This window comes from Pipistrellus hanaki, assembly GCF_964339955.1.
Source record: "Pipistrellus hanaki genome assembly, chromosome: 8".
NCBI classification, from domain to species: Eukaryota; Metazoa; Chordata; class Mammalia; order Chiroptera; family Vespertilionidae; genus Pipistrellus; species Pipistrellus hanaki.
Window position 1 is genome coordinate 40758443 of NC_140510.1, and position 135338 is coordinate 40893780.

General features: G+C 37.1%; 1 protein-coding gene and 1 pseudogene across 4 annotated transcripts; both read right to left on the bottom strand.

The window, feature by feature from the left end:
- Positions 1-1024: 1024 nt before the first annotated feature.
- Positions 1025-118926, bottom strand: SCN3A (sodium voltage-gated channel alpha subunit 3). Of its 3 annotated transcripts, none has more exons than XM_084891578.1 (28): positions 118704-118926; positions 100298-100464; positions 83706-84019; positions 79132-79250; positions 76926-77015; positions 72139-72267; positions 71552-71643; positions 70311-70583; positions 70053-70116; positions 67865-68006; positions 66975-67181; positions 59776-60066; positions 51008-51304; positions 49808-49940; positions 48312-48550; positions 40444-40617; positions 39118-39474; positions 36185-36652; positions 25798-25918; positions 24187-24341; positions 23033-23206; positions 13840-13962; positions 10993-11265; positions 9618-9671; positions 8649-8786; positions 7312-7416; positions 4738-5008; positions 1025-4231 (listed from the first exon to the last, which is right to left on the bottom strand). In XM_084891578.1, the coding sequence occupies exons 3-28, from the start codon at positions 83967-83969 to the stop codon at positions 3036-3038; spliced, it is 5949 nt and encodes a 1982-aa protein (XP_084747704.1). In that variant the 5' UTR covers positions 83970-84019; positions 100298-100464; positions 118704-118926; the 3' UTR covers positions 1025-3035. The 3 variants fall into 3 exon arrangements, with proteins under 3 accessions (XP_084747704.1, XP_084747703.1, XP_084747705.1); XM_084891577.1 differs by having other exon boundaries at positions 50960-51304; XM_084891579.1 differs by having other exon boundaries at positions 7312-7409; positions 8645-8786; positions 49808-49954; positions 50926-51304.
- Positions 56778-57678, bottom strand: LOC311626885 (large ribosomal subunit protein eL6-like; annotated as a pseudogene). The gene is made up of 2 exons: positions 57030-57678; positions 56778-56987 (listed from the first exon to the last, which is right to left on the bottom strand). The product of its transcript is annotated as a large ribosomal subunit protein eL6-like (transcript).
- Positions 118927-135338: the final 16412 nt, after the last annotated feature.

Consider the following 135338-nt stretch of genomic DNA (forward strand, 5'->3'; position numbering starts at 1 on the left):
TCTCTTTGGTTATATATTAGATATTATCTTTTAGAAACCTGTAATATCACAAAGAAGAAATAATAGCTATCTTTTCAATTATGTTAAATATCCTTCACACAAAAATATTTAAGTGCCTTGTAGTATAAAATCTTTGAGGTCAAGAAGACTTTTAATGGTATTAAAGTCAAGGCCAACTGTATCTCTGTCTATTTAAAGTTATCTGAGTAATGTTTTAAAAGGTATATTGACTCTGACTATTTTAGAAGATGGTTATTTAGATATAATTCATATCAATTAATAGATTGGTCGACTAATAATTACATAATAGGATACATAAAAAGGCTAAGGATTTTGCAAAGTAGTACTTCTCTTTGCTGTTGGCAAGATATGAAAATTTATTTGAGCAGGAAGAAGTCAATAAATTTCAATTAAGTCACCTTATATCATTTATGTTGGGGTTAGGGTTAAATATTAAATGCATATTTAGATCCAATTCATCTTCAAAACATGCATTATAACTGAAGTTTAGCACTGATAATAAATATTTGGTTTTGACAGGACATCAATCCAAGGAACCCTGAAAAAAGTTAATGTAAATCCTCAATTACTGCATTATTAATATTTTATCTGTAAATAGGAGTTAATAAAATCCATTTAAATAATGAAGTATATAAGATTTATTAACTACTAAGAAATTTGTAGATGGTTAACAGTTACACTATACTGATAGGAATTGAGATTAAAATGATTACAGCCAAAGGAATTAATTTTGAGTTAATGATCATTGTAGAGAGCTACTGTTATTGTTAGGACACCTACCAACTAAAATATATGGGTTTGATCCTTTGCACACACAAAAGTTCACAAAAGTGCTTTATTCTGTAGTGCTGCTTGGTGGATCATGCCCTAAGTTGTTATATAATTCATGTGAACTTTTATGTATATAGATGTCAGATCAAGTACAGGTTTTACTAATGATATATACTATAAACTTAGAACAATTAAAAATAAAAAAAATAAAAACAGAGGCCAAGAAATTAAATACAATAAAAAATGAAATATTTATTCTTTTGGCTCAATAATGACGTAGCTCACCATTCTTTTTTAGTAATAGCAATTCCCTGCATGCATTTCATCAATACACTACAAGTAAATAGTTTTGTAAAATGAATTAACATTATATTTTTGGTTTGTGCAAAAAATTATAGCATTTCAGATCATTGCACAACTTTGCCACTTTGTTCATGGCTGGAAAGGACACAGTCCAAGTTATATCTCTAATAGCTTTAGTGTAGCAGGAATTAAAAAAATAAGACTAGTCTGCATAAGCAAATACTACAAAAGTTGATTAAAAAAAAAAAAAAAAACCTTCCATGAATAAAGTGTTAGAGGCAACCAGAATTGGTAAAAATGATCTAGGTTTCAGTTTTTGACCAATGTATCTGCTATTGGCATGGTAGAAAATATAACAAAGTAATTCACAAAACCCAGTGTCTAACTTTTATTTTAGGAAATTATCCTTTGAAAAGTCTTATGAATTCAAAAGTTTGGAGTTGTGATTAAAAATAAGAAGCAAAAGCAGAAAGCAAAATAAGTTGCCATGTCATCAACCTGAAAATAATTTTCTTATGTACAAATGTGACAAATAAAATTGATTATATTTTTACATTATATTTAAACAAGTGTTGGACATATTTATAGCAAAGTATGAAGTATACAGGTTTTGACAACAGGCAGTATGCAGTGTGTTTCTTTGAGATCTAAAGAGGCACTACACAACACTCAAATTAAAAATGCAAAAGTCAAAGTGCTTTTAAATAACTGCAAGCTATTCTGCTTGACATACTAGACAGAGAGCTGGTTGAATTCAGTCTACCACCAACATATCACTTCTTCTAATCAAGACTTATGAAGAATGGATTGAGTAAAATAGAGCAGCATAGGCAATATTAACATGCATTAGTGATAGTCTTCAAACTATTTATGTTTAATGAATGGTACAGGTTATATCCCTGTTGGAAGCTCGCAAAAGACACATATACTGTGGTACATATTTGATTTAATAGAACTTGTTTATCCGGCTGTATATATACTAATATATATATATTTGCCCAAACATGCACCACAGGAAAAAATAACTATTTACATAACAGGGTGTTGAATAAAATGTCAGCTTTGCTAAGAGCAAAAGATGGCAAAACAATACTGCAGCAGAAAGTGGAACAACTATTCTAAAGTGATACTTTAGATAGACTATACTTTTCTAGAACAGATTATTAAATTACTTTTTTTAAAAAGCATTTAACCAAAATTAAATATAGAACTCTGGAACTTGGAATAAAATTTGCACTTGCTGAAACAGAACACTTTGCATAAAAATAATCCTTTAAAATTAGAGGAGACTTTACAGGCACATAACTGTTCAGATATAAACAAACATAGACCAACACTTTCAAAATTAAAATCATCTAGAAAATGGAAGTACCTGAAATTGTTGATAGTACAATTTTGTTTCTGGTTTTGAGCTAGAATTTCATCTCTCAGACAAAACACTTTTGTCTGATTATTTGAGAAACTTTTGGGAACACAGGGATCATATACTTTTTTTTCCTCAACTTAAACCTCATTTACAAAAATAGTGACATAGTATTATGAATAAACTATGAATTAGGGGCCAGGGAATCCACTAGAACAAATTTTGTAAAAATATGGCAGATATGGAAGTTAAAAATAGAGTGGGTGCTAGTACTGTACTAAAGGTGTTTGGTGTAGTTACAATGATCACTGCACAACTATCCCTACAGTCTAGGTAGCTGTTGAGTTTCTCCTCAGCAGTGTCAGCTGGTAATGAGAACCGCAACCTTTTGTCAATGTTGATACCCTGACTCACAGAGTTGTAGTGACGGAGAGGCCACTGTCTTGTTATAGGCACTGACCATGGGTATTTGTTAAAACAGTCAGTTTGGCATAGACCTCCTCTGGGAGTCCTGTTGACACATAGACTTTACCTTCATAGGCTGTAAACAATTGATCACAAAGATAATTCTTTGTTTTTACTTCTGATTTTCCCTGACCTCTTTCCCTTTGCTTTCTTTTTCTGGTTTGTCTTTCTCAAACTTTTCTTTGTCTGGCTTTGTTACACTATCATAGGAAGGAGGAGAGGTGGTAGAGGAACTTCCATCTGTTTTTTCTGGGGTGGAGTTCCCATTTAATTTGTCAATAATCATGTCTTCCTTTATAGGTAAGTCAACCCTCCCTTTGATTGCCTCTTTATTATATTTACTTGATACCTTTTTTAACCTTTGCTTTAAAAGATAACATCTGAAATTACGCTGAATAATAGCAGCAGACACCTCCTCTTGTTTGCGTTTCAAAGTGGTGGTGATGGGTTCATAGGAGACTTTGGATGGGTTCGAGGCCATGAACCGGTCTTCCATCTGTATTCGAAGGGCATCCATCTCTCCGCTCTCACCCAAAACACGCTTTGTAAAGGCAAATAAAATGTCGAGGCAGTGGATCCGGTCCCCACTGACCATGGGCAGGTCCATGGCGATGAGCTGGACTTTGTTTGGCTTTGCTACCAGAAGGGGAGGATCTAGGGCAGCTGCAAAGTCGGAGAGCTTGGAGAACTCTATAAACTGGGTGGCATCAGGGTCAAACTTCTCCCAGACCTCATAGAACATCTCAAAGTCATCCTCACTCAGGGGCTCTGCGCTTTCCTCAGTGGCGACACTGAAGTTCTCCAGGATGACAGCGATGTACATGTTCACCACCACCAGAAAGGATATGATGATGTAGCTGACGAAAAAGAAAATCCCGACAGATGGGTTCCCACAGTCTCCCTTCACTGAGCTTCCAGGATGAATTGCATCAGGGTCACAGTCAGGTGGTGCACTGTTGAGAATAGGTGCTAACAACCCATCCCAGCCAGCAGAGGTGGTGATCTGGAACAGGCAGATCATGCTGTTGCCAAAAGTTTCAAAGTTGAACATGTCATCGATTCCAGCTTCCTTTTTAACATAAGCAAAGTTGGACATCCCAAAGATGGCGTAGATGAACATGACCAGGAAGAGCAGGAGGCCAATGTTAAACAGGGCGGGGAGGGACATCATCAGAGCAAAGAGCAGCGTGCGGATCCCCTTAGCCCCTTTGATCAGACGTAGGATGCGGCCAATCCTGGCGAGACGGATCACTCGGAACAGGGTAGGGGACACAAAATACTTTTCTATCATCTCAGCCAGAAACATGCCTGTGGAAAAACACAGAAAGCCACTCAACGGTGAATATCTTATGCTTATATGAATACTTTACATCTCTTTGCAAGTTCTATGAAAACAACAAGTTCATTATGAATATAAACCTTTGCTAAATATTTAGACCCACTTCCTAATTTTGCAATTAAAGATTACAGTTTTACACAATTATTATGTAATGTCATAAACCTATATGGATTTTTGCAAAAAAATAATGTAATAGTGATATAGCAATTTAAGTTTATACACACTATTTCCTATGAACAGGTATCCTCATTATATGAAACATGCTAATTACAAAGGCTTTTTTTCTGAAATTTAGAAATATATTATTTTTTATTTTTTAATATCAAAATTTTTCAGTTAGAGGAAAATGAACAAGACTGTTAAACTTCAGATCTACACACAGTATAATTCTCATATCTTATTTCCATGTTACACAGCTGTCAGGCCTGGAGGGACCTTCCTCCAATGGACCTCTCTGTAATGGAAGCACCCTTACCTACAATGGAGAGAATCACCACCACAAAGTCAAAAATGTTCCAGCCTATGGTGAAGTAGTAGTATCTGAGGGAGATGAGCTTTAGCACAAACTCTCCAGTGAACAGGATAATGAACACAAGGTTGATCCGGGATAAAACTTGAGTCATGTATTTGCTCTGGTCATCAGTTTCTACCATCATGGTGACCATGTTCAGGCAGATGAGGATCATGATGCTGATATCAAAGACTTGTCTGGTTACAAAATCAAAGACCATTCCTTGGAATTTGTTCTAGAAAAAGGGAGGATAGAGAAAGTGAAAATGCATATTATGTAAATAGTGGTCCAATAAAATTACAAAGTTCCACAAGTGGCCATGAGATGTACACCCTTCTTTATAACCCCAAACAATTATGTATGCTTCACTTCTCTTATGTATAAAAAAAAGAGAAAGAAGTGAAAAAAGTGATTTGTGTCCAGCCAATGTGGCTCAGTGGTTGAGCATTGAACCATGAACCAGGAGGGTTCAATTCCTGGTTAGGGTATCTGCCCAGGTTGTGGCTCAATCCCCAGTGTGGGGCATGCAGGAGGCCGCTGATCAATGATTCTCTGTCATCACTGATGTTTCCATCTCTCTTTCTCCCTCTCCCTTCCTCTCTTAAATCAATAAAATATATTTTTAAAAAACAGAAAAAGTCATTTGACAAGAGCAAAACATAATTGGTTTATTTAGGATCTATGGAAAGAGAAAGCTGAATAAGGCATAGATTGGTGGCAATTGGCTGATAAGATGTATGTGCTTTGCTTGACTTTAATAACTATGATTATTTTTACCAAAAATAGCAGCAACTAGTAACAAATATTTACAAAGTAAGTTAATGTAGACAGACTTGTACAATACTCCAATTCATTTATCAATACTTTAGGGCTGATAGTATCTTTTTTCAATCTCTCTCCCCCACAAAATATGTCAGTCATTTTCTATTTAATTCTACCTCTTCTAACGGAAGTATTTAAATGACCTTCAGTAAAGCAGGTCATGCCCTTTTGTGTACCCTGGACCTCCTCCCATCTTCTGCCCAGCTCTAACTACTCTTAAACATATGACGAAGTGAAGCATTTTATAGGATTCATAGACCGTATCTAGTCCCAGTTCTAGCAATTACAGGCTTCTGACTAGAGGCATGATATTTACCTTCTTTGGGCCTCAGATTCTTTATTACTTACACATCTGAGAGGATAGATGAGCTAGAGTACAGCTCTGTGAGCATAATGCCTTATTATCATGCCTTCCTATTATTAGGGAGCTCGACAGAGTATGCATTCCAAACATGTCTTTTTTGTGTGTGTATTTCGTGGAACAAACTATTTTAATGACATCCTTTTCCTTTCTAAAAAAGGTTAAGAATATTTTTAATCATAAGAATAAAGACAACAAACAGCATAGAGGGAGGCCATGGGTGTGGGATGGCAATCTTAAAAACTCCATCTACTTAAAAGGCCCAGAGGGTATCCTATAAGATCAGAGGAGCAGGACCCTAGTGCATTGCAGTGGGAGCATTATGTCTGCGTGGGATGCAGTTACCTGGAACCCTTTAGTTGGAGGCTTTCAACTGACAAGACTGTGATGAACATTCCCCCTTTTTAAAGAACTTAGTAATTCTTATGGAGCGTCTTACCAGGTGTAGCAGTTGTGAATTGTGTTACACAATATGGACTTCACTATCAGGGCATATTATGTGCTGGTGGTATCACACAATATGCTCTGATCCAGAGCACTGCCCAGTTTCATCCTGGAAATCAGGCTTTAGAATTTTAAAGAAGACGAGAGGCCCAGCGCATAACTAAATCATGAGGGTAGGGTCCTAGGCCCCGCCTCCTGCGATCAGGGCCATCTTCTGCCCACTCGCCAGTCCCCAGGCTGAACGCCAGCCACCTCTGCCACCAGGCTTTCAGGCATTTGGGATTTACAGCTCATCCCCAGCTGCTCCGGGGCTCAAGCCTGTGGGAAAGCGGGCACCTGAGACTTTGTCTCCATGTGCATGTGTGGGCTGGCCGCTGATGGAATGCACTGCCTGCTCAGTCTGCTCACGCGGGCGCCGCCACCACCACCTCTGCTGCTGCCACTGCCACTGCTGCTGGGGCCTGAGGTGCTGACGGAGGTTGCAGGGCACGCTTGCAACCTTCCTGCCCCGGTGTGAGTGGCCCTGAGCAAGCAGTGCATCTCATCAACAGGTGGCCCGGCACATGCACATGGAGGTGAAGTTGCCTGCACCCACTTTCTCGCAGGCCTGAGAACCCAAGCAGCCGGGGAAGAGCTCGTGATCCCCACAGCCTGACAGCCAGTCCCGTCCTTCCGCCACCCACTCCGATTCCCCTCTTCACCATCGCTGATCCATCAGAGTGGCCTGGCCAGGGGGAGGGACCAAGAGTTCAGCAGTTTGGCCCACTTGCCAGTCACCAGTCCCACCCTGCCCCTGCTCACAGGCCAGAGAGGGCAGGGGAGGGACCGAGAAGTGGTCAATGCCACCTCATGGTGACCGGTCATTCTGGTTGTTAGAGCTTTTTATATATATATAGATGAGTCATTCTTACTGCAGGCCGAGGTATGGGTTTCTGAGGTTTCTTGGACCCAAGTTTCTTCATTGCATTGTAATATTTTTTTTGTTCCTCTGTCATAAAGATGTCCTGACCTCCAAAGTAAAGACACAGAATAAAATTGGTTACAATCCCAGAAATGTGTAGAACAGCATTTTTACAAAAATATTTCTGGGTCTTTAATCCTCTCTCCGTTTTTAAATGGATTATTATCCTGCTTCATACAGATTTTTCTGCTTTTCCCATTTATGTGAAATTCTGAATACTTAAATATTATGCAAACCCTGTAATCACATAAAACTCTGATTAGTATAGGATCTTAATTTGATTATGTTTAGAAGGAAGACCAGAGGTCTGATATATTCTAGTAAAAGAAAAAACATTTTCTTAAACTATTTCACTGTTGACAGTTTTACTTCCTTCAACAATTTTTGAGCACATTTGTGTGCTAAACAATGTATCTGTATCAGACTTTCTTTTTAAAAAAAATATATTTTATTGATTTTTTACAGAGAGGGAGGGAGAGGGATAGAGAGTTAGAAACATCGATGAGAGAGAAACATCCATCAGCTGCCTCCTGCACACCCCCTATCAGGGATATGCCAGCAACCAAGGCACATGCCCTTGACCAGAATCGAATCTGGGACTTTTCAGTCCGCAGGCTGATGCTCTGAGCCAAACCGGTTTTGGCTGGTATCAGACTTTCATAGATACCAGATATATAGATATATAAGATACAAGGACTGCAGGCACTGCAAAGATAACAATGAATTCCAAGACTCAGAAATGGGCTTTGTATAGGAGAGTACGCTTAGCTAGACCTTCAAGGATGGTTAAGGCTTTGCTGAGTAAAGCAGTCCAGGCAGAGAACATATTCTACATGAAGGTAGAAGAATATGGCTTGTTCAGAAAAGGGCAGAAAATCCATGTGGCTGTGAGTGTAGAAAATGATAGTAGTGTTGATGGTGGGTGGGTAGTAACTGAGGACTAGGGAAGTGGATATAGAAAATATGTTATGGAGGAAATGAGGCTGGGAAACTGGGTGGAGATCATTCCTGAAATGCTTCATAAGCAAGGATAAGACATTGGAGGTCCACTGAATGTTTTGAAGCAGTGGCCATATTTTTGGGTGAGAAAAACTCTATTAGCAAATCTGCACAGGATGCACCAGGAGAGGAGCCACTGACTAGAGCTGGATTCCTCTGCAGCTGAACTAACCATATAGTGAACAGGAAAGAGTATACAAATGATCTAAGTCTATCATAACGGTGAGTGTTCATATATAACAGAGAAAAGCTCAGCATGGAGAAAGCTGAGAGCTGAGGGATACTTATCTTCTTTTTCTGTTGGTTGAAGTTATCTATGATGACACCAATGAACAGATTCAGAGTGAAGAATGACCCAAAGATGATAAAGATGACAAAGTATAAGTACATGTACAGATTTGCTTCGTATTCAGGCTGAAATTTAACCTGAGTAATATTAAAAATATAAAATATTTTAAAACACATTAAATACTTAAACCAAACAACAATTTGATGAGTGTTGTCACTTAATATAGAACTACTTTTGCCTTGTCCTGAAATAGTAGTTTGTGAAAACAATTCTTTTTTAAATTGTTGTGATGAAGGATAAGGGAAGTTTATAATATTTATGAGTGTTCTTGCATCTGTTTTCTCATTGTGGCTTATCCGTATATTATTTAGTGTACGTAACAATGGTAAAAACAGGGCAAACATTTTGAGCCTATTATTAGTCATATATATTTTTGCAGTATTTTCAATTTGGGTTTGGAAATACTGGCTCTTGGAGGTACGGCTTTAATAACAGAACATCAACTTCTCAGAGGAAAATTCAGCATAAGCGATATGTTCTGAGGAATTATTTTTATTCCTATTTTTAAAATTGAATTTCCTTGAAACTTGCTTGCTTTTATCATGGTATTTTTGGAAGTTGTTTCCCAGGCCCTGGTTGTTTATCATACTCACCAGGGATAGGGAGAGACTTTTCGTAATCTTAACAGTCTCATTTGCTGGATCAATTTTACACCTTCTGATCCAAGAAGTTAGATTTCTTTTTTTTAGGAAGTTAGATATATTTTCATTTTAGATACATAAAATAGACATATATTAATCAAAAATTATCTGTATTGAAGTGTATGGTCTTAAAAATGTCATTTCTACATACAATTGTAAATGATTTGATAACATCTAATATAAAATTCTGGGCCTTTCAGTTAAATTATCACAGATTGTTCACTATAAAATATCTAGTAGCTATAAATAGTTTTAAGCGGTACTTACATCTCGTGAATCAACAGCTGCATACATAATTTCCATCCAGCCTTTAAATGTGGCCTGTAAACAACATATATTTGAATTCCTCATAAAAGCCTAATCCAAGAATATGCACTTTACCTTATGAAAGCATGATAACTTTTTGTACAATGTTATGGAGTTGAATGAAGAAATGAAACTGAAATAGAACAAGATTTTATTTTGAGTATGGGACTTATTTTCTTTGTTTCTCTTGGAATGTTTTCCTTTTTTTTTTTTTTTAACCTAAAATTTAACTAGATGCTTGATTCAGAAAACCACATCTCCATCTCAAATCCTTTTGTGAGCTCTGTGATTCAAACCTATGACGTGTTTAAACACAGGTCAGTCATTTTCATTAATTAATTATCAATTAGTTAATATACTGTCAATTCAAAATTATTAAATATTACTCATTTTTAAATTCACTCTATAAGTTAGCATTTTTATGTATTAGAATCATATTCTTTAGATATTGAAATAATTAACTATATGGTTAATGATCCATCCATTTAATTCATTACTCAATATACTAGTATACATTGTTATTTTAATAAATAAAATTGCTCCTGCACAATTTACAATAGCTAGGATTTGGAAACAGCCTAGGTGCCCATCAGCAGATGATTGGATCCAAAAACTACGGTACATTTACACAATGGAATATTATGCAGCCATAAAAAAGAAAAAATTCTCATCGTTTGCAGCAACCTGGATGGAATTGGAGAACATCATGCTGAGTGAAACAAGCCAGTCAGTGAAAGAGAGACACCACATGACCTCACTTATTTATGGATGATAAAGAACATTATAAACTGAAAAACCAAAAGATAGATATAGAGACAGTAAAGCAACAAGAAGACTGTCAAATTACAGCGGGGAGGTTGGGGAGTTCTGGGGGAGATAAATGATCAACCGAAGGACTTGTATACATGCATATAAGTACAACCAATGGACACAAAACTCTGGGGAGGGAGGGTATGTACGGGAGGGGGGGGATTGGTATATGTACAAAAATAATAACTTAATAAAAAAATAAATTAAAAATAAATAAATAAAATTGCTCCTTTGGCAATGATTGCTACAAAAACTTAGAAATGCTAATGGCACAGTAGTGCTCGATAATTAGGAAGCAGAAATATAAAATCACATTAAAACAAACTAAAAGCTGAACACTGGGGAAAATACATGATAAAATAATTGCAAAACATCTTCTTTACAGTCAAGTCAAGATTGTGGTATAGGTGTTATCATCAACTGGTTTTTTTTTTTTTGTTTTTTTTTTCATGTCAGATGTTAATCATTCAAACAAAGAGCATCAGAGAAATGAAAATGTTTCAAAACTCACACAGCAGCCACTTACCACTTGCAGCAATGCGAGATATCCAGCACCAACATTGTCAAAGTTTACTTTCACATTTTTCCACCGAGCTTGCTTGCCAAGAGCCTGGCAGTCACTAAAGTTGTTGACTTCACTAACGTCAAACACGTTACCCATTGTTGTGTTAACACAATGGTAGAACTTGCCAGCAAACAAATTCACACCCATTATGCTAAAGATCAGCCAGAAGATAAGACAAACCAAGAGCACGTTCATGATGGAGGGAATTGCGCCAATAAGAGCATTCACAACCACCTAGAAGAAGAAATGAGGATAGGGCAACTTATGAATCATTAAAATGGAAACCATTTCTTTCATTTATTTAATACTAAATGGGTGTGAAAATAAAATAAAAATCTAGATGGACAAGTTGTTTCTTCTAGTATTTTCTAGGACATATTTGATGAAGGAAAAACACATAACTAGAGAGCTAAAGGATTTAAGGAAAACAAAATATATCAAAGCATGGAAATAAATAAATAAAACCTGATATAGTAAGATGGAATCAGAAAATGTTTGCATGCTGGGGAAAAAGAGAAAAAAGAAAGATACATTATGTACCAACAAAATAAATAGTCATCATTCAGCAATACAGTTTAATTTTCAAGAGTGTTGAAAATGTGATTAAACCTTATATAAATAAGCAAAGTATCAGTGATGCATTAAATCTGTATCCACAGCACAAGTTAACTTTTCAAGAATATAAAAATAGGATTAGGAATTTGCAAAGCCTCTTTTTTTTCACATATTGATACATTCATTTAAAAAATATATTAGAAAATGAGATGAAATTTGTCTCTGGACATAAAAGTACTGAATCTGTCCCCATCATTATTATTCCAACTCTCTTAAATGTTCACTTTGTAGCACATGTCACTTCACCAGGCTGTTCTATTTCATTAAGAAGAAATTAAGTCACCTTTCCTCTAACTAAATTCAGAAGAGATTAAGATCTATTTTGAAATCTCTATCAACAGTATCTTTTCGTAACTAATATCTGGTTTATAGTGGACTATTTTTTAAGCATTTATATTAAGTGAAAGTATTGTTCTATTTGAAAACTAGAGGCTCGGTACACAAAATTCATGCATTGGTGTGGGGCGGGGGGTCCCCTCAGTCTGTGCCCTTTTGTAGTCCAGGAGCCCTTGGGGGATGTAGAGCCTAAGCTGTCAGTTGGACATCTTTAGCTTTGCTGCAGAGGCAGGAGCAGCTCCCACCATTACCGCTGTGCTGGCCAGCTGTGAGCCCAGCGTCTGAGTGGCACTCCCCCGTGGGATCACACTGACCACCAAGGGCAGCTCCTGCACTGAGTGTCTGACCCCAGTGGTCAGTGCACATCATAGTGACTGGTCGTTCCGCCGTTTGGTTGATTTGCATATTACCTTTTATTATATTGAATATTATAAATGTTATTTTAGAAATCAACACCAAAGAATTTTTAATTGACATCAAAACCTGCAATCCAAAACTGTAAAAATGTCATATGCTACTTGAATTTTATTTTCTTTAGAAATTAAGTCAAAAATAATATACTGAAATCAGGTTTTACATTACTAAAATTTGTGTAAAATTACCTGCACAAGTTCTCTTGTCATCAAATAAATGCATTATATATTTTATCATATTTTATAGCTGGAATGTTAATTTTGCCATATGACTGAATTAAAAATGACAGAATATTTTTTTTCAGATTAAAGCAAATATATGTTTTTTGTTTCATTTAATTGCTATGTCCCCTCAAAAATGAATTATTAACATGAAGCCATACAACCAGATGAGGCTTACATAATGTCAGTAATGGTAAAAAAAAAACAAAAACAAACAAACAAAAAAAACTGGTGTGAAAAGAACCTGAAATTGTGTAATTTTATTGATTTTATCTTGTGACTTTCATTACCAACTATCAGCATAATGAAATTATAATGTAAAACTAAGTGTTTCTTTCCTTGCAATGATCTGAAAGAGTGGTTTAATTCTCCCTCAAGAGTGAATCTCAAAGTCAAGGCTGAAGTGCTTTTAGTATCCAAGGAATCTAACAAAAAAGCCCTATGGCCTAGAAGAAATTCAATATCCTTGTGCTTTCGTAAGCTGGATTAAACAAAGCTGGCCTCTGTGCTAAATAGTATTTTGAGGTTATTGCAAGTGGGTGTGTATACAAGTGTGTACTGTATGTTTAGATGCAAAAATGTACACTAAGGAGGAGAGCAGGAGAGGAAAATACAAGTGCTTTAGAAAAAGTGAACCTCATTCAGAATGCTCACTTAAAAGGGAGATCTATAAAGCAAACCTCAGGGGTTGCCTGCAATCTTTAATTATCCTAGCCCCCTACTTGGTTTTCTTAGGATATATAGATTTTGTCAGAGGCTACAATTTAGTGTTGCTTTCTTGCTTAACAACTATTTTTATTACTGATGTTAATTGAAAAAGTAAAAGCACACAAAAACCATTTTACCTTTCATTCATCACCCGTAATTTTTGAGGAATCAAACTACCTATTGAAGAAAAAAAACAAAATAACCCTCCTAGGATGAATGTCAGTAGTAAATAGTCATTTCAAAGTGTGTAAGCAAAGCAAAGAAATAAATGGCAGCACGTGGTTTCTGGAAACATCCTTGAACTTTTGTCAGAAGACCTCCTTCTGCCACAAACAATTTTTTGAAGGCCTGTTTCAATTTTAGGAGGCTAGGCTTAGTGATCTCTAAGATTCCTGCTCTGAAAGTTTGTAATTCTATGAAATAAATTTCAAGACAACATGACCCCGCTCTGTATCTAAATCTAACCTACATTTAATTCTGACATGAATCATCAGAGAGCTCTTAGCCTTCTTACCCTCATGCCTTCAAACCGGGATAAAGCTCTCAGAGGTCTTAAAGCTCTTAGTGTCCGGAGGGATTTGATGGCACCAAGTTCTGAGTAGCCGAGTGCAGTGGCGACCAAGCTAACCAGAGAAACCTACAAAAGGAAAAATTATTCATCATTTCACTGAGAAATAAGCTGCTGGCTGAAAGGCATAGCGTATGGCCTAATCTTCAATGGCAACCATATAAAACTTCAGACATATCTTGGCAGCTTCCATCTTCCACATAGTGGGATCATCTTACATGGCCAGCCTCATCTCATACTATTGCTTTCCTTACCAGTGAAACTGGAGTCCTTACTCATTTTTATAAACATTTGGAAACTCCTCTGGTTAGATATTTCACCCATGGAGGCCCCTCCCCCCCCTTTTTTACCTCTGCATATTTAGGGTATTCTTCCAAAATGTATACACACACTTTGAATACTTATAATGGTAGTGTTTATTTAGATATATTTCATTTTCAAAATTAAGTTATACATTTTTAGGACACCCTGTAGACCATTAATAATTCAGGATTTGGTGTAAAAGCCATATCCTCCATAGATCTGTGCATAATATCATTGATTAGAAACCATGTTTTTCTCCTGAATTTATGTAGTATCTTGGTTATGCATAGTGGAGACATTTGCCATGTAATCAAGTCAATGCATCCATTGGATGATGTAAGGGCATTAGGGTTTAATTTGCTGTGAAAGATGCTATTGGAAATAGATATAAGTGAACCTACCCACAATCTTCTGAGGGCAGATAGAATTGGAGCCACTGTCCCCTCATCATTTCATTTAGCATACATCTCACAAAATTGGACAGAAAAATAGATGACTTGAAATTAAAATTGACTAGTGGCAGGATAATTTATTGAACTATTCATTTCTGTCTAGTGTTTGCTGCCACAGAAGACTGGAAAGATGGAAAATTTATTAGAGGGCACACAGCCTTCTACAGGCTTTAACAGCTTCTTTTTATTTCTAGAGCTTCTTACTGAAGACTTCCTCCACTCTCCCAACCTAGTCTTTTGTTTAAAGATAAATGGCTGCAAATTTTTCAAGACCCTAAAGTAAGGAGGTTCTTGCTTTGAAAGGAAAAGAAAATAGTAATGGCTAGCACCCAAACGTACTGGCAGATTAGGGAGTTGTGGGTTCAAAGGTTAGGAGGTACCACTAACACATAACAACCCGACACTGGACTGAGTGGCTCTATGTGTTGCTGGAGAAGCTGGGAATTATTGAATTGCCTTTATTTTAATGGGCCTCATGTCATTTTGTGTAATGCAAAAACTCACTTTATTGAGTTAACTATTGTGAAAAACCTTAATATCCTTTAAGGTAATTTTGAAAAACATAATTTAAAAGTATTTATGTATTTTTTATTGATTTCAGAGAGGAAGGGAGAGGGAGAGGGATTAAAACATTAACGATGAGAGAGAATCACCAATTGGCTGCCCCCTGCATGTCCCCTACTGGGGATCAAGCCCACACCCCGGGCATGTGTCCTGACCCTGACTGGGAATTCAACCGTGACCTCTTGGTTCATAGGTCAATGTTAAACCACTGAGCAACACCAGCTGGGCTTGAACTATATAATTTTATATGTATCCATCAACAGATGATTGGATAAGAGAAGGTGAAGTACAGCCATTTGCAACATCAATGGACCTTGAGAATATCATGCTAAGTAAAATAAGTCAGCAGAAAAAGCGAAGAACCATATGATTTCAACTCATATGTGGTATATAACACTGAAACTCATCGATGCAGACAACAGAATGGTGGTTACCAGAGGGAAGGAGACTGGGGAAGGAATAAATATATGGTAACAGAAGATTTGACTCTGGGTAGTGGGCACACAATGCAATATACAGATTATGTATCATAGATGTTTGCACTTGAAACCTATATAATCTTATTAACCAATGTCACCACAATAAATTGAATGCAACACAAATAAATTCTGGACTATGGAGAGCACAAGAATGATTACTTTCTCAGCAAAGCAGAAACCCAAGTGCCTGCAGAAGTCAAGCTGTTTCCATGAACTCTCAAAAGGATCTGAACCTGGAGGCACCAAGTTCCTCTAAAATAGGGAGGTAATGGATGGCACTGAAAACAGAACTGCTTGCAAGTCTCCACAGGAAAGCTGAGTCCCTTCATCCACCTCTCTACAGCTCTGCAGGAGAACAGACTGCAGTAATGCACCTTCACAATATACAGAGTAAAATCTGTAGCTGCCATAGAAGTCAGAACATAGAAACAATAATCTACCCTGTGAGAGCCGTGAGACCACGATAAGCCTCTTCAACACACCCTGAAATGGAGGGTTTTTCATTAATAGTGCCCTCGGGCTCAAACAGCATGGTGACTAAATCAATATTTCTTAGAGCAAGGGCACCTGGAACTTCAGGGCACTTAGTATACACCTCCTCTCTTCCACCCCAGGACAGTCCTGTTTCCTTTATGCTTGGCAGCTGCTAAAACCAGGCTAGATACTGGCGAGGACCAGGTAGAAAGCTGCCCTGGAGTTGCTGGCAAAGGGTTGTTGATGAACAAGGGAGGCAAGGGATGCTGGAGCTGGTGGGATGGGTAAAGTTTATGGCAAGAATGGAGAGAAGGATATCCAGTGTCTGTGAGAAGTAAAGAACAGTTCCTATGTCAACAATGAGAGCTCATTTTTAGGTAGGGGGAGTTTGTAAATCAGGGTTGCCTCTTTGCCTTTGACATCCTTCTCCTTCTATCTTAGGCTTTTGCAGTTTACTTATTTGTCTTTGACTTTGTACATGATTAGAAAATCCACAATGCTCACAAAGTATATAAAAGCAAACATTTTGGTCATTATACCACTTATTTTTTTAATTAATTTTTAAAAGTATATTTTATTGATTTTTTTACAGAGAGGAAGAGAGAGGGATAGAGGGTTAGAAACATTGATGAGAGAGAATCATCAATCAGCTGCCTCTTGCACACCCCCCACTGGGGAAGTGCCCCCAACCAAGGTACCTGCCCTTGATTGGAATTGAACCTGGGACCTTTCAGTCCGCAGGTCGATGTTCTATCCACTGAGCCAAACCAGTTTTGGCCATTTATTTTTTTTAATATATATTTTATTTATTTATTACAGAGAGGAAGGGAGAGGGATAAAGAGCTAGAAACATCGATGAGAGAGAAAACATTGATCAGCTGCCTCCTGCAAACTCCCAACTGAGGATGTGCCCACAACCAAGGTACATGCCTCTGACCGAAATAGAACCTGGGACCTTTCAGTCTGCAGGCCGACGCTCTATCCACTGAGCCAAACAGGTTTCGGCTATACCACTTATTTTTATTTTTTTATTTTTTATTTTTGGAAGTGGGAAGCTGAAGATAATCTATATATAAGTATTCATCCCTGGGGAACACATGAGCAAATTCTGGTGGTGCCCTACTGTGGACTGCTGTATGACATACAGACTCATGGGTTCCACAGGGATTTCATTTAAATACTAGTTGCCTGGTGCATGAAAATTTATGCATTGGAAGGAGTGTCCCTCAGCCCAGCCTGCCCCCTCTCACAGTCCGGGAGTCCTCAGGAGCGGGAGGTGACCTGATGATCAGGGGAAGGTGATGCCCTATCACACCTCTGCTGCTGCCATTGCCGGCAGTGCAAGCCTTGGCCGGCCCTGGTACCTAAGCTTCAGGTGGCCCTCCACCATTGGAGGCTTGCCTGCTCCTCGAGCCAGCCCTGGGCCACTGGGGAGCTGAGGGGACTGGGGGATTGTGGAGGCAGATGGGCCCTGGCCATGCTGTGTGCCTGCTGCCCAAGTGGGGCTGAGGGGACTGGGTGCCGCCATCTTGTGGCTGTGGGCACCACCATCTTTGATGGGGGAGAAGTCAATTAACATATTCCCTCCTTATTGGCTGTGGGCTTTGCCATCTTTTGTGACGGTGTGAGGGTCAATTAACTAGCACCTTTAAAAGAAAACAAGTACCTTGAACCATCTCATTTCTAAGTTTACTTCCTTGTCTGAAATTCTATAATTCAATAATTTCAAGTTGGTTGAGACAAAATAACACTATATCTTATTCATGCTGAAAGACAAATCACAGTATTTTTATTTACATATACATCATCCTTAATCACTGCTGGAAAAATACTTTGTTTATGGGGTAAATAACTATGTATATATCCCTGGGTTTAAACCCCCCCCCCCCTTTTTTTTTCTGGGTAAATAGGAATTGTTTTTGACATTTTACATAATGATTTTCCTCATCTACAAAATTGGGATCATAACAGTAGATGCCTCAGTGGTTATTGTGAAGATTAAATGAATTATGACAAAGGTTAGCTGTTATTGATATTATAAAAGGGAGCCCTTATCTGCCTTTTCTGTCACTATTTAGAATCCTAGATGATGAGCTAATGTCATATCCCTTAGAAAGAGAGAGCCTGGTGACCTTTCTATGGGAGAGACTTTATGAGGTTATGACTGGATGTTCAGAGGACATTTAGTAAGCCATTTCTTGGTCCAATGAGCCATAATGGTGTTAGTGTTAAAGGGGAGGACCCAGGTCCCAATTTATTTTTTATTTGGTAACACGAAAAATTTGCTGATTGACTGGTTGTGAGGAGTGATAGAGAAGGGCAGGTTGAAGATGACATTTGGTATAGTGTTATAGATACACCACCATCGGACTAAACATGGAATTTAGGAAGAAATACATGGAGGGAAAAGATAATAAATGTACTCATACAGGAGATGTAAAAGTAGGTATCATCTAGGAAGCATTTAGAAAAGTGGGTTGTGGTTTCAGGAAAGACTAGAATTAAAGACTTAAAATATCTTTGTGCTAAAAGTCATGATATTTTAAAGCATGAAATATAGAATGTTATACTGCTAAATTAATAGGATAGTCTATTTAGCATGGGCAGTGAGAAAGTTTTCTTATTAACAATGATGATGCTAAAAGAGAATTGCTTCCTTCCCAAAAAAGGGTCACAGTCATTACGATCAGACTCCTTGAGTACAAAATTTATCTTAGCCTCTTATTAGTTCTATTTACTTAGGCAAGTAACAACTTTTCTTTGTCTTAGTTTCCCCATCTTCAAAAAGGGAGTGATTATGGTTTCTAACTCATATAGTTTTGAAGATTAAATGAGTACATATAACATGCTTTTAGTAGCAACTATACCCAGTAAGCATCAAATGAGAGTTATTCATCTTAATTACTATTAGAAAAGGCTCTTACTTAGTACATTGTCTGTCTAATCCAAGTTCAGGGCTTCAAATGCCAGTTATAACCTAAAGACTCCTAAATTCATAATCAGGTCCTGGCTTCTCTCTAAGGTCCAAGACATATAAAAGTCCACACATATTCTTAAATGTCTAATTGGCATTTCAAACTCTGTACATTCCTCTTCCACCTAACATCTGCTTGCCTGGTCAAATGTGTTTTGATCTTCCCATTCCAGTTAATGGCTTCATTCTCTACCTGTTTGTTCAAGCCCGGGTTGAAAGAAAATCTATTTGTAGAAGCCTCCCTTTTCTTCACACCACACATCCAGTTCATCATTAAGTCTCATCACCTCAGTCTGACACAATCTTCTTCTTAGATTATCAATACAATTTCCTAATTGGTTTCCCTGTTTTGACTCTTTGCCATTCTTAATGACCTATTAAGATATGATCATTTTGAAACTGTAGATCAGATCCCTGCACGCACCCCTCCCTGAGCTTCCTATGGTAACTATAATTAATATATATGAAATTACTTAATATGCACAATATATAATAAATTACAATAAAAACACACAACTTCTTGCATGGCCTTTACTAGTAGGTACATTTCTTAAGTCAATTTCTATCATTCTTACCCATGTTCCTTCACACAAGCACACTAGTTTTCTTTCTGTTTCTTGAGTGTCCTCTGCTCATACTCATTCCAGGACCTTCAGATTGTTCTTTTCCAGGACCTTCAGCTTGGTCTTTGAATGACCGGCCCATTGTTATAAACTGAATGTTTATGTCTAACCCCAAATTGATATGTTGAAACCTAATCCCCCATGTAATGGTATTTGGAGATGGGAACCTTTGGAAGGTGATCAGGCAGAGCCCTCATGAATGGGATTAGCGCCCTTACAAAGAAGACCTCAGAGAGCTCCTTTGTTCCTTCGGCCTTGTGATGTTACAGCTAGAAGACAGCTTTCTACCTGCCACGAAACAGGCTCACCCCAGTGACTGAATGTGCCAGTGCCTGGATCTGGGCCTGAGAAGTTTATGTTGTTTATAAGTCACTTAGCCTATTATATTCTGCTTTAGCAGTGCAAGTGGCCTAAGATACCTTACCTCATCATTTACCTTTGCAAAGTCACCTTCCCCAGACAGTCTAGCTAATACTCTCCTCCTATTCCCTACTTTGTAGTCATTCTCTATCCTGTTATCCTGCTTTATTTAATAGCAGTAATCACCATCTGTTACCTTATTTTTAGAGTTTATTTGTTTACATCTCTACTACCTGTTCGATACCCCCATACAGCAGCGACTTTCAACCAGTGTGCCACAAGAATTTTAAAAAAAACAATATCTGGCTATTTATGGGCACTGACCTCTTTCCCCTTAGGTCAGTGGTCAGCAAACTGCGGCTCGCGAGCCACATGCGGCTCACGAGCCGCAGTTTGCTGCTCTGTTGACTAATGAGTTTGCCAACCACTGCCTTAGGTTGTCAAAATAATGACAACAGCCAACAACAGTAGCCATCCATTGTGAATGAATCAAAATTTACCTGTTTTTTCAGATCAGCAAAAAATATATTTTTTAGTGTACTGCATAATTTTACTAACTCTTTTATGCGTGTCATGAGACGGAAAAGGTCAAAAATTGCTGCTGAGGAGTATAATCTCAAACAGGGCTTAATCTATCTTATTTATCTCTCCTTTCTCTACAACAATAAAGTGCTCAAACTTTGTTGTTGAATGAATGTTTTGAGATTGGACAGCAAGCTCACAACAATTTACTTGTACTTTTAGGTAGGGAATAAAATAGAGTGCATTTTTTACATAATTTTTCAATGTTTACATTTCTTCTGATATGAAAAATTTCATTTATACTTCAGATTTTTTTTTTAAATTTTATGTAGCTGTTTAGTTTTGTTACTGCAAAATACCTGATGGATTGTGAACTCCTTTTACATATATTTTACTTATACTTTCAAAAACTGTTTTAACTTTTCATTTACATTAGTCTAGTGGTCTGAGAAAAAATTGTTATCTGATATTACAGTAATTTATATATTTAAGTCCCTGCTACAGGAGAAGGAAAAAAAATAGACCCATTTAAGAGAATGTAGCTTACCAATGGTAGAAGGCTTTAAGAATCCAGTTCTAATCTACTAATTCAGTCTCACTAAAAGGGCAGTTGTTTTTTTTTTTTTTTTTTTTTGGAGGGGGACCATTCTTTGTCATTAATTTATTCATTTCTACATTATTTAATAGACACCTAAATAACCACCTATATCAGGTGGTTAAGAAAACAAAGATGATACAATACTCCTGCTCTTGAGAGACTTTTTTGGATGGTATTTATGTCTTCTCTATGAGGAATATGCATGGAAATCCTAAAAGTGCAATGTAATGAGTACTTCAGTGATTGTACACTTTTTCAGTAAGTGTAAATATTCAGTAAATTTCAGAGTTTTCTGGAGTTCTATCACATTTATGGATTATCTTAATACATGGCAAAATCTTTTCAAACCAGAGAAGATTCCTCAATGTATTTAGTATTTAATCATTTCAGGAGAAACTACAGACTATAAATGCTAAATCCCAAGGCCATTTTGAAAAAAAAAAAAATTACATTTGTACCAGTTAGATAGGAAAGCTGGGAGTGGGGGTGGGTAAGGAACACTGAATTTAGAATTAGAAAATTTGGACACTAATCTCAGCTTTAAATAGTTGTGTTATTTTAAGAAAATTCTTTAAACCAAGGCTTCAGTTTAGAATAAACTCTTCAGAAAACTGTCTAGAATAAAGGCTAGATATTCTTAAAGGTCCATTCCAGCCGCAGAATATGAGAATATTAAACTTACTTTGATGGATAGCTTTTCAGGACAATATTGAGATTCATCTCTATTAATCATTAAAGACCAGCATGGAAATTGGAAGTTATTTCTGGTCTACTAAAAGTGACTCAGCAGCAGACTTCTTTTCAACTCAAAGGGTTAAACACACCTTGGTTATAGAATTATGAGTATGTATGTGTGAGAGAAAGGAAAGTAGAGTTTAGATAAGCCATACTTGTCAAAAATGATAAAAAAGAATGAATGCACATATATGACAATCATTGATTTAAAGTGGCAAGTGTTAGAGCTAAAAATGAAGTGCTTTGATTGCTATGAAATAGCTAGAGGTGCTTTTTGGGAGGCTGTGAAGCCTTGTGCTAAGGAATATCCCTGACTACAAAGAACCAGGTAACTATCATTTTGCCCCAGTGCCACTACATTGCTTAGAATAAAAAACAAAACAAAAATAGACTGCACGTTAAACAGATTCCACTACTGCCAAGATTCCTATGACTACTCACCCCAGGGCAATCCGTTTAGAGCAGGGCTCCTCCAACTAACTCTTTGCATGCTAAATACTTGATTACTACTGGGCTAAATAACTACTGGTTTAAGACTAGAGATGCATTTCACTGTCTCTGTGTGTATGTGATTGGATGAATACAGGATAGGTTATTTTAACATTATTTAATAACACATTACCAAGTAAGTGATTAAGAGGTAATTCTCACAACGCCTGGCCTCAAATCTGTCTTGATTTTACTTCCTTGGACTTTATTATTAACTGTTAATAAGATAAATGCTTAGATATGTCAATTAGCAGAATTTCATTTTAGCTATTCCTGAATTTGAGGTCCAAAACTTTCAGAAAAAGAACAGCTGTCTTCTTGTGGCATAGACCATATTTCTGTGTTTTCTGTTACCACTATCCACATTTATAGGATCTCTTCTGTTTTCCATGAGGCTTTTCTAATTTTTGCATTTATTACACATATTTTAAAAGGTAACTGCATAATTGTGTCAGCATTAGTGAAACTAGGTTCTTAAAAGTCAAAGTTTCAGTTATAGACATATATGAAATGGCAAACTTGCGTCTTTAAGAAATAACTTATACTGATGTAATCAGTATACTTACATCAACGATCAAGAAATCTAGCCAGCACCAGGCATTCGTGAAATATGTTTGAAATCCATAAGCTACCCATTTGAGAAGCATCTCCAGGATGAATATATAAGTGAACACTTTGTCAGCATATTCGAGCATGGTTTTGATAGTCTTTCGTTGTTCAATGTATATATCCTCAAAAGCCTGTGAATGAAGAATTTTATTTGAATGGCTTGAGTTCCCCATATATTTGATAAAATTGCTTAGTATAATACTGGTCACACAGCAATATTTTGATAAGTATTAGCTAATATCAAACAAACATCAGACATGTGGCAAAATTTAAAAATTAAAACTAATGGAAATATGGTCAAATAAATGTCAATATCTTTACTGATTTAGTATGTGCTTTCTTCCTTGCTTTTTATACCAAATCTCTATCTCAATTACTGCTACAAAGACATGCTTATAGAGAAGTAATATAAACTGAGAAGAATAATTAGAAGTTTTGTTAATGAGGGAAAGACTTGACTTATTCCAACATGACCTTGAATGTTTCCCTGAAGAATCTGGTTTATTTTGAAAGAATAAATTGATTAGACATAAAGAAATCAAGATACATTTTTTTTATTCCCTAAATGTTAATCTGATTATTTGGGACAAGTGGATGGTATTTGATATGGAAGGTAACATAGTTATAGAATGTCTCTGGAAATGGTTTTCTCAGTGAGGAGAACATCTGTTAGATAAACACCAGATGAGGAAGTCCATCTGGCTCTTTATGGTCCTGATTTATTCTGTACTGAGTTTTGCATAGTTAAACCCTAGATGCTAAGCTCTGCAAGGCACAGATATATCTCATTTGCTTTTTCTAGTTTTAAATTTTTCTTGACTTCAGAGAGAAAGGGAGAGGGAGAGAGAGAGAGAGAAACATCAATGATGAGAGAGAATCACAGATTGGTTACCTCCTGTACGCTCCCCATCAGGGGACTGAGTCCACAACCCAGGCATGTGCTGGATAAGGAATTGAACAGTGACTTCCTGGTTCATAGGTAGACGCTCAATCACTGAGCCACTCTGGCTAGGCCTCATTTGTTTTTTAAACTCAGTGTATGCTTTTGGTATTTTTGGAGAATAAGCTATTTTACTAAGACCTGATTCTTGCCAGCATGCATTTGACTTACCAAAGCACCACTACTAAGGAGAATCATGAAGACAATGAAAGTCTCAAACCAGTTGTGTTCAACAATGCTGTAGCAGGTTTTCCGAAGATTCCACCAGACCTTTCCTTTGCCTTCTTCTGTACTTACTTGACAGAATGGAAACTTTTTAATACACCCTACGAGATAAGAGTCAATGAAATAAGTTAGAAAAATATATTGTACTCTTAATTAGGGAAAAATAAATTTTGTTACTCTCATCTCAGTTTTAAATCATCATTTTATAGGGTAACTGGTTACTTCATTACCTAGTTATTTTCAGCACCTCTCCAGTATCACAAATCATCAACTCCTAGAATTTAAGGAATTACTTTATCAAAAGTTACTTAAGTATAAATGGTTTTGTTCTTTAACACTGGTTATGATCTCTCTTTGCCTCGAGGCCATTGATGAAAATAGTACTTCTCAGGATTAGGGAAAAGCTACACGTTCAAATTGCTTATTCCTTTTTTGATGTGATCCTGGATTTTCATTTCCCTCTTTTCATGCACGGAAAATCCCTCTGTGTTCTCCGGTATCAGCCACTGTCAGTTTTCCCGAGCTAATTTATTTTCAGCTAAGTGCTTTTCTTAGTCACACCTATGACTCATCTTGTCGGTCAGTATCTCCATTTCTTTGTCTTCCTCCTCTTTGAGTTCATGTTACTGTATTTCTAACTTCCATATGCTTTTCTGCTCTAAATCTCTGAGCTTCTACTCATCAGATTTAACCAGCAAATCTCCATTTATTTATAAGCAAGATGCCGTAGTGGTTGCTGTGAGAACAACTACTGTTATCTCTCTACAATACAGCTACAGCCCCAGACAGCTCGTTCTGGTCGCAGCACAAATTAAGCACATTTGAAACTGTAAGGGATGGGGTGTAATTAAATTAATTCATTTTGTTAATCTTCACCCCAGGATATTTTTCATTGATTTTTAGGGAGAGTGGAAGAGAGAGGGAAAAAGAGAGAGAGAGAGAGAGAGAGAGAGAGAGAGAGAGAGAGAGAGAGAGGGAGGGAGGGAGGGAGGGAGGGAGGGAGAGAGAGAGAGGGAGAGAGAGAGAGAGAGAAACATAGATGTGAGAGAAACACATCAATTGGTTGCCTCTTGCATGAGCCCCTACCAGGTCCCATCCGGGGAGGAGCTTACAACCAAGATACATGCCCTTGACTGGAATCGAACCCAGGTTGCTCTATCCATTGAGCTAAACCGGCCAGTGCCAGATGGGGTGTAATTACAGCCACAGCTACAAATCAAATCACCACACTAACAATGGAGTCTGAAGCCATTGCGGTATCAATGAGATGACATTCCAGAATGCCATTTATCTCATAAGGTTAATTTTTCCACCTTCTGGAGGTGGGGGGGGGGGGGTGAGGGGGGAGAAGACCGGTCAAATCATCCTAATTGCGCAGGCAAGGCCACTGCTATAATACAATCTGGAAATATAGATAAATTAACTTTTTGGGAGAAAAGAGGAAAACAAGATAAACATGCCTTCACCATTTCTTTGAAATATTTCTGTCCAATGAGGTCTATCCAGTCTGTAAGGAAAGAAGGGAGATTACATTTAATCTCATTAGAGCTCGTTTACCTTCAGTGAAACAAGCTTCTGGTTTAAGGTCTTCCTCTGGCTCAACTTCAGCTAGTTCACCTTCTCGGGGCGGAGCAACGTCAACGGTGCTTCCTTCAGATGAGCTGGTTCCATTTAATTTCTGGAAACAAAACCCCATCGCAAAGATGTCATTCCCCTCCCCTTTTATTAGTTAATTTGGAAAGCTCTGTCATAGTGTGAAAAAAAAAATAGTGTGAAAAAAATGGTATTTGACTCTATTAACATTACTGATAATTACATACTAATAATTTAACATAAATTAAAGTCCTATTCAAAACACTGTAACTATGGACTTAATTCAGACAAAATAAAGTTTAGACAGCATTCAATGTGGGTGACTGGGAAAGATGGATTTATACCGATTAATGAGTTTTATGATCTCCATATATGATTGCCACATGAAAAGCATTTATTTCATCAATACTCAGGCCAATTCAAGAATAGTTTGATAAAAGTTTGGTATGCTGGCATCCACTATTGATTATATTAATTAAAATGTATCAAGTCAAATTGTAATTTCCACCTCTTCCAATGGAAATTTTCAGAGGGCAAAGAACATTACCAGTTGTCTGTACTACTGTCCATGTTTCTTTATTTTTAGAAAGGAAGAAAGGCTCATTAACATCAGTCAAAGTCATTATACTTCAATTTCGAGCTATATTTTTCTCTGACTTACATAATTTTCTTCCTATTTTACTTCTTTACTAGCAGAAAAATGATCTCTTTCTCTCTCTTTCTCTCTCCTATTTAATATTTGCTAAAGATTTCTAAGTGGAAATTTCTTCGTAAATGACATTGTTCAGAATTTATTTTGACTTATTAGGAGCACATTCTTAATTCAACATGTAATCAGTTTGTGGATCTTTCCATGAAATAAATCACTATGACATGCTACATGGCTAGGAAGAACCACTTTAATGTTACAATAATAAATATCTAGTAAGTACTCTGAGGTCACTTAGGAAAACATGGATGTGCAACAATTTATGAAAACTGATGCAAAGACATGACATACAGCACAACCCAGGCAATGTAAAGCTTTCAGAATGAAAGAACGGTGCATGGATATGATAATGGTTTCAAAGCCTCCATTAGCTTTAGTAGCTAAGTGGAAGGGTCACTCTGCCCTAGCCTTCTGAAAGAGTTCATGTGTCACTAAAATAGGCCTAAATGTCTTCCTAAGCACAGGAGAAAAATGGATTCAAAATTCTTGATTTATCGAAATCACAAAATGCAAATATAGTTTGATATGTTATAATATGACCTAATTGAAGAGTAGTTTCCAGATGATACTTTTTGTGATGTTACTTTAAGGGTGAAGTTAACCAGGTGCAACTAATAAATAGATTATGAAAATTAAGTCAAAATATAATTCTATAATAAAATACCTCCTATCCTGAAGTATGGTACAGAGAGAAGGGAGGCCATCATTTTGGGCTGGTGGTTCACAGGATTATTTTAGTACAAGAGTGGTAGCAAGAATATCATAATTGCATAATATGATAACATCACAACTGCATACAAAAACCAGTAAGAAAACAAGTATTTCTGAGATTACTTATAAAAAGTTTCATGCTTCTTCCTCTTGGCCAGTCCAAGCTCAATGATTTCTTTTGAGCCTGGTCATAGTCCACCTCCCATGAAGCCTTTATTTCTTACATGATTTATCCACACTAAATTTTATGGAATGGTATAATTATAATTTATGTACATATATAAACATATATACCAAAATGTACACACACACACACACACACACACACACACACACATATACCAGACAATCCAAGCACAAAATAGACAATACCATTGTTGAGTTAATGAAGAGTGAATAGATTAATAACTGTATTTCTGTTTTACTCTTTTTCTTAATGTATGTTTATTGATATATATATATATATATATATATATATATATATATATATATATATATGGAGAGAGAGAGAGAGAGAGAGAAACATCAGTGATGAGAGAGAGAAACATCAATTGGCTGCCCCCTGCATACCCCTTACGAGAAGTCAAGCCCATAATTGGGCATGTGACCTGATTAGGAACCGAACTGTGACCCCCTGGATCACAGGTCAACATTCAACCACTGAACTGCACCAGCTGGGCTGTGTTACTCTTATAAATAGAATTATATTTAGATAATTTCATCTCTCCATTTTGATAATTATTGTATTAACAGAGCTTATTTAATTGTATTAGGAAACACATTTTTCTGCATTAATAAGAATTATTTAATTAATATTTTAGTGATAAAAACATATTTCAAAAATGTTTCTCTAAAATATTGGCAGACACTCAATAAAGAAATCTGAGAGAAGAAATTAATAGTATAGATGTACTAGTATATACCCCCATTAATATACATGTACTTTCCTCTTGGAAAACTTTAGGAAATATACTCACCCTTTACTTCTCATCTTAGCACTGTTAATATGATTCTAAGATGTTTATTGTTTTTCATAATATTTGTCTGCTATATATTATGTCTTATATTTAAATACAAAACTTATTTAAAGCAAACTCTTCACAGCACCAGTAATAGTAGCTGCTAATCTGAGTGACAACTGAATCTACTCTTTAGTAAGTTTTGACCTCTATACATATTTTTGATATGATACTGTCTTTGGATTATAAACGTTGGTGAATGTGATTGACATGTTTGGATAAAATAATTTTAATTTTCTAAGTGGCTCTAGAGACTATGCATTCAAAATTATAATATAAAGAGGTTCAGTAGTGAATTAGTTAATCTCTATCTGCTTGGTATAGTGAGACATAATATGTTTTTTGAAAACAGAAAAGGAAAAAAATTCTGCATGCTTTCTCTTCTCAAACCTATTTTACAACAAGAATCGCTTCACTGTAATCCAGGAGTTTTCTGGTTCTAAGGATAAGTTCTTTAAACTTACAATCTGTAAAGCTCCTTAAGGAATGTTCAGAGATCTGTAGACCCGCATGCACCAAAGCTTCAAAATTGGTAGGTTAGTGTTCATTTCACTAAAAAGTGTCCAGTGGGAAGCTCCTTCCCTTATCCAGGTTGCTGTAAGTTTAATTCTTCTTAAATTGAAGAATCAGGCTGATTCATATTATACTCTTCATAGGCCACAATTTTTCCATAGGAAAGTTATAAAACTATATCAACTACATAAAATTTTAAAAGTTGAAATTTACCTGCATGTATAAATTAAAGCTTAGACTGTCATTAGATTATAACAACTTACCGATTATGATATACTTCCTTATGTGCTCTATTCACTGGATCCATAAAGAATTTTATTGCTGAGTTTTTAAGTCATTGTTTTATACTTCAGAAAACTAGTTAAGCATTTAAAATTCTACACATTGAGAAAACTACCTACATAATCTAAACATTTTCTAAGTTCAACACTTTGACATTCATACTCTGGTAAAGGGTAGTTTATAATACATCTGATCTTGGCCAAACCCAAATGATGTCCCAGATGGCTATTTAAACGCATGTAACTGATTTAAAAGCAAGTGAATGGTGATAAATACGAAGAACTTACTTTCTCTATATTGCCATAGCTGTGATACTACAACGATATAAAAACAAAACAACAAAAAAACAAAGAAAACCTGAAATGAATTTTTTCATATTAAGGAACTTGTTGACTGTACTAACTAACTAAAATCAATACTTGTTTTGATGTAGTTTGAAAACATGATTAGCTCTATAGGCATAATGACGCAATGCTTATGCTTTCATATAAAGCCACATAGTACAAGCTCATACTTGTTTTCTTGTACTATTTTCTTCCTGCTCCTCCGATACTGTATGGCACTTAAGGTCAGACTCTTCCATCCCTTGTAGAAATTACTGAGTCTACAGAGGGATGATGGCTTATGCTGTACGAATGCACACTGGAAAGCAGGTTTTTAGATGCAACATTCTCCGGGCCTAATTCAGCCGCAGAACACATGCCTGGCTGTAGCAGAAGCCTGGCGCAATGCTGTGGAAGCTGCACGCTGATCCAAGAACCATGCGCTCAAAGACATGGTACCTGAACATGAAGTTTTCAGGAAGATGAATTACAAATACCACTCATCAGAAACACCAGAATCAGCACCCAGGAAAGCCAGGAGACCATGTTTTCCCCCTGAGAGCATGAACTTATATAGGAATCTTCCCCTTATGATGAATATTCCTCTTGATTTTTACCCAATTTAATGATGAAATTTAACTTTCAGAGATAGAAGAGAATGTTAGCAACTGGCCTACTTCCACTGAAATGCGCTCACATTTCATTTGTTTTCAGTCAGCTATCAAATGCTTGACTCTCACAAACTGCTGTTTCAAGAGGCAAAAATAAAAGATTCAGCCATTACAGATTGCCTTTAAAATCTAGCCATTGATCTCAGAGCTTCTGGGTTTTGTCTTGCAAGTAGAAGAGGAAAATTGTTTGGTCAGACAAACTATCAGGGCCTTAGTCCGATCTTTTGGATATGCGTATCCATATCTTGACTGAGGACATTTCACTTGAAGAACAGGTAGCCACATAGTTGAGACCATTGGGTTGCTTATTCAAGGCAGGAATTACACAACTAAAACCAATACTTCTCTTTGATGGACCATTTATTGAATGGTTAAAATATAAATCACTTGTATTTGGTTTGACCTCAACATATTTAAGATATGCAGTGCCCCCTGTACTCCTTTTATCTTAAAGTAGCCTTATTAAGGACATAATACATGAAATTGAAAACAATTATGTGGTAATGGAAGAGTAAGGTAAAGGGCATTCAGAAAGCAGAAGAAAAGGCTGGTTTATCTTGAGAAGATATACAAAAATTACCATCTATTATAAACCAGCCTTCATTGAGTAATTTCAGCACCAAAACAGTTCTCTAAGGGGTTTAAAATGGCTCTTCACACACCCATCTGTGCCTCTGTAAGAGACCCCTCACACTCAGATTCACAAAAAGCATGACTAAAATCATTTTTTTATTTAAAAAAATATATATATTTTATTGATTTTTGCAGAGAGGAAGGGAGGATAGAGTTAGAAACATCGATGAGAAACATCGATCAGCTGCCTCCTGCACATCCCTTACTGGGGATGTACCCACAACCGAGGTACATGCCCTTGACCGGAATCGAACCTGGGTCCCTTGAGTCCGCAGGCCAAAGCTCTATTCACTGAGCCAAACCGGTTAAGGCTAAAGTCATTTTTACATTAAAAAAATAACATAAATAACCAGGGACGACTTTTCCCCTATTTTTTCACTAATAATCTTATTTCTGAATTTGTTGCATTCTACAACTAATTATCAGTTATCCCTAAAGAATAAGAAAGTATTTATAAATTAAACCTAGAAACAACCCTAAACTCTACTTAGATATCATTTTTCACCAAGAGCCTTGAAAATTGCCAATATTCATGAACTTCTTACTTTTGCTTTATAATTTCCTTCCCAGAACCCTCACTCAGGCTCCAATAAGCAGTGGTATCAACAAGAAAAAGTTGAGTCAAGAGAATAAGCTAGACATTAATCCTCAAACCTACAGTAATTTTGGAAGATGCCCTTTACTCTTTATAAAACTATAATTAATATTCAAAAGTAGGAAATTTTCCAACTTTTTTTTTTTTTTTTTTTTTTTTTTTTTTTTTTTTTTTTTTTGCCTGCTCAGTTTTGGGTAGAACATTTTAGGGAGAAATTATTGTAGGTCAGGGAAATTTTTTAAAAATGGACCAATTAATGATCAAGACACCAGGAACTTTTTTCTACCCCATATAATGATGTTTTCCTTCTTTTAAGTACTTTACAGTGATCACTTAGGTTTTGCAGACATATGATTTAACAACTTTTCTAAACTACATAAAATCCAAGATATGTAGTGCCCAAATGCATACAGACTATGGCCCTTCATATCCAAAAACTTGTGATCACACTACTCTTCTTTTAAAAGACCTTACCCCAAAATATAATACATGAAAACAAATATTTCCATTTGGAGCACATGGATTGGATGGATTGGAAATTATATTTACAATATAATTTGTCTGAAAATGGAAGCACTATTTACACATCTATGTGCGTCTCATTTTGGTGATACAATTTACTTATAAGGGCTGAATCAACAACAACAAAATTGTGGTCTTATTTTAATGAAATAAAAGCAGGTAAATAAAAAAATGCATGCCCTCAAGTTCTTGACTATCTTGAACTTTAAACATTCCTATCGTGTTTTAAAATAGATATAAATCCTATGGTCATGCAATTATTGCTTTTAAAGGGGAAAAAGACTAACTGGAAAACTCATTAGCAGAACCAGATAAGATGTTGGGACTGCCCATGTAGCTGACCATGCTGCGATGTGTCACACGATTCAGCAGAGCAGCTGAGCATGTCTAGCAGTTCCTTGCCATGGCAGGGGAAGGAACATAGCTGAGTAGCATGCAGGCCAGTCAAGATTCATTTAGAAAATAATTGTACACTTGCTTGGGTAACCCGGGTAAAAGTGGTGGCACGAGTTTCTGGCTGGTTAAAAAACCCCAGAGCTGCATTCTTGATGGCTCCCGCTCGATTTTACCCCTGTGAGAAGTAAGAACGGTAAGCAGTGAAGGTTACAGCAGGATAATGCTAGATTGTGCTTTGGAATTCAACTTCAAATATGATTTTTAAGAGCATTTATTCTATATCCTTTATCTAGGAAGACAATGAAACCTTTCAAGGACAAAATTGTCAAAATTGCTACTTATATAAAAATTCAAATAAATCATGATTATGGAAACTTTAAAAAAGATAAAAATGAAGAAAATTTAAATGTTATATCTTGTCACAATATTTGTATAATTCCAAATTATTCAAAAAGAAAAAGATCACTGTTTTTAAATCTGTACCTTAAATTCTCTTACATTTTTTCATGCAAAGCTTTATATTTATTTTCATACCGGACTATTTATGTTAGTGATCCATATAGATGGATACAGTATATACATAATATATCAAGTAATATATAATAACAATGATTCATTTTTTTATCTCTAAAAGCTTCTATCTCTAAAATTTTCTCCCCAGCCGGATGGTTTATTATGAAAATCATTAGGAGTTGATTAGATAGGCTTTATAGGTTTTATACAACTTCCACATTAATGATTAATTTACTGCCTCTTCCTAAAGCAGAAATGAATTGAAATTTTTTTTCTCTTCCTTTTTTTTTTCTTCTGTGATAAATGTATCACTGCTGGGTCTAGCTTGTATGTTTTCTCACTTTGTCAGCAAAGAGATAAGATACTGTGCTCTCCAAAGCACAGCTCAATGCTCTTTTCCTACTTGTGGTAAAAAAAACAACTAAGAAGCATGAGTCAAAATATCACTTTAAGAATATGTTGTGTGTGTGTGTGCATGTGCATTATAATTACTAAAAAAAAGAACACAGCTAACATTAATGTGCTCCTGGAATATGTTTAATGTCAGCAGTTTTCAGAAGTTTCAAATCAAAACTGAACTTTGCTGAAATTTACTTAAATCTTTTCTATAATGATAGAACATGCTGATTTTTGCTTTTAAAAAAAGTGTACTTTTAATTTTTGTGTGAGCATATATGGAAATTGATTGCCCTGTTACCTATTCAGGGATTATTTTTTGTAATAGTTTTTAAAACCATTACATAAAATTTATTGTTGAATTTAATTTTACTGCACAAAATACTTTGCCATTTTATCGTAACTGTAAAAGTATTTAATTGTATATTTACTTTGATTCATTTTCCCACCTTATTATCTGTATATTTTAAACAATTTCATTACATTCTGTAATTAGATTACATGTACCCAAAATTAGCTCGAAAGAAGAGAGAATGATTATTTAAAAAGTCACCCAATAAAGAAATTTTTGTTCCAATAACAAAATCTTTTCTAGGATTTGATAATGAAGATATTGTATCCTATTTATTCCAAATTTATCATTTTTTAGCCACTAAAAAGACATCACAGTGAGGTAGTATTCTTCTATTCTTCCAAGCAATCATTTAGATATCTGCATACATTACAGAGTTTTTTGAAGTATTATGGAAACCAACTGTTTCAAGATATTTAGTTTTCACAGTGCCAAGGTGATAAACCTATGGTATTAATGTAGCAAAAGTTTCTCCAGCTCTTTGGCTTTTCTAGCTCTTCTTGACCTCAAGCTAGTCTTGTCCATTGTCTTTTCGCATTTTTTTCTGTATACTTACTTCTTTGGTGAGCTCCTCTAATTTCAAAAGATCAGATAATTATGAATCTGCATTTTTGAAGCTATTTTTAAACCTGAGCTCTCACCCAAGCTCTGGTTCAAAACACTGTCACTTCTACTTCAGCATATCATAATGACATGCCTTCTCTTCCCATATAAACCTGGTGATCTTTTCCACAAAGAGTTTTAGACATTGGCATTACCATTTTTCCAATTTTCCAGATTTTTTATTGGGCTTGTCAAATTCCCACACTTACTCCCCTACTCAGGAATCTCACCTCATTGCTATCCAATGATTGTTAGTTACTACATTCCCCACCGTAACCCCGCTTATCCCTCACTCTAAACTGTTTAACTCATTGATATCAAATAAAATTTCCTAAAGCATCATTTCTCTGTTGGGTTTCCCTTGCTTCAATATAGACAGCTTCTTATTGCCTATGCAGCCAATTCAAATTCATCGACTTACTTCAACGACTGAGCAATCTGGAACTAACCCATTCAAAAATATTTTCCACTAACTTCTCAACCATACTTTATTTCCTTATATATGGTGATTGTTTCACTATCTCGCATTAATATTAAACTCACTCTCAATCCTGTCTTTTGTTTAGTAGGTTTTTGCTATTTGACCCAGACTTTGAGGTTTGTTTTAGTTTTATCTCTTCCGTTTAGTAACTTACTATGTTCTTGCTGTTCTCAATACACATGCCCTTATATTCAGTGCTATAGGATTAATCTTTTTTCTTTTCTTTTTGGGTTAATCCTTTTAATGTCTTTATTTATTTTGTGAGTTAGTGTTAGCTTCCCCAAAGATGTTGAGGTTTTCCTCAAGGGGGTTATGCTATGGAGCTCTCCTTTAATTTTTTCTTACTCATAGTATCCAGCAGAATGCTAAGTTAATAAAAGTATTCAATACATGTTTATTAATTCATTGGTGTCTCCTCTTAAATCAATATCAGATGAAAAATCAGAATTAACTTCTTATTTTACTAGAATGAACAACATATAGATTAGAATTGAACTCACTAAGTTGACTTTGAGTGAAATTCAGAGAAAAAAAATCTCATGCATCATTTAATGTGTATTTTTACCTTTCCCAAAATATTTTCAAACTTACTATTCTATACCAGCAGTTATGAAATACCTAAAAAAAAGATCAGAGAGCTACCAGTTGTGATATTGTCAACTACTTATTACTTATACGAATTCAGTTGTTACTGTATTTAAGAAAGAAGGTTATGAAATATGCTCACAAAATCAGACAACACTGGTCTGATTCCTAGGGTTTCAGTATTACGCCCTCTAACTAAAACTTTCTTTTATAACTCCATGCTAGACTTACTTCTTACCGGTATATCAGAAGTTCACAAATAAGTAATAGTAAAAATTTTAATATTGTTCTCACAACACAGTATTGCAGAATTAATACCAATAAACTACTATTATGATATCCTATGAATTCTTATCATGAAATGGGAAAAATTCCCTTCTTTTCTTTTAAATAACTAGTAATATGATAGTAAAAGCAGCTTTTCAATTTATAACTTAACTATAGTCTTCAAGTAAAGCTTTTCTAAGTAGTTCTTAGTATTTTCAAGTTCATCTGGAAGACCTTATAGATTTGCTTATTGCTGACTGAGCAAAATATTATCAGTGCTATTTGTAGTTTTCTAATATGTACAACTCTTTCATAAATGAATAACACAGTATCATAGGCCAAAAAAAAAAAAAACTTTCAGAGGTGAACAAAAACTATAAAAACTTTTCACATTAAAACAAATTGTAGCAAACCCTAATATTTTATAGAAAGTAAGGAGATGACACTTTCACAATGACCAATAAAATATGGTTCCTTGATTTCTTTCTACAGAGCATAATTAGTACAGAATAGAACATATTAGATGTTAGACCATATTTTTAAATCAAACGTTCAAACTATCAGGAAAATAAATGCTAACTGTTCAAAATGAACATTTTCTATGAAAATCTGTAATTTCTATGATTGAACTTCCCAATAAAAATATTTTTTACTTTTCAAATTTTACCCTTTATAGCTTCCAATATACTTTTAAGTAACATAAACACAGTAAGAATACTAAGTAATCATATTGCCTGGTTATTAAAAGAAATACAACACACAGCTTAAAAGCATTCTTACCTCTTTGCTTTCTTCCAGTTCAGACTCACTGCTGAACTCCTCAGTATTTAAGTTTTCGAAATCAGACTCTCCAACAGCAATTGGCACTGTCACAGTGAGGCTGGGGTTGTTTATGAAGGACATGTCATTTTCATCGATTACATATTTTTCAACACTGCTTCCAGTGCCTACACCGCTGGTAGTTCCATTCCCATCTTTTAGATAGTTAAGCTCTTTGCTTATTTCAATTGCAGTATTATTGGACATGCAGCTGTCTATTTTGTTGCCTTCCTGGATTTCTAGAACTTTTGGCTTTCTAAAAAAGGTTTTTCGGAAACAGTCCTGTATCTTACTTTTCACATAATCAATTCCCTTTTGCATCCTTCCTACTGCAATCTGGAGATTGTTCATTTCATTATCATCATCAGTAGCAGCAAGGTTGTCAGAGCTGAATGAACTCAGCAACAAGGCCAGAAAGAGGTTCAGAACCTAAGAGAAAAAAAATTAATTACATTAATATTGAAATATGCACAAATATAATAGCTTAAATAGGACACTCATAGATCTTTGCTAAAATTAATTCATCAAATGCTTCTACATTGCTTACTGTATTTTAGACACCATGTCTTAATTACACACTACTTAAAAGGACCTGACATTGCCGAAACCGGTTTGGCTCAGTGGATAGAGTGTCGGCCTGCGGACTGAAGGGTCCCAGGTTCGATTCCGGTCCAGAGCATGTACCTTGATTGTGGGCATATCCGCAGTAGGGGGTGTGCAAGAGGCAGCTGATTGATGATTCTCTCTCATTGATGTTTCTAACTATCCCTCTCTCTTCCTCTCTGTGAAAAATCAATAAAATACATTTAAAAAAATAAATCAATCAATCAATCAATCAATCAATCAATCAAAGGACCTGACATCTATCTGCTATAAGGGCAAAATGGAAAAACAGGCTCTATCTATTTCCTACTGAGGAAAATGGGAATCCAGAGCTTCTAATATTTAAATTATGTCTACTCAGGGTTGCCAATGAAAGATAAATCCCATTTATATGTTTTAGCTCAATGAGAAAAAAATAAGACATTTTCATTTTAATCATTTTACTTCATTTTACCAGTTTGTTTAGGGAATGTCTAGTTTTGTATTTAAATAATGAATTTATTTATTTAATAGTCTAGTAATATGTTAAAACAATATACTTGAAATGTACATTCCTTTGTCCAATGGCCACAAAATTTTATAACAGTAGAAATTTCTAAATGCAAATTATAAAATACATTGCCCATAAATATGCTTTGAAATTTGTGTCCAAATAGTTCAACAGATGGAGAAAAATTTAAAATTATCCCAAGGCATAGGCTAGACCCATAAATTACCTTTCTCTTTCCTCTTTTTGTACAGAAAATATGAGGAAATCTTATCTCTGAGAGTATCTTTGGGATACATGGGGAAAATTATCTAATTAACAGATAAAATATGACTAATACAGAATAATTAATTATAGCTGATGCAAAAGGAAATTTATTTATAGGAATATTTTTAGCCTGAAATGTAGTTACTTAGTTAAAAAAAATAGTTACATGGTAGAAAAACACATGAAAATAAAAACATACCAGTTTGTTTCCTTATTTCTGTATCAGATTTTGTTCAGAATATAGAGCTTCTTAATTTATTATTCTGAAAAATATTTGCTTGTTCAAAGGTATTCCACAACATTATTTTAAGCATTCTCATTCGAAATGCACCTCTCAGTGGAACAGTCCAGTGTGATAGTATAAAGAAATGCTTTGTCTACACATGATTGAGAAATTTAAACATTAAAACTAAATATACAAATTGTGGTTTTACATGTGCGCTTTTAAACCAGAGCTGAAAGTAGGTCTTTTATATCTACTTAATGTCCATTCATATGAGTAACTTAAACTATAGTAATTTATTTTCCTTTTAGAAAGCACATACAGAGATGAATATATTTAGTCCCTTCCAATAATTAGAATACATAGTTAAAAATACTAGTATAATGCTCTATTTCATTGAAATTTGTCTTCAAAATTTTGTACTGTGAAACTTATGCCTTTTAAAATATATTTTTTATTGATTTTTTACAGAGAGGAAGGGAGAGGGATAGAGAGCCAAGAACATTGATCAATGAGAGAGAAACATCGACCAGACACCCCCCACTGGGGATGTGCCTGCAACCAATGTACATGCCCTTGACCGGAATCGAACCTGGGGACCTTTCAGTCCACAGACCGACGCTCTATCCAATTGAGCCAAACCGGTTTCGGCTAACTTATGCCTTTTAGTAAGCAAACAATATGAACTCCGAACTTTTAAATTTCAATATAGAGTAGATGTATTTTTAATATTGGAGATTATTATTTTATCAAAGTAATATTAGGATAAAATAATTCAGGCTATAAAATATTATGATAAAGTTAATCTTAATAATAAAAACATTTATTTGAAGAAAAAACTAATGTTTCCCTCCCCCCCCCCCAAAAAAAAAAACCACATCAGATAGACATCATCATCATAGCATTCACAATATTTCAGTTTTTCATTATAGTTTCATAGTTTGGAAACTTGAGAAGTTAAGTAACTGGCCCATGCCTAGAGTGCCAGCATTGGGATCTGAGTCTAAGTCATTGATGAAAAACCAAAGATATGTCTACAGTGTCAGCTACTGTCTAATCTTATTTTTTTATTTTTTAAATAATATATTTTTATTGATTTCAGAGGAGAATGAGGGAGAGAGAGATAGAAACATCAAGATTGACTGCCTCTTGCATGCTCCGCACTGGGATTTGAGCCTGCAATCCAGGTATGTGCCCTGACTGGGAATGGAACCGTGACCTCTTGGTTCATAGGTTGATGATGCTCAACCACTGAGCCACTGAGCCATGCTGGCTGGTCTGTTCTTATTATGAATATTTGCAATGCATACGTACCACGAGGTTTCCAATGACCATGACCAACATGAAAACAATAAGGCACATGGTTTGGCCAGCGACCTCCATGCAGTCCCACATGGTCTCTATCCACTCTCCACACAGCACGCGGAACACAATCAGGAAGGAGTGGAAGAAGTCGTGCATGTGCCAGCGCGGAAGTTTACAGTTGCTGGAGATCTTGCAGACACATTCTTTGTAGCTTTTGCCAAAGAGCTGCATGCCGACCACCGCAAAGATGAAGACGATGATGGCCAACACCAAGGTGAGGTTTCCCAGGGCCCCCACTGAATTGCCGATGATCTTAATTAGCATGTTCAGGGTGGGCCAGGATTTTGCCAACTTGAAAACTCGAAGCTGCAATCAAGTGAAAAGCTACTCTTAGCAGTAATCACAATGTAATTGTTGAAATTAGTTAAACATCATTTAATTAGTGTACTATATTATAGACCAGCTCTGTGGGATACAAGTTTGGATATAAAAATCTCAAGATATACAAAACAAACTCAAATCCAGAAAAGAGTGTAATAATATTGGAATTGCAAATCAAATCATGATATAATTTAAATGCAAAAGTAAAAAAATATATATATGTGTATATATATATATATAATATTTCAGATGTGATAAATAAAACATTTCTGATTTATCAACAGATACTATGAAAACATTAATATTTTTATTAAAGACATAATTTAGCAAACTAATATCATCCTCATACTATATTTTTGAGAGTAAAAAATACGGATCTTAATGCACATTTGTAAAATAAACTACTTTGATAAAAAATACTTATAGAAAGCTCTCTTTGCACTTGAAAAAATACACATTTTACTTAATTTTTAACAAAATTTTACATATTTTTCAAAAGATTTTTAGCTGACCTCAAAAAGTTTGCTTTACTATCGTTTAAAGTGCTGATGCTATCAAATATTTTCCTACATGTACCTTTAATGTAGCTCCCACTAATATAAGGTTGATAAAAAGCTAAGATTAATTGGGACCTAAAGTTTCTATTTGCATTTTTTATAGACTTTAAAGCAAAAAGAAGTTAAGAAATTTAAAACATAATTTTAGAAGCACATGTGTTGTTAGATGTGCCCTACATAGTTAATCATTATGAAATGTTTCAACCATTTTTATCATTCTGAGAAAACAGTCACACTTAATTTTAAAGAGAACATTTATATATTTCCATAGACTGCCACACATATTGGGATAAATTTAAAATTCAAAGTAAATATTTTAGAAATACATTTGGATTCACTTTCAGAATAAATGTTCTGTTAATGAAAAAGAAAGTATAAACAGTCTGTGTGCAGATACCAGTCTGAATGATCTCAGTACAGACAATCCCTCCACACTGGACAGGCCAAGCTCCATCAAACTGAGACTGACAATAATGCCGTCGAAGATATTCCATCCCTCTTGGAAATAATAGTAGGGATCCATGGCAATGAGCTTGAGAACCATTTCTGCTGTGAAGATCCCAGTGAAGACCTACAGTAAAGAAATGTGACAACTTGATACAAGCTTAGTATTTTAAGTAGATTTGTTTTATTTAACCAATCTGATAGATTTTCAGGGAAATGCTGATTTTAAAACATTTCATCATTCACATTTTAAATTTGATACTAAATAACAGCTATGGAATTGTTGCTATTTTTGGTATGCTATGCTTCTATAATCATATATATATATATGATTTGAATATATATTTAGTATTTGTACATTAGGAAAAAAATCTATATGTTATTGGAGGTTACACAAAAAATATTTTAAATTTAGTAAAAAACATAATTTGTTCATGATTTTTGTTTTTTTAAATAAATGTCTTATTTCTATGACTTTATCAAATTTCCTGAAAACTTCCTGAAAGAGTGTGCCACAAATGTTTTATAATAATGATCTCTGGGTGCATGCCTCAGAATTGAGGTTAATAATTAATAGAACAAGGAACTGCAGATTTCATTAAAGCAGTAGGAACATATCCTCAGTGTGCATATATCCATAATTAAGATTAATAAATTATCTGAGTGGTTACATGAAAGTCTATTTGACAATAGAAAGAAAAACAATAAACCAAACTCAAAATTTAACTCTTAACTCAAAACCATAGGTAAAGAGGCCCAAGGACACAAAGAGCTATGAAATTACTCTTGCAAAATAAAAAATCTTTTAAGGCAATTCTCTTAAATAACTATAAGTAAAAGCTGTATTTTAGGACTTTGAAGTAAAACTTACTATTTACCAAGGTAAATTAGCCTTTACATTGGAGAAACTCTGTCAAAATAATATTACCAAGATTATTTCCTAAAACATCATATTAATTAAAAATATTTATCTACTCTTACTAATATATAAGTGGAGCTAATATCTCATCTTCCCAGTCACAGTAAGACTTAAAAAAAGTACCCATCTGGAAAAAAAAATCTCCATTTCATCATTTATTCACTCAAATGTACTTCAGGCGAGCTTGATACATGAAAATCCACACATATTGTGCAGTGTACATTGAAATATGATTATTTTTTCATTTTATGGAATGACTCACCATGGTTATTTTCGCCCTGTTGAATCTAAAATAAGTTCTGATTTATACATATAGCATTTCTTATGTAAAGCTTCAGAAGCAGCTACTATTTGAAATAGGCAGCTTAATAATAGAAATATATTGAACTACCCGGGAAAGAGTAAGAAGCTATCTAGGTAAGTGAACTACAAATATCTCTTTCTATAGAAAATCTTAAGGTGATCTTTTTAGTTCTTCTGAAGAAACTAGAAGATATCATGCATTATAAAAACCTATATCTTAAACTTACATTCTTTCATCTAAAATTTAATCTCAACGTGACACTTCTCTTTAATAGTAACATTTTAATTATAATTTGAAATTTAAAATCACATTGTTTATAGCTCTAAATGTTTTCAGTTTAGGCTCTAAAAGCCAATAGGATTGTTTTTGGTACATTTTAGTCTAGGTTTAGCACTGTCAGTGAATACTAATTTTTAGAAAGTCTTCCTCATTCTAGCTGAGTTCAACCAAGGACACTGATTATGATGCCCATGTTTACATAATTTTAAAACTCCCTCAAAAAATGCTAACAAAAGAAAGAACTGGTAATCTCTGGATATGTACAAGGCTATGGCTATACACACACACACACACACACACACACACACACACACACACACACTAGATAGAGGCCTGATGCACAAAATTCATACAAGACCCTTGGCCCAGCCCCCACCCACTGCCACCACAGCCAGGGCCCTCTGCTGCCTGTACCATGGCCACCACCCACTGCGGCTTTAAATATTTGTTGTAATTGTTTTTTTGTTTGTTTTAGAAGTTGAAATATATTTTAAAAATGGTGAAAAATTTTGACATTTGTGATTTTTATTTCCCTCATCTGTCAGATGATATTTATTGAGACGATTGATCAGATCTGTGTCTAAAATTCTCAGACTTCTATCATATTGTATAACTTTGCAACTTTTATTCAGAAGTTGGTATACATATGAATATTGTTATACTAGAGGCCCAGTGCATGAAATTCATGCATTGGGGGGTGGTTTCCCTCAGCCCAGCCTGTACCCTCTCTAATCTGGGACCCCTTGGACATCCCTCTCACAATCCTGGACCACTGGCTCCTAACCACTCACCTCCTGCCTGGTTGCCCCTAACTGCCTCCTACCCCCACTGGCCTGATTGCCCTTTACTGCCTCTGCATGCTGGCCTGATCACCCCTAACTGTTTCACCCCACCCCCGCCAGCCTGGTCACCCTTTACTGCGCCCCCTGCCAGCTTGGTCGCCCCCAACTGGCTCCCTCTGCTGGCCTAGTTGACCCTAACTGCCCCCCCCACCTCCCGCTGGTCTGGTCACCCCAAACTTGCCCCTCCTGCTAGCCTAATCACCCCTCACTGCCCCCCCCCACCAGCCTAATTGCCCCCAACTGCCCCCCTGCAGGCCTGGTCACCCCCTACTGCCCCTCCCTGCTGGGTGGTGGTCACCCCTCACATCCCCCCTGCCAGCCTCGCACCCCACACAGCCTACTGCTCAGTCGTTTGGTCTTCCCTCACTAACGCCACTGTGGACCAGGTTGCCCCACACAGCCTGCTTGTTCAGTCATTTGATTGTCCTTCACTAACTTCCCTGCCTGCCTGGTCACCCCATGCAGCCTGCTTGTTCAGTCATTTGGTCGTTCCTCACTAACCCCCCTGCTGGCCTGGTCCTAGGCAGCCATCTTGTGAGGGTGTGACAATCAATTTGAATATTACCTCTTTATTATATAAGATTATATAGGATAAGAGCCCTACTACAAGTTGGAGATGACAAGGGATTATTTTATTATATTATACCATACCAGGAAAGGAGTTAGTTAGCAAAATAACACTCCATGCAAGAGGCATCCCAGGTGAATTCTAAGATTTGGCTTGCAAGTATTTTATCTTTCAATAAATAGGAGTCATTATTTTTCCTTTAAAGCACATGTGTCAAACACAAGGCCCGCGGGCCAAATCCAGCCCACCAGGCCTTGCAATGTGGCCCGCACCGCGCTGTCATCACTGCACTCCGCTGTCAGTTTATGACATTGTCAGTTTATGACTGTTCAGTAAACCATTCGTCCCGCGATTTAGGCTGGATTTTAGATTTTGGCCCCTTCTCTGATTGAGTTCGACACCCCTACAGTTTAAAGTGTTATATTCCTGTCGTAAAATTTTAAATTTCCATTCTATAACATATCATTTAACTAAAATAATTTAGTTAATTGCATTTCTTTAGGATTTTATATTTTCAAACAACCTGTAAGATCCTTAGAGCAGGTACCATTATCTGAGTTCCCTTCCAGGTTTAGGAGATTAAGGATATATCATGGAACCTTAATCACTGGTTACAATGAGAGTTATAGTAATAAAAGTAACCACAACTCTTTAGGAACTACAAATCTTTGTCTATATTCCCTGGAAAAATAGTTACAAGTTAGTGGAAATGTTTGTATGAGGCAGAGGTTGTCTAACCTACTATGATTGATATAAGGATTTCTTGGAGTAATGATCAAAACACAATAAAAACCAAAACCAAAATAGAGCATCTTAGAGAAACTCAATAGCAATTTGAAGTCTCTTGATACTCGAATTTAATCAGCCCAACCAGCAGAGGAGTGATATAATTTTTATATGCCCCAGAAATAGGATGAAAAAGGAACATATTGATCTAAGTAAAGACTAAAAGTTGTGCAATTTTTTTTATGGGACATTCTTATATTAACCAATTCAACTCAAACCTCTATGCTGTTATGCTGTGTGTAGTCATTTGAAATTCTAAATTTATTTTAATGAGCAAACTTTAAACCCCACAAAATATGAAATGGAACTATCCAAGGTATATAATGTGGTCAAAAGCCAGCTAAGTACCAATGATGTAAGGAATATTTTATTTACTTACATATTAAATATATATTTATATTATATATGTGTGAAATACATAGTAGTTTTTTATATATAAACATTTAGTATAAATGTTTATATAATAAAATAAGATATATGAGGAATTATACTGTGAAATCTTTTTTAATATTATATGTTATTAATAATAATAAGGAACTATCAACCAGTAGAAACAGTCAGTTTACACATTCTCTTATTCTTAGGGTTAGAAATAATTAATTCAAGTCTGTTTCCTGTCATCCACACTCTGCATCTTGATGAGCCGTGTTTCCCCATCACTAACATCTATTTATCAATAGTTTTACCAGTTATCAGTCTTCTACCTCATTTCCCTGCCTCATTATCTTCATTGTTACTCCTAAAGTTATAGAATTTTAGAACTAAGTGGGGCATGAACAGTTATCTAGTCAAAACATTGTACTCATGAGAAAAATAGGCAAAAATCTAAGCAACTTTTTTCAGGATCTCCCAGATATTTAGCATGACCACTTGGACTTGGAGTCAGCTTTGGTGCTTGTCTAGTGCTTTTCCATTTGATAATACTGTAATGCGGTCTCTCTTATCATGTGCTTCCATATTAATTGCTTCAACATTGGAATTTTATAAAATCTCAACTTCCTGCCTCACTCTGACAAATTTCTTCCTTTATTTGTTCAACTTCCATAACATCCCAATATCCTGGGAAAAATACAAGAGCTAATTTCCATCAGTATTTCAAAGAAAGGCTAATAGCAGATGTTAGAGGAAGGAAATTGTTTATTGAGCACATGCTCGATGCCAGGCACAGTGCTAAATGTTTTCACATTACCTCACTTAACCTTCACAACAGCACTGGTAGATGGGTATTATATCCGTTTCAATAATAGAAAACAAAGACTCAGATGTTTTATCATACGTGTCCAGACACTACATTATTAGTAAGCACTGGCAATGAGGTCAAACCCAGTTCCACCAGACTGTAAAGCCCACATTATTCCACAAAAACTTGCTACCTGAATCAGCCCTTTTGCATAGGAAACAATGAGTTGGCTATTTTTGAGCAACAATCATGTAAACACTGTTGGAGATACAAAAGAAAAATGGAGCATGACTTTAGCCATTGAACTAATTTATAGTAGATTTAAAAATCACGAATTATGATACAACAAGAAATTGTATATTTAACCATGTTTTATTTGCAAATGCATTTGGAGTTAAGAAACGGTATCTAATTGGACTGAGTATCATTAGAGGAGAAAAGACTAGAAATGAACATTTAAAAATATGCAAAATTAGGATGAAGTAATTTGAATCAGAATACTCTAAATATGAATGTAGACAACAAGGAGATATTTTCCTATATGTCACTATATAAAAATGTGTATGGTGTTTGTGTGGTACAGTGGTAAGGCTGGTTATACTGATGGGACTGATGGTGATTGATCATGAAACAATGCCCAGCAAGATGGTATAGGAAGGATGAGCTCAGATGGGATTGGGGGAGTCTTAAAAAACAGAAAAGAGTGTTGGCCCACAAATATAGACAATAGACACTTTAGCAAGGTAATAGCACTTGTGTACAGAGTACTAAGAATGTTATTTTAATAATAGTTGTAGGATTAAAAAAGACATACCTTAAGTGAAGAAGTAATGGGTCTTAATTTCAATTTGTACACAAGAAATAGGGGAGAGGAAGTTAGAATGGCTATAAGATCCCTATCTTTGAAGCTGGCCACTACTAGAGGTAACACAAAAGTGAAATGATATTTGTTAGGACTCTCAATAAACTGAGAGAAATATTATTTTTCAGCTGTCATTTATTATATTTAAAGTTGTCTTTGACCAATGGTCTGTAGCAGTTGGAAATATAGCACTTACTTGAACACAGCTAATATCACAAGAGTAAATAATTACTAGGTTTATTAAGTACATAGAAATGTTGAGTGAAAGTCATAGCTGTAATAAGCATAAACAAAGAAGTAGAGTTGGACTGATTACAAAAAATCAAAGAACAATCAGGGGGGAAAAAATCAATATTAAAGGTGCCAAAGATGAAGAATTGCTCAAGAACCTGATGGGTGTGGGTCTATTGAAACAAATAAAGCAGTGAAACTGAAATCCCTTTGGGGGATAGACGGAAATGCAGTTTTATGCAACTGTTTGCCCAGTATTTTCTACCTTTTGTTAGGGATTGCTCCTCCACGTGTATGATTATGTTAGTCTGCCATGTTTACATGTGGACTCCACCCTCTGCCAGACTGATTAAACCAGAAGTGAGCATCTAACCCACACAATGCCAAAGACTTCCCCTGTTATGAGAGTACATGAACTGGAACTGAAAAAGAGAGCCCTTCCTTTTTCAGTGCAGAGGTTACAAGAGGTAAAACCATTGATCTATGGATAAGCATGTTTCCTGACGAAGATGAAGGCACAGTGGTCCTTTGGGCTACATCAAAGCCCTGGTTAAAGCAATTTCTTGGAGCTCAACTACAAAATTACCGTTTATGTGGTTTGGTAGCCTATCTTGCCTTTTCATTCCACAAGTCATCCTCTCCCCTCTTTAAGCTAGTTTGAGGTTTTTGTTTTTTTCCTCTTTTGTGCCAAAAGGAATATTTTGATTAATAAACTAAATAAATGCTTTTCTTGTTCATTCATTCCAATTTCTTTGTATAATTAAGGAGGAAACGTACATGTCAACACACACATTCACAGATGCCTGGTCTAGTAATTTGAACCAAAACTATGGCTAAGTTACAAATGCATTTCACCAACTATTTCTTCTCTGTGTGATTACTACTGAAACATTTTATTAGATCAGCAATTTTCAACTGGAGTGCTGCAAGAGGCACACTGGTGTGTGGCAAGAATTTTCTAAACATGCAACACCTGACTACTTAGTCAGGGTACTACCTCTTTTTCCTTAGATTGCCAAATTAAAAAAATGTCAAGAGCCAACACAACAATAGCCATCGGTGTGAATGAATCAAAATTAAACTTTTTTTTTTTCCAGATTGTCAAAACAATTTTTTTGGTGTGTCACAAGATTTTTGCAATTAGTTTGTGTGCCATGAGATGAAAAAGGTTGAAAATTGCTGTTTTAGGTAATTCAATTTGAAATAACTATGCCCTCTGTTGTACAAAAACTAAATTGTGTGTTCCTTTCACTGGATATGATTTTTTAAGAGTCTGTGTGTGCTAAAATTCATGATTATGGAGCTAGATTTAGATATGATGGTTTTGCTAGACCGATATTTCCAGCAAGAATGACAGTGAGCCGAAACTGGTTTGGCTCAGTGGTAGAGCGTCGGTCTGCAAACTGAAGGGTCCCAGATTCGATTCCGGTCAAGGGCATGTACATTGGTTGTGGGCACATCCCCGGTAGGGGGTGTGCAAGAGGCAGCTGGTTGATGTTTCTCTCTCATCGACGTTTCTAACTCTCTCTCCCTCTCCTTCCTCTCTGTAAAAAAATCAATAAAATATATTTTATAAAAAAAAAAAAAAGAATGACGGTGAAAATTTTAACAAGTTTACAACTGGTGAGACCATTATCCATCAGACTGATATTGATCCAAACAATCAACATTCAAAATAGTTGAATTTTAGACCTTATTGAGATTCTCTATAATATTTCTTTAGATATTTTTTCCCTGTGGGGGAAAACAAGACTATATTTTTTGTTTCAATGTAGCACAGATGGGTTTCTTTTTTCGTCTATATCCCCCATTTTTGCCCAAGGACTTAAGTAAACTTCAAATAAACTTACCAGGTTTCCTACAGTCAACACAGTACTGAATTGGTCAGTCATTGGGTAGTGCTCCATGGCCATAAAGAGGGTGTTTAAGACAATGCAAATAGTGATGGCAAGATCAACAAATGGGTCCATCACAATTAAATTCACAAGATGCTTCACTTTTAACCATGCATCACAGCAGTCCCAGATCAAGAACACATTGGCAAATCTGTACCAGCAGGGTGGACATTTCTGCCTAGATTCTTCAAGTTCTAGAAGAAGAATAAAGAAGAGTTAGTAAAAAACATTGAAAATGAATTTTTGCTCTAGATTATACATTATTTTTGTAAAATTGACATTTCTACTTGTGGAATAAAAGTTGATAAAACAGCTTAATAAACTTGAAAAGACAATCCCATTAAATATTTTCATAAAATGTTCATTAAAAATGTCATGAATAGACTTTATTTCTCCTTTAAATACAAAAAATAAACACTTTGAATTTATTATTTTGATTCAAACTAACTTCATTACCTAATAACTTAGATAATGGTTAATTAAATTGCTATATTATTTCATCAAAACAAGATTTTATATCAGCTTTATAGGAATATTAAGTGTATCAAATAATTATTGTTTAATTTGAAAGTACCTTTTTGAAAACACTGTTTTTTAAAGATGTGATCTTTATCAATACATGTGACTTATTCTTTCCTCTGATTGTTTCCACAACACCACTGATCTTACCAACAATGATAATACAGTATATAATATATATATATATATATATATATATATATTCAATATATCAAAAGAACAGGATACAAATGTAACTGATGATTTCTAAAGAACATATGATGATTTCTAAAGAACATATGTTAGGTATGACTTATTAATATACATTGCCGTACTAATTAAATATCCTTCTAAACTTCAAGAAGTGATGACTTATTTAATGAATGAATAAGGGACTAATAATTATGACCCATTCCCATGTGCCAAAATTAGTAAGCATTGTGCCAGCTCTCTTTTGAGGAGATGCAATGGTTTCTGTGAATGTGGAAGATGGGGGAGAGATTTTTTAGGGTCCTTGTTGAAGGTGGAGCTCATGTTTTGATTTGTCCAACTCACGCATGTGCTTCTCTGAACTCTATTCCCACCTCCTTGCCTGGAAAACAGGTTAGAGATTGAAAGAGATGTTTCTTTGTGCTTCTTTATACCAACACTTAAAAAAGGAAGTGTTCGCTCTAATTGTTTAAGGATAATGTAATATAAGGGTAAGTAATCACTGATATACTATCAAGTGGGGAAGTGTCACTCTGCAGAGATAAGGACCGAAATAAAAAGGAAATAAGAACAATATTAGTTTTTATAACCAGTGGGAACATAATATGTCCCATATATCATCTATATAGGTCTAGTATATAGTTCTGATCCTGGGCAATTAACCATGATAATATAAAGAGAAGACTTAGGTTCCACAAAGCATCTGATCATAGAAAGCTGCCCAATCCATGGCTGCTCCTTACCCTCCATTGTGTTGGTCAGGATGCTGGCTATGCTCATGGCTCTCTGCCTTCCAGAGGAATCTTCTAGCATTTCCATCGAAATCTGGTACGAACTTAGCCTTCTCTTTCTGACCTCTGTCTCAGTGGCGGTGCCCTGCGAACCAAATACTGATGGCTCAAACCACCCTTTTCAATGACTAATACAACACCACATAGCATTTTTTGGAAAACCATGCTACATGCAATTTTTCCAAGTCACAATTTTCAAGCAATAAAATACTGACTTTGTTCTTAAGTTATAAACAGGTTTGTTTTTTTTTAAATGATCATAGGTGATAGCCTTTACCAAGAATTCACCAGTTAGAATGCAATTATATAGAGAAATTATATTGCAGAACCTGCTGGATTTTTCAGGGAAATTTTTATAAGCATGCTAATGTCATATATTGTTTCATCTTGTTCACATTCAAATTTTCTGGTTATTTCAATAACTTGTAATCAGATCAATCTTCCCCCCAAATAAATAATATGATTATATAGTCCCATGGGTACGTTGTTTTACTGGAGGCTATATTGACAATATTGACATATATGGGCCAATTTTTTTCATGCACAAACACAGATGTACAATGAAATGTGTGTGCTTTCCTGAGATTTTCTTAATTATTTCTATAAGCCATTTTATAAGAAATAACATTTTAGAGCCATTTTAATAGATATCAAAATATTTTAAGTCACTGTAATATTGACAGTTGTATAAAAACTGCCTATTACCTATTTGCTCACTATAATATTTCATTTTAAGTATATGAAATTTCCAGAATATGAAAAATTATACAATTCTGGGTGATCATATATCTATAATGGTTTGGTTGTTAAAGTGCTCATTATTTTGTGTTGGTAGGTCTACTGAATTTGCAGGTATTATTTCATCCCAGATTCAAAAAACTGGGCTTTTTTAACCTGAAGCATTTGAAAGCTAATGGTCCCATACAATTCAATTGATTCTAAAAAGGTCATTGTTTTGCATTCAATGAATAATACATAATCTTTAAGCACTGCTTCCAAAATGACAGTCCTTAAAAAAAATAATTTATTATTTCATTATTAGGCCTTCATTATTTCAAATTGGTATATACTGTCAGTAGGAGCTAACTTATCATCTATTATCACCTCTGGCAGTTGTCCAGTAGGTGAGGTTAAAGCTGATGGTCCACCCACCAAGGAAACCACACCATTGCAATCCACAGTGCTGTGCATCTTCCCATTTGCTGGAAGCCCTGGCACCATCCTGGATGACATACTGGCCTGACTAACGTTACTGTTGCGTCGCTCTCCGTGTCTGTGGGGCACAAACAGTGAGTCTCTCCTGCTCTCGCTGTCTTCAAATGTGCTGTGCTCATCATCAGCAAAGTCATTTTCAGAACCGACATCCTTGGCCCGACCTCTGAAGCTGAAAATGCTTGTTTTGCTGTTGCGTCGTGGGGAAAACAGGGAGCCACGGATACTTAGCAGAGACTGAGGAAAGCAAGGAAGAAAGGAGTGGGGGGCACACACACACAATTATTTAATGAAAATCCCAATATTGCAGCATCTATTTTCTTTTGGGTCTAGAAGAGTCTTGCTCCTAAACACAGGTAACCAAATTAATAGAAAACACATATGTTTTGCCAAAACTGGTTTGGCTCAGTGGATAGAGTGTTGGCCTGCAGACTGAAAGGTTCCAGGTTCAATTCCAGTCAAGGGCATGTACCTTGGTTGCGAGCACATCCCCAGTAGGGATGTACAAGAGGCAGCTGATCGATGATTCTCTCTCATCGATGTTTCTAACTCTCCATCCCTCTCTGTTCCTCTCTGTAAAAAATCAATAAAATATATTTTTTTAAAAAGAAAACACATGTTTTGATATTTTTATTATAGATCACAATGCAAATTTAAACATATAGTATTCATTTTTTTTACTAGAAATATTGATTTGCAATTTATTAAGTCCATGACCATTTCATTTAATCTTCATCTAGCACTGTGAGGTGTATTTTTTAATCACAATGTTATAGGGCTGGAGCATCATGCTGAAGATGACAAGTGAGTTTTTTGTTTTTTGTTTTTTGTTTTGGTGGGAGTGGTAGTTAAACAAGTAATAGGTTGCTTTCTCTGCCAAATACTATAATCTGAAAGGACATACAATTTGGGAAATAAGTTATGGCTCAAGTGAGACTGTTGGCTCAGATTTCAAATATTTGTAGGAAATATTTTACTTCTGGATAATGGTTTAAAAACAAAACTATTTTCTTTTCCTTCACACCTTTTGGATTCTGACAGGAAATTATTCTTTTTCTGGACCTGTTTGTCTCTATCCACCTGGAAGTAAAAGTCATGAAGATAATCTATGATGCTGTCTGCCAAATTTGCTAGCAGTTTCCCAAATGGCTAATCGTGATTCATGTTATTTGAGAAAATATATATCAGAGTAATGACAACAGAGAGTATTTCTAAACTGCTTTATAAATTATTTTCTTACTTAACATTTAACGCTAAGTGCTTTAAAAGGCAAGATATATATACTTGACTTTGCTAAAGAGGGTGATATAAAACACAGCTTATCTTTCTGATCTCATTTTAATTTTATTAAAAGGAACTGGATGATTCAAAACGATTTTGCATTACACGTGTTCACAAATAAATCAAGTTAATAGTTTCTGGTACAGGAAAATGAGGATTTAGCATGATGTCTCTTATTTCACTGTTTGGATAGATTTTAAACACGCAGCACCGAATAATTCTACTTTTAATCTAGCCTTGGTGATAGTTTTCAAAGACATCTTTATTCCTTCTGCAGAATCTTTGTTTACTCCCTTTCTCATTTAATGTGACATTCCTGTTGCTCCCCAGTTTGTCTCTCATGACCTCTCCTATCACTCTGCATAGCCAGGGCAATAATGTATTCATACATATAGATACATGTGCATACATAGTCATATGTCAACATAAATATGCACGGACCCTCCTTTCTTTCTCCAAGCTTCAGTGTAAAACCAAATAAAATCATTTTAGTGGGGGAAAACATTGGAAAGGCAAACTCCATCAGATTTATTTTGGTCCCTCTGCCTAATTAGGTAATGCTGATTTTCTTAGGCCTCATTCGTAGCTTTATTTTTATGACTTTTCCCAGAATACAAAGCACTAGAATAATCTTTGTTGCCCTTTATATTAGGGATGCTCTGGGAAGATACTATTCATTTAAAAAGGTGCCATTGGTGCGGCCAGCATAGCTCAGTGATTGAGCATCAATTGTTGAACGAAGAGGTCACAGTTTAGTTCCCGGTTGGGGCACGTGCCCAGATTACAGGCTCAATCCCCGGTGTTGGGAGTGCAGGAGGCATCCAATCAATGATTCTCTCTCATCATTGATGTTTCTATTTCTCTCTCCCTCTCCCTTCCTCTCTGAAATAAATAAAGATATCTGAAAATAAAATAAATAAAATGAAAAGGTGCAGTTGCTTTGGGTTTGGTTAGGTTCGCCACAGGAAATACCGACTGCCAATTGTCCAACCTGCAGCTGTGTCTGCATGACACACATTTATCTACTCACTATCAACAGTGGTTAGGCGAATTTCCACTCATCAAACTGATCAAGAAATTAGACATTTTGGAGAAATTAATTGAGCCCCCATTAAAAAGAATGCTAATGCTTTAAATCTCCTCAGATTCAATTTAAATGATCAGTACCTTGGTGATGTCCAGACTCGTTTTTGAAACTTTAATGTGCACTTTTAGGTCCTGGCCTTCTAGAATTAGGATTCAGTGAGAGAGGGTAGGACTCTGGAATCTGAATATTCACCAGGTGGTTCTATGCAGGTGGTCCTCACTCTATACTCTTACATTAATCCCTAGGACGGGTCAGAATAATCATCTCAATATACTCATGTTCAGAGGCCATCTTTGGCAACTGAAATTCTGTATGCAAAGGTTGGGAGAATGTGGTACATTCATCATCTATCCTGTGCATGCCTTTACTTTGCATGTTTTTAAGTCAGGGTGTCTTCAAAGGCGGTCCAGATCTTTGAGTTTATTTGAAACTTCTATTCACTCTTTAGAAAATATAATAATGGGTGTGAGCACAGCTTTCAAGGCAATGGAGACTGAAAAGGGAGATGACAAAAATAGTATTCAGAGAAAAGAAACCAAAAATAACACACTACAAGATACAGCAGAGTGCAGGGAATACCCACAGCTGCAGCAGGCCTTTCTCCAGGGAAAACAAGCTTTTGTGCTCTAAAGAGCGAAAGATCATCTTTCTTTGCCTCAGGCACGCCAACAATCCATCCCAGGGTTTTATGTTACCTTGGGCCCAGAAGGTAAATCTGAACTCTTTTTCTTAGTTTTCAGTAACAGAAGGGAGAATAGAAGGAATCAGGTCTGTAAAACACAATGCAGGGCTGAACTCAAGTGGTTTTGGAAAAGTCAAGGCTGGAGCACGATGCAGGGAATTTGAAGATGTTCTAGTAAATGCACACAAAGCCATTATTGGAGAGAAATGTCCACTCAATAATATTTCAAGTTACAAGTATGTTTCTTATCAATGTTTTCAATTATCCAACAATTATACTTTGTTCTAGCTACATAGCTACAAAACTTGTGGTTTAAAATACGTTGTCTCAGTGTGTCCAAACAATATAAATGAAATCTTGGAGGGGAAGGGATTTACTTTCCATTGTACAACTTTGAATAGTTTTGTATTATAAACATTTATTATCTATTTAAAAATAAAATACCATATGGCTTCTCTGCCTTGAAGTTTTCAGAAAATATATTTATTTTGAACAATATACCCTGCCCAGTTTATGTTTCTTGACTCCACTACCTTCATTGATTCTCATCTCCATCAGAGTCCTTTTTAAAAAAAATTAATTTCTTTATTGATTAAGGTATCACATGTTTGTCCTCAACCCCCATTCCAATCCCTCCTCCCCTGATGCCACACCCCCCTGTTGTCCTTGACCACTGGTTAGGCTCATATGTGTGTACATAAGTCCTTTGGTTGATCTCTCCCTTTTATCCCCACCCTCCCTTTGAGGTCCAACAGCCAAGCCTTCTCTCTGGGTCTGTTCTTGTTCATCAGTCTATGTTGTTCACCATTTCCCCTAGATGAGTGAGATCATGTCCTATTGGAAATATACTCAGGAAAGTAGAAGAATATCATGTAAGGAAAAATATCCTGAAAGTAAATCACATCTAGAAAATTTGTACTTTAGAAAATTAATTGTACTGCTATCAGCAAGACACCCATGAAAAACACACATGGTGTCCAAACAAGCCAGATAAAATCATTTGGGCAAAAAATGAAAAAAGATCCCAAGTCAAATTTATAGAAAATATGACTTTATTACCTTTAGGTCCAGAGTCCGTTTTTGTTTACAAAACTAGAAATTGTAATCTGCTTCTGGAATATTTTTGCTTTGTGAGTTGTGTTAATGCTCTGTGTCTTTTTACTTAGGAGAGTAGATATTGATAGGCTTTTCCCTTTAATTTTTACATATCTATCTATCTATCTATCTATCCATCCATCTATTCTCTATCTGCCTATCTACCTACCAATCTACTTATCTCACTATCTCTGCATTTACAAATATAAAATGAACTGCATGTAAAATGTGTATATTCTGATTCTGATTTTAGTATTTAACTCTGGCTGTCAGCTAATTTCCCTTTGCCGTGGCTTCTCCATGGCTCCTCAGCACAGGCCTCCCAGCTGCCTGTGGGGCATCCCAGGCACACTGCCGCATTAGGGACCTACTGGCACTCGCTGGAAGAGCCCACAATGTTCTTCAGTGAGGTAGCCTTTTCCCATCTCTAAATGTTTGCTGAAATGTCTCTTTTACAGTGAGGTTTTCCACACCACGCTATTTAAAATGTTTATATCTAGTTAGTGATCTCGATTCCCCTTTTCAAGTTTACTTATTCCTATAGCACTTAGCACCTTCTAACACAGTCCATAACTTATTGTCTGTCTCCTCCTGTAATATAAAGTTCCCCGAGGTCAGTGAATTGTATTGCTTTTGTTCATTGAGATATTTTCAGCATCTAGAAGTGTTTCTGCCACACAGCAGGTTATCAATAAATATTTGTTGATTGGCCAAATGAACTAATCCACAAGTTTTTATTGGAGCACCATGATGAAACAATGGTGGGCAAATATTGATTTTCAAAATCAGATAAATATATTCATATGAATGTTGCTAATATGCATTTACATTTGTGAGTTATTGAAACTACTCAAATTTCTAGTTTCTCATTTAGAATTCATTTAACTATTTTAATTTAATAAGAGCTTTACTATTTGTCACATAGGTATTCCATATTGTTCAATCCCCCACAACTGTTTAAGGTAGAGATTATTATCCACCATTTTACAAAGTTAAAGTGACTCGACCATAGTCACAGAACTGATTTGGAGTTGAAATATGAACACGGGCTTTGTGACATCAATCATTAAGCTGTGATGTCAAATACTATTAATCCTAACAACTTCTAATAATCTTAATAATGCTAAACTATGTCAGAGATAACAGTTTAAGCCAAAAAGAATCTGGACCTATAGACGCTCAAGCTAAATCCAAAAGTGTTATACTGATGTACTATCATATGTTATATTTATATTATGCCAGATAGTTGTTGGATCTCTTGATACCAGCATTATCTGTAGGAAATGGTGTTCGTCTTATAACTTTTTGTGTGTACATGTTATTTTGTCCTAATATGAAAATTCAAGCTATAAATTATTAACATAGAGTTAATATTTATTTTATTTGCATAGTAAATGTAAATTATAAATTAAATACCCATTGATAACTTGTATATGCCTTTTGTTCCCAACCAAGAACTAAACAATGAATTTTGTACTTCAATTTTTAAAGAAGTTTTATAAGAAGTTTGTTTTGTGTTTTGTTTTTTTTTTCCTAGGAAACATATCAGTTATTTAATCGGATTCTTATAAGAAATTCAGAACACCACTTTGTGAGGATGAAGTGCATTGGTGAGAGCAGAGCACATGAAACTGAGGAACAGCTTTGATTTTTGGCAGAATTTGTGAGTCCACAGCTTTCTGGTCAACTTTGCGCTGTTTTGTAATCTCATATTTCTCTGTGCTGAAGATCTCACCCTCCTGGTGTCTGGGCTTGCACAGCTCTTCCTCCTCTCTCTCCTCTCCCCATCCCCCTCCTCCTCCTCCTCATCCTCCTTCTCCTTCTTCTTCTTTTGAGGAAGCATCAGTGAGATGTTTGGGGATTTTTATATCACTGATATCAGTTTTGGTGGAGGTGGCAATGACATATTTCTGATGTGTTCTTCAAAGAGGAACTCAATTGAGGGACAGAGGTCCAGTCACAAGTAGCAAGCCACTGCTCAGCTATTTCAGAAAAACACTCTCCTGCTTCTGTGGATCCCAGTGAGGATGATCAGAATGGTCCCAGGAGTGATGCTGGCCCGCAATCTCCTCACATGCTGGCTGAAGGGTTTCTTGCCATGGCTCAACAGTTTTCAAGGCACATCTTCAGTAGGTTAATATCTAGGCATTTTGCGGAGTTTAACCCCTCGGGTACCACCATTCTTGTCGCCACCAACTGGCTTTGTGACAATAGCAAGAACTTTCTCCTTTTCTTTTCAATCCTGGGTTTAGCTGCCAAATACTTGCTCTTGTACATGGCCTTTTGCGAATACATAGCTGACCGGAGATATCTGTCAATTCCTCTGTCGAGGACGAGGTTTCGGCTGCAGTGGGTCTTCCCCTTCTCAGGTGCCTTAACCTTGCCGCCAACATCAGCCTACTTCTTGGCTTCAGGCTTCTTCTTCTTCTTAGTATCCAGCTTCCCAGTTTTCTTTTCACCCACCATCATGCAAGATGGGAAAGAGAACTAGAATTCTATTCTGTATATGAAGGACATATAGCCCTTGATTGATGTATAATGTTTTGCTCTAACTTAATTTTAATTATGTAGAGTATTTCTCAAAATATTACCTTTAGGGTATAATTATGACCCAGATTAATACGATTAGAAGAGTTAATATGTCATTATACATCAACATTTAATGAACCAGTATTCAAAGTCATAAGTACTTAATCACCAATTTCCTAACTATTTACTCTTTATATTAAGTAAAACTTATTGCGGACAGAAAGTTAAAACAATTTTTTCTCTTTGACTTGACATATGCTAAAGAATTGATTTGCTGACATTAAATCAGAACAAAAATAGACCATCTTCAATTTAGTTCTCTCCAAGAGTATTTTGGTCATAATTTCATTCGAGTGAATCATAGCATGACACCAGATCAGGATAATGGAGACTCACAACAACACAGTTCTCCTATCAGAAGATAAAGGCCAAGTCCAGAGACATTTCTTTTCAAGATTCATACATATGTTGCAATCAGAACCACAGATAATAAAGACAGAAACCCAGATGTAAAGAAGATAAATTAATCCGAGGCCTCAGAAAGGAAAGATAAGCAAAGGATTGTAAAACTATCTCCCTGAAAAGTATAATAGAGAGGTTTTCCTCCCCACCACACCCGCCCCCTACCCCCCAAAAAAGCAGATGAAGAAACATTGTCTCAAAATAGGGCAACATTTAAAGCTGATTACCTTAAATTAAAAGTTAATCTAATACACACACACACACACATGATCTCTGAAAGCATAACAATCTAGTCACCAGTGTATATCCTATATAATAAATGGCTAATATGCAAATTGTCCCCTTGACACAGGAGTTCAACCAGCAGGCAGGCCGGCCAATCGCCATGTCCCTTCCCCCTGGCCAGGCTGACCAGACCCCACCCATGCACAAATTCATGCACTGGCCACCAGGTGGCAGACGCTCAGTGCAGGAGCTTCCATGACACGCACTTGCCATTTACAGAGAAATGGCACTGCAGACCTGGCACTGACAAGGCAACACTTGGCTTCCCCCAAGTGGGACACAGACCCCACCACCACCCTGGAGTGACAGCTCACCAAGTCACAGCTGATGCTGCTGAGACCCTATAGTGCAAAATGCGGCTCACAACCCAGGCCAGCCCAGAAATGGTGGCTATGGGTGCTGGGTAATGCCATCACATAGCAATGACCAGCCTCCTTGCAGATTCTTCAGCCCAGGAACAAGACTTGCTTCATAGCTAGTTGGAAACATTTCACACTGTAACCAAATGTCTGAAGCATTTTCCTGTGCCTCATTTCATTTGATCCTCACAGAAGTCCTGGAGCAGGTAAATAGGAGACTTGGTGGAATCCTATTTTCTTTCCATTAGCCAGAAAACAGTGATTTAGAAAGTTTAGAAAATTGACCTGACTGAAAAGAAGTAAGAAATGGTGGACCTTGAAAATGACTTCAGGTTTTCTCACTGCACGGAAAATAGTCAAACACTGCTGCAATTAAATATTTTACCCTTTGTTCTCCCTCCTTGTGTGATTTATAATAATAATAATGTGCTTTGTGTTGATATTTACTGTTGTGTTGCTGACAATTAACTGAAAGAGAAGTTAGGGTGCTTCACTGGGCTGGAAAAAGTTTAGCTATGTCAGAAAGCAGGTCTGATTAAGCAAGTTTATTATCTATCCATAAAAGGCTAAGTTGACTACACATGTGCGATACATATAAACCTCTCACTGGCACCAATCATATGTGTGTGTTTTGATCTGTTATTGTCGATCGTGAATTTGACACTTCTATCATAGGGAAAGGGCAAATAGCAATATTAAAATATTTATTCTAATTAATTTCCTTTCAATGTGCATGAATTCACGCACCAGGCCACTGGTGGTTTAATAAAAGTCTTGTTTAAAAATAATTTATGATACAAATGTAAATAACTATAATAAATGTTAGTTACCTGCCTTTCATTTAAATCAAATGTGCAAAACAAAACACAGCAATTAACAAGCAATAGCAATGCCAAAGTAAATTGGAGCACTTGGTAGAAAGCCATACCTGATGAGGGGAGTAGAATTTCTTGTCACTAGTCAGGCGGTTTCCATCCATGGAAAAAAGGAAGCTTCTTCTCTTGACACTGTCTTCGGATTCAGATTTGGGAAACCTGTCTCCCTCGCCTTTGTTGTTTCCTTCAAGGTGCTCCCTCTGTCTTCTCTTCTTCCTCCTGTTCCTCCACTCCTTTGCACTTTTGGAGCTTAACTTTGAGGCTTCTGAGGAACTTTCCAAGAGCTCACCCAGACCACCTATTCCACTAAAATCTCTTGAAGCAGCTGATGCTGCTGCAACTGCCTGTTTAAAACAGAGCAAGGCGCTGGTTAGAACCTATGACTTTGAAAACAGTTCAATGGTAAATTGTTGCCATTTATGGCTATTAATTATATGTGAACATGATGTCTTCTGGTCACTTCATTGTGCTTTTACTCTAAGAGTTCCATTAGTAATGACACCGTTTTCCGTACCATAAAGCAATATGCATTAGGACAAGTAAAGTCTGGTTTGGCACACCTCCTGAAAAGATGTGCCAACTCTGTTGAGATTAGCTTCATTTCAAGAGATAAAAAATACCTTCTACATTATAAAAGCAAATGTTTCTTTTCATGGTTGTTGGTCTGGTTACTATTCCAACTCCAGCCACAGGCGTGTTTCTTCTGAAACATGGGGTTGTGAACAACTGAGTGGTATTTTTTTTCCTCCTAAATCTAGGACAAAATATTTGTGTGTTTGTGTGAACTCAAATCATTTAAAGTGTTTACTGTTTATCTCTCGATAGAAGTTATGGGAATGTATTGGCTAGTTTATCTTCTTACTTCATTTGAATTACATTTATTACTATAGTTCACATCCTTAGCGTCATGTTAATCCCAGAGATCAACATGATTAATTTACCGCATAGCACTTTTAATTTCAAATTCTTCAATGTTATAAATTATTATAATGAATAATAACACATGCTAACATAGCAGTCAATAAGTACCTAAAATTATCATTCAAGGGTTTATGATGATTTTTCAATGTTTTTCCATATTTTAGTACATAGTGAAGCATTTCAAATTTCTGCACATGCTAAAGAAACACAGCAAGCTCTAAGATAAAGTATGGCAAACATTTTGTATTTTTATTTATATGAATAGTATTTTTAGACTGGAAATTATGTAAACATGACTAGAGAGGATATGAAATAGCAATATAGTGCATATTAAAGCTGAGTCTCATTAAGTATATTCATGTTTTTAAACATAATCAAGGAAGTGGAAATGATTAAATATGAGGATACTGGCTCAACTCTGTACATATGTCATTCCTGAGTATAAATAACTCTAACTTATCTACCATTTTGTTCTATCTTTTCCATTGGACTGTAAGTTAGACAGGACTTCTGTCATGTTTTGGTGTGCCTAGTATTACCTGACATAAAAAAAAATGGGGGCTCAGTTACTATTTAGTAAATAAGGATGAAAAAAGATATAATGTCATCTGTTGTTATGGACACTGATGTGGGGATGGGGGAAGAATAAGACATACCTAGATTTGACTTTTTTAGATCTCAGAAGACTATCAGAATGTATAACAGAAATATATTTTAGGAAAGAATGAAGATAAAATTTATAATACTTTGACATCATGCTGTGCTTCCTTCCTAGGGAGAAAGAAACTCTAAGTAGCTTCCATTTCTGAATCTCATCTCAACTTGAAAAATATATATAGCCGAACCGGTTTGGCTCAGTGGATAGAGCGTCAGCTTGCGGAATGAAGGGTCCCAGGTTTGATTCCGGTCAAGGGTATGTACCTTGGTTGCGGGCACATCCCCGGTAGGGGGTGTGCAGGAGGCAGCTGGTCGATGTCTCTCTCTCATCGATGTTTCTAGCTCTCTATCTCTCTCCCTTCCTCTCTGTAAAAAATAAATAAAATATATTATATATTAACATTTATTTTCAACATTTTCTTATAAGATTTTCTTATAAGATTTATCTCTCTCTCTCTCTCTCTCTCTCTCTCTCTCTCAAGAGAGAGAGAGAGAGAGAGAGAGAGAGAGAGAGAGAGAGAGAGAGAGAAATACAAATTCTCTACGACTCCCATGATTTCAGTGATGGAATTCATGGAACTACATATTTATAGTACTAAATATGTGTTCAGCTAAGCAACAGATAAAATGTAAGACAGATATTTGTTAATATTGAGTACTATATTAATTATGGAAACTCAGGTCTAAAACTTGGTATAAGCAATGCCCCGCATTCAGATGAAACATTAATTCAGAATTTGGGTATTTACAGAATTGCATATAGTCAGATAGCCAGACTTTTATTGAATTCTTGGTCATCAGCATTACTTCTAACATCATCAGTGATGAAAGATGAGAAATATTATGAAATACTTTAAAATATGAATATGTTAAATATAAATATTTGCAAAATAAATGAAAAAATGAAGCACATTTCTGTAGCAAGTTAAATATAGTTGATTATGACTGATACACAGTATACATAATATATACCATTGGAAGAATGGAATATACATGCATTCCCCTTTATCCAAATAAAGTCCTTAACTCACCTTTCCACTTTGAATAGACAGAAACATGCAACACACAGTCTAATCATTTATTGTCTAGCTTATTGTTAGAAACAAAGGAAGTTGTGGTAATATTCCTTTGCCATAATCCTGAAACTCATGTTCATTTAAATCACTTTCGGAATTTGTTTTGCATTAAGACATGATTTCCCTGCTTATTCTGGGTAACAGTTGGCAAATAACTCAAAACCAAAACAGATTTCTAAGGCAACAATGGTAACCTCCTGACACAACACATTTTCTGTGTCACTCACCAACTCAAAATCTGTCACTTGTTCCACTTCCAGTGATTTGATGGTCCCTCAAAGGCAGATGTTTCCTGTCACCTCTCATGTCTGTGTACCTGTTTATACCTAGCTCTGTGGCATGGCCAGTGTCCTGTTTATTTGCAAATGGCTTGCTGTATTCCTCTTATGGCAAATAATACGTCCTTAACATTTTATTATAAGATTTCTGTGTGATTCAAAATAGACTCTATAATTCTGTATCTGTGTCTTTAAAATATAAAACCACATGACTGCCAGGGATTATACTGCATTTTAAACATAAAATCCAGTTTTTTAACCCTACTCAAAACTACAAGACATTGTCCCGGCCAGTGTGCTCAGTTGGTTGAGTGCTGTCCCATGCATCAAGAAGTCACCAGTTCAATTCCTGGTCTGGGCACATGCCCAGGTTGTAGGCTTGATCCCCATGATCAGCAAATTCTAAATATATGATTGAACTGAGTAACCAGCTAAGCAATTCATTGTTAAATCCCATCTCACTAAATAAATAAGTAAATAAATAAAAGCCAAAAATAAAGACTTAATATTATATGTTGTGCATCTTCAAAGTAACTAAGTATTATTAAAAAGTTCAATTTTGAAACTACAAATTCCAAGGATATACTGTCATTCAAATAAGGTTTCAAATATCTGGAGCCATCTATCTGGGGGGAAAAAAGAATACCTATATATCAAAATGTCACTATGTACAAAAGATTTTGTACTTCTGTTTCTGGTCAAGAAATAGTAACAGGGATCAGATTTACTCTCCTTCCTGAAACAAACAGTAAAATGGACAGAACCCATGCAATAATGGTTTTGAAGACTGAATGAATGAGACATTGGGTAGAGTATTCAGAAGAATTTTCACTAAACAGTAGGGAATAATAAACAGTAGGAAATAATTAGCCCTAAACTAAATGCTGACCTAGTTCTACGTAACAAATATCAAAGTTTTGAAGATGTAAGAGGATCAAACTGTTTATAAGTAATGTAACTATGTCTCCCAAAAAGGATAAATAATTTTTATTTAAATAAAAAAATATTGAGCAACAAAAAGGTAAAATGAACAGCGTCTATAATTCAACTGAAGATTTTCAGCAATGTAAAAAAACAAAAACAAAAAAACACACAGAGGACTAGATGACCATTCATGAAGAAAATAATTAATTAAAACCAATATACATCATAGATGTTAGAATTTCCAAATAGGGACTTTAAATAGTTATTGCAATTGTATTGTTTATGTTCAAAATATTAGAAACAAAGGAGATATAAGAGAGATGCAGATTAAGCTTTTAGAGATGAAAACTGTAATGTCTGAGATGGAAAATACCCTGAATGGGATTAATAGAAGACATTACACTGAAGGGGAAAAGATGATCAAGATATAGCAATAGAAACTATCCAAGTCAAAATGAACAAGCTGATTCTAAAGCTCAAATAAAAACTACAGAGGACCTAGAATAGTCAAAATGGCTTTGAAAAAGATAAAAATTATCACTATCTGATTGCAAGACTTATTATCCAGCTACAGTAATTAAGAATGTGGTATTGGTGCAAAGACAGACAAATAAATCAATTTGACAGAAGAGAATTCAGAAATAGATCCACTCACATATGGAGAACTGATTTTTGACCAAGGTTCAAAGGCAATTAGAGGAGGAAGAATATTTTGTTCAGTAAATAGTGCTGGAATAATTAGATATCTCTCTATATATAAAAGCCTAAGCAGCCGGAATACTGGCCAGTAGCTATAACCTGTACTGATCACCTGGGGGCAGATGCTCAAGTGCTGCTTAGCTGACCACCAGGTAAGCCAGATGCAGGGCTTACCTGGCAAGTCTCTGCGGCAGCTTTACTGAGTGGCGGCAGCAGGCATATCAGGGCTGGGATGAGTAGGAGCTTCTCCCTGGCTATCTGGCTGCCTGCCACCTTGCTCACTACTACATCCCTTGGGGGATGTTGGACTGCCAGTTTTGATCCCTGGCCTGTGGGGATCAGACTGAAACCTGCAGTTTGATATCCCCTGAGGGGTCCCGAATTGTGAAAGGGTGCAGGTACCCCACCGGTGCAGGAATCCATGCACCAGGCCTTCAGTCTATATATAAAACAATATCAACCCATAAAACACATTTTATACAAAAAAATCATATTGACTTAAATATAAAACACAAAACTATAAAACTTGTAGAAGAAAAAAATAGGAGAAAATCTTCATAATGCTGGTTTGGCAATAAATTAATAAATAAATAAATAAATAAATAAATAAATAAATAAACAAACAAATAAAATAGATACAACACCAAAAGCACAATCAAACCAAAAAAATTGATAAACTAATTTATAAAAATTAAAAACTTTCATTTTTAAAAACACTATTAGGAGGAAGAAAAGACAAGTTACAGACTGGGAAAAAAATATTCGCACAGCATACATGCTATAAAGGACTGACTTATTCCTAGAATATATAAAAAATACTCAAAACTTAATAAGAAAACAAACCACTCAGCTAATATAATGGCAAAAGATCTGAACATTTCTCAATAGAAGCTATACATATAGAAAGCAAGAACATGAAAAGACATTCAACATCATTAGTCATTAAGAAAATACAAAACAAAACAGCAATGAGATACTTAATATAATGCTTAATAAGCCTTACCATCCCCAATATTGGCAGATGTATTTGAGGCAATGTAACTCTGACATGAATTAGATCTCACTTTCAACTTATATTTTCCTTTTAATAAGACACTATTATCCTTTCTCTTCTCCTCAAGACATAAGTGCCCATTCAACATGTCCCTTGCCCAAATAGGCCATAATATTAATGAGAATTTAAAGTTAGAATCTAATATAAGATGCCTTCCTGATGTCCTTAGAGGAGCTGCAGGAAACACCTTTTGTGCTACAGAAACCCAAAAGAATGGTTAGGAGTCGGTATACCTAAAGTTTTCTTCTTAACATTTTAGACTACTTAACTTCAGATTAAACCTCAAATAGTATAAGTAGTAAAATACAATGCTTGGAAATATCAGTGATGTCTTTTTTTCACATTAAACTAAAAGTCAGATTTCCTCTAAGCTTTCTTGAGACAATTGTATATACTAGGTGTACCAGTTAATAATGACAGATTTTATAATTAAAAAAAACAAAACATGATAATTTCAAGAGGAACATCAAAAGTGCTTTATTCAAAGTAATGTCCATTGCTAGCTACACATTTCCCCATCTTTCAGGTAATTTGTGGATACCATCCCAATATAACTTTTTGTGTTTTGAGGCAAACCATTCAGAGACCCAATTTTTCACTTCGTACATTTTGCAGTGCTACTCAGAAAGTGCATGTGTGTGCCCATTGGAACAAGTGGTAATCTGAAGGAGCAAAGTCTGGTGAATATAGCCTGTGGATTAATACTTCCCAGGCAAGATCTTTTAACCTGTCTTTAACTGGTTTTAAAGTGTGTGATGGTGTGTTATCGTGAAGCAAAATTAGTTTGTCTTCTGGCACATTCTGGTCATTTCAGGATCAAAGCATGATTTACATTGATTATTTGTTGTCAGAAACAATTAGTATTAACTGTTTCACCTGGTTTTATAAGCTCATAATACACAACATTTTCCTAATTCCACCAAACGCAGAGCATTGTCTTATTTCCAAAGTGATTTGACCTTGCAGTCAATGTTGATGTTGACCTGGATCAACCATGATTTTGTGTGTTTGGGATTCTCAAAATAAATCCACTTTTCATCACCAGTCACAATTCTATACAAAAAAGACTTTCTCTCATGCCAGTGAAGCCACATTTTACTGATGACTTTTCAGTTTTCCATTTGTCTTTTATTCAGTTGACGTGGCACCCATTTTCCTTCCTTGAAAATCTTTCCCATTGCTTGTAAATGATCAGAAATTGTTTGCTAAGCAATGTTTAATCTTTCTGCAAGTCTTTTTGAGTTTGACAATTTTTGAGTTAAAAATATCTATGATGTTAACACCTTCAGAAAATTTGACATGAAGTTTTGAAGCTTGCTGTCAATACGACAAAATAGCATACATATCAAGTCGCATATATATAAACATATGTGTAACTCCATCTATTGAAAAAAATCCGTATTATTAATTGGTACACCTCTTAGTTAACCTCATCCCAAATGTATTTTCTACCACCAGCTAATTTTCTTATATTTAATATCTAAAAAGTTTCTTTGACTCCCAACTTCAGTAACAATTTTATATTTCTTTCCAAATAAGAATGAATGCCTGTATACCAAATGAAAATCCAGTTCCAATTTGACAGACATAATCCTACTTAAAATTTTAATAATAATAATAAAGCTTTGTTTATTCCTCAGTACCTGAGCCTCTTCTTGTTGCTTTTTAAGCTGTTCGAGCATCTGCTGAAATTCAGCCTCTTTCTGCTCTGCCTCTTCCAAGGTGGCCTGATTCTGTTCCTCATAGGCCATGGCCACCACAGCCAGGATCAAATTCACCAAGTAAAAGGAGCCCAAAAAAATCACCAGGACGAAAAATATCATGTATGTTTTTCCAGCAGCACGTAGTGTCTAGGCGGGGGAAAAAGGAATAATTTCATGAGTATTTAATATACTTTAATAAATACATAATTACCATAATTAGATAACCAGAAGGTGAATGCTTTTTAGCATTCAATGTATTTTAAACAAGATTGAAAGGCACCCTCAATGCCTGTCATATAAGAAACTCTCAATATATAGGTACTAACTGAATGAACAATTGGGGTCCCCAACACCCTGATTTTAAATAGTACCTTCCTCTGTATTCCAGAGTGTTACAAACAAGTATCTGTATTTGTCATTTCATGATGTTCCCAGAATTAAATTCTAGGCATGTTAATTTGACATCATTGTGATGGCCTATATGTCCCCAGAATTCATATGTTGAAATCCTAATGCCCAATGTGATGGCATTAGAAGGTGGGACATTTGGGAGGTGCTTAGATCATGAGGTAGGATCCTCATTAATGAAATTAATGCCTTATAAAAAGGGCTTCCTGAGAGATCCTGCGCTCCTTACACCAGGTGATGACACAGTGCTAAGGTGTCACTTCTGAACTAGAAAGAAGGCTCTGGCCAAGATGAGACCATGTTGGTGTCTTGATTTTGCACTTCCTAGACCCTAGAATTGTAAGTAATAAATTTGTACTATTTGTAAGCTACCCAGGTGTGGTATTTTGTTATGGCAGCCCAAATGGACCAAAAACACTTACCAATTGGTAAAGGTTTTCCCAGTAGTCTTGAGTCATCAGTCGAAATAGAGACAAGAAAGCCCAGCTGAAAGTGTCAAAGCTTGTGTAGCCATAGTTGGGATTTCGACCAGCCTTCACACAGACGTATCCCTCTGGGCACTGGCTATAAGGGAGAGAAATGGAGTTAAGGTCAGTGTAGCAATTACTGCTGTTTCAACCAACATTGCTCTCTGTGATTGATTTTTTTTGCCTTTCATTTTTAGAACATTTCAGGTAATTGCTCACAGTGAAACTCTTATCGGATGAAATTTATTAGGGAAACCAATAGAAAATTTAGGTTCAAAAAGTCAGATTTATAGACAGTTAGATTGGCAGAGGGGCAGCAATCACACACTTTTGTCTCTGGCACCATCAATATCCTGCTTTTTACAAAGTAGCAAGGGTCAATAGTTAAAAATAAACCTGGCTGGCGTGGCTCAGTGGTTGAGCATTGACCTATAAACCAAGAGATCATGGTTCAATTCAGGAACATGCTCCATTTGTGGGCTCAATCTCCAGCAGGGGATATGCAGGAGGCAGCTGATCAATGCTTCTCTGTCATCATTAATGTTTTTATCTTTCTCTCCCTCTCACTTCCTCTCTGAAAGAAATAAAAATATTTTTAAATAAATAAATAAATAAATAATAAAACAATAAAAAGTCAGAAAGCAACCAAAGGTTAATTAAGCTCAACTTAATGAGCTTATTTGTCAACCACTTTGGTAGAATTTTCTAAGATAATATTTATATTTTAGAACAATTTTAGATTTGCAGAAAATTTGCAGTGTACAGACACTTCCTATATGTCCCATGCCCAGTTTTTCCATATTATTAACATCTTATGGTACATTTCAATAAATATTGATACATTATTATTAACCAAAGTCCATACTTCATTAAGAATTTTATTTGACATTTAACAATAAAGCAGTTATCAATTTTAGCAAATAAATGAACTAATCCATAGTATGTACTCAATAAAAGGAAGTGATTGTTATTACTTAATAAGAATAAAGTAGGCATTAACCAACCTTACCCAAAATCTTATCTAGTCTTTTACATTAACAATAATAATAAAAAATAATAGGTAACATGCAATACACGCTGATGATGGACCAGGTGCTAGTAATTAATCACCATAATAACCATAAGAGAGAGGTGATATTACTCTCCCCATTTTAGAAATAAGTAAACTCAGCTACAAAGAGCTTGGGACACTTTTCCAAGGTCAAAAAGTTTATAAATGGTGGAGTTAGAACTTGAACCTAGGCATATATGAACTGTAGAAGTTATGCTCCTATTTACTACACTCTAACCACAAAGGTTGGAAAAACTATCAGGGGAAAAAAAATCTCACCTAAGCTCCATCTCTAAGATTGGTATATGTTTTCAATAGCTCACTTAAACTTTCATGGCTAAAACAGTTTTTTGTTTCCTAGGATGACTCAAAATATGTTCTGTAAGTTCTATGATCTAAGAGTCACTTACTATTGCTATCCCTTGGATTCTAAAAAATTTACTCTCCTGATTTAAAATTAATTTATAATATTCTTTAAAAAATGTGTCAAATATGAGAAACTAGCAGCATGGCTAAGATATTGCAGCATCTGTTACTGTAGAATGTGACCAGAAAGAACTGTTAATATACAAACTCAGACTTGAATATGCCCTTGACATTCATCTGCCTCTTGGCTTCATTATACACAGGGTTTAAGGTTATTTCAAGATTATGAAGTCTTTCAAAGCTGTTCCCCAGCTGGGCTTGCACCCCGAAGACCATGCTATATTCTGGATCCGTTCCAGCCACATCAAAACTTCTCTCAACTGCACATATTCACACAAAGCCTCCGATCTTGTGTTTCCTTCCCTGTATTTCCTAAGTGGCTCTGAAGCATTTACAGAAAGGACAGGCTATGGACATTCGCACTTCGGAGCAATAATACAAGAGCATCTTAATTGTGAAACTTTGCAGAGACCTTCACCCAAAGGGATGGTGTTAATACCTATGAGTTTAGAACTGATAACAATCCAGTAAGACGGAGAAGGTAGTTCCGAGGTAGGCAGCACCACTCTTTACTGTATACATGTGATGCTATCCTCATATGTTTTTTCTTACCTGCTTTTTTCCAAAGTGCTCTATATCTTTTTTTTAAAAAAAATCATTCCTTACCCTGCATCTGAGCCATTCCCACAGAGTAAAGGGTCTTTGTGTCCATCCAAAACATAAAAGTGACCTGTTAATATAAAAAATAAACTAGTTTATTTCATATCAGTCTTATTGACATTGAGAAAAATGAGTTTGACTACCTCAGTTATTTCCAAAATGGACACCAATAAAATATATTTTTACAAAAATAGCTTCACACCCACAGCCTCAACTATTTATTGAAAATTCGTTCAGCAAGAGCTAAAGTTAGCAAATCCTTACTGTCATCTTCAATGTATTCCTTCCAGTCAAATGTGCTCATTGTTACATTAACAAATGTCCCGTTTGAGTCCATTGTGCCATTAAAGAAGGAAGTGGTGTTGCTTTCAAAAGCAGAATCGCTTGGGGGCCATTGCAAGCATTTATTCCGCAGGTTGCCCATGAACAGCTGCAGACCAATCAGCGCAAACACGCTCAGACAGAACACGGTCAGGATCATGACGTCAGAGAGCTTCTTCACAGACTGGATCAGGGCCCCCACGATGGTCTTTAAACCTGAGAAGAGAGAATGCTAGGTCAATGAGGAGGAGGGCCATACCCCCATGTCTCCTTAGTAGTCACATACATTCTCAGTCCCAGCTTTGTGGACAGCCAGACGGCTTGAGAAATGGATGATGAGCAGATTTCACTTGTGAACAATATGCTTTCTGGAGGTTAAAAATGAAAGTGTAAATATCTAGGCAGGAAGTTGTGTGTGTGTGTGTGTGTGTGTGTGTGTGTGTGTGGCTTTACATGCTGCTACAAACATGAAGAAAAAAAAAACAGGTTCAATTATTTTTCATTTCTCCTTTTGTGTTTCATGAGGCTATTTCCCTCCAAGCCATTCTTTATACTAGCTTCCAAGTAGCAATGGTTTAGAGAAGAAAAGAATTTTAAAATGATAAAAACAGCCACATGCATGCTGTTTTATAATATTTTCTCTTAAAAAATATCCCTTATTGAAATAGATCTGCAGTGAATTGTAAAATACAAATCAGTTAGTAAAGCCATGGTAGCAAAGCTATTTTAAGACTGTAAAAGAGAAAACTTTACATTATAAATGCAATGAAAAAAAATAGAGGAAGAGAGCAAAACTAGTATTTTCATAGACAGCTCATGCAATTCCCTATTAAACTCAAAGGCCGATTTCATAAATAAGTATGTGATTTAGGAACTGGAATGCATTGAAAAATAAGTTAGCATTCTCAGAGGTAACAAGAATAATAAGATAGCTAATGCTATAAGTGTGATTTCAACTTCACTATTATTACTGTATATTCAGACAGCCTCAGTGTTTAACCCAGCTCTCACCTGAAATAAGTGAAATTGCTTGAAGAATTCTGAATGTTCTCAATGCTGAGACATTACCCAGGTCCACAAACTCTGTCACATATTTGCAATAGGGGGTTCACACACAACAAAGCAACACACAAGAACAGTTAAAAATATAAGGGTCCTACCATCATACACCAGTTTCTTCTTACCTGGAATTACAGAAATTGTTTTCAAAGCTCTCAAGACTCTGAAAGTTCGAAGAGCTGAGACATTGCCTAGGTTTACAAATTCTGTTATATACCTGTAGAATAAAATCCAAGTTACTGATAGTTTAGCAAAGTTTATATTAAATAAAGAATGAAAGCCAGGTTTGACGTATTAAGTCCCTTGAGTTAAACAAGTGGAATTACTATTGAGTTCAAGGTGCCATGTGGTAAAAGCTGTTTCTAATTAATAAAATTGTGTTGCTTTATTTCAATATAATTTTCACTAATGTAAACAAATGTGTTTGCAAAATGAATCAAAGTACAGTTGGTGGTATTAAATTATAGTCAATGAATAACTTCATTTTGATGAAGTGGAAGACTATATGACATGAGAGTAATATAATTTTTAACTCATTTACCAGATTATACTTTGTAATATGTATTCTAATATGTGTTCTCAAAATATATGGAGCATATAGTTGATTTGATTAATAAGCATACTCTATATTTAAAATATGCCAAAAAAACATGATTTATGCTGTAACTATTTTCATTCCTTTGAGTTTATCAATTTTTTCAGAAATACTCACGCCATCACAATGACACTGAAATCCAACCAGTTCCATGGATCACGAAGGAATGTAAAATTTTCTAAGCAAAATCCTCTTGCCAAGATTTTTATTAGAGACTCAAAGGTATAGATCCCAGTGAATGTATACCTAGGAAAATCATCCAAATTAACAATTTTGTTTGAACTTTTAAAATAGATGTTTTCAAATATATTTTCCTTCCATGGATTTTCAATTGACAAAAATTTTGTTTCTATTTTCACTTACAAAAAAAAAATCTAGTTTAATTAATCTTACAAAATTAATTAAAATCAAGCTTAATCTCTGAGTAAAGGGTTGAACTGAAGAGATAATATTTCCCCTAAAGAATATGATCTTATTTACTACTTAAGTTTTAGAATAAGTTTCCTATATCTTCTGAATAATCAAATTTGACTCAAGCAACATTATCTGATTAAAATATAATACAAGCTATATATATAGTCTTCAATTTTCTTGTAGCTAAATAAAAAAGGAACCATTGAGCCTAATTTTTATATTATATTTTATTTAAACCAATATACCTAATCATTTTAATCATTAAGACTAGCCAAATTTCAAGTTTCAATGGCCTCAGGTGCTGTGCCTCCCTCATTGGACAGCTCTAGAGGTAATATTTCTTGGGTTGGTATATTAATAATAAAACTAGAGGTGCATGAAATCGTGCATGGGCTGGGTCCCTCAGCCTGGCCAGCAATCAGTGCTGTTCAGGACCTTTTAACCTAGTCTCAACTGGGGCAGATACCCATGGGGAGGGGCCACAGAAAGTTGGCTGGACAGCCAGAAGAAGGGACTGCAGGAGGTTGGCTGGCCATGAGAGGTTGGCTGTGGGAGTGCACTGATTACCAGAGGGCAGCTCCTGTATAGAGCGTTTGCCCTGTGATGATCAGTGCACATCATAGTGATTGGTTGACCAGTCGTTTGATTAACCAGTTGTAAAGGTCACTCAGGCTTTTATATATATATAGATATTTCATTCATATTTCATAATGATTAGAATTATGTTTAGGGTTATTTTATATCTTGAATCTAGAAAATATACTTAAGAGTCAGGCATAGAGTTATACAACTGCTTCTCTCTCTCTTCACATATATGTTTTATAGAAATATTATCATAATTCATTAATTCATTAATATTTAATTCATTAGTATTTAAGTGTGTGTATACAATTACCAAATTTCAGAGATAAAATTCCTGAATCTAACATTGCACCAGCTATTATCTCTATGCAAGTTGGCCAAATAACGTAAACATGCTCAGATTCAAATTTTAGCTCCTAAAATGGTGACTTTTCCATTTCCTATTTACATACTGCATTTCTAGCCCTTCCTTCTTTGAGTGTTGACAATATGATTTATTTCTGTTTCTTCCAAAAATAATTGAAATGCTTGCTTGTCAACATTGTGTTCTTTTTTAAAGTGCAATTTAAGTTTATTCCTCAGATTATTTCACCCAAGCCACAAATATTTGATTTACTCTTATTAAAAATTGTTTTATTTCCAAGCCTACTAGAATTTCATATGTGAAAAAGGGAGTGTTATTTTGTACTGTTTCCTGTTGAAATTTTCTTATATTAGGAACAAAGAAATCAGAAGAAAATGTGTGCAGAAATCTCCACATCTACAAATTTTCCTCCTTTTTTAACTAATTTAGTAGGTTTAAACAGGAATATATTTAATTGCTATCTTTACTCATTATGAAGTAGCTGACTATTAGGAAGAGATGTAATTAGCAATGTCAAGATTATGTTCACTTGTGTTTTAGTTTGATTATTTGTGTATTACATATAATCATCACGATATTACTGTTTGGAGAGAAAGCTGGCCTTGTAAAAGGCTATAAGACACAGTTCACGTGTATGTTCTAGTATGTTCTATTTATCATACGAGTGGTCAGTGCTTTATGGTCTAAACTTATACAATTCTGAGTAATCTACAGTTACTAGGAGTAAGATTAAATTCCCTACTTCTATTCCTTTTCTTTTTTTTTTTTAAGTAAAAAATCTTGCCCATCTGGCATGGCTTAGTGGTTGAGTATCGACTTATGAACCAGGAGGTCACAGTTTAATCCCCAGTCAGAGCACATCCTCAGTGTTGGGCGTTCACGAGGCAGACAATCAATGATTCACTCTCATCATTGATGTTTCTCTCCCTCTCCTTTCCTCTCTGAAATATATATATATATATTATTTTTTTTTTTTAATAAAAGTTAAGTAAAAATTTTGTTGGGATACTTGGAGTATATGGTGAGTGTTGATAGCTAAGTACCTATTACCAAACTAAATTGAACAGGTAAGTGAGAATCAAGGAAACCTTAATCTTTCTTAGCTCTGTGCCCACTAGGCTCTTACTCATCCTGTTGATTCTGTCCAGGTCCTTCCCGCCCACCCCCGCAACCATAACTATGTCTATCCTATATAATAAAAGCCTAATATGCTAAGTGTCTGGTTGACCAGTCATCCATTCAACCAATCAAATCCCACTATGCTAATGATATGCTAAGGCTGCTCAATAGCTCGCTATGACATGTACTGACCATCAGGCAACCAGTATGTTAGCCTGCTGCTGGGGTCCAGCTGATCAGGACTGAATGAGATGGGCCGGACATGCCCTGGAGCCCTTCTGCGGTTTCTTCCCAGCTGGCCAACCTCCTGTGTCCCTCCCTCGCCCCAATCATGCAGCAGCGGGATTCCTCGGCTTGGCCTGCACCATCTCACAATCCAGGACCCTCAGGGGATGTTGGAGAGTTGGTTTCAGTCTAATCCTGCAGGCCAGGCAAAGGACCCCACTGGTGCATGAATTCATGCACAGGGCCTCTAATATGTCTATAAAAGTGCCTTGTCTAACATAATATGATCCTCACTATACAGTGTGGTCCTCAGCATACCATATCTGTGCATGCTACCTCTTTGTCCTCTTTGTACAGGGACTTTCTGCTCTGATGACTTCTGTTTTCATGTCAGAACTGAGTTGTCTTCTCTTTTCGTTGGATTCTGGGGTTTGGAGATTTTTTTTTTTCTGTAACCTCTAATATTTTGCTTGTGTTTTTTTTTTTTGTTTGTTTGTTTTTTGCTAGAGATAATTGAACAGGAAACCTGTGTAAACTTTTCCAAATGAAAGATATAATTCAAAAAGTATATCTTCATAATTTATTTTCATAATTGACATAGTCAACTCTAAAAATGACTTTAAAAAATAGCCTGCATATTCAGGTGATAATATTCAGGTATCATGTAAACATGTTTGAATGCTTCAATAACTTCTGTGGGAAAAGTACATACAGGATAGTTGTATAGATATATGTTCATTTGTTAATCTCCAGATCATAATTGGTAACTGAGGATGTTGTTAAATGGCTTGTTTCAAATATAAAAACTGGATTTTCTACTTACTAAAATAATTTATTGGGAGCATTCCCAAACTACTATAAAATATCTTTAATGTGTTAAACCACTGGCAAATGATAGCTTAGGATGGTACAATAAATCTCATTTAAATCTATAAAAATAATTGGAAATAAAACTACAGTTTTTATAATAACCCATCTCCTATTGGAAATTATTTTAAAAACAAAAACAATAAAATATTATACTAATTTTAGGTTTATACCACACATAAATAGCTTATACAACCTAAAGACCTTAGACTTCACTGAAAAACAAAACAGAACATGTTTCTTTATCATGAATAACCTCATATGTGATTTATAACCTCATATGTGGGAATAATGTTGACCTAGTGCAGAAATTGTGTTATTTAATGCACAATGTTCCCTACCCTACTGATGTTTTGAAACAATCAGGGGCATCTTTTCCCCACTCATAATAGAACATCCTGAGCAATAAAAGAAGAATTTAATACTAAAGTGGAAAATTGCCAGAAGTGCCATATTTAGTGCAAGCAGGGTCTTATTTAACATGCCCAAGAGCTACTGAGCCTCTGACAATATTGAATCAAATGTTTTATTTTGATAATATCTTTCAAATGTCCTCAGGGCCCCATCTCAAGGGAGGAAGGACAGAACCCAAGGTCTGAGTCTGCAAAGTAGTTGCTGGCTGTGATTTTAGGTACGGATGTCCGTAGAGAGTTAACTGGGCCAGTATCTTTTCATTGGGATTGTTATTGTTTTCATTAGTGTAATAATTACAGTTTCATAAGTTTCGAGTGACCATTCCTTTATTATCTTTTCCCCTTAAGCCCTTTTTTATTTTTTGAGCATACTTTTGTGGAGGCATTTTATTTCTTTTATGAAACACATCTCTGATGTTTTAGCACACATGTTAAAGTAAACTACATATCTGAATATCTAAGTAACTTAGTTATCTAAATGTATTTTTCCTAAGTATAACATATAATCAAAATGCCCAATATAATAATACAGAGCTAAACACCTATAATGAATGATAGACTAGAATGTAATTATTTTATCCCTCAAATCTTTCAAATGGTCATTGTATTTTATCTAAAATACATGAATATGATTGAGTATTAACTCATACGAAATGATTGGTTATGTTTACTAGCTATTATATGCAATTTATAATCTTTCTTAGATACTACCTATAGTTGTTGGGAAAAAATACCTAATTGAAGAAAAACTCCCCCAAAAACTTTCCTTATATTCTTTCATATTACAGAAATAATTTTTTTCTTAGAAGTATTTAGCCTGACTTCAAAAAGTGGAAACCATCAGTCAGACCATAACCATAAGGAGATTGCTAGAGAATTTGAGTGTGCATTTCTAATTGCAAGAAGTCATTCCTACTTACTCTACATTCTTTGTCCAGTCTGGAGGGTTACTCAAGGTCATAAATACACAGTTGGTCAAAATAGTGCACATGATAAGCATGCTGAATAAAGTAGATTAGTTAAGGAATAAATGCTAGTATATTATCATGATCCAAATCACACAAATATCACAAATGCAAATTACCTGTGAAATTAAGCTTATTAGTTTTAAAACAATGAAAAAAATAATAAGAAACTTCAAAGCCTGTCATAAATTCTTATCCACTGTTTTGAAAATTTTATATCATTTCCTCATAAAACTGAATTTAATAGAAAGAGATTTCTATTTGAAATAAGTGGGAAATTCTGCATTCCAATCAGTTATATGAAATTACACTGTAAGAGGAAATAACTTATTTAGTGAGTTTACAGTATAACCCAACTGTAAAAGTGTAGTTCAGATATAATTCAAAATATCCAGTACAGACAAAATATTAATAAATATAATATAAATGCCCTAAGAATGGATAGGCCACTACAGTCAAAGATTACATTGATTGAGAATTCTACTGTGATGAAGTACTCTAGTAGTCTTATAGTGACTAAACAGATAAACACTATTTTGAGAGCTTCCTGGGAATTAGTGTGATAATTTCTCTTAAGACCTCAGTCCAGATTTCACTCTAAGAAAGCTTATGATTATTTTTAAGTGAATCTTTTGTTTTTTAGGAACTTAGTTATCTAAAAGTATTTATATACTTTTAGTATTATATCATGGGAAGAGAGAATTTAAATGTACCTCAAAAGGTTATCAGTCCTATTTGCCCTATTTCTAGGATAACCAGTCTTTTGTCTCTGATTTTATATAAATCTACTTTGAATCTGTCTGTATGAAATGCCTATTCTTGAAACTTCCTCAGAAGAGCACATTTCTATTTTATCATTACTTGTTTGAAAATCTTATTGAAATCTACACTTTTCTGTCATTTTACATATACTTTTAAAAATATATATTTTAATTAATTTCAGAGAAGGAGAGGGAGAAAGAAATAAAAACATCAACGATGAGAGAGAATCATTGATTGGATGCCTCCTATACACCCCCCCTACTGAGGATTGAGCCCACAACCCAGCATGTGCCTTTGTCTGGAATCAAACCTGGGACCCTTCATTCCTCAGGCAGAAGCTCTATCCCCTGAGGGAAGGAGGGAGGAGGGAGGGAAGAAACAAGGAGTCCGGCCTAGTATAGCTCAACTAGCATTGTTCCCTAGTTCAGTTCCTGGTCAGGGCACATGCCAGGTTTCATGTTCAATCCCTAGTAGGGGGCTTATAGGAGATAGCCAATAGATGTTTCTCTCTCATCGATGTTTCCTCTTTCTCTACCCCTCTTCCTTCCTCTCTCTCTAAAATCCATAAAAAAAAATATTTTAAAAAAAAGGAAGGAGGAAGGGACAGCCAGACCCAGATGGTAAAGATACAGAGCCAATTAAGGCAAAAGAAGTTTGACAATTTAGTAATATCAGTTATAATACAACTAGAGGCCCAGTGCATGAAATTTGTGCACTGGTGGGGAGGGTATTCCTCAGCCCAGCCTGCACCCTCTCCAATCTGGGACACCTCAGGCAATGTCCACAGGGATTGAGTCTAAACCAGCAGTCAGACATCTCTCTCACAATGCAGGACTGCTGGCTCCCAACTGCCTGCCTGCCTGCCAGCCTGATCACCCCTTAACCACTACCCTGCCAGCCTGATTGATGCCTAACTGCTCCCCTGCCATCCCAATTGCCCCCAACTGCAGGCCATCTTGTGGTGGCCATCTTGTGTCGACATGGGGGCAGCCATCTTGTACAAGAGTATGACAGTCAATTTGCATATTAATTCTTTATTATATAGAATATACTATGTTTCTTGAGCAAAACTTATATATGGTCTAATTGAGGTTAATAAAAGTGTTGTTTCTATTGCACAATGTAATTCACTTACATATTTGCTATCATAGTTGCAATTTTACTTCTGTTAACATTCTATAATCCACTAGTCATTCTATAATATTCTATAAATAGAATAGTCATTCTATAGTACAATAATAATTGTATAATACAAGTCATTTTATAATATAATATATAAATAGAAGTCATTTTATACTTTTTTAAGTAGCAGAAAATTAATGAGAACAACAGATTAAAGAACAATGTAAAAAAGCAACCACTAGAAGTATCATTTAGACAATTCACATAAAAAGGATATGAATGTACCAAAATCTTAATAGCAATTTTTCTAACAGGGTTTAGTGGAGTTAAAATATACAAGGCAGAGGTGGCACTGAATCGGAAAATTGCCTTCCCTTTATTCAATACTATAAAAGTCTGAAAAAGAAAATATGAGAAAAATTAATAGGTTAGACATGCAGCTTATTTGAAGAGCTTACACACATGACAACTTTTTACCTGATTCCTTGTTCAAACTTGTTTGTTTAAACCAGTTGGTATAGCATAACAAAAATATCATGGTAAATGTCTACCCCCTAAAATAACTTACAGCTACAAATAAAAATATTTTTTAACATTATCTAATCTGTCTCTAAGGTTCCAACTTTATGATACAAATTAATATCCAACACAAAATGTTTACCAAGTTATAATGTAACTTAGCAGACTCCAATTCTATTTAAAGTTTACCATCTGTCACAGCTTTGGGAACTTTTCAGTTTATTCTGTACATGTTGCTATTAAAATAATCTTTTATAAATATTTTAATTACCTAAAGTCTCTTACCTCCAATGTTTATGATGACTTCTTATTTTCCCTATGGTAGTTGTCCTATTTTAAAATGTCAAAACCTGGTTTTGATGATTCTATAGATCTGCTGGTAACGAAAGGAACAACTACATTGAAAATTAGGGTGAAGTGCATCATTTTGAAGGGAACTCTATAGCTAAAAGCCTATCATCTGAAACCTCTAATTATCAATTTAGCATTGAAGCTACGTTACCAGTGATTACCTACCATATCTCTCTAGAATTATCTTTTTTTTTTTCCTTCATGGCAACTCTGCTTCAGCCAATTCAACCCACTTGTCAATCCCACTCACAACCTGTCAGCTTCTCCCTTTGACTCTGAAAAAGGGTGTCACAGGATCCTAGAGGAAAGAGGACCCTGAGAGGCCATCTCTGCAAACTTCCTCCCATTTCAGGTCCATAACAGACTTGACAGTAAGGTCCCCCTACAATGCCCCACTACTATATCAAAGGTCCTTATTCTTGTCTCATATTAGAATCTCCTGGGGTGACTTTAAAATTGCCAATATTCTGAAGGATGGGCACAGACATGGTATGTTTAAAAATTTCCTCAGAGGATTCTAATCTTCAGCCAGGGTTGAAAATCCCTACTCTCTGAGAATCTCCTCAGTTATCAAAGTCACCTCTTCCATCACATCTTCCCAAATAAACTATGATGTCTTCTGATCACTCCCTAATTGCTTTCTTCACCGGTTAAGTCTTGGTATGTTAATTTGCACACTTTGGCATGTTGCTTGTAATTATAGTTAAGTAGCAATTTACATGTAGGGTTCATTCCACTGAGAGCTAGGTCAGAAGTTATAAACCGCTGAGCATAAAGAGTATGCAATCTTTTTTCCCTCCACACTTTTCACAGTATTTAATAGTGCTATTTGTAAATAAATACTTGCTTAATTAAATGTGGGTTTACCTTTAATATGCCATTTACCCCTATATATTAATTTACTTAATAATATGTTTTTTTCCTTTAACCAACGTCTATATCTATATAGTCATGTTCACTGACAACATGCCCTGTTTGAATAGGTGGTCAGAAACATTGTGAATATAAAGGGCAGAGAACCCCATTTCTCTATACAAGCCCTTTTATATTTAAGACCATGGAGCCAACCATTACCTAACCAACCATTTTTTTTTTTCCTGAATGGCATTCTATAAATGTGAACAATTCTATGAAGAGAGCAAGAAAGTTGTTCTTTATTAGCATTGAGATTATCCAGAAGGGACAGTGGACATGGGAAGATTGCCCTTAAAGGACAAATGCATTAAAAGATTTTCTTGAATTCACAGGATTAGATCATCTAATGTTATAGTCAAACAATCTGGATCCATTTAGGCAGTTGATGACAGCAATAACATGTAAAGCTCAGATAATTCAAGATGCATTTGATTATGCTTTTTTTGAAGCAACTTCCCTGAAAAACAATTGCCACTTGTAACATTAGGAGATTTTGTTTTGGGGAAAAAAAAAATATCCAAATGCAAAGCGAATGAAAGCAAACTGTTCATTTACACATGGACTCCTACACTCTTCCTGTGAGATTAATTTGTGTAGCACTAATGGGATTAAAACAGACATGCCAAGGGTATCTTCATTGAATTTGCAGGTTCTAGAACAGAGCAGGCCTTTAGAACAAAAAGTATGTGTAAAAAAAGGCCAGTTTATTTCTGCAAAACAACATCTAACACAAAAGAATCTTTTTTTTTTTTCCTGAGAAGTGAGGAATGAGATACTAATATCCTGAACAGGAGACAAGAAAGACATTTGAAATGTGGGCTCTGATGTTATTGAGAGATGTAAAAGCTGAGAAGTCTTGATAAGATGAGAGATAATTAGAGGAGGAGTAAATAGTGTCAGTTCCAAAAGCTGGTCTTCAAGTAATGATAAGTAAGGAGGTGACTTGAAAAATATAATAACAGTATATTCCTACTTGGGTAATGATTATTATAAGTGGAAGTACATTAAGCTGGTCCTTGTCCGCTCTGGAATGCTGCTCACTTCTTTTTTTTCCAAGTAACCACCCATGTTATGTAGCTTTGCTAACATTTTGACTACTTGGTGCAAGAATAAGCTTTACATCTATGAGTAGGAAGGTCCACATCAATCGGAGAATTTTTTTAAAAAGTTATACAACCAATTTTTAAATATTTTCTTGTATTACATTAATGAATACCACGTAGCGTTTTTGCTTAATGGTTAAGAGCTCCAGGCCGGGAGCTTCACTCACTGCCTGAGTTCAAATCCTGAATTCACCACTTATAATGTGAGATCTTGGGTAAGTTACTTAACCACCCTGCACTTCTCTTCTCATCTGTAAAATGACACTAACGTCAGACCTACCCTACTGGCTCTTTTAATATCAAATGAGTTACATCTGAGTTCTACTCGCAGTGCCTGACAGAGTATGTGCACAACAAATGTTAGCTATTATTGTTATCTCTGTCACTGTTCTTAAGTTACTCCTTGGTCAACTTAAATGCCATTAAAAGACATTGTGCTGTTGCTCATCTGTTTAGGTTAGCTGTGTAAATGTATCTTTAATGGCAGCAAACAGTTACATAATGCTTTACCACTTTAAAAAGCCTTTCACCTGCATTATTTCATAATTAACATAAGTTTCCTGCCTTATCTTAAAATTCCAGAACTTCTCCATTAACTTCTTAAATTACTTGCACCTTTAGATATCATAAACTACTTTTTCTTCAATAGCACCTCAAACTTCATCTTTATAGATATTTCAGAAGGAAAGCAGTGCAGCCAACAGTAATGAGAAAACAGTCGCTCAAGATGGGTCCTGGCCACTATGGACAAATCAAGGTCCAAACCTGGTTCCCAGGCAGGAGGCAATAAAAGCTGACTTTGTTAGCACACAGGGAACAATTCAGTCTCCAAGCGGCAGACTCACATTAACCAAGTTTTAAAGCCTAACATACGAAATCATAATGCCAACCCATTTATTTATGATGAGATATATTGCTTTCACATGGACTGAAATAACTGCAAAAGCATAACTAGCACAATCTTTGTTTTTAAGCAGATCTATGGAAAGACAAATTATAAGAAGGTTTTTGCTGAGGTTGGAGCCTTAAAAAACCTACTTAATAAATGATTCAGAATGCTTAGCATCTCTGTTAGGTAGCCCACTGTACCTCCCCTACAATGAAGTGTCCTTCATTTGAGGAGATAAATGCTTTCAGGACACTACTAAATATCTGTCTCCCGTAGAAAATGCTAATGTTACTCTCCAGTGTTCTCTCCCCACCCTTCATTTATCTTACCATTTCCCTTGGTTAAAGATATGTCCTGTCTTTAAGTTGCAAATGCATTGAATCATGTCAAAATAAGTGACACCCCGTCTCTTTGCAAATACATCCTTTTCATAGGAGAACTGTCTACTTGTTCCTTGGGGGATGTCTCACTTTCATCATCATGTGTAATAATCCAGTAACTAAATTTCAAAATTTCTATAAAAACGTGCTGGAATAAATTACTTTTAGGAATATATTACTATATTTTCCATGCCACCTTCTATGAAACTAGTTTAAAAGGAAGAATTTAATTTAATTTTGTGTGGTGGCTTTAAATAAAGCATTCTAAAACTTGCGACTCAAAATGTGTCCCATGTACAAGCAGCATGAGACTCACTTGGGATCTCTGGTCCCACCCCAGGTCTATGGAATCAGAATCTGTATTAAACAAGATCCTCGGGTGATAAGTACTAGTATGCCATCTGCTTAGGTATGTCAACAATAACAGATGCTTTGCTTTGCTAATACCAGTTTAATTCTATCTCAGTTGCTGTGACATTGTAGACACGAACCATCTCTTCACTTTTCTCCCCTGGAGCCCAATCTTGACTTTATTTCTTATAAGCATTTCTGCTTCGTATAGAATCAAATTTGAACAGAATGTGGTGTGGGATGTATATGAGCCTGAGAAAAGTCTATTAATGTTAAGTGTTTAATAAAAGACTAAACTTTGGAAGCATAACTGAACGTTCAGCAGTATGAAATCAACACTCACTTTCTTACTGATGTAGTATGGGTCCAGGTCCTCCAGGGGCTCTGACACCATCTCAGGAGGGATGTCTCCATAAATAAATGGGAGGTTTTTTCCAGCTTCCAAGTCACCATTTGGCTTTGGTTTGTTCTCGTCATCATTGTCTTGTTCTCTCTTGGGGTTCTTGGCTTTCTCTTCTGCAGCACGTTTTTCGATAGCAGCAAGGGATTCTCTAGTGAAAAGGCGGAAGCTCTCAGGCCCCGGGGGTACCAGCAGTGCCTGTGCCATCTTTTCATCCTGCACATTTAATCACGTTTAGCTTCTTGCATAAGAATTGCCTGTTAACAAACAAAAATGAATGAGAATTAGGAAAGCAAATGAATGAGAGGGATTAAGAAAATCATCCAAGATGTTATTTAATGTTCCTTCTAGTAATGTTTTAAAAGTAGCACACCACAAATTTTAATTTGGAAACATCATAATTCAATCTAAAGTTTTCAATAAGCCAATTTCTAGAAGTCTATTGAAACTCTGTTCTGAGCCAAAATATAGTAATATACTTTTGGTAAAAAGAGTAATGCTTGTCAATAAAATACTTCAGGACTCATATTTCTCTCACCTCTCCTTTTATCACATCTTACTCTCCAAATAAAGACATTAAAGAAAAGACAATATTATAGACTGACTCATAGAATCTCAGGATAGGACAGAAGTTTTGCATAACCCAGCCCTGTGCTAGTCATCAGCATCATTGATCACTGCTTCTCCAGGGAAGGTCTGACCAGCAGCAGGTACAGTTGAAGTCAAGACTTTGTTTCTTTTTTGGCTTTCCTTTTGGATCCTTCTGGGACATCTTCTGAGACAATGCAGAATATGGCAGAGGAATGAGGGGGAAGGTAGGTTTACAGTTGTTCTTATGGAAAATAATACAATTCTATATAATAAAACCCTAATATGCAAATAGACCGAACGATGGAACTACCAGTCACTATGACACACACTGACAAACCAGGGAGCAGATGCTCAACACAGGAGCTGCCCCTTGCTGGTCAGTGTGCTCCCACCAGGGGAGTGCCACTCAGACAGAAGCCAGGCTCACGATTGGCAAGCACAGTGATGGTGGCAGGAGCCTCTCTTGCCTCTGCTACAGGTGGCCGGTAAGGAGTGAGGAGTCCTGGACTGTTAGAGCACCAGACTGCAAGAGGGATGTCTGACTGCTGGCTTAGGCCCTATCCCTGGGGGAAATTGTGCCTAAGCCAGCAGGCAGACATCCCCTGAGGGGTCCCACACTAAGAGAGGGTGCAGACTAGGCTGAGGGGACCCTCCTCCCCGCGAGTGCAGAAATTTCATGCATCAGGCCTCTAGTAATCCTATAAAATAAAAAGGTAATATGCAAATTGACCATAATGGCAGAATGACTGAGAACAACCACCAGGGGACAGACGCTCAATGCAGGAGCTGCCCACTGTGGTCAGTGTGCTCCCACAGCGGGAGCTCTGCTCAGCCACAAGCCAGACTAAGGGCTGCGAGCACAGTCGTCTGGCAGGAGCCTCTCCTGCCTCCTTGGCAGCACTAAGCTGGCAGATGGACATCCTCTGAGGGCTCCAAGGCTGCAAGAGAGCACAGGCTGGGCTGAAGGACACCCCCACTCCCACCCTGAGTGCATGAATTTTTGTGTACAGGCCTCTAGTTAATAAATAATAACACTGCATTTTGCATACTCAAAATTGTGATTCTACTTTTATCCAACCCTGTATATTTATTTCATTTTCTAATCTGATGCTCTTTAACTATTCTAAGACAATTTTCAGATGCTTCCTGAATCTTTCATTTGGTGTAGTAGTTAAAAGCATGGAATATGGCCTTACTGGCATGGCTCAATGGTTGAGCATTGACCTATGAACCCGGAGGTCATGGTTTGATTTCCTGTCAGGGCAAATCAGGCTTAATCCCCAATGTTGGGTATGCATGAGACAGTCAATCAATGATTCTCTCTCATAATTGATATTTCTATCTCTCTTTCCCTCTTCCTTCCTCTCTGAAATCAATTTAAAAAATTAAAACACATGGAATATGGAGTTAGAACCCTTTGTTCTAAACCCTGGCTCTGTGACTTGTGAGCTACATGACTTTGTAAAATGTAACCCTCAGTGCTTCAGCCTTCAGCCATAAAAAGGGATAAGAGAACTGACCTCCAAGGTCATTGTAAGGAATAAATTAAAGAATTTACATTAAGTGTTTAGAATAGTTTCTGGAATTAGTAAACACTATTTTAGTGTCAGTGATCATAATCTAATGATCCTCAGTTCCTCCAGCTATTACTCCTGTTTGGTTTCAGGCATTTTTACAATTTGAGTCACTTTTTAAAGTAAGGTCTTGATTTGCTGGGACCACAACTGACCACAGAGCTCCAGGAATGGGCTGGAAAGTGAAGAGCACAGGGTGGAAGGGGGTGTTCACACATGCCTACCACCTGGCTGGGAGAGGAAAGAGAGACGGCAGACATGTGGAGTCACCTTGCTCAGTTTCCCAGGGAAGGAGGAAAAATTGTATCTTCTGGAAATGTGACAGTACTGTCCAAAATACAGGAAATCAGGTACATAAGTTTTGAATCATAAGTTAATAGTTACTTTGGATTGTGCCAAAAAATCAATATGAAAACAGAAACAATAACAACATAATATGAGTGCATCAGTCGTCTTGTAGAATGATCTAAAACCACAGCATCAAAGTAGTCATCCAAGTCATCTGTCACATTTTCCCTGTCCCCGTCCGCCCACCTAGCCCTTGCCTAGTCTGCACTAGTCTGGTCTCCATGGTCATTTATCCCCCAGTGGCTTTCTAATTGTTAGCAGTGTGTTGCATATCCAGAAACTCTGGATCCTATAGTAACATAAGAAAAATTGTATAGTTTTATATCATTTTTTTTTTTAGTTTAAATTTGGATTACTGGTTCCCAATTCTGTTCTAATGACAAAAAATGATTTTAATAGCTGTTCTTTTTAAATGGAATTTGTATTTATAATATGACATTATTATATTCCTTGCTACTACGAAGGCATAAAATATTATAATAGATTTGTCATAAATCGTGTCATTTTCCCCACTAGGTCTGAAAAAGACCTTCTGATTTGAGGCGGAGTAGGGTTGTTTTGTGACTTTTTTTTTTTTTGTACTTCATTAAGTGGTATGTGAATGCGAATCAGAAGGTTTGAGAACAGTTCTTCTGTTTTATTCAAAAATAGTCAACTATTAATATACAGCAGAATCAGTGTTTTCTTCTATATCATGTCAGTTTTGATGGGCACATAATTGATCCAGCTCGAGGCTGTGTGGAATAATCACAGCTTTTATACTTTTGAGTATGGAAGGAGTTTGCCCTTAACTGTAAGTCTTAGATACCCAGAGATGCGTGATTCTCTCATCGCCTGTCATGTACTGAATGGGTAAGTTCTTCTCAAATGCTCAATGAAAATGGAACAGCATGGCAAACCTGTCTTAAGAAGTTTCTGTGAAACATGGTAGCTTTCTTAGGGGAAAAGAAAGGCTGCTTTTGTATTTGAGCTCACAATGATTGTGGTTTCTTTATAGACAATGGAATGAAAAACATGTAGCAATCAGAATGAGAGATCTGGGTTAGCACTGAGTATGTCACTAACAGTTTGCCTGTGTCATTTAACCTTCCTCAACCTCAGTGTCATTGAAGTGCCTTATCGTATATGTGGTAGCACTTTGCCACAAGAAATACTCATTTAGGAATCCAAAATGGCTGCACAGGTAAACACCTAACCGCAGCCGCACACAACAATTTCAATAAAATACAACTAAAATATAAAATGGACATTACCCAGAACTACAGGAAAGTCGACCGACTGGAAATTCTACAACAAGAAGGAAAGAGAAAACCAGAAGGAAAATCAGAGGAGCTGTAAAAGCCTAAGGTACGGAGACACGTTGCCCGCGGAGCGGACGGAGCCGGAAAGGAGGGGTGGCTGAGTGCCTGGCTGGCATTCCCTAGCGGGAAGGAGATAAAAGCTCCAGACTGTGCTGAACCCCAGACCCAACAGTGCTGAACCCCAGTTCTAGGCCAGACCCTGGGGACCCAGGCACATACAGAGGAAGCTGGGCTGTAAGGCGGAAACCCAGGGGAGTGGCGAAAGGAGGTCCCGGAGGCACACACATTGCACACAGAGAATGGATGGTTGGCTGTGCCGTGGAATTGCCCTGGTGGGAAGGAAACAAAAGCTCCAGACTGCTCTGAACCCCACGTCCAATCCCACTTCCAACTGAAATGAACCCCAGTTCTGGGCTCAATGGGGGAGAGACTAGACTGTTTGGTAGCAGGTGAAACTCGAGGGCACCTCACCTCAGAGGTGCTTGCAGCGAGTACCGAAGGACCCTGAAAAACACTGAGACTCAGGAACCGCATAGGGCAGGCTGATGGAAGCCAAGGCTGTAGGCTCCACCCCGAAACTCCGCCCCATCCAAGCTGAAACAGAGACTTTTAAAGCTACCAACTCAGGGAAGCTGCGAAAATGCCGAGACAAGAAAAATAGATCACAAACTAAAGGAATGGAGTACAAAAAGCGACTGGATATAGAGTTCAAAACCACGCTTATAAGGTTTTTCAAGAATTTCTTAGAAAAGATCGATAAGACCTATGAGGATATGAAAAGGGATCAACTAGAAATAATAAGGAATCAACAAGAAATAATAAGGGATCAACAAGAAATAAAGAATACATTGTCTAAAATAAAAAATATTATACAGAGTCCTAAAAACAGAATGGAAGATCGCAAGAATCAAGTCAAAGATTTGGAACATGAAGAGCCAGAAGACACTCCTCTGCAGAAGCAAGAAGGCAAGAGAATCCAGAAAGTTGAAGATAATGTAAGAAACCTCTGGGACAGCTTCAAGCAAACCAACATAAGAATTATGGGGATCCCATAAAATGAGAGAGAGCAAGATATCGAAAACATACTGAAATAGTGACAGAAAACTTCCCCCACCTGGTGAAAGAATTAGACTTACAAGTCCAGGAAGCTCACAGAATCCCAAACAAAAGGAATCCAAAGAAGACCACACCAAGACAAATCATAATCAAAATTCCAAGAGCAAACGACAAAGAGAGAATATTAGAAGCAGCAAGAGCAAAGAAGGTAGTTACCTATAAAGGAGCACCTAAATGATTGTCAGCTGATTTCTCAACAGAAACCATGCAGACCAGACGGGAATGGCAAGAAATATTCAAGGTGATGAATAGTAAGAACCTACAGCCAAAAATAATCTACCCAGCAAAGCTATCACTCAGAATCGAAGGCCAGATAAAGAGCTTCACTAATAAAAAAAAAAAAAGCTAAAGGAATTCATCACCACCAAACCAGAATTATATGAATTGCTGAAGGAGGTTCTTTCGGAAGAGAAAGTAAATAAAGATAAAAATTATGAACAACAAATACGTAACTATCAACAAGTGAATCTAAAATCCAAGGAAATTAAAAAAAAATCTGATGAACAATATTAACTGTTGAATATAATAGAATCAGAGGTATGGAAGGGGAGTGAACTGACGATTCTCGGGGAAAGGGGAGAGGGGGGTGTGGGAAGAGACCGAACATAAACTGTGCACCTATGGATGAGGACAATGGGGAGTGGGGAAAGGGCAGAGGGTGGGGTGGGAACCTGGTGGAGGAGAGCAATGGAGGGGGTGGGGAAGAGGAACATTTGTAATAATATGAACAATAAAGATTTATTTTAAAAAATACTCATTTAATTGGACTCTCCTGGCTGCTAAGTTTTAAAATGAAATTAGGCTAAAAGCATTTAATGTGGAAATCTTTCAATAATCTTTGGAGATGACTCTGATTTCTCTGAAATGTTATAGAACAAGGACCATCACAAAATCATGAATATTTATTTAAAAAGTAAATAGTTCTGTACCTTCGTGTTCACTTATCAAGGCTAGAATAAAGAATCTGAGTCTTGGTCAAAAGGAAGCAAAGAAGTCTCTTTGAAATTCCTATACTCTTATCTCTTACATCCTGAGAAGCCAACCAGTCCCCGACTCAGCTTTTCCTCTGAAAGGGGAACTATTTGGATAGGCAGAGACAGGGAGGAGAGTTTCCGGTGGCCCCACCTGCAGCTTTGCTGTTTAGAAACCTCTCCTAGTTCTTTGGAAGTTCTATTTTTAATTTTAATTCTAGTTTAAAATTTTTTCTTCTCTTTTGTTCCTTGTGATCTTATTATACAAAACTCTTACATAATTTTATATTCTTAATAGAGCAGACTTTTAAAAATTAATTCCTGCCGATGACTTGGTGTGGAATATATATTATTAATGAATATATGTGCATTATAATTTATTAAAATACATCAAATTTAATATGCCAAATTTTCTCCAGAACTGTCCTTGCAAGGACAAAAAAGATAAGAATAAAAAAGATCTGAGATGATCTCTTAGATTAACACTAGTGTCTCTATGTGGGAATGTGTGTGAGTCAAGCAAAAGCATCCCTCTGTTAATTAATAAAAGGATTGTGGTTCAAATTATCCTGTTATGGGGATGAACCACAGAAGTTCAAACCTGGAAGGGAATTAGGATAATTCAGGGAATATTTATTGAAAGACTACTGTGCATCAGTACTGTGCTTGGAGTACATACCTGTGGTCCCTGCCCTTAGGGAGCTGGCCGTCTCTTGGGAGAGACAGGTATTTATGCAAATGATTATAATGCAATTATATATAGCTGGCTATTTCTGCGCTCCATAAAAGGGAACAATTTCTTCTGCCAAGGGAAGGAAAGGAAGGAGGGGTGTGGTTCATGCAACTTTCCCTGAGGAAGGGATAGTGAGGTAGGTTTTATAGACTATTTGGGATATGACCAGTTAGATGTGGCGGTGCTAGTTGGGGGAGGGTTAGTAGAAAGGCCTATCTGTAGAGACATCTAAGCAAGAAGACAGCATGTTCATGGATCTAGAAATAACAAAGAGCCCGGAGAGCTGGGAGGTACTATAAGGAGTTTATTATGCATGGAGACTAACCTGCCCAAAAGGGAATGGGAAGAGGAAGGGCTAGAAAGTTAGGCAGGATATAGATCACTAAAGGTCTTGTACAGCACACTAAGGTAAGCCAGGGATGGGGAGTGACATGATCAATTTGAAGATTAGAAAGATGGTGGCAGTTAGAAGTGTAAACAAATAGGAACTAACCTTAGAACAAACGGTTTTCAAAAGTTTGATTTCAGGATCCTTTTATACCCTTAAAAATCATTGGTTACCTCAAAGAGCTTTTGTTTATGGGGGGACTTATCTACCCATGTTTACCATATTCAAAATTAAAAGAAAAATTTATAAATGTTTATTAACTTAATAGTAAACTATTGTATGTTTATATATATACTAGTAAAACAAATGTTTAGTGACAATAACTATATTAACCCAAATGAAAAGAATTGAGCGAGAATGAATTTGTTTTACATTTAGGCAAATCTCCTCATTGTCTAGCTTAATGAAAATAGCTAGATTCTTTTAAAATATATATATATTCTTATTTATTTCAGAGAGGAAGGGAGAGAGAGAGATGGAAAAATCAGTGATGGGACAGAATAATTGATCGACTGCCTCCTGCAGACCCTGTGCTAGGGATCAAACCTTCAACCCAGGCATGTACCCTTTACCAGAATTGAACCTGGGATGCTTCAGTCCACAGGCCAATGCTCTATCCACTGAGCCAAACCAGCTAGGGCTACAGCTAGATTTTTATATCTGTTTCTGAGTTCAATCTGTTGAGATATGCTGTTTTTATCCAAACAAATTAAGAAAATTCTCACATATAAATTATCATATATATATATATATATATATATATATATATATATATATATATATGGAAGAGGAAAATTTTAAGTTAATTGCCTTTTCAGGCAATTGTGATATTCTTCTTGGATAAACACTAAAACTACAAATGGCAGGTTTGTTTGTTTTTAATAATTAGTTTTAAAATGGAACCTGGACAGATACATGCAAAAAAAAATAAAACTAGACCACCAACTTACACCATATACAAAAATAAACTCAAAATGGATAAAGGAATTAAACGTAACATAGGAAACCATAAAAATCTTAGAGGATTCCACAGGCAGCAAAATATCAGACATATGCCAAAGCAATTTCTACACCAATACAGCTCTTAGGGCAATGGAAACTAAAGAAAAGATAAACAAATGAGACTACATCAAAATAAAAAACCTCTGCATAGAAAAATAAACCATCAATAAAACAACAAGAAAGCCCACTGCATGGGAGAGCATATTTGCCAATGTTATCTCCGATAAGAGTTTAATTTCCAACACTTACAGGGAACTCATACAACTTAACAAAAGGAAGATAAACAGCCCAATCAAAAAATAGGCAATGGACCTAAATAGATACTTTTTGAAAAAGGACATACAGAAGGTCAAGAAATATCTGAAAACATGCTCAAAGTCACTAATAATCTGAGAGATGCAAATTAAAATGACAATGAGGTACCATCTTATACCTGTCAGAATGGCTATCATCAACAAATCAACAAATGATAAGTGTGGGTGAGGATGTGGAGTAAAAGGAACCCTCGTGTGCTACTGGTGGGAATGCAGACATGCAGACTGGTGCAGCCACTGTGGAGAACAGTAGGAGTTCCTAAAAAAAAAAAAAAAAAAAAAAAAAAGAAATTCCCATTTGACCCAGTGATCCCACTTCTAGGAATATATCCCAAGAAACTACAAACATCAATCAGAAAGGATATATGCACCCCTATGTTCATAGCAGCACATTTTGCAATAGCTAAGATATGGAAACAGCCTAAGTGCCCATCAGCAAATGAGTGTATTCAAAAACTGTGGTACAGCTACACAGTGGAATACTACGCTGCTGTAAAAAGGAAGGAATTCCTACCACCTGCAACAGCATGATGCTAAATGAAATAAGTCAGTTGGAGAAAGATAAAATATGACATGACCTCACGCATTTGTTGAATATATTGAACAAAATAAACTGATGAACAAAAATAGATCCAGAGACAGAGAAGCATTGATCCAGACCATCAAACCTCAGAGGTAAGGTAGTGGAGGGTTGGGGAAAGAAGAAGAGATCAACCAAAGGACTTTTAAGTATACATATAAACATAACCAATGGACACAGATACTAGGGGGTCAGGAGACTAGTGGGGAGTGGAAAATGGGGGGGGATAAGGACATATATATAAAGAAACAGGGTCCCTCACATTCAAAATGACTGAAAGCTCGACGGAACACCAGAAGTCAGTCCTGCAGTCAGTGTTGGGTTGGCACTGAGTGCCACTGGTGTGGGGATGGTGACCCAGCACTGACTGCTGAAGGGCTGCAGATCAGGCCTGGAGAGAGGCCTGAGAAGAGAGTTAGAGTCTGATCCACAGCCTTTGTGGCAGCTGTTCATCAGCTGTTGCCTCCCTTTTTCTCTTCAGGCTTTGACAGCAGCCAGGCCTCTATTCTCTCTGGGCCTCCACGAGAGCTGTTGATCAGCCCTGCTTCTATGATCAGGCCCAGAGATAGGCCTGGAGATGCTGACTGGCATAGAAACCAACAAATCAAAACCAAATCTGGGTGAATTGTGAAGAGCCAATGGCTGCCTAGGAGTTGGAGCTTTTGACACTGACTGGCATAGAAACTGACCAATCAGAACCAAATCTGGGTGAATTGTGAAGAGCCAATAGCTGCCGATGAGGTGAAGCCTTTGATGCTGATTGGCATAGAAATTGACCAATCAGAACAAAATCTGGTTGAATTGTGAGGAGCCAAAGGCTGCCTAGGAGATAGAGTTTTTGACACTGACTGGCATAGAAACTTACCAGTCAGAACCAAATCTGGATGAACTGTGAGGAGCCAATAGTTGCCTAGGAGGTGGAGCTTTTGATGCTGATTGGCATAGAAATCAACCAATCAGAACCTACTCTGGGTGAACTGTGAAAGAAGAACCTAAGGTGGGGGCTGAGGAGGTGTTTTAAGAACAACAGCTGTTTGGTGTAAGGTGTAAGAAAGCAATTCAATTTTTTAATGATCAGTTTGGTAGTATAGTGGATATGGCTGGCTATCAGTCCAGATATAGTGATTATGTGTTTTTTTTTCTGCCAAGAGCATCTCATCCTACTGAAAAAGCTCCCCCCCCCCCAATTTAAGCAATCCTATTTTATATAATCTATCTATACTAATACAAGGGAAATATGCTAATTAGACCAGGTCGACCAGCCATCCTTCAGACATCTGACTTTTTCCAGACAAAGCCATGATGGTAGGAGCCAAGTCAGAGGCAGTTAGGGGCAATCAGGCCAGCAGGGGAGGGCAGTTGGGGGTGATGAGGCAGTTAGGGGCAATCATGCTGGCAGGGGAGAGCAATTAGGGGCAAGATTAGGCTGGCAGGGGAGGGCAGTTTGGTGCAATCATACTGGCAGGTAGAGGCAGTTAGGGGCAATAAGGCAGGCAGACAGAGAGGTTAGAGGATATCAGGAAGGGAGGGGGGCAAGGTAGGGGCATTGGGCAAAGTAGGGGCGATCAAGTCTGCAGGCAGGTGAGTGTTAGGAGCCAGTCATCCCAGATTGAGAGAGGGATGTCTGACTGTCAGTACAGGGATTGGGCCTAAACCAGCAGTCATATGTCCCCCGAGGGGTCCCAGACTGGAGAGGGTGCAGGCCAGGCTGGCTTTTGTGCACCAGGCCTCTAGTACTTTAATAAAGAAAAAATACATAAATAAAATTAATAGAAAATGGAGCCTGAAACTATATTAATGTACTTTAATTGATCTTGCCCTTTGTATGGATTTTATTCCATCTAAATGAATAATCTAGACAATATTGGCACATTATTATGCATATTTTCCAAAGTTTGACAAATTTCATTATGTAACATTCAAAAACATTTGTTAATATCATCACTGAACTCACGAGAAAAGTGATAATGCATTGGGAGGCTGTCAAGCTCCCAGGAGCAGGTAAAAGTTTTCCAAAATTCCAATTTCCACTTGAAAGCTCCAGTTTTCACTGTCAACAAATGCTGTCATTTGCTTTTCCTGAAGTAAAAGGCTTACCTTTTGTTCATTTTCTGAGAAAATATCTGCCTCATACCTGTGTTTGAATAACCATAGTTTGTCAGTTCTGTTTTCAGTGAAAATGGTGTTCTATGAAAAGATAGGAGTGGCTCATTCAGCTCCTGACTCACAATCAGACAAGTGCTTTTCCTTGAAGCAATCATGTGCTTCTGTATGCAGCAGAAATGCTTTCTGTATTCTTCCCATTTCATCATACAGAATATTAAAACTATGTGTTCTTTAGACTCTATATTGTTAATAAAGTTAGTAATAGGTACTGCTTCATCACTGATGTTCTTACGTGAACCGACATGTGGACTGCTTCAGTTCAATGCTGCTGCCTTGATTCTTGCTAAGCCTTTAGCAGCTTTACCCCCAGGACTTTGGCAGTTGAGTACAAATACCAAAACAGTGGGAAAAAGGCATATGCCATCTTGGTATTATTAAGAAAATAATGTGGCAGAAACCGGTTTGGCTCAGTGGTAGAGCGTCGGTCTGCGGACTGAAGGGTCCCAGGTTCGATTCTGGTCAAGGGCATGTACCTTGGTTGCAGGCACATTCCCAGTAGGGGGTGTGCAGGAGGCAGCTGGTCGGTGTTTCTCTCTCATCGACGTTTCTAGCTCTCTATCTCTCTTCCTTCCTCTCTGTAAAAAATCAATAAAATATATTTAAAAAAAAAATAATGTGGACCTCATAGTCCCCCTAAAAGGGATTCAGGAACCATCCCTCACCCCCACCCCAGTTGCCTGCAAACCACCTTTTGAGAACAGGTGAACAGGGAGGAAGCCGATGGACACCAGTGGTCTAGGGCAGTGAGCCACATGCGGCTCTTTGGAACCTTGAGTTTTTAGCAAAGGCCAGCTTAGGAGCACCTTAATTAAGTTAATAACAATTAACTACCTACATAGTTTAAGTTTAAAAATTTGGCTCTTAAAAGAAATTTCAATTGTTGTACTGTTGATATTTGGCTCTGTTGACTAATGAGTTTGCCAACCACTGGTCTAAAGACATTTTGACCAAATCTCCAAGGACAGAGTCTAGGTGATCAGAACAGTATTCAAGCCAAAACCGGTTTGGCTCAGTGGTAGAGCGTCGGTCTGCAGACTGAAAGGTCCTAGGTTCGATTCCAGTCAAGGGCATGTACATTGGTTGCGGGCACATCCCCGGTAGGGGGTGTGCAAGAGGCAGCTGGTCTATGTTTCTCTCTCATTGACATTTCTAGCTCTCTATCTCTCTCCCTTCCTCCTCTCTGTAAAATATCAATAAAATGTATTTTTTTTAAAAAAAAGAACAGTATTCAAGTTCTGGTTCTGCTATGCTTTAGCGGTGTGATCTTGGACAATTGTTTTTATCTTTATACTCTTTAGGTGACCTAACTGCACACTATCTGAATTATTTGGAGATATTAATAGTGCATACTTTAGAGCTAAAGCATATACTAGTAAGTGACAAAATGCACCTAGAGGGTAAGCACAGCATCTAGAAGACAGTAGGTCAATAAGTCAGAGAGAAAACAAATCATGGCCAAAACTGTCTTTAAGGCAAAAGAAGGAGAGAGAAAACCATTGAGATTTTGTGATGACTTGATCTGAGGGAGAGAGAAGGAAGAACTACAAGCTCATTCCCAGATTGTCATTAACCCAACAGAGAAGTGGAGGTTTGTAGGGCATGATAATAAATTCTGTTTTGGATTTATTTAATTTGAGATGCCTGTGAGACAACTGGGTGTCTAATTAGAATAGGGGTCTGAGACTTAGGAAAGCCATCTGGGCTGGGAAATATTAAGAAATCAATGGTTGAAATTGAAGCTAAGAATATGCATTACATCGTCTAGGATAAAAATTGGAAAGATGAAGAGGCAGGACTCCTGTGACTACCAATTTTTAAGGAGAGAGAACACAGAGGGTATTAGACAAAGAAGTCAGAGCATTTATATGGATGCCAAAGGAGGAATTTCCAAGATGCTAATTAAGAGGCATACATTGGATTTGACAGTTAGTCCAACTCCCTGACTTTAAAGTAAATGAGGTTCAGGCACAGAGAAGCTAAGTAATCTTCACTCAAATGTCTACTGACAAATAATTATTTCTCTGAGACAAAGCATTTCCATACATTCTATTCTTGACTGACTTCCTATTATACTTGGCATTTTTATTTTGAATCTTACAATTGTGTGATTTGTTTGTAAAGACCTAAGCTATATATAAATAACTACAGAAAAATAGTTATCATAGTTCAATTCTGTTTTCTAGGCTCACATATCTGTATGCTATGATGCTAACATACGCTTCTGAAACTATATGAAGCCATATTTGTTAATGAATCAGAATCTAAAAAAAATGGCACAGTAAACATTTGGGATATGCTGTGGCATCACTAGGGCAAAATGGAAGTTTATTTTATTTTATTATTTTATTATTATTGGTTATATAGACCACGAGTTCTCATCTTGTTGAATTTTCCATAATGTCAGTTTGGCAAATTGTATTGGCCTATTATCTGATAGTATCAACAATCAATCTCTCTCTCTCTCTCTCTCTCTCTCTCTCTCTCTCTCTCTCTCTCTCTCTTCTCTCTCTCAGTTTTGATGATTATGTTACAGACAAAATCAATTAGTTCTGGTCTATTACCATGGAAACAAATTTATGTCAGAGGCTGTAAATTTGCCATCTTCAAGGATGGAAAGTTGCTCTGTGTCTTACAACTTGAAAGATTAGGGGTGTTCTTGATGGAGAGAGAGTTGTTAAGAAAAGTCTGGGTCATTTACTGGGGCAAGGATGCTGTGTTTTCTTTGTATCTACAAAAGTTACTATTATAGGAAAGACACAATCTAAAAGACAGGATGAACCAATTAATCACTCTCCTATAGAAAAAGGTTATTAATATTTTCAAAAGGAATTTTCATTTTGGGTTCATGATTGTCAAGTATTAGTATTTAGCATATGTTTTCAGGTAGAATGTGACCAAGAGCATCATATATTACTGCAGGCATACAGAGAACACTCAGCACATTAGGACAACCATTGAACACACTTCCAAAGCAGAATTAAATACTATTTTCAATATTTCCAAAGCTTTGAAATAATGCCTGGTTATTACCTAGCTAACTAGGCGGCTTTGAAGATTAAATAATAGTAGATAAGACCATTGAATGATTACTATGACTTAGACATTCTATTATGTGATTTATGAATATTAACTTATTTAATCACCCTTATAAACTTAAGAGGTTGGTATTTTATTATTATTCTCATCTTACAGATCAAAAAATTGAGATGCAGGTAAGTTAGATAATTTATCAATGTTACAAGAGTAATAAGTCAAGGAAGGAGCCAGGATTTAAACCCAGTTGATTCAGGAAATAGCCTACAAAATGATATGTTTAGTTTATCTTTTCTGAAATTGAATTAGGATGAGTTAGCTACTTTATTGGGTGGTTGCTATGTATAGAGGCCCATGTTATGAATGGGGTGATGCAACCTAAGAAATATAGCATTAATCCTCACCTTTGTTTTATTATAGAAGATGAAACAAACATGAATGAATAAATAACAAAAGTAAAATCCACTTCTAATATATTCATGTTCATATGTATGTTTAGCACTTTGGAGTTATCTAGAGGTAAATTAAAAGCATAGGCCACTTTCTCCTATGTCATGTACCTCTTGTTGTCATTGTGGTGTCAAAGAATTCAGCATTCCTCCTAGTCTGAATAAACCTATTGAGAAAATAAGTATAGCAAAGAAAGTACTATTCCATGGCCAAATACAAATTAAGTCTAGAATTTCACTACCATTGTTCCTTCCTGTTAAACATATGACTGTACAGAAACAAATATTTTATTGACTTGCTAATCTATATATTTAAAACTCTAATAAGTAAATAGACTGAACGGCAGAACAACAGAACAACCGGGTCACTATGATGTGGGCATGCGGGGAACATGGCAGGCATTGGTTGCAATGGGATAGTAGAGCAGGTGAGCAGGGGTGCCAGACCAAGGTGGGGCACCAGTCGCTGTCATCAGGGCAAGCCTCTGGTGGTTACTGAAAATCCTTTGCTCCTACAGACTGGGATCCCACCTCACACTCGCACCTACTGCTGGCTCCAGCCCAATACTCACCTGCTGCAGAGCCAGAGCTGCGGCTCACACCCGCTGTTGGCACCTGGTGCTGCCCCAATCACTGGTTGCCATCAGCAGTTGTGAGCAGCAGCTGCTGCCTCCAATCGCCCCTGAGGGCTTCTCCACCTCCCCCTGCTCCTGAGGGACAATTGGGGTAGCAGCCACTGCTTGCACCCTCTCACTGCACTGGCCCCAAGTGCTTGCTCTGGGTGGGCAGCAGGTGCCAGCAGGGTCGGCACCAGCAGTGCTGGAGCGGTTGCCTGCAGTGCTTAATAAGAGAATCTACATCTGCTTTTCTCTACTTGGACTCAGTGTCATGCCCCTGGAAAGAAATAGCTATATGAAAGCATGAGCTCATCTCAATCTTCAGAACAATTTTTTACCTTGGAAATAATTAGCTTCCAGGAGATGAACTTCCTTTCCTGTGACTTTGTTTTTACCAGACAGCTATAAGCTCAGAGAGACAACTGCTTATTAATAACACCAATTAAGCCAACATAATTATAAACAAGCCAGAACTACTGGTTTTATTAGCTCCTGATTTTTTCTCTTGTATGTTTGCAAAATGAAATTGTCTGTTCAACTCCCCAATATTCATTCCACTTCAGAGCTCCGTGCGAATCATTGGTTAAGGAATGGGCATGTGGTCCAAATCTGGCCAACAAAAGGTGAGCAGTCCACCACGTGGGTGTCTGTGAAAGAAGGAGACCACGGAGATGGAATTCTCTGCTCTCTGGACCTCATTGCACTGGGATATGATACGTGGCATTACTCCAACTTACAATCAGAAGGGCTGACATTCCGAGGGCAAAGCTGACACACTGAGGGCGGCGGATCACAGAGACCGCTCTACCCCATGGGCTCTGGATGGATCACTCAGCTCTTGAATCCACACCACCTCTGCACTGCTTGTTACACTCAATAAACATTCTTCTTGACTAAGACCATTTTAGACAGCTTTACTAGTGATCAGCAGCCAATACACCAAACAAATAAATACTCCTTGTTGGTTCAAAAACTTGGACAGTTCAGAAGCCAGCTTACAACCAAATACTAAACACGTATTTGGATGTCTTTCACTCCACGCAAAATGGTGAGCTATGGATCCAGTTGCCAAATAAATATAATAAAATGCAAGTAAGTACAATCCTGGGTTATTTACTAAATATTCGGGCTGATATCTTTCTTAAAAATAAAATAAAAACTTGGGTTCATCTTTTTCTCTTATCAGGAGCCCTTGGCATCATTGCATTCCCTGAGATCATCTCTGCCATGTCCCTATCTACGCTTGCCTTTTCGTTCTGCTCTAACTGTCCTTGTGAGCTAATAGAGATTTTAGTTTACTTCCCACAAACACAAATGTATACCCACTAGTAGCTTAAGCACCTTCACAGTACCTTTTTCCGGAAGAGCTCCAGGCCACTTCTGGGAATTATCTCATTTGTCGTATAGGATCCTAGAAGAGATTCTGTGTCTTTGCCCCAGTAAGCCAGTACTCCTTGACAGATATCTCGTCTCCGAGGAACTCTGATGAGGCTTGACGTCAGCGTTCTTGTTCCAGGGTCTGTGTAGTGTAGAAAAGGAGCACAGGTGAAGTTAGTCCAGTGTTCTGGGCGTTTGGACTGAATTGGTTGCTCTGGCTCTGGCTCTGGCTCTGGGTTTTCATACTTTGTTTACTCATAGCCCTCGATTGAGAACGTAGGCCTGATGCCGAGCAAGTTGTTTGACCCTTGTCAGCAGTGCCCCTGGGGGTGCTCAAGGAAGGATGGGGCCAGGAGCCAGCGCCAGGGTCCTGGGTCGGGTGGGCTCTCCTTCCTCCCCCGGCTCTGATTCAGGCATTCTTTCTGAAGGCACGCTAGAGTCCAGAGTATCTTCCTGTTCGTCACCTCGTGTGTGTGTCTCACCCCCCTCCTCCTCTCTTTACTTCCCCTTTGTTTCTTTTCTTCAAAAGCCAGAAAGACCAAAGAAGCAGACCAGTGGAGCATGTGGTTACAGTGTTTTAGTTCCTTTTCAGCTCCTCTTCCTCTCTACCTAAAGCCCTATATGATAATATGAGTAAGGTAAGACCAATAAACTGTATCCAATGGCTTCTAAGAGTAAGCTTTAGTCAAGCAAAGATGAAAAAACCAGCACACTAAGCCGAGGCATAATATCCATTTCAGTATAACCATCTGATGTTATATTCCTATCAGCTGCAACCATTAGCAATGGCTTAGCCCAGTTAAACCGGTGACTATTTCAACTGAGAATATAAATAATTTTAAAGTCAACAATTGATGTGTAAAATAATATTTATTTAATTCACTTATACAATGCCCATAACCCTAACTGGTCATGGATTCTCACCAATAAGCTTTCCTTTATAATTTACTATGACAAAAAATACTAGTACATTAAATCTCACTTTTTTATCTTATGCATACTTTTAAAAAATCTTTGACTCCTGATAAGAACTCACTCCTAAGCCACCAGTCATTTCTTGAATCTGTCATCAGAGTGATTTTTCTAAAACATGTATCCTACCACTATTAAAAATCTGGGCACCAGTGATTTGTAGTCAGTGTAGCAAATGCCTTTATGATCTGGCCCTGCCTCTTCTCCCTCAGCTTTCACTTTGTAGTAACACAGACCTGGCTCTGTCATTCACTAGCTGTGTGACATCAAACATGTTACCTAACCAATCTACTTTTTAGTTTCCCGTCTATTTTGGGGGATTATAATACCCAGCAAAATAGGGCTGGTGTTAGAATTAAATGAGATTATATATGCATATGTAAAGACACTTGCAAAGTATCTGGTTTAAAGTAGGTTTTCCATAAAAGCTGGAGGTTTTAATAGTATCAGAGGTGATAATAACAGCAACAGTAGTATTATAGTTATCATTTTCTTTTCTTTTTTTTAATATATTTTATTGATTTTGTACAGAGAAGGAGGGAGAGAGATAGAGAGTTAGAAACATCGATGAGAGAGAGTTATCCATCAGCTGCCTCTTGCACACCCCCTACTGGGGATGTGCCCCGCAACCAAGGTACATGCCCTTGACCGGAATCGAACCCGGGACCTTTCAGTCCCCAAGCCAACGCTCTATCCATTGAGCCAAACTGGTTTCAGCTAGTTATCATTTTCTATAAGATGATAATAACTCTAATACTATCCATCAAACAGACCCATGCATTAGAGCACATGTGTCAAACACAAGGCCCGCGGGCCAAATCCAGCCCACCAGGCCTTGCAATGTGGCCCGCACCGCGCTGTCATCACTGCACTCCGCTGTCAGTTTATGACATTGTCAGTTTATGACTGTTCAGTAAACCATTCGGCCCGCGATTTAGGCTGGATTTTAGATTTTGGCCCCTTCTCTGATTGAGTTCGACACCCCTACATTAGAGTATAAAGCATTAAATTATTAAATAAATGTATAATCTTTCAATAAATGTTAGTTCCCTCTTCTTGACAGCCACAGGTTATTTAATGTTACTTTCCTTCTCACAACACATAAGCAACTGGGTTTTAAATAGCTTGGTCTCCAGTCTGACATATGTAATGAGCATAATGTTAAATAACCAAAATATGGGGACAGGGAGGGGGATGAGGTGAGGAAGGCTGAACATCAGAGGGACTAAGAAGAAATGGAGGAGCAGGAGAGTGAAGTTGGAGAAAGCATCCGGAAGGTTCTCATCTGCCTGTGTTCTCGCTCTTATTCCAACAACTGAAAACACTTGGAAGCCCAGGGTTTTAACATTGAAATGAGTCTTTCAGGTCATCTAGCTTCACCATTCGCGGTTTTAAGCAGTGGTTCCTAAAACTGAGCATCAGTGAGCTCATTGAAAATCAATGATTAGCAGATCAGAAAAACAGTTTATGGCCTGGGCTCCAAATGTAAGAGATTTTTTCCCTCCCAATTCCAAGAATCCATGGGAAATAGCTCCGAGTTCTGTGTGTGGCATCATGATCCACTTTAGGCCTCATATTTCAAGTTGCATATGTCTCAGTAAGATGTGTAGCTCTTTAAAAGCTGAGCATAGCTCACAGATTAACCATAATATAAAATTGCATGTCTTGAGTTAACAGACAATCGGGATTCTTAAAAGCAGTTCTGAGCTTCCCTTGGGTTATTTGTTAAAGAATCACATTTCTGGGTTCAATCTCTGGAGACTCCGAAAAAGTTAGGGTGGGGCAAGACCCAAGAATTTGCATTTTAAACAAACTTCCTACATGAATCTGGAGCAGGTGGCACACGGGTTACAATTTGAGAAGACTGCTCTGAAGGAGAAGAGTAGATTCCTGGAAATAGGAGATGGTGCTTTATACAATCAAGGCTTGGATTCAGCTCTAATGTTCTCAGTAAGTAAGAACAAGTAGAAGCGAGCCAGATCACAGGCTTTTATTTTTATTATATTTTCCTTTCTATTTTAGAAAAACAGAACAAAAACAATTTCTGCCTTGACTGTGTGGTTCAGTGGTTGAGCAGCGACCCAGGAACCAAAAATTAACAGATTCCATTCCTGGTCAGGGCACATGCCTGGGTTGGGAGCTCAATCCCCAGTAGGGGGCGTGCAGGAGGCAGCCATTCAATGATCATACGGTATTCTCTCATTGATGTTTCTATCTCTCTCTCTAAAAATCAATAAAAACATATTTTTAAAAAAGCATCATAATTAAAACAAACAGTTCCTAAAGGCTGAATATGAAAAGAAAAAACTTCCTCTGAGAACTAAACTGAAGAAAGAAATTTTGCTTAGGCCATAGCATTAGGGACACTACATAACATTGCTTAACAGATGTCTTAAATTTAATTTTACAAAAAAAACAACAACAAGGTTTAATCTAATAAATCTTCTCCTGATGGCTAAAATCAAACTCAGTCAATCCCATTTAAAAAGTGGTGGAATAAAATGGTTCAGGACTTTACTTTTAGATTACCTAATACAAGTGCTGGAACAAGAGAATTCCCCCCAAATGGAGAGTGTGCTTTTGAAGTTACCTTCATAGAATTCAGCGTTTGGAAATTCAGAGGAAGTTCACGCCACAAGCAAGAAAGTGACAGCTCAAAGAGCAGGACAGAGGCTGCTCTGAAAAAAGTGGGTGTCACTAGAGAATGTTGGGCAAAATTGTTTTAATTATTTTTCTTCACCCATTTTCATTTTTTCTATAGATGTTGCTAACTATAATACTAATATCAACAACTTGATATTTAAGATATGAATTTAACTGTTTATAGTGTGTGTTACTTTACTTTATCCTGACAGTTTATTTGTCCTTTCAAATGGTCTAGCCCCTAAAGCTTTTTAAATGTTTGTCTTATTCCAACTCCATTGTATTTAACCATCATTTTGTCTTTCTAGTTTATCCTTTAATTATTTGGGGCCATTTATTCTATTTTCTTTTCCTTTCGTTCCATTTTTATCTTCTTTTATGCTGACAGCATGATGTACCTGCTTCAGAATTTTCCAGTTCAAAACCATTTCTGTCACGCATTCGGCTGTGAAACCCCAGGGACCCGGCTCTGTGCGAGGCTGCAGCAGATCCACAGCTGTGGCCCGGGGACGCCCAGACTTCCCCAGCAGGTCCCCGCAGCGGCTCCCCTGGGGCAGGGGCAGCCTTCCATCTGGGTGGGAATGCCAGTTGGTGCTTCAAGGTCTGAAATAGTCTTACCTCACCAGCTGCTCATCTGGGTTGAGACCCTTATCAAGGAGATAACTTCACATGGCTAAACCACCCACACGTTATACAGTGAAATACTAGAAGTTTGTCTAGGAAGCAAACCGTCCGTCCACTGCTCTGGGGGCTCCAGACATACTCCTGAATCAGTGTGACCATCCAAAGGCTTCGTGGTGGTCACGATAAGTGAAAATCTGGGGTTCCTTTCTTTGCATTTTATAAAGTTCATTCTGCCTTCACTCTAAAAATGTTGCACCCAGGAGGTCATCTGGTCTCGCCACTTGCGTTTTTAAGCAGCAGTCCCTAAAACCGAACATCAGAATCACCTGGAGGACTTTGTGTTGAAACACTGCTTGTCAGGTCTCACCCCAGAGTTGCTGATTCTGCAGATATGGGAGAGGTCCCAAATTCTGCATTTCTACAAGCACACAGATGTTGCTGTTGCCACTGGCCCAGCACCACACTTTGACAATGACTTTATTGACAATTACTAAATAATTTTATTGATTTCAGAGAGGAGGGAGAGGGAGATAGAAACATCAGTGAGAGAGGATCATCGATTAGCTGCCTCCTGCATGACCCCCTCCCCCACATTCAGGATCAAGCCCTCAACCTCGTCATTAGCCCCAACCGGAAATCGAACCTCAACTTCTTGGTCAGAGATTGATGCTCAACCGCCCAGCCACACCAGCTGGGTATATTGCTCTCATTTTTATGATTTCTCAAAGATGACAATCACAGCTTCTACTGTCTCATTTGTTCATTCATTTAATGTCCTGTGCTATCATTCCTCCAAACCTGGAACTTTGGAATGATTTATGGCAGTGTTTCACAGAAGCATGTGATAGCTTCTTCACTGTCTCCCTCCCAGCTGAGTCCCCTGCAGCCTCATTTCACCCAGCAGTCAGAGTGCTTTGGGGAAAACAGAAATCAAATCATGTTCTTTTGCTGCTCAGAAGCCCAGAGGCTACCCAGGGAAAAGGCTAAACTCCTTCCAGTTGTCTTTATGATACAGCCTTCCAGTTCCCTAGCTAAATTCATCTTTTCCTGCTCCCCGCCTCTCTCACTCCTCTCTAGCCCAAGTGGCTTCTGGCTGTGCTCTGCACCAGCCAAGCACACGTACACGGTTCTGGCTCTCAGGAACACTCTTCCTCTAGACAGCTGAATGCTTAACTCCCTGATCTCCTTCAAGTCTTGGCAAAAGTTTACCTTCTCAAAGAGACCTGCTGTGCTTTTCTTTCAGCTTCTTATCCCACTCTATTGTTTCCAAAGCACTTATCATCTTATTATGTAGTATATTGGAGGCCCAATGCATGAAATTCATGCATGGAGGGAGGGGGGGTCCCTCAACCTGGCCTCCATCTCTCCAATCTGGAACTCCTGGGATATGTTCAACTGCCTCTCTAAATCTGGACTGCTGGCTCCTAACTGCTCACCTGCCTGCCTGCCTGATCGCCCCTAACCACCTGTCAGCCTGATTGCCCCTAACTGCTCCCCTATCAGCCTAATTACCCGTAATGACCTCTGCCTCTCCCCACACCCAGGACCCAGGCCAGCTTCACCTGAGCTGACTGCAGCCCCTGGCATAAGGGACTGTGGGGTGGGTTGGTCCCCATTCCTCTTTCCCCAGTGTTGAGTGTCAGAGCCATTATGGCGTGATGGCATGAGGGCGTGATAGCTATTTGCATATTAGCTCTTTATTATATAGGTAAATTTGTTTATTTATGTTGATTATTTATTTTCTGTCTCTCCTGGGAAGACTATAAGCCTTGAAGTAAGCAAGCATTAATAAATATCTGTTGAAAACAACTTCTTAGAATGAATTCTACAACATCCCAGCTCAACCTGGCAGCCATTGGCCATGTGCAGTAGCTGAAGGCTTGAAATGTTGCTAGTGCCAAATTTTGAAATGAGAATGTTTTGGGCATGCCATTTCTTTTGGATTTTTTTCAAGTTAGCATCTACACATTTTAAGAAATATGTTGGCCTCATATTTCTATTGAAGAGTGCTGGTCTACAAACACCTTTCTCCTACTCCTTCACCCTCCTCCAACGGATCAAAGCCATAAACAAATTCATGAATTAAGGAAGGAGGTGATCCCCTAGTCTGAGATCCTCTAGAAAGCACAGCAGCTTTCTCTAGATTAATTCTCAGTATTACTTGGTCAGATTGTTCTTCTTGTCCTTATGTAATAGGATTTTGGATGAAGAAACACTACAGTGAAAATGCTCTGTTCATAAGCAAACATCTGTGTGCGTGCATGTGTAAGCATGTGGAGCAGAAAGGGCATTTAAATCAGAATACAACAGACTTATAGGAAGCTTTCTCTTTTGAAATAAGTTGGCATCATGACAAATAGAAAGCAAACAGCATCCTCAGCCCAATAATCAATCCTTGATCCACATTCCTACCCTCACATCAGTTTTGCTTCAGCCATAATAGCCTTCTGAGTTGCCCTGGGCCATGTTTCCCCTGCTGCTTGCTGGTGCTTGTGCTTTAGGCAATTTCTTTCCAGGCAACCACAGACTGTTTACTGACTGTAATCAAAATGACAGCGCACTGTTTTTACAACCGAGTGTGGAGTTGATGGCTTTTTTCACTTGGCAACCTGAGGGAACTTGAGAACAGGGATCTTGAGGTACAACCTGCTACTTCAAGATGGTGGTGCCTGCTTGACAAGTTTCCTTTACTCCTTTGGGGTTTAAAATACAAAGCCCAGAGCTGAGTGGCTGTAGTCACTGCCTTCACATCAGTGCTAGTGGTAAAGGCAACTGGAGCACAGGTGGTTTCAGGTGGGGCAGATGTTCAGCCTGCACATAATTCTTCACCAGCCAGAAGCCAGCACTACTTTCTCTACCAAGCATGCCCCACAATAGATGGCCATAGTGCTGGGGAATCGGATCGCTGTGAGGCGGTGACTGTGTAATATCCCCAGCCCCATCATTTTAGAAATACGTTTTAATGGAAATATAAGGAAGAAGGGAAGGAAAACAGAAGAAAAGGAATGAAACTTGGACTTCAGGTAAAATATATGTTAGATTTGTATTTACCAACACTTGCTATGACATAGTACACACTCAACATCTCTGATGTTCAGTGTCCACATTTGTAAAAGAGACAGTGAGGAGGGAAATTGACTGGTTCTTTGGTAGTGTGTCCTTTATCTCTAAAACTCTAGTCCAGTGCCCAGGCTCTACTCTCTGTATGAGGTAGACTCCAACATTTATCCCTTCTGGGAATTACCTGAGTCAGGGCAATAACCTTATGCTTTGAACAACAAGGGTACTTGAATACTGACTAACGATGTGACTGAGCTAGGCTGTGCTACACCTACCAGCGGCTGTCTTCCTATGCAGAATCCTCTAGTGCACAAGGGACTTGCTAGTTTTAAATGTAAATGGTGTTTATGATGAGTCAATAGGAAAGCCTTGAATAGAGCATAGCTGGAAGGTTGGTTACTAAAAAGAACTATTCCTCGAATTCTTTCTAACTCTAGGTTTTCAATTCTGATACATGATTTCTGCATGAAATTATAGTATCAGAAGTCTTCTCACATGGAAAATTCTATCCAAATAGCAGTTTAAAAAAAAAAAAAGAAAGAAAGAAAGAAACAAAACAAAACAAAAAAACACACACACACTGACAAAACTTTCCAGTGAAATATGACAAGTCACTTGGTTAATTCCCCCCCAAAATAGGGACTTTTGAAGGAAAGACTAGATGAAAATATCTATTTCTAGGATTGGAATTTAGTACCCAGAGGGCCTGTGTTTTCCTTCAGCAGCCGAGCGCATCATTGGCACCAAAATCAGAGCAAGGGCCTGTGTGCATTGCCCTGATCTAGGCGCCCATCATGCCACTCACTCACTGCAGCAGGAAGGCAAGATAGGAGGTCTCCACATGTAAAGGCAGGAGGGACCCTGTTCAGAGACCAATTCTTTTAAGGCTAAATGAGGGCCGGATGCTGCAGGTAAAAGGAAATTAATAATATAATTTCCCCCCCCCCCGCCCCCCAGGGATTGCAGAAACCAAACAGCTAATTGGAGCCAAGACCGGCACTTGTCTTTCCCGTGCTTCCCAGGACTGAGGACTAGCAAGCAAGACCCTGCTGGAGAGGTCGCACTCATGAGGAGATGCATAAGAAGAGCTGAAGGGAGGAGATGCCAGAAAAGAAGGAACTGGAATTTCTGATGTTCCTACAATGTTCCAGGTGTGCCACCTAAACTACCGCCTCAGGGACAAACAATAAGGCATTCGATACACTCATTCTTTAAGTGTCCCACATTTATTTATTTATGTATTTATTTTTGTTGCTTTGGTTTATCCTTTTTCTACTAGAAATGTTCTTGTCCATATGGAAAGGGTTCTGGCATGCAATTTTATGCACTCAACGAGATCTCTCTTTTTAGGTGTGCTCTGAAAAAATAAAAATGGGCGTGAGGAATAGGCTTTGGGGCAGATCCCTAGATTGAAAATAATCTCTGATCCCTCGGGAGTGGCTGCCTTGCATTCATCTGGCATTAGGGAGCATACCTCCTGCAGGGCTGAGCCCTGCAAATGGTGGTCTTCCAGCCAAGCCTGGCCTGACAAAGAGGTATTGGACTTGTCCCTGATGGGTCTCCTCAGCACACACTGGCTCTGTTCACATTCCTGGTGCCATTTGACAAGTGTCTTAAGTTTTTATGACTAAGTGTCCCACTTCTAAATACAATTAATAGACTTTATTTTTAGAGCATTTCTAGGTTTACAAAAAATAGAAATAAATTGGAAAGTACAAATGGTTCCCACACCAAGTTCCCTTTTTTGTCTTCAATACTTAGTCTTCAAATTTTTTACTCAGGAAGAAATTAAGTAAGTAAGTATTTTGTCATGCACAAAATTCCTCAAATGTAGCTTTTCTGAGGGATATGGATTGATGGGGAACATATGTATTGTTTTGTGATTAGTTTGATCTCACAGACTGTTGTCTGACACATGGCACCACTAGACTGCATTTCATGGGTGTTTTAAAGAAATGTGTCCTACAGTGACTCAGGGTAATTTTAAGGCACCAAGTAAACAACATGTCTAACAAATGTCTAAGAGAGAGGTCATTATTGTGGCTTTGGTGGTACATCTTAACTCATCTTAATTTGCATAGAGATCTACATCATGATCCCATGTGCTCTGCCACTTTTTATTTACTCCTAAACATCACTCTTTTCCTTTTCAAAATGTACTAAATGCTTTAAATAAAAAGTTGGAATGCTTTCCCCCCAAAGAATCAAGTCAGTTCTCACAGTTGTCACCATGTTGTTGGTGGAGGAAATGGTTTTATCAGCAATAATTTTTTTGCTCTCTACATTGATTGAATAATTTAAGGTGACCCTTCTTCAAAAAAAGCATACGTTCTCTGTCAAAAGAATGTCGAAAAGTGTTCTTATTAATATTTTGCTGGCTTGTTATTTATATTTTCATTGCAGACTATCTAAGCGTTCTTGCACAAAAAGGTAAGATGTAAGTATATAATGCAATCCCACTTTGAGAACCCAATCACTGCTTCACAGACATCTGTCATGAATCTAGCCTCAAACATACCATCGCATTCCTAGTGTTTACCACACATGTACTGACCCTTCAGCTTCAAAATGTAGATATTCTCCTCCTGAGATTTAATAGATCTTTTTACACAGTGACCATTTTCCTGACCAGGTGGACAGAATGGTAGAGGTCATGAAGAAAGCATAGTTAAGTAGAAATATGAAAGGATGTTGCTCTAGAGCAGTGGTCAGCAAACTCATTAGTCAACAGAGCCAAATATCAACAGTACAACGATTGAAATTTCTTTTGAGAGCCAAATTTTTTAAACTTAAACTTCTAATGTTACTTCTTCAAAATAGACTCGCCCAGGCCGTGGTATTTTGTGAAAGAGCCACACTCAAGGGGCCAAAGAGCCGCATGTGGCTCTCAAGCTGCGGTTTGCTGACCACTTCTCTAGAGGAAAAACTTTAGGGTCATTTCCAATCACAGTATAAGTTCCTTGAAAAGAAAATGCCCAGAATACTTTGTTTAGGTAGAACAAAAATAACTTACAAAGACTTTAGAATATAATCTGCCCTCAAGGACAAAGAAGATTATTTTATTAAAGGCTACCTACCACTGTGTCATCCCCAGCTGTGGGAAGGACTGTGGGGAAACCAAGATGGAAACAACTGGAGTATTAACCCAGCAAATGTCTCCTTAAAATGGTGAAAAAGCTGAGTCACCTTAGTAAAGGAATTCCTTTTAAGAAATGAAATTCATTATTAATTACACTTACTTATTAGATTAATTAATTTCTCTCTCTCTCTCTCTCTCTTTCTCTCTCTCTCTCTCTCTCTCTCTCTCGAGAGAGAGAGAGAGAGAGAGATATCACTTCCTAAAAATACATTTTAAATGCATTTTGGCTTTTTAAAATGTGTTGGTTTACAGATCTGCCTTTTCCCTGAATATCCCACAATAGTACTTTCGAAAATTAGAAATCAATGTTTTGTTTCCAGCTGGCTGACCTGGACAGTCAAAGATTATTTTTTAATGGACACTCTTATTTGATTATTGAAAACAAGTTTCAAAGAAGCAATTCATAAGGCACAGAATGAAAAAAGGGCGTATTTCTGATTTTACAAATGAAGTTTGTAGATGCTTATTTCCAAGTATGCATAATGGTTTGTATTGTTAGTTTGCAAAATATACCATAAGCAGCTGAACCAACTTTCAAATACAGTCAAGGGTAGGAAATTAACAATTTGAAATATAAAACTGCTCACACATATAGAATAAATACCAGCTTGTTCAAACAAGAAAGAAATGAACATGAATGTATCTTGCATTTTCTTAAGTGTTTGCATAGTCTCTTTAGTTAACATGGGCTCACTCATTAGTAATTTAAAGAAATTACTTTGGAAGTGATTTCTCGGCGAATTTTCACTTCTCTAGATAAGCTCGCATTAGGTTCTCTTATTTTTCTCTGCCCTCCTCTAGTCAATTGGTTCTCAAAGCTGGCTGCATATTTGAACTATACTTGCAGAGCTTTTAAACAAACACTGAAACACAGGCCAGCCCAGAGGATCTAATTCAATTGGTGAAAGGTGGACCCAAGCATTGCTCTTTTTCAGCTTTGCAGGCAATGACAACGTGCAGCCAGAGCTGTGGGCCACTCACTGAATAAACTTTCATGTTTTACCTCTTTCTGTCTTCTCTCAGAATGTTTGCATGTCTCTTTGCTCCTCCTGTCATTTTTATTAGTGAGGTTTTAAAATCTAATCTTTTTCAATTCTCATTTTGCTTTTTATTGTTTTTCCATTTACTGTCCCAGAATTTCTTATTCCAGACATATGTATTTGATATATATTTTTATCTAATACTACCAATGTTGTATACAATGAAAGAAAATGCAGAGGCATAGAAGCATGGAACAGGTAGGAATCTCAGAGGAAAGGTGGAGGGGGAACAGATTAACCAAAGAACTTATATGCATATATACATAACCCATGGGCGCAGACAATAGTGCAATGAAGGCCTGGGGCGGCGGGGGGGGAGGGGGGGGGGCATGGGTGAAGTGTAGGGGTTTATAGGGGGTAAAAGGGGACATCTGTAATACTTTCAATAATAAAGATAAAATTTTTAAAAAGAAACAATGCAATATGATTGTGAATTATACTTTTGTCTGTTCTTCCAATGCTAATGTAATAATATAATTCAATTACTGCCATAAATATATAAAGATTGATAGTAAAGCCTAATACAGTTGTTGAAAACTAACATTAAGAATGGATTTACTTGAGCTGTAATCATTATTGGCTATGATTAAAGATATTTTAGGACTTTGAGACCCTGTGGTACTCAAGGACATATAAATATCCTATTAGTAAAAGTTATACCATATCACAGCTAAATGGCATGTTTGCTCTAAATTTTAAGCTTTAAAGACAAATTTCAATAGTTTCAGAATAGGGCAGAAGTGAGAAATATAATAAATATAATATTATATACTGCACCAATTAACATATCAGTAACAAGAAATCCACAGAAGGGAAGCATTAAAAGCAACCAGAGGCGTGGGGAACTATTCCTTTAGGGAACATCACCTAAAGTTTGGAAATGTAAATATCAGTGTAAATATGCATAGAATATTCAAGGATTTGAAATGAAAGAGGTGGACAAAAGGTGGGCAGCTGGGTGAGCCTGGAGTAGTAGAAAAAAAATCTTGAGTCCCAGTGGCTATGTCTCTAAAAACAGTGAAGCCATTTCCTCTTCATGAGGTTTATTTTCCATCATTGGTAAAAGTCCTGGTTGGACTTGACAAGGGAAAAACAAAAAGAAACGGGCCCCCAATCCCTTGGCCACATCCTGCCTGTAGGTATTTTTTGTTGGACTTATCCAGTGTTGCAAGTAATTTGAAATAGATGGTAACATTTAACAAGAGGGAGATTCCTAATGACAATCTGAAGTTTTATTTTTTTTAATATATTTTATTGATTTTTTACACAGAGGAAGGGAAAGGGATAGAGAGCTAGAAACATCTATGAGAGAGAAACATCCATCAGCTGTCTCATGCACACCCACTACTGGGAATTTGCCCGCAACCAAGATACATGCCCTTGACTGGAATCAAACCTGGGGCCTTTCAGTCCACAGGCCGATGCTCTATCCACTGAGCCAAACCGGTTTCAGTGAAAATCTGAAGTTTTAGCTTCTTCGGAGAAAGGGGTTGATTTAACATCTCTCTGGCCCTAACGAGCTCCTCCTCTTTAGCAAGGGCTGTTGAGTTCCTTAGTCCCCCCTTTGACTGGCTTCACTTATTTTTCCTATCTGCTTTGCTCGTGTAGAAATTTGAGGGGGTTTTTCCTGGAGAATTTATTCTTAGGGTCATTTTCAATCACAATATAAGTTCCTTGAAAAGAAAATGCCCAGCATACTTTGTTTAGGTAGAACAAAAACAACTTACAAAGAGAACAAAAATAAATGTCACAAGCAAAAAAACACCAAGGAGACAGAGAAACTAACAAACAGGTGACAGGTTCTCCAATATAGGCTTACACCCGTAATGTGTCTCATTAACCCTACGCAAGAATATTTGGGGTTCTGCTGCAGAAGCACCATGACATTTCGCAACGAGAACTGAGTGAGAGTCAGTGCGTTATTCCCATCTGAACTCTTCGGAAAGGAAAAGGACAAAGTGTTCTGCACAACTCAAGTAAGAATAAAGTATATTCTGAATATCAGGATATTAAAATTCCCAAAAGTGAGCTTCTTGGCAGAAAATGGCCAGAGTTATTTAAAGAGTGACTTCCCATCTTTAAATTCGCCCATTGAATAAAACAATATTAAACCACTGCTTAATAATTCAAGGCCCGTCACTTCCTTCACTTTGCTCCAGCGCAGAGCTTAATCACACGCAGGGCTCCCTACGTGCAGTCTCCAAAGGATGAAAACCTAATTCACTTATTACAGAAATAACTCCCGACTTTCAAAAGGTTCCTCTGAACTAAAACAACCTCTGAGAATTCTCTTATACAACCACTTCCCACCAAATGTTTATGTGCACTGCTTATAAGTGACTTTGCAGTTGTTCTCTCTTCATATTATCTTGGGCAGAAACTTCTTTAAAATACTTTCCATCGATCTTTTATTGCTTGGCATTCTGAAGAAAAGAGGTTAGACGATAAAAAAAAAATCAATCACTTGCTTGGCATATTAAAACTTGTGGCGGCCAGTTGAGTAGGTATTTATATAAATTGTAAAGAATTATGTGTCTGGGTGTAGATTCAGATTTCAGATCTTAAAGAACTGGTGCCTCTCAGGCAGTTCAGAGGACAATGCATGTCTTTGCTCAGCAAGAAAGCAAGCTTGCCGAAACCGGTTTGGCTCAGTGGTAGAGTGTCGGTCTGCAGACTGAGGGGTCCCGGGTTCGATTTGGTCAAGGGCATGTACCTTGGTTGCGGGCACATCCCTGGTGGGGGGTGTGCAAGAGGCAGTTGGTCGATGTTTCTCTCTCATCGACGTTTCTAGCTCTCTATCTCTCTCCCTTCCTCTCTGTGGAAAATCAATAAAATATATTTTAAAAAAAGAAAAGAAGAAAAAAAAATAAAAAGAAAGCAAGTTTTTATTTATTACTGTTTTATCAAGTAAACTACAATTAGTAATATTCTGCTCTGAAATATGTATCTACACTTGATATATCCTATTAAAATGTATCCAAAAAAAAAAAAATGGGTTAGCTTTATCTCAGAGTGAAAAATGTTAGGTAAAGCTAAACTAAAAAGCAGTTTCCCAATCGAAGATAAATGTGTGAACTTGCAACCCAAAGCGCCAATAGAAATGGCTTTTATCCTTCCCCAGTTTTACAACCATTCCAAAAAACAACCTAACTCACAAAGTAGTAGTTCAGATACAAGGTTCTATAAGGATTGCCATTAAAATGGTTAATGTGCAAAATGCAAGTGGAAGTAACGATGATTTACAATTAAAATTAATCTAAATTTTAAAACTAGGTCCCTAAAGTATAGAAGTATACTGATAATATCCTGAATTATATTTCAGGAGTAGGTGAGTAATTCATTCTCATCATTTGGAAAAACTGGTGAAACATCCATCAATATTAGATTGAATAATATATTTTTAGATGACAAATGAAACATAATTTCCAACCTTCAGTTAGTTCACAGTGTTTCTATACATGAATAGTAGTGAGAAAAATGTAACCTGCCCCGTTACCCATGCAAAGAAATTTCACCATCTAGTCACATGTTCATTCTTTGGTGGGGGGAAAAACATTTGACTTAATATGCTTATAGTTATGAGTGCTTTCAGTTAACTTCAACCCTAAAAATAAGGAGTCACAAGGGCTAGGAGTGACCCAGTATCAGGAAAATGAACTAGCAACAAATTCCAAGCAAAGCATTGTCTGATTGGGAAACCTCACCCTCATTCTTTAAGCCTTCCAAACTTTCCGCCATCTCAGATCTGTCTAATGATGAGCCCATTAAGTCGTCGTGGCTGCCATGAAGATGAAACTGACAGCACCGTTACTTGAGTCAGTTTAGAGAGGCCCAGGGTGGTTGAAGGGAGGAATTGGGAGGCCTGGGGTGCTAAGAGAACATCCCAGCTCTGGCTCCCGAAGATCCCAGGAGCACACAGCTGTCAAGAGCACAAAGCTGCACGCAGAGAAAACCTTGGGAGGGAAACAGGGATTTGCAGAATGTCAACAGTTTCATCAGGCACTGTGGGCCCTTCCACCTCTTGTTTTACCATTGTTAGGATTTAAGCAGTAGAGAGCTTGTGAGTTGATCACACAGCCAACACATGCAGTTATGTAGTCTCTGTAATTTGATGATCATAGTAGAAGTTATTTGGCATTTAAATGTGATTCCTGGTGAAACCTAGGTTTTCTCTGTGACTCTTCACAGAAGACGTTTGCCTAATTGGTCTATACTATTAAGGCACAAGTGAAATCACGTCCCTTGCCCCCATTTTGTTAAAAAGAAACAAACCCACAAAACCTTTTGTTTTTGTGGCATCTATGTATACCATACTATTGGCATCTATGTATACCATTGGGCAAGAGCATTATTCTAGAAGATATCATGAGAGTTCTATAAACTCTCCAGGAAATGTCCACAATGTTAGCACTAATTGACATCATTACAGGGAACATATTTTGCTGTTGTTTTAGCTAGGGCACTCTTCCAAGATGAGAATTATTCACTTTTCAACTGCAGAATTCCTTGGCAGTTCCATACTAGCCTTCCTGTTGTGGTGGAAGATATCATACCATCATAATCAATAATAACAAGAAAACCTGTTCTGTTTGGTGGGGGTTGGATGGCAAGAGAGTGGGTGCTTAATCATGTCTCAGGGTATAGAATAAGCACTGAGCAGATGTTATTTTATTTACACATTCCTGCATCAGAGGCATTGTCATGCCTATTTTATAGAAGATGTAATAAAGATTCAGAAAGTTTAAATACTTTGCCAAGTAATAGTGGAGCTAGGATTCAATCTGCCAGCTCTTAACCACTTCTCCACATTGCTACCTAGTTGTTAGCACCACAGAAGGAATAGACCAAGGATCTTTAAAACATCTCTCTTCCCTTGACTTCTCTATCCTCATGTTTAGTGTACCATTAGAGGTAATATACAACACAGGGAGCGTCAAAGAGGTACCAGTTAAGCTGAGAAATCAACTGGTGAAAATCCAGATAAATTAGAATCATAGGATTTTAAAACTGAAAAGTGTCCTTATATATCTTATATATCCTTGATTCAAATTCGCATCTTTTACAGGCAAAGAAAACATGCTTCAGTGATACTTGTTGTCAAATTTTCTGAGGTGACAAAGCTCATTAGTGGCAAGAACTTGAACCCAAACCTAAGACTTCCATCTCAGTATTCAACCTATTTACCTCTACTGCATCAATAAATTACAGTATTATGCAGTTACTATTAGATTTTTCTAAAGAATAAGATATACAAGCTTATTTGATATACATTTAGTCAAAACATTTTGTGACTAACTTTGTCTACATCAGCTCTTTACATTGTGACTTCATAGATGGACAAATAACTAAGAGATTACTGAAACTATACCCCCCAAAACTGCCAACATTCAGGGCCAAATGTAAACATCCATTCATAAATGTAAAGCAGTTCAATAAAGACCAGCTCTTGTGTTTACACAGAACAAAGTTACATTCGGTCACCTGTGGAGAGGCACGGCACGTACAGTACACACAAGTCAATTAACATCCATTTCTGGAAATGCTTTTCATAGAAGCGGTTTTGTTTATATCCTATGGTGGAAGTTCTGAAATACACAAGGTCCAGGGCTTTCTCAGAGGCATCCACTATTTTGTAATTTTTTAAGAAGGAGTATTATTGTTACCCATTTTAAAACATTAAGTGAGAAATCGGTATTTTTGCTATATCACTAAAAATTGCCATTGCTTTTAGAGCAGAGGCCTTGAGTTCTATTTTTAGGCCCTTTTGACCAGTGCTGCCTAGGAAGCCAGGTTGAAATCAGAGGTCTTTATTTCACACAGGGCACTTACTACTCAAGTGACCGTGATGAAATATTTCCATACAAATCCCTACAGTCACTTATGTCTCATCTTTGTCCTCATATGCTACACTACACCACCTGCTATATTAAAACACACACACAAAACTTTAATGTATATAAAGCCCTTCTTTCAATTGATACCTATAGATTTTCTGCCAATAATTTATTATTCTAAGTATGTGATAGCTAATTGAGGCATTTGTGGTTACTCTATACAATATTTTAGAGAAAACTATAGAAAATATAGATTAAGTAAATAATTATTTTTTGGCTCATGCAGTTCTCCCTGGTAATTAATAATAATAGTAATAATAATAACCAACTACTAAATCTACCCAGGAAAAAAATGTTTCAAGCTTATGAGACTATGCACCAAGAAGATATAATAAATACCCTTTAAGTCAATAAATTTTAAAGGTAACTAATATAAAAATAAACATAAAGAAATTGTACATTATGGAGCATATAGGCATCATTTTATTATTATAAAGTTAAATATATTTTTAAACGATTAGTATTGGTGATCTTCTTCCATCAGTGAGAAGAGATTTTTAGAAAAAAAGATAATGTGTTTCAAACAGCCAAACACCTCTATATTCTTATCACTCCCTATACTCAATGCCTCTTTAAAGCTGTTAAATGAAAGACTAAGGCACAGCAACAGTTCCAGTTTAACTGTACACTTACGTTTAAAAATACAAGACACACTGGATATATAAACAGAGCTGTACAGCCATAAAATCCATTAGGTTAGCTTCATGTAATAAAAAAAAATACTGTCTTTGAATACAATGAATCACAAACATCTGCATGTTTCTGAAACACAGGACCAGTAATGCCTAGTCTGTACCATAAGTCACCATTTCTAGGCAGAGGCTCTATTTCTATTGAGAGAGAAAGGGATAGTAAGCAGTTTACACATCAAATGATGTCTTCGGTTTCTGTAATTTCCATTAAAACAACATCAGGTTAAAATAGCAGTATGAAGATGACTTGAAAATAAGAAAAATGATGTGGTAGTCAGACGGTATGGTGCAGATAATTAAAGGTTTTGCCAGCTTACCTGATAAAAGAGAGCCTCAGGGATCACAGCATAACAAAGCCCCGCATCCAAGATGGTTAGAGTGCAGTGTGCCTTCTCTTGCAGTTGTTCACATTTTTGGCCACAGAGGTTTACAAATTAATTGCAATGTGTGTGTTTTTCTTTGCTTTCTCTGTGGACAAAAACACAAAGGGACCTTTCCAGAATCCTGTCTGCTATGCCTCCGCTTCCTGTTCTGAGATTCACTCTATGGTACCCAACATATATCAGAAAACAGCTTTGAGGGGAAAAAAAAAAAAAAAAAAAAAAAAGGCTGACAGAAACCAACATGGTACCGCCATCTATTGGTAGACACATAGAATTGAATAAAAGGAAAAACAACCCCATTATTCTTTATCATAAAGTAAAACAATCTGTATGTACAAAGAGACTCTTGCATACTCAGTTATTTGCACCTCTTAATATGTTTTCAAATATTCATAAATTTACAATGTTGATTCGGCCATAAAGTAGCACAATAAACAACAAAAAGCCCTACAAATTTCTGTTTGAAAATTAGTTTTTTAGATTACGACACACTCTATATGTAAAGTTTTGCAAAATCATGACTCTTGTGGCCTGAAAACTTTTGCTTGTTATAGAATTAATTCTAATTAAGTAATCTGACCCTATAAAGAACAGCATAACCCTGGCCTGGTGTCTCAGTTGATTGAAGCATAGTCCCGTACACCAAAGGTTGTGAATTCAATTCCTGGTCATGGCACATCCTTCGTTGCGGGTCCAATCCCTAGTCATGGCACTTATGTGAAGCAATCAATCGATGTTTTTCACATTGATGTTTCTATCTCTCTCTCTCTCTAAAAATCATTAAAACCATATCCTGAGTGAGGATTAAAAAAAAAAAAAAAAAGAGCAGTATGATGTACTTTTGCTGGGAATATTTTTTAATTACCGTATTTTTCGGACCATAAGACACACCAGTTTTTAGAGAAGGGAAATGAAGAAAAAAAGATTCTGAAACAAATAGTGTCCTAAAATATTTTATGTGCATTAAAACCCAACATCACACTCATAAACACATGTAATCAACCCTGTAAAGTAAACAGCAGCATTTAGAACCATTTTAGAGCCGGGCAAGCACACAGAGACCACACAGAGCCGGGCAAGTAAAAAAACTTTTTTTTAAAGTATATGTGTAGGCTATATTTGGACCATAAGACGCAGGGACTTTTTCCCCCCACTTCTGGGGGGAAAAAAGTGCGTCTTATGGTCCGAAAAATACGGTACTTTTTGGTAAAACATTTATAATAAATAACATCTGAATGTAGAAAAATATTGTAAACTTTAGTGAGGCTTAGATAATTTAGATCTGTGGATTACTTTGATGTGTGTATCAATGCAAGGTACAGTTGAAATTTATGTTACATGAGACAACACAGCAGTTATGTAATATATCTATTTCTTTAAAATATTTCAGAAAATATTATTTCTGAGAATATTGAAGCACACAATATATAAGCAAAATAATTTTTGTCATTTTATTAAAAGACATTTCTCAGCTAATCAAACGCTTTCCTTTCATTTGACTTTTCATATTTACTTAGCAAACAACTGTAATTTATTAGTTTATTGTTAACTAAAGGTCCAGTGCATGAAATTCATGCACAGGTAAGGTCCCTAGGCCTGGCCAGTGATCAGGGACTATCTAGGCCTCTCCTCTGACATTTGGGGCCTTCCTCCATTTCACGCCGCCCCCTGGTGGTCAGCACACATCATAGTGAGTGATCCAACTCCTTGTCTCCCAGTTGAATTCCCGAAGGGACACTTTACATGTTAGCCTTTTATATATATATAGATTAATTAAATGCATTCATATTAATGGAACACCTTAATTGACGTAAGACACTGTAATTAGCTTCAAAGAGACAAAGATAAAAACACACAGTTCCTATCATCAAGAGGATGTACAATGAAGAGACAAATATAATATTTTGGAGCCATGTGCTCAAGGACTCTATTTATTTTTCCATTCCATGCCTATTTTGCCTAATGGCAGAAAAATAAATGTGGTCAGTTCTGGGTAGATTGAATCACTTGAGGATTTTCCCAGTGATTTTGGGAAAATCACTAAACTAATGCATGGTTTTCCTCTTTTATTTCTTCTCATGTGCACTCATCTACCAGGTAAGTCCCGGAACACTAACATATCTGGACTTTTGTATGTGGGCATCCAATGAGGTGCAAAATCCAGTGTGATCCTCAGGCAGCATCATTCCTCCACACAAACATCTGCCAATGTGCCCATATTCCTGTTCAGCCCCAAACACCCCATCCATTTAGTTTTTCATGGCAGTATTTCCTCCTCATGACCTCAGGGTTTGTTGGCTTTTAACTTCTGTTCCTGCCCTGGGGGAGTAGGAGAGAAAAACAAGTAGCATCTGTCTGTTGTAGGGGGCTGGAACAGCACCAGGTGTCTGACCCCAAGCAGTCAGACCAAACCTGAGTTCTGCAACCTTGGTACTTGGGTTCTGGCTATGAAAGAATTCAGAGCCAAGACCCAAACTGTAAGAGAACATTTATTGGTAAATCACTGAGGTGGAAGAAGTAATTCCTAGAAGAAATGGGCTTAGGAAGCACGTTACAGAGGTAAAGAAAGGGCCTTTGGAGCTTGGGAGTGAGGAAGCAATGGTAACATGCCTGGGGTGGAGGGGTGGGGGAGAGAAAGGAAGAAGGAAAGGCCCAGCCTTGCTCCTAGGAGAGAGAGCACACTAGATCCTCTTCCTAAGGGTTTTAGGAGCAGACATTTTAGGGAAAGTCCCTGGGAAAGACTTAATGGAGTATTCAGTGTCCTTTCAGGGTTGTGATCTCCACTAATTTATTGGACGGCACCAGTGCAGGGGTCATAATTCAATGTAGCTGGCTCTGACATCAGGGTTGGCTGGTTGTGTTGCTTATCTGGGCCTGAGCTGAAATACAACTGAGGCCTATATGTTATTGAAATGAGTTTTAGGGACAAAAGAGGCAGGTTTAAGAAGGTTTCAGGAGTGAGGAGGGTCCATCCAGAGGAATGCATAGATGGAGACTTGAAGACGCCAGGGTTTTATCTTACCTGACAGAGGATAGAGAAATGTCACAGGCCAATGGAACTATTTCTGGCCTAAGCAATTAAAGCATCCATAAACCAAGGACAGACAGGGGCATCTCTGGCATGAGCAATTAAAGTGACCATAAGTTAGACCAAAAGTAGCCCCGACCTGAGAAGCTGGGAGGGCTGTAGGATAGGGCACAACTGGGAGAAAACCATAAATCAAAAGTGACTCCAACCAGCGAGATAAGGGGAGAGAGAAAATGGGGTGTGGTGGGGCACCACGTGGGCTTAAAGCTTTGAAACTAATTCTGTGTAACGGAATGACCAATGAGGAAAGCAGGCGGGGGGGAGGGAGGGGGGGCGGCGGGAGAGTCCCAAATGAAGGAAAGTGATCAATTTAAAAAAGGTCAGATTCAAGCAAAGAACTTGCAGCATATACACTAAGTGGCCAAATTATTATGATCTCTGAACGCATAATAATCTGGCCACTCAGTGTATATCCTATATAATAAAAGGCTAATATGCAAATTGTCCTCTCTACTAGGAGTTCAACCAGCAGGCAAGGCGGGCCAGCCAACTGCCCATGTCCCCTCCTCCTGGCCGGGCTGGCCAGACCCCTCCCATGCACCAGGATATATATTAGAGGCCAGGTGCACAAAATTCGTGCACTGGGGTGGGGAGGGTGTCTCTCACCTCAGCCTGCATCCTCTCCAATGTGGTACCCCTCAAGGGATGTCTGACTGCCAGGGAGGGCAGGTAGGGGTGACCAGGCCTTCAGGGGAGGGCAGTTAGAGCAAACAGGCTGTCAGGAGAGCAGTTAGACATCAATTGGGCAGGCATGGGAGTGGTTAGGGGATGATCAGGCTGGCAGGCAGAAGTGGTTAGTGGCAATCAGGAAGGCAGGCAGGTGAGCACTTGGGAGCCAGCAGTCCTGGATTGTGAGAGGGATGTTCGACTTCCTGTTTAGGCCCAATCCTACCTGGTTTGTGTCAACATAACTCCAATATCATCTCCATGGTATTCTCTCTGGGTCTCCTCACATCATCTTCCCCTTGTGCCTGCTTGTCTCTGTGTCCAAAGTATCTCCTTTTTATAAGAATACCAGTCCTTATAGGCTAGAGTACACCCTAATGCCCTAATGACTTCATTTTAGTTCGATTCCCTCCATAAGACCTTATTTCCAAATAAAGGCATAGGGGATTAGGTCTTCAACATATCTTTTTTTTCTTCTTCTTTTTTTGGGGGGGAGGAGGGAGGACATGAAGACACAATTCAACTCATAACACTTAGACCGAAGCTTTTTAAATATTTTTTATTGATTTTTTTACAGAGAGGAAGGGAGAGGTATAGAGAGCTAGAAACATCTATGAAAGAGAGTAATCAACCAGCTGCCTCCTGCACGCTCCCCACTGGAGATGTGCCCGCAACCAGGATACATGCCCTTGATCAGAATCAAACCTGGGACCTTTCAGTCTGCAGGCCAACACTCTATCCACTGAGCCAAACTGGTTTCGGCAAGCTTTTTAAATTTAAAACACAATCTGATGATTATTTTATGTTTCCCATGACAATTCCACTGAGTAAATAATGGCCTTGCTATCTGGCCAAAATTTGGGGGAGTAGCTGGGAGGCAGAGAAATAGTCAAGAAATCCAACAATAGTGACAACAATAAAAACCAAAATTCATTCAGTGCTATGCACCAGACACTGTTCTAAGCCGTTTGCATATTTGTTTAGCTCTGTTACATAGGAGGTATTATTATATACATTTTAAAGGTTAAACAAATATGGAGGGAAGTAAAAACACATTAGTTAGTATGTCACATGTCATCTTGCCACACAAACAATTATAATTGAGCAGGATAACTGCCATGACACCAACGTGGACCAAGTGCTGGAGGAGCATACAGGAAATGAGCTCCCACTAATTTAGACCTCTGCTACTCACACTTTTTGTGTGAAAATTTATGATCTTTTACCATTTTATTGCATAAGTTTTCTGTCATATTTCCACTTTCTAATAACTTTTATCTTAGGACTACTTAAATAAATGTTAATTTAATTCTGCCAGTCCCTAGCACTCCGTACTAATTTCTGAATGTACTAGAAGTATGTTCATTCTAATCCTTACTTTTAAGAATCCATATATTCGAAAGTTTCCTGGCCAGTATTTTCTGAGAAACAAATTTCTTAGGTGATTCTAGGCTATGTGTGTGCTTGCATGTGTGCATGCATGTGTGTGTGTGTGTGTGTGTGTGTGTGTGTGTGTGTGTGTGTACCTTTTGTGGTAGGCAGTTAGACAGACAAGAGCAGAGCAAGGACGATGGTCCAGGTACAGAAGATCACCAGGGCAGAAAGCCCCAGATGCCTAGCAACTGGCAGAACTGTGAAAACAAGGACTTTGCCCCAGGGTAGCCTTCTTCCCCTTGCATATCACGGTCATGCCTTTGAGACTCTCTGACCTTTCACATCACTGGTCATATGGCTCGGCCCCTCCCCTGACCTTCCTCCCCTGATATGTTGCTAATCATTCCATATAACCCTTTAGAGCAGTGTTTCCCAACCTTCTCTCATGATGAGAATCACCTGGTGGAGTTGTTAAAACACAGATTCCTGAATCCCAACTAAGAAGTGCTAAACTAGAATTTTTGGGAACATATAGGTAAAATTGTATACTTAACTAGTGCTCTAAGACAGATTTTATATACAGAGCACTAAGTTAGGTATGCAATTTTACCTATATGTTCCCAAAAATTCTAGTTTAGCACTTCTTAGTTGGGATTCAGGAATCTGTGTTTTAACAACTCCACCAGGTGATTCTCATCATGAGAGAAGGTTGGGAAACACTGCTTTAGAGGAGGAACAAAGGGCTGAAGAGTGGCCTCAGGTGACTCCCACTAGGGCCCTTTCACAACCTCTCCCTCTATCATTACCCCCTCGGGATAACATCTAGGCCTCAGGTGTGTTTTAGCACCTGGCCCAGACAAGCAACAAAATGATAAGTGATGCCACAGCAACATCAGGACCAGCTGCATTGACTAATGAGCCCCTGCCCTGGTGTCATCAGTGGAAACGGTTCCCCTGGAAAGCTGATGAATATTCTATAGAGATCCTCCCCTGGGACCTCCTCTAAAATCTCCACCCTTAAAAGCCCCGAGGAGGGAGGACCCAGGTGCTTCGCCTCTCTGGAGCTCCAGAGCTCACTAATGCCTCTCCCCACCCCAACCGCCTCGCCCCAGGTGTGTTACTCTTACCTTTATCTCTCCGAAGCTCCAAGAACCCTTCTTCTTCTTTTCTAATCCTCACCCAAGGATATGTTTCTATTTATTTTAGAAAGAGAGAGAAATATTGATGCGAGAGAGAAACATCTATCAGCCACCTCCTGGACATACCCAACTGAATATTGAACCCCAAACCTAGTTACAGGCCCTGATTAGGAATCAAACTGGAAACCTTTTTGGTGCACAGGGTAACACTCCAAACACCTGAGCCATTCAGACAGTACCAAAGGCCTTCCTTGCTTCCTGAACACATTTCTACCTCTGTGGCTTCCTACATAACATTTTGCTTATATTTGATTTTTGCCTCTAGATTCTTTTTAGCAGAACTCAAGTACCAAGGTTGCTGAACCAAGGTCTAATCTCTGGACACATTTTGGTGCCATGATGGCAGCCAACATTTTAAAGAATAAACTTTATTCTGAGGACAATATGTAGGAATTATCTATACTAATAAAAGGGTAATATGCAAATTGGTCAGGAAGCCCTCACAGTAACAACTGAAGAGCAGGCTGCGTGGAGCAGACAGGCTTGTTGGGGAGAAGGGGAGCAGTGAGGGCCACCAGGCCAGCAGACAGGGGCAGTGAGGGGCGAGCAGGCTGGCAGGCGGTGCAGTTGGCGGCAACCAGGCTAGCATGGGGGGGGAGTGGGGCAGTGAGGGGCAACAAGGCCAGTAGTGGGGGCAGTTGGGGGCAATCAGGCCAGCAGGGGCAGTTAGGGACAACCAGTCTGGCAGGGGGGAAGTTAGGGGTGATCAGGCAGGCAGGTAAGCAGTTAGGAGCCAGAGGTCCCATATTGTGAAAGGGATGTCCAATTGCCAGCAGTCGGACCTTCCCCAAGGGGTCCCGATTGAAGATGGTGCAGGCTTGGCTGAGGGGATGCCCCTCCCCATGCATGAATTTTGTGCACTGGGCCTCTAGCCATGGGATAAAATCAAAATTTAGGGGAGGGAAAAACAAAAACAAAAGCAGTTCTGTAATGAATTCAACTGACAATAAAAGATGTAACAGACTTATATAATTATAATAAATAACAATACATAATAAATGTTAATTATAAATATAAATTATACCAAATTTAACAGATAGAATTTACATTTTAATGTGGAAATATTAGTCTCATCTAATTCATATATTCATTGCTAACATTTGTAATTGCTTCATTAATTCTGGCAATGAGCAACAATTATTATTCAAAATATTTAAACCTAATTTAGCAATTCTCTTTTAAATTTTCTTAGATATCTCCCTCCCATTGCCTTTCTCTCTCTTATAATTTGGAGCAGTGGTTCCCTAGGTCTAGTCCAAACACCTTTGTCACATGCACCTTTCCCAGCCAGGGCATATACCTAAGTTACCCACTCCATCCCTGGTTGTGGTGCATGATGGAGGCAACTGATCAATGTTTCTCTTTCACATTGATGTTTCCCTCTATCTCTTTATTTCTCTCTCAAAAAAAAAATCAATAAAAAATACCCTTTAGTGAGGATTTTAAAAATACATTTATAATATTACAAATGTATTAACTATGTACCTTCATACTATTTATAATATTTGTCTCGCAGTTCTTTTTTTGAGTCTAGAATAGATCCCTTCTGCTATTTGAGGAGACACTGAAATCTGTCTTCTTCCAGAAGGCCTCATTCATGCTAATATCTAGCTTCTATGTTTGTTTTTAGTCACCTTGATAGCAAACTTACCTACCACTATGCTTGCATTTATTTTTATTAGGTATGGATTTAAGCAAACATAAGTTAATGTATATTATGTTCTTTCTACATTTTCACCTCTGTATCCATCCAAGAGCAGAATCTCCTATTAAATACTGAAACTAACTCACCTTTGCCCAGTGCTTTTAGATAAGGTGCTGTAAATTACAAAAAGGACTAGATGTGTTTTTTTCTGAAAAAAATGTAAATTAAATACCTTCACATCTATTATATATTTTTTTTCTTTCCAACATCTCTAAAAAGTTAGAAATGTACATATTGTTCACATTTTTCAGGTGAAAAAAATTTGATACAGAAAAGCAAAAATTATGTGGTGCTAAAAATTGGTTTAAAAATGGGATAACTGTCAGTTTAAAGTCTACTCAGAAGACAACGTAATTTTACATCAAGGACTCAAATATTCCAGATATAATAACTGTCATAATATTACTTATTAGGTATAATTCAGTTCAGTAGTATCTTACTCTAAAAAAATAATGCAGTAAAAATTACTACATTTCCAAGTGATTTCCAATGTAGAGTATCCTCCATGTTGTGACTATACAGTTATGTAATTACAACCTCCTGAAGGTATCTTGGGCTAATTTGTCCCAAGTTCTTTTACAGTGTTATTCTTTGTTTCAAATTACTTTTCATCACTGCCCTTCTCATCCCCATTTTTCTCTAATACCTGGCCAACGGCTATTTATTCTTGAAAACTCAGGATAATGAACTTGATATCCTCTCTTGTTCTCCCCACAAACATCTTAGACACCCTCCTCTGTATTCCCCAGATTATGTAAGTAGCATTCTATGCTATGGTTATATTTTGTTATATCATCATGATAGTATTTTCCTTACTTCACTGTAAATGTTGGCTTCTTTCCAATAATTCTCCTTAACACTCTACTACACAAGGCTATGAATTCCTTCGGAGCAAGTACTATACTTTTATGTAGTTTTTTCATATCCTTTTCTTTATTTTAACACAATGCCTGGCACATAGTAGGTATACAATAGTATCTTTAGGCATAAGATGTTATTTGTGACACTGTTTATAAATTGTTGTATTCTTTCTCTCTTCCATTTAGAAAGCCAGAAATGAGAAAAGCCTTGACATTTAACACCAAAGTTAGAACAAGATCCTATTCTATTTCTAAAAAGCAGGCAAACTCACTCCAACTTCCCAAGAGTGCAACAGTTTGTGGCGATCTATAAAGGCAAAGTATCCACTTAACTGCAGTCTTTGAATACTACCTTTCATATTACTATGCACATTGTTGGAAATGAGAATGCCATTCATTCAAATAACTGAATATGCTTAGATGCTCATAAGCGCCCATTAAATGCCATGGGGTTTCATCACACACAGACAGATGCGAAGCAGGTTTGGTCAGGTGCTAGAGATACACTTCCCTGCTTCTCTCACGGTTCTATGGATAATCTGTTTACCCGCATGCACATGTACTTTCCACTCTAGGGCTTTGTGGCTAAGCAACAGACCTTTTTTTTTCCTACACAGATTTGTTAGTGTGACGCTATCAAGCAGTCAGATCGACTAAGCTAACGGGAAAAATATGTTGCTGTTATTTCCATGATCCCTTAGCATTTATTGTGAATTATAAGTAAGCACTTAGACAAGTCATTTATACAATCTCTAATGCTTTCTTCTAAAATTTGCAGGGTACAAGTAACTATGTCTAAATCTATGCATGATTAAGTCAATATGAGAAGACTCAAACGTTTAATTTTTTTGAAAATATTTACTTGAACTCCCATGAATAGTTTACAGTTTGTTTAGCATTATTTAATGCTAACACAGTAAGATAGGAAACAATGCTTAGACCCTCTATCTTCTAAGTATAACTATTTGAAAAGCTTCTGATGTAAAGTTAGAAAAAATGGCAAAAAAACATATTCTTCACAGTTTATGAGTTCACTTTATATTAGTGAAGAAATTAAATTAAAAATATTTTAATCATAAATTGAAATTGTATTAGTATTTTAGAAAATAACTTCCCTGTTTAAGTTTACAAGGTAAATTAAGGCAACTTTCCAATGTGCTGTGGGCAGAGAGGGGCTGTTGAGAGAAGAATGGAGACCAGGGGTGTGGGAGAAATTGGGAGATGCTAACAAAGAAAAACTGGAAAGGAAGCAAGGGACTGCATTACTAAGGAGGCCAAGAGGAAAGACAGGGTGAAACTTGGGGTGTTACTGTTGTAAATTCGAGAGAAAGGTGTTGCTATGCATAAACTGATGGAAGCAGAGATAGATGACTGTCTATAAATTTGAAAGATTGAGCCAGGCTGGCCAGGGGGAAGGGTCACAGGCATATTAGCCTTTTATTATAAAGGACGTTATATACTGTATATGAATTTTAATCTACTATACCCAGGTGTGTAATTTCAAATTCGGAAATTATTGGGGTACCTCCACCTATCATATCGTGGGTGAAAAAGTGGCAATACTAAACCTGACAAGCTCAGGGGAGGCCTGCATGGGAGCCTTGTGAATTCAGAGACTGAATCGAACCATATAGGATGGTCTGAAATTAAAACTTCCTAACAAACAGCAAGTCATGGAGGGTAGCCATGTTCAAGAAATGCCAGTATCTTTCTTGACAAAGGCAAATCTTTACGTTAACAGAAACTATGTATTGTCTTTTTGCGTCTATAATAAATACCTTTGGATGTCAGGGTAATTTTCTTTTTCTAGATTTCTCAAGCCACAGCCTCCCACTAGAGCAGAGACCACAGATCTCCTCATTTTTACCTTGTTCTCCAGTATACCATCTCTATGTGCTGTTCATTGTTAACTATCTTATACCCACCAATATAAAAGAAATATGTGTCTGCTTTACTTTTTACATAATCCTGGAAATTTCCCCATTTTGCTTTCTCCCACCTCCCTAATCTATCAACAATGGATTTCATGTAACTCCCTTACATCTTCTCCTTTGACTGTGATGTATGAAATCAAGTTCAAAACTGCCATTCTATGGAGTATTTTCTCAATGTGTTGAGATTTTTTTTACTTCCCGGCAATTGGCTCACATAAACTCATAAAAATTCTCTACACGTTTGGACATTTCTTGCATTGACAATATCAAAGTTCCAGAATCTTGCATAGGGCTGAATCATGAAGGTGGGGATGAAGGGTTCAATTTTTGGTCTGATATTTGCATAGGTCACAAGGATTCATCTTATATAATAAAAGCGTGGTATGCAAATTGTCTCCTCGACTGGGAGTTTGACAGGGTGTTCCACCAGGGGGTGAGACTGGCCTGCCAACTTCCAACATCCCCTCCCCTGACTGCCCCATCTGATAGTCCCCGATCGAGGCGGGCGGCCTGATCCCATCCGTGCACTGGGCCTCTAGTTTATTTAATAAATACAGGGGTTGGCAAAGTAGGTTTATAGTTGTGAGTATGCAAAAGTGTGCTTGAGTATAGCAAGTAGACTACAAGAATGTGTAAATAATGAAGACCAGCAATTTGAGCACTTATGAGATTGTATCTAAGTGCACTGTGCCATCATGGCTTCGTTGAGTTAAAGCTACTGTAATAATCATAATCTCTATGTCTGTTTCCATATGAATCACTGTAAACCTATTTTCACCAATCCCTGCATTATTGAGCATCTACTGTTTGCCAGGAAATATTCTTGGTGCTTAGAACTAATAAGTAAACAAAGCAAAGATCTCCACTTTCAGGAAGTTTATATTTTAGGTGTGGAGAAGATATAGACAATAAAAATAATCATAATGCACTAGTCATTTATGTACTATGATAGAAGATAATAGTGTTAAGAAGTTAAAGCAAGTAAGGATTAGAATGCCAGATAGGGTGGTGGGTTGCAATTTTATGAATGATCATAAAGAAGGATTTACTAAGATAATAAATTTAAGCAATGACTCATGTCTATGGTATATTTTGTCAAAATATTTTTGAGGCTGAGAGTCTTGGTGCCTGGGTTCACATCTTTTCGGTGTAAAATTTAGCCATTCCTTTTTAAGGTTTTTGCCTCTTTTCAAGCCTCTAGAGAAAAGGACCCTAATTCCTGTTTCTTAAAAACCTGCTGCTCTCAATCTGTATGCCACAAGGGGTCACTGCAGAAATCTCTCATTGTCTCTTCTCTCAGTTTCTCTTTATTCCTTTAAACCCTAACTTCCTTCTTGTCTTTTTCACACTGTAATTTTTTAAAAATATATTTTATTAACTTTTTACAGAGAGGAAGGAAGGGGGATAGTTAGAAACATCAATGAGAGAGAAACATCTTATCACCTGCCACCTGTACACCTCCTACTGGGGATGTACCTGGAATCGAACCTGGGACCTTTCAGTCTGCAGGCCAATACTCTATCCACTGAGCCAAACTGGTCAGGGCCACACTGTAATTTTTTAACCTACTATTTTCTACCCAGTTTTCTAACTTTACTAGTTGGGACAAATACTGAGCATTTGCTATAAACCTCATGTGCATTTTCAGAGTCTCTTGAACATTCCCTTCTTTCTCTTACTTATGTCTTTCTGGAACAGCTTTCTCTCCTCTGGACTTGTAGCAAACACCTAGATAATCAAATTGGAGGAATCCACCTTTCCGAGTGGCCGCTGAGTGGCCAAATGATGCCACACAGGAGTGGAAGGAGTAAGCTCTTCCTTCTCATCAACCTGGACCCGATGCGGGCATTCAGGTAATGCCATATTTCCTTACGTTCTACAAAATTTTATTTAGATTCTGGTGCCCCATTCCATTGACGTGGAAAGATATTTAAACTGAAATGTTCAGGACTTGTCGCCTCCCTTCCTCATCACCACAAGGGTGGTTTCCAAGGCCTTAGCCAAAGTCTTCTATCCAAACAATTTACTTCTCAGTTTTTCATTAATTTGTTCATATATCCTTTTATCTTCCTGACCTTTTGATAAAAAATATGACCATAAAAGTGTAATGGCTTATATTTTGGGGGCATAATGATTGGCAAGCACTGGTTATGTATTTCACATGGATCCCTCTTCTCCCCCCCAGCTCTATGAAATAAATGTTGGTATTGTCTTCATTAGTAGAAATTGTGGCTTGAAGAGGTCAAGTGACTTGACCAAGATCACACAGCTGGTGAATATAGGATAGGAATGTCAGTGATCACTGAACTTTCATTTTCACAGTAAGGGATTTGGTAAAAAAGCTGGTTTGCTTCTTTTAGCATTTATTATGTGTTGACATTTATTATAATTAGTCAATATATTAGATCACCAAATAGATTGACTCATGAGAGTGTAAATATTTTTCTTGTCCTTGTAATCTCTAAAAAGATCCCTTGTACAAAATATTTAATGCTTTAAATAATTGTGGAAATGAATGGGGAAAAAAACATAAAATAAGTTACAATAAAATATCTCTGAAAGGAATATTTTTTATTATAACAAAAGAGGTAATGTATTTTATAGTGCTGTAGAATCTCCAATCTGACACCTAATGAAGAAACCTGAAAGGAAAAAAAAAAAAAAGTTAAAATCAAGAACTCCAAACAGCAGAAGTACTGGTATCAGAAGTTTTGAATTGCTAAGTGTGGAAATAATTTTTTTTTAATGACAAATACATAGTTTATGGATAACGATTCTCAAATTTGACCCAAATGAAAAGGGTAGCAGACGCACAATTGTTAAGAGTAAAAGTCCCATAAGGAAATGTTAAGTGTGTTACAGTGTTTACACCTAGATAATAAAAAAGACAAAGAAGTAACTTTAGCATACAAAATTTGGTTTTATGGAGAGAAAAAAATCCAATCAATAATTTACCACGGATCTACACAACTGTGTGGATAGACCTAAGCAATTCTTATCTCCCCGCTTAATAATATTACTAAATGTCTTTTAAAATCTTTTGGATGACACCTTTATTTATTTATTTTTATTTATTTATTTATTTATTTATTTATTTATTTATTTATTTTGCAATAGCTTATCTCTAGCAACACAAGTCCTTTCTGTAGAATTTCTATCTGGGAAATAATAGTACTTTTACTTCCTTAGTAAAGTGTTTCTCCAGCTACAGACAATAATTTGCCCCAAATTAGCAATGTGTAGTCTCCTAGAAAAAAATTTCCCTCTGCTTCCCAGCTCGACAGGTGGCTCTGGTTTTGGCTCCTGTTGCTATGGGTCACTGTACACCTGGACTCAATTGTTCGGTCTCAAATGGAGCAGGTGGGCTGAGGGCGGGCCATCCTGTGGGACATAAATGGACATGGCATGGTGCTTTGCAGCCGCACTGAGCAGGTGGGCGGGCACAGGCTATGGTAAGCTCAGGAGGGAGCCAAATAGAAGGGCTGATAATGCAAACACAGACTTTAGAATCTAAAACACTTCCTGGCAGTAAGTATGGTCTGGCAGCAGCTCACACAGTAGTTAAATGCTGATTAACACCAAGGCAGGTGCTCTGCATGGGCTGGACAATTGTAAGCACTTGAATAAATATTAGTTGTTGGTTTATTCTCACTGTTTTAAGAGTCTCAGCCTCCCAGCCTTTAGATAGGTGCTACTAATTTACTCTATTTATTTATTTATTTATTTATTTATTTATTTTTCATTCATTCATTCATTCATTCATTCATTCTGTTTTAAGAACACAGCAGAGGACGTAGCCATGTTAAAGCAAGGCTGCAGGTTCCTTGACCTGGGTAGGTTTGTAAACATAAATGAAAGTGTCCAGCCTGATTAGCTCTCTATCTCTTAGGAATGGAAACATCAAAGTAAGAATCATGCCATGCATCTTTGCTTTTTAATTATTATGATACATCAGAGACATGTCCAATGTGTTTTATGTGAAAAATAACGTAATGTTACTGTTAAAAATACAATGATACAGGAAACCTTGCCTTCAAAGTTTAAGGAATCGTTTATGACAGGAATCTGGATGTTTAAAAATATTGAAGGTTGGGTTATTTATTTTCTTTTTTTTATTTTTATTTTTTTATTTTTTTAAAATATATTTTCTTGATTTTGTACAGAGAGGAAGGGAGAGAGATAGAGAGTTAGAAACATCGATCAGTCGCCTCTTGCACACCCCCCACTGGGGATATGCCCGCAACCAAGTTACATGCCCTTGACCGGAGTCGAACCCGGGACCTTTCAGTCCCCAAGCCGACGCTCTATCCATTGAGCCAAACCGATTTCGGCTATTTATTTTCTTAACAAGAATTCACTAAAAGCTTATGATGTGCCACCCAGTTTGCTGGATTGTGGGACACAGCCTAGAATAAAACCTGGTTCCTGACCTCAAGGATCTTACAGACTAGAAAGGGAGACTGACAACAGAGCAGTTTTAACAACATGAGCATGGAGATGAAGGCATGCACAGGTGCTGTGAGATACCTGACTGGGACTGCCCTGCAGAGAAAGATCATTCTTCCATTTATTATGTGAAATAGAAACAACTTTAAAACTGGGATAGCATTTCAGATGTGTAAATGTCTGAAGTCACTCACCTTACACAGAATGGTCTCTGTGAAGTGTATTCATGGATGCTTTTCAAAGGAAATCCTGTGGCCCTATTGACACCATGTACTTTTCAGAATTCTATAGATTCTTATTACAGAGCTTGTATTAAAAAGACTTAAGACAAAGAGGGCAATAACAAAGTCCTGGAATGATGATATCTGGACTTTTCTAGACTTTTCCAATAGCTTTTTATTGTTTATGTGTTAGTCATCTAAAAATTAGCCAGACTTATTCCATTATTTGGAAACTGTTGAAATAAGATAATCATTTTAGGGTGCTACTAAAATGCCTAAACAAATTATATGCAACAACCCCCATTCAGGAGCCTTAGAAATAAGTATCCTCCTACACAGAGTAATAATGTACAATGAACCTTTGAATATGCAGATTTTTTTCAATAAATACTCATTCTGTTTTTGATCCACAGATAGGAATATGCAGATGTGGAGGGCTGACTGTATGTATTGATCTACACATTTTATTAGAAAAGTTGATCATCTGAGGATTCTGTTATCCGAGGAGGTCCTAGAAAAAATCTTCTGTGGATACAGAGGGACAACTATGTTTTGGGAAAGTCAAAAGTTATATTCAGATTTGAGACTGCACAGGAAGTTGGGGCCCCTAATTCTGGTGTTGCCCAAGGATCAACTGTAAATTGATCAATTGGACCATCAATTTTTAACAGAATATTCATAGCCAAATAATACATTTAACAGATAGAGCTCCCAGATATGATCTCAAAAGTAACACTATTTTTAAAAATGATATACAGTGGAAGCATTTCTTCCCCTGTTCTTGGTTCAAATCTTGGGCATGCCCAATCACTCTTAAGTAGCACAAAGTCACACGGTCTTATTTTGTCATAAACATATTCTAAGTTTACTAACAGTATGTATCTAGACCCATTTAGAGAATAAAACTTTAAAATTGATTTATTTTTAGGATTTTCTCTCCCTTTGGTGGAAATTGAAAGTCAGTCCTCTCTTCCCCCTTGAGATTCCACTTCTCTCAGTTTTGCACTCATGTTCAGGCCCTTCTAGGATTAAAGGTGGGTGGAGATGGAAAGGGGAAGAAGGAAAGTTCTTAGTTG

Coding starts and splice junctions, on each gene's coding strand:
- SCN3A (XM_084891579.1), bottom strand. CDS start 83,969: ATGGCACAGGCACTGCTGGTACCCCCGGGGCCTGAGAGCTTCCGCCTT. Junction 72,268..76,925: donor GACTGGACAAAGAATGTAGA/GTAAGTAGGAAT, acceptor TGATTTTCCTAG/GTATACATTCACTGGGATCT. Junction 23,207..24,186: donor TCCTTAGTAGTGGTGCTTTG/GTAAGTCAAATG, acceptor CTTCATTCACAG/GCTTTTGAGGATATATACAT.